The sequence below is a fragment of the Eublepharis macularius genome, chromosome 11, assembly GCF_028583425.1.
Source record: "Eublepharis macularius isolate TG4126 chromosome 11, MPM_Emac_v1.0, whole genome shotgun sequence".
Taxonomy (NCBI): domain Eukaryota; kingdom Metazoa; phylum Chordata; class Lepidosauria; order Squamata; family Eublepharidae; genus Eublepharis; species Eublepharis macularius.
Window position 1 is genome coordinate 1261144 of NC_072800.1, and position 108454 is coordinate 1369597.

A 108454-nucleotide genomic window follows, 5' to 3' on the forward strand; every position below is an offset into this window, starting at 1 on the left:
AACTTCCCAATATCCATTAAGAAGTTAGGAAACTTCTTTGGAGAAAATGAAATTTCCTCCCTGGTCTCTCTCCACCTCGACTAGCTAATAGTCTGTTTGCTGAGTCAGAGAGTTAAGCCACACCTATGACTTTCTAGCTGTGCAGGGAGTTCTCTTTGACACAGTATCAGATTAGAACGGGCTTCTGTCCAAGGGTGTGTGTGTGTGTGTGTGCTAAATTAAAGTCCTTCTTAGTTCTGGGTCCTGAATTTCCTTGTAAGCGCTGCCAAGGTTCCGACGTCTCCCACTTCTTTGTTTTCTCCTGAACTTTTTGTTTACATTTCCCGTCCTTGCAGGAAGCCAGAGCGAAAAGAGGAGCCGCCTTCGGGAGTGTAGCTGCCATGTGGACAGCCTGCATTCCTGCCGTGACTTGTGGGTGTGGGTAGCTCTTTGCTTCCCTTCTGGCCACGGAGGTGCTTCTCGCCGAGCCAGAAAAGCAATCTGCCCGTCTTCCTGCTGGCCTCGGCCCAGGCCTTCCTTCATGCTCAGCAGCAGCCGTCTGCTCTGCCATGCTGAAGCAGATCCTGTCCGACATGTACGTGGATCCAGAGCTCCTGGCAGAACTCAGCGAGGAGCAGAAGCAGATCTTGTTCTTCAAGATGAGGCAGGAGCAGATCAGGAGGTGGAAGGACAGAGAAGCTGCAGCTACTCTAGAGGAAGCGTCACGGAAAGAGAGGAGAGGTCAGTGCCTGGCTACTCTGGCAGAATCAAACTGAAGTCTAGTTCTCTGACTCCAGGAGGGGATCCATTTGGGTATAACAGGGACCTACCTACACTGTTAAAACTTAACGCTGACGATATCTGGGGCCTATATAGCACTCTGGAGCATTCAAAATGCTTCACCTGTGTTACCTCGGTAACCCTTACCACAGCCCTGATGGGTAAGCCCCCAGCAGGGTAGGAACCCACTGAGGTCATGGTAGAAGTCAGTCCAGGGTCTCATCCTCTCTGCTAGGCTACCAGAACTAAATTTCATGAATAGGCATGTGGAGGATCACAGAAAAAGATGATTTCCACATAAGGAACTTGCCCCGTGTGGCTGCTTTTGGAGAGTCTCCACAAGTCACCATGTTCTTTCTGTGAACATCTTGCGTTCACCTTCAGAGCCAGAGAAAATCCTTCTTTTCACTGACGGAAGAGCTGCAGGCAGAGCCTCCAAGGGAAAGCTCTCTCTGCCTGCAGCCAGTCCAAGGGCGGGCGAGAGCTTAGCTGCTCTTTCAAAATGGTGGGGCTTACCCCCCCTCCCCCATTCCAGTCCTTCAATGGATTTTTGGTTATTTTGTCAGTCTTGGAATGGGTTTGAGGTATGTTTTCTTCGTTTGGGTTCTCAGCTGATGCACGGCATCCCTTTGACTGTGGCTCAGCTGGGAAGTGGGAAGGGGGGAGTGCGTGACTGCTGCTTCTCTGCTGCTGTGAGGCTGTGGGCAGGAGGTTGTGGGGAGGGGCCAGCAGTGTGTGGCTTGTGCCATGCTGAGGCCACGCCTGTCTGCCTCCCCCATGCTCCATTTCTGCTCTGCACTCTCTCACACCTCTCTGGCACAGCACCCAAATATACAATTCCAGACCCAACCCCTTCTGATCCCGAGGGAGGGGATTTCTGCTCCCTGCCAGACTCCCCATATCGCCTCCAACTCATTGCTTGGGGTGGATCTCCTGGCTTGAACCTGCCTGCCACCCTCAGCTGACCCGCCCTTTCCAGGTGGGTGGGGACTCTTCTGTGCCGTTGCCTCCCTTCAGGGGCCACTCTCTCTCCAAAATAGCCCCCCAGAGCAGGCATGGGGGTCATGGCTCCCTCCCTGGCTGTGTTTAGGAAGGCTTTAGAAATCTTTTTATTCTACAAGGTGGATTTATTCCAGGTGGATCTTATGGGATCGTTTTTGGCCTGTCTGCTGTTATGCTATATGCTAGTTTTGTTTTATTGTTTAGGGCTAAGTTTCATGCTGTATTGGTTTCAATTTTGGGTGTTGTAAGACACAGTGGGTTTATGTGAGTGGGAAATAAGCTGCTGAAATTAGCAAACTACCAAACGGACAGAGAGCAGGAGCAGAAATATCATAATTAATGCAACATTATAATATAAAATCATCATAAGCTCTATGTTATTACTCTTTTGTTAGTCAGATTACTGGTTAATAGTCCAGGATGGGCAGTTAGTCAGTGGGAGTCCATAACAGTAGACAGCTGCTGGGTTTTTTCACGTTCCATTCATCGGGATTTGGAGACAGCGAGGCTGGACGGTGTGAAGCGGCAGCTGGTGGCTGTTCGAGGGAGTTGCAACGTAACTGAAGGTGGAACCTCCTCCTCAGGGTGGAAAGCCCCTCTTTGGGTGAGCCTTGGAGGACGCGCCCTTTGCTTCTACTTGTGCTTTTGTAAGTAAAGCACATATGCCAGCACATCTTAGTAGCCAGTATTTTTTCACCGCTGCAGGAAACTAAAAGAGCAAGCCTAAACTGGTCTTCTCAGAAGTAATTCCCATTTTATTCAATAGGGCTTACTCCCATAAAATATTCTTAGTATTGCAATCAAAATCTGGTAGACTTCCCCCCCCCCCCCCGCAAATATTCCACTGCTAAGGCAAGTGGAGTCTGTGTAGCGGCTGTAATGCTTTATACAGAGTATTCAATTCCTTTCTAATGATGTTTTTTGTGTGGATTGTAAATTCACAACAATCACAGACACCTCTTGGCCATCAATAATGTTTATGCTTCCCAGTTCCCACCCTGACATCACACCAGTTTAGCCATTTAGCCAGTGGCCTTAGGAGAGGCTGGGTCTGAGGAGGAGACTGGAAGAGCAGAGAAGAGGGAAGCCAAGGAGGGGGTGCGGAGGGATGTGGTGGGCTATTTATCACTTTTATTGTACGGAAAACTTTGAAATGGCTGGAAAATGCCATGTGGAAATAGAAGGGATTGTAGATTGCGCATTTCTTTGGGGTTATAGATAAATAATATAATAATACAAGCAGAGGACCTGCGAGGACTTGCGGGGGCATCTCATTCCCCCCCCACGTGTTCTTTCCCTTCCCTGCCCCCATCAGCGTCTCCCTTACGGCCCAGTTGTGCGGTGCTGGCTGAGACAGGTCCCGTTGTGTAGTGGGGAGCCTGCACGGACTTCCCTTGTATCCCTTTCCTGACATAATTCCCTCTTTCCCTCCTCTAGGCAACCTCCACATGCTCGCCTTTCCCTATGTCCTTCTCGCCTTCAAACCCATTAAACAAATTATCTTTTATCTGCCCCCATCTTTACCTGTATTACTTAAATTACTTCATTTATATCTGCCTTTCTCCAAAGCAGCTTACATAGTTCTCTTTCGCTCCATATTATCCTCATAACAACCCTGAGAGGTAGGTTAGGGTAAGAATGCATGACTGGATAAAAGTCACCCAGGGAGCTTCCACAGCAGAGTGGTAGTGACTCGAACCCGAGTCTCTCGAATCCTACTCTAAAACTCCAACTGCTACACCACATTGACTGGGGTGGGGGTGCTATTGAATAGTCGCAAGCAGCCAGGCCTGGGAGAGTCATGCAAGTCACGTGGTATCAAGTCGTTGCTTCTGTCCCCAATGAGTCCTCCCTCATAGGCCAACACAGCCCCGGAAAGGACCCCCTTTGCCTTTTCTTGACAACAACCAAGCCTCTTATGGTTGCCTAGCAACAGCCACTGAGGGTGTCTGCTTAAAGCTACAGGCACTCCTTTTATCATTTTAGGAGTTTAAACCCCCCCCCATGTATTTTTTTTTTAAGCTTTCAGATTTTTCTGCACACCCGGAGCATTTATCAAGTGTGGCAGAAGGTGTTCCTTGGCCATTTGTTGCTCCAGGCTCTGGATATTAGCATCTCAGATCAGGGCTACTTAGCTAGTAGTATGTAAGATGTATTTATATAGTGATTTTCCTAAGCAATTTATATAATCCTCCCACCTAGTAATCCTTACTTTGAGTTACATCAAAATTATTATCCCTATACTGCAGGTGGGAGGGCCAAGGCATAGTGACCTGTCTAAAATAAGAGCCAGAGGGGACATTTGAGTCTGGGACTCTTGGCTCACAGCTCATTCTCTTCTAGACCAACTGCTGTTGCATAATACCAAAAAGGTTACAAGTAAGTTTTAAAACTAATAAATTAAGGAATGAAGACAGGCGCTGGAGAGCATCCATCTCTCTATGGGATAATGAGTTAATTGGCCCTGGAAATTTAAATAGGAATTTGGTAGAAGATGACAGTGAACTCCATCTACACATAACAAAGTGCTTGTGTTTGTCGGGGGACAACCTGAGGGCTTTGCGTCACACATGTGAGGGGAGTCTTGTGCCTCCCAGGCACACACCACCTATTTTCTGTTTGTGACCCCAGCAGGCAGGCTTTAGACCCTCCCCTCCTTTTGCACCCTTAAACCATCCCGTGGAGCTCCTATCGGCTCTGCGGTGAAGCTCACATGTAACCGTGTAAGTAATGTGGTTTTTACAGTGGAACCGGTAGTGGCTTCGTGGGGCTCAGACTGGACTCTGAGTGAGGTTGCCAAGTTTCTGCCGGGAGCAGGGGATCCCCCACCCCCCAGCAGGCCCATCCTGTTGCTGCTCAGCCGGGCAGCGGGAGAACAACGAGAGGGAAATGGAGGGCGACAGCCACCATCCTGACGTGCTGGCATCACTTCTGGCGTGGCTGGATGAGATGTCAGCACATCACTGGAGATGCTGCAGCCAAAGAGAGCTTTGCATGAATGCTAGAGTGTCACCATGCTGGTATCGTTTTCAGTCGTGCTGGAAGTGACGACAATGCGTTGCTGGCCATGTCGTCCTCTTGTTGGCAAGGCCCTCTCCCCAGCAACGGTGAGTCTTCTACTAGTTGCCAGCCTTGTGATGGGAGCCCTAAATCAGGGAGTGGCTGTCGGAGACAAAAGGTGGACGTCAGTGGTTCTTTAATGTGGTTCTTCTGACACGATCTTACCAGACGGGATGGGCAAGGATCCAGTGCTCAAGTGGTGCCTTCAGATCCCAGAATCCTGTCAACATTTTTCATGGTAATTGGGTCAAAATGATCCATAAGCAAACCCGGCAAAGAATTAGACCTTTCTTCTGCCCGGGCTATATCGCAGCTGGCATCCAGATCAGGGAGTAGTCTTATTATTTTATCAGCAAAAAAACTTTGTATCGCAGCTAACTGTCTGCTCCTGAGACAAAAAAGGCTCAGATTTAGGAGTAAGCAGATGTTGAGGTACATTAAACAATTGGGATGGCTATAAGCTAGCTGATGCAGTGGTTGCAGAGAAATATCATTGCTTTGGTCCTATCCCTGCTGCTTCATAGGTCTCCCATTAGTCTCCATAGCTTGTGTGTGTGTGTGTGTGTGTTCTGTGTCGTCAAGTTGCTTCTGACTTGTGACCCTATGAATGAAAGACCTCCAAAATATCCTCTCCTTAACAGGCTTGCTCAGGTCTTGCAAACCGGAGGACGGGGCTTCCTTTGTTGAGTCAAGCTATCTTGCTTTGGGCCTGCCTCTTTTCCTGCTGCCTTCAGCTCATGATGTGACCAAAGCACGATGGACTCAGTTGCCTGGTTTTAGCTTCTAAGGAAAATTCAGGCTTGATTTGGTCTAAAACGTACATTTTTGTCTTTTTGACTGTCCACGGTATCCGTTAAACTCTCTTCCAGCACCACATTTCAAATGAATCAATTTTATTGGAAATTTGTTGGAAATTTCAAATGAATCAGTTTTCTTAGAAATTGTTGGAAATGTGCTAAACAAGAAGGGACATTTTATCATATGTGGTGGACATGTAGGGAGAGCCAAGATTCCTCACTACCCTCTGCAGGCTTGCTGCTCTGAGCCCCACCTCTGAGACCATGTGGATCCAGGCCTCAGTGACCTCAAGGCTAGGTTGTTATAATACACTCTACGTGGGCCTGCTCTTGAAGTCAGCTCAGAAACTCTGGATGGTACAAAATACTGCAGCTCAGTTACTGTTGGGGTCTGAGCGAAGTTTGCTTATTACACCATTGTCCAGACACTTAGACTAAGTGGACCAGATCCAGGGCTGAGAAGGCTTATCCTAGCCTGAAAAACCTTGGTTCTACTATCCAGTAGGGTGGTCAAGGAGTCGAACGAACTCGGCAGAACTTTAAATCTGCGGCTCAGGTGGGGTTTAGCGGAGTGCAGGGGGGAAAGGGCTTTCAGGAACCAAACTGGACAACTGGTCAAGTATATTAAATTGACTAATTTTCAGAAGAGAGGGGGCCCTGCTCTACGACCCGGACCATTGCTAACCCTATTTAAGCAAACTCTGCAGCTCAGCAGCTGATTTTTAAAGCTATGTGGCTCGGCGGTGTGGCTCCACCAATTAATCTGTTACCTGAATTGGTCTCCTTGCAAGTAAGAGAATTGTGGGGGGAATTAACGGCAAGGCTATGCAAGAGGGGTAATGGTGGGAAATCTCCACCAGTGTTTACAGGATCCTTTCCCCAAGATAGCAGACAAGACTGGTGCTTTTAGGTTCAAAGAGCAATCTTTTATTAAAAGAGAAACACACAGAGGAATAAATAATAAAATGGTTGCAAGCGCACACACAGCGTCCTAGGAGGCTAGGCAGAAGTTGGAATAAAGTGAAGGAGAGGAAGTATATTTGCTGATCCTGGAGAGGAGAGTAGTCCATGGAGGAAGAGAGCTCCCAACACCCGGTGTTCTTGGCCAGGAGAGAAAGAGAGGCTTAGGGCAGTGACCCCAAGGGTACGATGCTCAGATCTGGAGGCGCAGCATGCACACTTTTTTTTTTTAATTATAGTAACTTTTTTTATATATAACAGATGAGGGATACAGAATAGAAGGGAGAGGGGAGGAAAAAAATCATATATTTGTAAATTTAACACATTGCACCATTCAATCTAATATGCTTCAAACTCATAATTCTTATTACAGATACCTCCTTGTGTTCTGCGGCTCAGCTATTATTTTCTGTTTTTCCATTTATTTTTGGTTATTGTCCATAAAGGTCTTCATTTTGACTAAAAACTAGGTTTCTTCAATCCTCTTCTGTATCCAGGTGTACCATGGCTCCCAGATGTCATTATGTGTTATAATATCAACAGCTTTCAATAAACTTGAAAGTTTGTCCATTTCAGCTGTCTCAAGTATTTTTTTGATCAGGTTTTCTTGTGTTGGGGTAACTGCCATTTTCCAGAGTGCCGCGTATAAGAACATAAGAACATAAGAACATAAGCAAAGCCATGTTGGATCAGGCCAGTGGCCCATCCAGTCCAACATTCTGTCACACACAGTGGCTAGAAATCCAGTGCCATCTAAAGGACTGTCAGTGAGGCCAGGACACCAGAAGCCCTCCCACTGCCTTCCTTCCAGCACCAAGACAACAGAGCACCACCTCCCCACAAAGAGAATACCATCTATCTCCTGTGGCTAATAGCCACTGATGGACCTCTGCTCCATATATTTGTCCAGTCCCCCCTTGAAGCTGGCAATGCTTGTAGCTGCCACCACCTCCTGTGGCAACGAATTCCATGTGTTTATCACCCTTTGTGTAAAGTAGTATTTTCTTCTATCTGTTCTAACCCGACTGCTCAATAATTTCATAGAGTGCCCACGAGTTCTTGTATTGTGAGAAAGGGAGAAAAACACATCTTTCTCTACCTTCTCTAACCCGTGCATTATCTTGTAAACCTCTATCATGTCTCCCCTCAGTCGTCTTTTCTCCAGGCTAAAGAGCCCCAAGCGCCTCAATCTTTCCTCATAGGGAAAGTGTTCCAACCCTTTAATCATTTTAGTTGCCCTTCTCTGTACTTTTTCCAGTGCTATGATATCTTTTTTAAGGTGTGGCGACCAGAACTGTACACAGTACTCCAAATGAGGCCTCACCATCGATTTATACAGAGGCATTATGATACCGGCTGATTTGTTTTCAATCCCTTTCCTAATAACCCCTAGCATAGCATTAGCTTTTTTTATGGCAGTCGCACACTGTGCTGATGTTTTTAGTGAGTTATCTATCATGACTCCAAGATCTCTCTCTTGGTCAGTCTCCGCCAGTTCAGACCCCATCAACTTGTATTTATATTTTGGATTTTTGGTTCCAATGTGCATTACTTTGCACTTGGCTACATTGAACCTCATTTGCCACATGGATGCCCACTCTTCTAGCCTCGACAGATCCCTTTGGAGTGCCTCACAATCCTCTCTGGCTTTCACCACCCTGAACAATTTCGTGTCATCTGCAAATTTAGCCACTTCACTGCTTAATCCCAATTCCAAATCATTAATAAACAAGTTAAAAAGCATTGGACCCAATACCGACCCCTGTGGCACCCCACTGCTCACCACCCTCCACTGTGAGAAGTGCCCGTTTATACTCACTCTCTGTTTCCTATTAATTAGCCAGTTTTCGATCCACAAGAGGACTTGGCCCTTTATCCCATAGCTACTGAGCTTACTTAGGAGCCTTTGATGAGGAACTTTGTCAAAAGCTTTCTGGAAGTCAAGATAAACAATATCTATCGGGTCTCCCTTGTCCACTTGTTTGTTCACTCCCTCAAAGAACTCTAACAGATTGGTGAGACAAGATCTTCCCTTACAGAACCCATGCTGAGTTTTCCTCATCAGCTTTTGGTCATCAATGTGCCCACTAATTTTATTTTTGATAATAGTTTCCACCAACTTACCCGGTATTGACGTCAGGCTGACTGGCCTGTAATTTCCCAGATCTCCCCTGGAACCTTTTTTAAAGATGGGGACAACATTAGCTACCTTCCAGTCCTCAGGAACAGATGCAGAGTTTAATGACAGATTACATATTTTTGTGAGGAGATCTACAAGTTCACACTTGAGTTCTTTCAGAACTCTTGGATGTATGCCATCTGGGCCCGGTGATTTATCAGTTTTTAAATTATCTAGCAGTCGCATAACCTTCTCTCTCGTCACCTCAATGTGACTCAGGTCTTTCAAAACCCCTCCCAAAGTCAGTGCTTCCGAAGTGGGCATGCACTTCTTATCTTCCACAGTGAAGACAGAAGCAAAGAACGCATTCAGCTTCTCGGCCATTTCCCTATCACCCTTTAGTAATCCTTTTACGCCTTGGTCATCCAAGGGCCCCACTGCCTCCCTAGCTGGTTTCCTACTTCTAATATATTTAAAGAATTGTTTATTGTTTTTCTTTATGTTCTTTGCAATATGCTCCTCATATTCCCTTTTTGCCTGTCTGATCACAGACTTGCACTTTTTTTGCCACAGCTTATGCTCCTTTTTATCAACCTCACTCCGACTAGTTTTCCACTGCCTAAAAGAATCCTTTTTACCTTTTACAGCTTCTATTACATTGCTTGTTAACCATGCTGGCCTTTTCCTAAACCTATTTGTGCCTTTCCTAACCAGCGGTATATATTTAATTTGAGCTTCCAGGATTGTAGTTTTAAATAGTCTCCAAGATTCCCCAAGTGTTTTGACCTTTTTTACTTTCCCTTTCAGTTTCTTCTTCACGTACCCCCTCATCTCAGAAAAGTTACCCCTTTTGAAGTTAAACATGGCTGTGTTGGTCTTATTTGGCAATTTCCTATTTATACATATGTTGTACTCAATAACATTATGGTCACTGTTCCCAAGTGGTGCAATCACATTTACATCTCTCACCAGGTCTTCAGCATTACTGAGGACCAAATCCAGGATCACCTCTCCCCTAGTAGGTTCTGTAACCATCTGTTCCATAGCACAGTCATTGAGACAGTCTAGAAACTCACTTTCTCTCCCCCGATTCGAACACCCATTGGCCCAGTCAATGTGTGGGTAGTTAAAATCACCCATTACAACACAGTTTTTTTGTTTAGCAGCCATCTTTAATCCTGTCATCATTTTATAATCCTCCTCTATTTTCTGATCTGGAGGGCGATAACAAACTCTCACAGTTAAGTTTCCATTTGGGCCCGTAATTTCAACCCATAGCATTTCCAGAAGCGAATTTAATTCAGTTACCTTCTCAATCTTACTGGAATGTATACCTTCTCTGACATATAGAGCCACCCCACCACCAACCCTTCCCTCCCTATCCTTCCGATATAATTTATATCCAGGAATCACCGTGTCCCACTGATTTTCCTCATCCCACCAAGTTTCTGATATGCCCACAATGTCTATGGATTCGCCCAACACTAAACATTCCAGCTCCCCAATTTTACCTCGGACACTTCTAGCATTTGTATATAAACACCTGTAACTTCCCCGGCACACTTTGCCTCGAGACGTAGTTAGGTCATCTGCACTGTTTGTCTCCATCTCAGTTGACAACTCTAATCTATCTCCCTGTAGAAGTGTTATACCTAGCCCTTCATCTCTCTGAGATGAACCATCCTGAACCAGAGACACTTTATCTCTTGTCGGCTTTCCCCTAGCATTTAGTTTAAAAACTGCTCTGCCACCTTTTTGATTTTAAGTGCCAGCAGCCGGGTTCCTTCTCGGGACAAGTGGAGACCGTCTCTCTTGTACAGCTCTCGCTTGTCCCAAAAAGAATCCCAGTGCCTAACAAACTTGAACCCTTCCTCCCTACACCATCGTCTCATCCACGCATTGAGACTCCTGATCTGCATTTGTCTCTCTGGCCCTGCGCGTGGAACAGGTAGCACTTCTGAGAAGGCTACCTTGGAGGTCCTGGCCTTGAGTCTCCTGCCTAACAGCCTAAATTTTTGTTCCAAGACCTCACGACTGCATTTCCCAACATCGTTGGTTCCAACATGGACCACGACTGCTGACTCTTCCCCAGCACTATCTACCAGCCTATCTATAACACGCGTAATGTCCGCTACCTTCGCACCAGGCAGGCAAGTCACCATACGGTCAGAACGCGGTTGTGCCACCCAGCTATCTACTTGTCTAAGGATCGAATCACCAACTACCAAGAGCCTCCCTCCCGCCCCACCCAGGGATGGTTCCTTGATGCGAAAGGAAACCTGCTCACCAACTGAAGAAGAGGTCCCTTCTGAGGGCATGTTCCCCTTATCCTCAGTACGGTGCCCTGATTCCACAAGATCCTCATTCTCCTTGACAACAAGAACGCTGCCATTTAAAAATTATAAAATCCTAGCTGTTATAATTATATTCAAAATCAGGTGTTTTTGGTTTTTATTAACTGGAACCAGTATGTGGTTTAGTAAGAAGAGTTCTGGTTTCAAGGGTAAACAAATCTTAAGTGTCTGTTGGATCTTTTTATGGACCGTCTTCCAGAACTCCACCACTTTTTTACATGTCCACCACATATGGAAATATGAACCCGGCATACTTTCACATTTCCAACATTTATTTGACATATTTGAAGACATTTTAGCTATCTTAATGGGAGTTAATTGCCACCTGTAAAACATTTTGTATACATTTTCTTTCAAAGAAGCCGATTTTGTCATTCTTAAGTTGCCCTTCCACATTTGCGACCATTGCTCTAAATCAATTGTATTCCCCACATTCTCCACCCATTTTATCATAGTGTCTTTAACTTCTTCCCCCTGTAGTTTTATGTTTAGAAGCACACCATATATTTTCTTTATCATTTTAACATTGGTACCACACATTATCATGTCAATAGTCTCATCTTTTTCACAGAAACCCATTACTTTCTTTTTGTATCTGGATTCCAGTTGTGCCTGACCCCACCATCCCAGCTCAAGATCTCGATCTGCCATTTCTTCTGAATTTTTTAACAAACTGCCTGGTTTCAACAGTTCCTTATAAGTAGGGGCCTTCCCCTCCTTTTTCAAGGTGGGTTGTGTAAATGCTTCTATTGGGGACACCCATAGAGGAGTTTTCTGCTAGAAAGTATATCTTACTCTTTCCCAGACCGAAACTAATGCCTTCCTTATGCAATGGTTTTTAAAATATTTATGGTATTCCCATTTTTATACCAGAGAAATGCATGCCAGCCCATCAGTAGATCATGTCCTTCCAAATTTAAAAGCCTTTCGTTTTCCAAAGTAATCCAGTCTCTCAACCAAGTCAATACACAAGCTTTATAATATAGAAGCCAGTCTGGTAGGGCAAAACCAGCTTTTTCCTTTGTATCCTGAAACGCTTTCAGTTTAATTTGTGGTCTTTTGTTCTGCCAAATAAAGGATTGCACAGCCTGGATAAGTTCTTTAAAGAATGTTTTAGGTACCCCTATTGGTATGTTTTGAAACAAAAATAGGATTCTTGGAAGGACATTCATTTTTATCGCTGCAATTCTTCCCAGCAAGGATATCTGCAGATCCTTCCATCTTTCCAAGTCTTTTGATTGCTTTTAGGATTACCATATAGTTATCTTCATACAGAGAGCTGCATCTGTTAGTCATCCAAATTCCTAGGTATTTTATCTTCTTTTCAATTGCAAGTTCTGATTTTTGGATTAATTCTCCCATCTGCTGCTTCTGGATATTTTTTGTAATCGACTTCGTCTTTTGAATATGTATTTTCAAACCCGCCAGGACTCCATATTCCTTCACTTCCTGCAGGAGCTTCTGTACTGAAGTTAAAGGGTCCTCTAAAATAAAGACTAGGTCATCCGCAAATGCTCGCACTTTATATTCTTGCTTCTTGATCTTGGCTCCTCTAATTTCTTCTAAATTTTGGATCCTATCCATGAGTGTTTCCAATGTTAGTATAAACAGAAGAGGGGATAATGGGCTGGTTCCTTTTTCAATTTCTACTAGATCTGTTAATTGGCCATTAACTAGAATTCTGTTTTTTTGTTTATCATAATTTTTTTGAATTATTTTAAGGAAGTTTCCCCCACATTGCATCTCTCCAAGTTGTTTGAACATGAACTGCCAATTAAGATTGTCAAAAGCTTTTTCCGCATCTAGGAACATTAAAGCTAGCTGCTTTTCTGTATAGGCCTCATACTATTCCAGGATATTTAATATTTTTCTTATATTATGGCTAGTTTGCCTTCCTGTTAAAAAGCCAGCTTGATCTTAGTCAATCATATAGTCCATTATTTTCCTTAATCTCCATGAAAGTATGGATGCAAAAATTTTATAGTCCACATTCAACAGTGAAATTGGTCTGTAGTTTTTAATTTCTTTCAAATGAGTTCCTTCCTTTGGTATTAAGGAGACAGTGGCTTCTTTCCAATATTCTGGTAGAGATACTGTGTCCCATATTTTTTCCATCAAACACTTAAATGGAAACATTAAAGTTTCGTCAAAACACTGATAAAATTCGGCCGGAATGCCATCTGGTCCCGGGGATTTTCCCTTATTTTGTTTTTTAAATGCCTGTGATATTTCATTCATAGTAATTGGGTCATTTAAGATCTTTCTCTGTTCTTCGCTGAATTTCTTCAGGCCCAATTTCTTCAAATAGGCTTCTTGTTGCTCTGGCTGGACAGCTATTTTCCCATAAAGCTTCTTGTAGAAAAATTCCACCACCTTCTTTATTTCCTCCTGAAGCATTTTCTCCTCCCCTTTTTCATCCCTCAGAGACATTATTTGTCTTTTAAGGTTTTCTCTTCTTAATTTGTAAGCTAACCATCTTGTAGGTTTGTTTGCATTTTCAAAATAGTTTAGTTTTGCATATTTAATTTTTTTCTCCATCTCCTCTGTTAGCATCAGATTGAGCTTGCGTTGGAGCATCTTTATCCTCAGTTTTGCTGTGCTATTTTCAGTCTGTAAAGTTCAAGACAACTCGGAGGTAGTAATATTACTGCAATATGAAATATGAATTATGTTAAGCCGACAGCTTCTACCAACTGTGTGATGTGAATGTGAGAGGCTGGAAGAGATTACACACTGTGCCCATGAGGAAGTTCCAGCACGAAATGGGGATTGGAAATTGCTGGCTTAGACCTGTAAGGTTGTTCTTGGTGTGAGATTCAGCTCAAGGTCGTTCTCTATTCGACTGACTCCTGGTGGTCCTCGAAATAAGAGTTCCAGTTCCAGGTTGCCTTCCATCGTCATTGCCTCTTCATATGTACTGTGGACTCTTCACTGGTTGTACTACTGCCTGTATAGACACTGTATGAACTACTGTCTGAGTAGACATTGTATGAATTACATAGACAGCTATATTGCTGCTAGCTCTGTGTATCTTAACCATTTTTAATGTTGTTCATGAGATGTAGTATATGAAATATTTATGATATTGCTTTAATTGGATTGTGACACAACACGGTTGCACTTAGCACTTTATTAAATTTAACAAAATTCATATTTCATATTGCAGTAATATTACTACCTCCAAGTTGTCTTGAGCTTTACAGTTTGCATATCGGAGGGACCCCCTTTAGTTAGTTAGTGGTGTTTTCAGGGCTGTCTTTTTAGTTGTTTTCCTCTTCTTTTAAATTCCTTTCCAATTTCTGATAGTCTTTATTTCTTTCCCTCCTCTTCTTTGCCGCATGTCTGATTGCCAGACCTCTAAAAAAGGCTTTACTTGCACCCCACACAATTTCCACAGTAGTTTCTTTGTTCAGGTTGTGTTTAAAGTACCAGTCCCTTTCTTTGGAGGCCATCTCTTTAAATGTTTTATCTTTTAATAAACCTATATTCAGTCTCCATCTAAATTGTCTTCTCTCCTCTTTTATCTTCATTGTCAGAGGGTTATGATCTCCAATCACTTGTGGTAGGATATCTATTTCTTTCATGTCCCCCACTAACGATGTTGATGCCCAGCACATGTCTATTCGTGACCAGGATTTATGCCTATCAGAGTAGAAGGTGTAGTTGGTTGAGTTCAAATTTCTTGTTCTCCATAAATCTACTAGAGCCATTTCCTCTGCAAGCTCAAAAATTTTTGGGGGGGAGGGTCCCCCCTTTCCCCATTCTTCACATATTTTCTATCCAGTTTTTTATCCACCACTGCATTGAAGTCACCCACAATGCATATGTCACTATAGTTCAGATTGGATATACGCTCTAAAAGCTTTTGGTAGAATTTTTCTTGTTGCTCATTTGGGGCATAGATATTCACTACTAGAATTTTGCTTTGGCCTTTCTGAAATTCAGTCATTAGAATTCTTCCTTGATCACAAGCATAAATTAGCTTTTGATTCAATCTTTCCTGTATGTATGTTACTAGTCCTATTTTTTTTACTTTATCTGCTGCGATGAATGGGGATCCCAAATTCTTACAATTCAACAAGTTTCTTTCTTTGTCCCTAATATGTGTTTCTTGAAGACATTATCTCCACCTTAAATTTTTTCAAGTATGTAAAGGTTCTTCTTTTTTGGGGAGAGTTCAGTCCATTAACATTCATTGAGAGTATTTCTAGGTAGTCTCTGGCCATTATCTCTTATCCTTCATACTACCTTGTTTATCTTCCTCCTCCTTCTTCTGCTTTCTGGTCTTTACACCACCTTTAGCTCCTTCTTCTTTTTCTGAATCTGATGATGAGCTTCTTCTGGCCTTTTCTCCTCCTTTGTTCTCCTCCAATTCTGGGCCTCGTGGCAGGTTTTTCTGGACAAACGTTCGAGCTTTATGTATCGAGTTGATATTGAACCTTTGGACATTGAAGCTGAAGAGTAATCCCTCTGGTATAAGCCATCTATATTGGATACCAATCGTGCGTAATAGATCTGCCAGAAATCTGCATTCTCGCCTCTTCATCCATACGTCCCATGGAATATCTCTTAGGACTGTCACTTCTTCACCTTGGTACTTCAGTTTCTTGTGTTGCTTTGAGAACTTCATCTCTGATTCTGCGCTTAGTAAATCTCACATGGATTTCCCTTGGCTTTTTGTTTTTCTTCACAAAGGATGAATTTACCCTATAGGCCACATCTACCACTGTTTCCATTTCTTCTGGCTGGATATTTAATGCTGTTGCCAATAGCTCAACTGCCAAAATTAAAGTATTTTCTTCTTTCCTCTCTTTTACATTTTGCAAGTGCAATACCGATGCTGCCTTCTCCATCTGGAGGGTTATCAGTTTAGCTTCCATCATCATTTGGCTTTTTGTTACTTTCTCTACTTTAGTCTCAGTTTGTTGGGTCTTCTCTTCTATTTTTCGGACGTTGCTGGTTAACTCAGCTGCTTCTTTTTTAGCTTCTCTCATCTCTGTCTGGAACCCCTCAAATTCATGGTCTTTATTTGTTTCAGTATCTGGGCCAGACATGTTTGTATTGCCTGAGTTGATATTTGGGAGGATCCAGGGTCCTTAGCCAGGGCTGATGTCACTTGCTTAGTAGTCCCAGGAGATGGCTTTAGCCCCTCTAGCCTCTTACCTTTCCCTGCCATTACCTTTAGGCAAAGAGGACCCAACTGGTCCCACTTTTCTATTTTTGGCATCTTCCTCAACTCAGTAGCAATAGGAATCAAACCTAGCTTGCCCCACTCCTCTGCTTCAACCAGCTAAGGAAAAAAATATTTTTATAATCACCTTCTCCCTTTCAAATGTTTTGATTCACAAACCACAATGTTCCCAAATATTCACTCAATGTTTTCAAAATTCTCCAACCCAACAAGCCCAAGCATTCCGCCAGTATTTATACATCACTCTAAGGGAAAAATTCAACATTCATACATCTGTGTCCCAGAGATTGTTGCATTGAAGATCTTCCCCTCCTTGAGGCTGTAGCAGATGAGGGTGCCACTACACAGTTCAAATTGCACTGTATTCCATTTTGGGAGCTAAAAAAAAAAGGAATAACCAATTTGTTAACTAAGGAGTTAGATCCAATCCCAGATTTCCTCAGCTCTATAATCCAACCAGATGTTGCCAAAATGAAGGCCGGCAATAACTGAAAATTAAAAAAAAATAAAAAGAGAAGAAATAAAAAAGCAGAAGGAAAAATATGGAAACACTTAAGCAATGTACACCCAGAGAATCTTAGTCAAATCCAGTAATCCAATAATCCAGGGATCTTCCTCTTTTTCTAGAAATCCAACGATATTTAAAGAGTCATGGGGGCAGACCATAAATTGATATAAGTAAAAGCCAAATAAAAGCCAAATAAACCTCTTCTTTCTTCTTTTTATAAGATCAAATCTCAGATTCTCACAATGTATGGGGTATGCAAGAAATATCCTTTATGGCACCTTAGATCCTTAAAAGATGCTTCCTCCCCCACCCCCCTTACAGATTCCCCCTTACAGTATGCCAAAATGCCAGTTGGGGAGTTTATAGGTAAGGTACAGAAAAAAGGGGGGGGACTTTCCGTATTTTGATGGCCGCTTTAAACAATTTGGTAAAAAGTCAGATCTCACCCAGCTGAAGGAAGAAAATCGGAGAAGTTCACTGCTGCAGAACTTTGCCACTGCGGGGCTTGTCAGTTTCAGTAATGCTGTTTTTCAAGCCTCGGAGTTCGCAGTTAATGAGCCATTAAGGCTTCCTCATTGTTTCCCTGCGAAATGAGCTGGCTGGGAGCCACCTAAAAGAGCCGCCACTCCCCCAGGGACCCCCTGCCATGCTCCAGCTTCACCTCCCTCTCTGGGAGGGGCTTAGAGACTCGATTAATCGAGTCTCAAGGAAAAACAAGAGGATTGTGGTCCTGAGCTCTCACTCAGCGATCACGACGGCGCCGCACCATTCCCGGAAGTCTCAAGAGGGAGTCTTCTTCTCGCAGCATGCACACTTTGAACACGGCTAGAGCTCTGGTTCTTATAGGGCAAAATGTGCCCTGAAGCAGTAGGAGTCCCTTCAGACATTGGGACAAAGACCATAAAGATCAGTCTCTGGGAATTACAACGGTTTGATTACCTTGATTACTTGCTGCCAGGGTGTATGAAAGGAAATGCAAAGTCTCTCCTGGAACTGCACAAAAAGAGCAGTTTGCTAATGGGTTCTACCGGAGCTGAGTTGATGAATTTAGATATAAGAAAATATAAGCTCCCAGAGAAAGAAATTAACTTATGGATGCTGATTGATTGTTCCCAAGCTTGGGGTAGGAAACGTAATCATGGGAAGAGGGCACTGGAATGTGCTAATGGGGTGACACAGTGAAGCCCACTATTGTCGTGGTCGCAAGCCAGTTGCTGAGGAGATAGTCAATCCAATCACCCTCGTCCTTTGCATTTATGTGCACATTCCAGGCATGCCTGAATCTCTTGGGCTGGGTCCAGCAACGTTCTGTCCGGCCAGCTTGGAATTTCCCCCTGAAGCAGACCAAGCTGCATTAATCCAGGGGCCCTGTGACTTTTTATATCACAGGCCTGTATTAAAGGTATATCAAATATGGCGAAGGCCAGGGCCGACTGCTTAAAATTTCATTGGTTACTTATCAGTCACCAGGTTCAATTCAAGATCGTTATTATATACAAAGCACACTGAGTCACTGGGTCGTCTTAGAGGACTGCCACTACTGCTATATTCCACCACAACAGCTTCCCACATCTGAACAAAGCCTTCCAAAGGTGCCACCCTGCAAATGGGTAAGACTGGCAGCTGCCTGTACGCGTGCATTCCCTGCTGTGGCTCCAGCCTTGTGGTACAGCCTACCTGAGCTGGTCAGGAAGGTTCCCTCACCTTTCATTCTGCAAACAACGTAAAACAGAATTATTCAGGAGGGCATTTTATAAAGGGAATAAGGCTATAGTATATTGGACTTGGTTAGGAAAGCGCTTTTATAAAGGGACTCAGGACTGTAGTCTATGCACCTGTATGTGTTATTTGTTTATTGTATGTACTATCTTGCTCTTACAACATTGCTTTTTTCTTTTGTAATTCCATACTCTGCTTTATTTGACACCTTTGTGCATTATTTCTAATTTCATATTCCTAGCCCCATCGCACTGTTTATTAGATGTCTCGTGCTATTTGATTGCATTGTTTTATGTTGGGTAACCCACCTTGTGTCTCAGCAAGGAGCGTGGGCTATAAATAAAGTAAATTAAATAAATCCATACCACTAGTCTCTCTTGTCCTGTTCTGGTGGCTGTCCTATTCAAAGCAAGTAAGTTTTTTCTCAGAGCTGTTATATGGGCACCGTCCGTGGAAGCTGTCAAGATTTGAGCCCCAGAGCTCCTAAATGCCAAGTGTGTGTTCCGTCCCTCCCACGCCTGGAACTGTGATGGCTCTGAGGCTGCAGGTCAGGGGGCACAGTTGGCTCTCCCAGTGAACTGGGTCTTCTTGCCATGGCCCAAGGTTGGCGAGGTTCTCGATCACTTCGTCTGAATTGAATGTGGCCTTATGGATCCATGCTGAGCCATATTTTTTGTATTGCAGCCCACGAAAGATCTGTGCAGTGGAAGCTTGGAGCCGATGGTGATGTCTGGGTGTGGGTGATGGGAGAGCACTCACTGGACAAGCCGTATCACCTGCTCTGTGGTGAGCTTATTGCAAAGAGAGAAAAGAGGCAGTTGCTTCAGGAGGCAGAGGCACTAAGGTTGGTATGACTCTTCAAACACACCAAAGAGCAGGAAAAAAATCGAGCCCTTCCAGTTTGCTAGGCGGACCTTTCCAGGCAGCCAGGAGAAGATTCTTTGGGCCAGGACTAGTATGAAGTGGAGGCTCCTCCTTTCAAGCCAAGCAATTCTGCAATTCAGTTTTTACTTTTTGAAGGCCTTTATTTATTAACATAAACTGCAGAATAAGAACTTTTTCTAACACAGTTGATCAGCAGCAAATATTCACAGGAATACTTGAAAAATAGTTTTTAACTCGCGTGTTCTCCAATTATTTTGGATCTCTATTTGGATCTATATCTGCACCATTCAGTCTCTTAATATTTTTCTTTTACTTAATTATTTAAACTTTTTTTATACTAACTCTCCAATATTTTGTTCAAGGTGGTTCCCATAGAAGCCACAAAGTCATGATCACAAAGCAGTAACAATGTAAAGTATCAGAAAATAAAACTGCTTTATCAAATAATACTAAAACAACAAATCATGTTAAAACAGGTCCAACATATATCTAAAAGAGTTATAGAGTGCATCTAAAAACCTGTAATAAATTCTCCTTTTCCATTAACTCTCCCCCCCCCCGCCCCCCGCCTTTCAAAACCTATAGCCAGTAGCAAACGACCCGGAATCTGAAAATGGTAGAGAGCCTAAAAGTAGCCTTCAAATTCTGAGTGACGTAAAAAATCTTTGATCCTCCTGCAGAAAACAATCTGGCTCGGTGCCCGTTGAAGTGAACGGGGAGGGCAGTCGACTGACACGGTGTAGCCACAGGCAAGGGCCTCTTCCTCGCGGAGCCTGGCTTCACCTCTAAGGGCCTTGGCGGACGCTCTCGGGGCTCAGGCCCTCTGGTGTTGAAGACAGCAGTCCTTGCTGAGTACCCTACAGGAAGCCCTCCAAATGGGCAAACTACTCCCCCCCCCCCACACACACCCCATTTGGGCTCATAAAAACAACACGAGGGGAAATAGGAGCCCCTCACCCCGCCCCCCCCCCACACCATCCTCCTGAGCCAGGCAGCATCCTGCGGGCCCTGAAGATACCTTTCCCCTCCCAACTCATTGAAAAACACAATGTGTCATTTGGGCCTAAGGCACTAGCCCCTGACATCTTCCTCACCATCAGGAGCCCATCAATGTCTACTAGTGCCATGGAGAGCAATGGCAATCTCCCTGAACACCAGTGGCTGGGTGGCAAAGCCAGCAGGACGCCTTGGCCTCTGCCCCCTCCAGGGCAACTGGTTGGCTGCCGCGTGAATGTTGGACTACATGGGCCACCATGGCTCTGGTCCATCAAGGCCCTCTGCTTGTGTTCTTACAACCAGCCCTGCCTCTGTCTTGTTTGGATTCACCTTAGTCTCCTGTCCCTGTTTCAGAGGCTGGAAGCATTGGAGCCAGTTTGGTGAAGTGGTTAAGACCGGCAGGACTCTAATCTGGAGAGCCAGGTTGGATTCCCTGCTCTGCCACTTCAAGCCAGCTGGGTGACCTTGGATCAGTTACAGCTCTCACAGAGCTCTCTCAGCCTCACTCACCTCACAGGGTGATTGTGACTGTTGTGAGGATAATAATAACACACTTTGTTAACTGCTCTGAGTGGGTGTGAAGTTGTGCTGTGTATATAAATCGGTTGTTGTTGTTATTGGGAGGCTTAGGCAATGACCTGCAGAGGTGGGTGTCACCTGCATACCCCCGCCTTGAGTCTCAGTGAGAAAGGCAGACTATAAATGTCATAAATCAAATAAATAAATAAAATAAAAACTAGTTGTTCTTTAAGGTGCTACTGCACCCGAATCTTGCTCTTCCCCTGCAAACCAACACAGCTGCCCACCAGAATAATTCACCGTAACTCACAATGATGAACTCACATTCAGCCATTAAAATAAAGACTGGGCAGTGTTAGTTTAAAACTCACAAAGTAGGGTTTTGGTCATGATTAATCCTGAAGATAAAGACGACCTCACCCTTCCTGTCTAGTTCTTTTTTGATCTTGCAGCTGCCTTCAGCATAGCCAATTACACAATCTTGTTGAAAAGCTACGGAAACAAAGCGAGGTGCTGCAGAGCTCCTGTAATGTCTTCTAGACGGGCTTGCCCTTGAAGAAAATGCAGAGACGGCACCTGGCTACTAGCTGTTTGCTGGCACAGGCTAAATCAGTTTTGTGATCTTTGTATTGGCTGCCCCCCAAAGTCCATTTCAGGCGCTGGAACATGCATGTCACGCCCGCTCTGTAGTCACCGGATCAGGTTCCGTTCAAGGCCTTGGGTGTCACCCACAAAGTCCTTCATGGCATCAGTCCCACATACCTGAGGCTCCCCCTTTGCAGCTTGGCTCTGTCCCCCCTTTAAGCCCTAAGGCTTTTTTAAATTTAGCAGCTAAGCTGCAGACCACATGTTAAGTGAGGGAAACTGCCAGGCCAAGGAGGAAATGGCCGGAGTGGGGAAGGGGTGGGGTGGTGGAGACAGCCCTGTCGGGGAGAAGCCCCCGAAGCCCCTTGCCCTTACGGCATGTGCTCAGCAGGCGCAAGGACCAGCCGGCGGATCTCGCATAACCCCTGTCTTCTTTGCTCCTGCAAGGGGTTCGAGCGAAGCCCGTGCCGAGCCTTCTGCGGCATCACCGCTGCGTTTGACACCAGCCGCCAGACCAGGCATGGAGGGACCGAGTGGGGCGCAGGAAGGGGCGATAGAAGCACCAGCTGCAGAAAGGGCCTCGGATCAAGAAGGCCTCCAGGTAACTTGCCTGTGTTGACTCCAGTCTGGAAGTGAAAGCTTTTCTGCAACGGAGGGTGTTCGACCGGGTGTGTGAATGGGGCCTATCAAGAGCCCACAGTGAACATCAGAAAGCAAGGAAGACGCAAGCTGAGCACGAACCATTTCCGTGCCATAATGTTAGTCCTCATGGCTGCAGCAGGTCTTCCGCTGGTGCCCTTAAGGGTGGGTTGCCAGGCCCCCTCAGTCGCCCAGCGGAGGATTGGGGCCTGGCTCTTACCTCTGAGAAGGGGAGGAGTGACGTCATCACGCAGTCCTGGGAGCACGCCCACGCGCTGCAGGGGCTTGGGTTGGGGGCTGCTGCGGAGGACAGGAACGCTCCTGTCCTCCACTGCAGCTCAAAACGCGCCAGCGGATCAGGCCTGTTTTGAGGCGCTGCGGAGCGCAGGAGTGCTCCTGCTCTCCACAGCACCTGAAACTGGCCCATTTTGGTGCAGACCAGGCCCGTTTGGGGCTGCTGCAGAGCACAGGAGCCCAATCCATGCAAAAATGGGCCCAATCCGCACCCGTTTTGGTGCAGATTGGGCCTGCTTTGGGCCGCTGCAGAGCGCAGGAGTGCTCCCGCGCTCCACAGCGGCCCCGATCTGGGCCAAAACAGGCCTGATCCTCATGGCTGCTGCACGTGGGAGCACGCAGCACCACAGGGGAGCGGGCACGGAAGATGCGCGCTCCCCCGCTAGCCAAGTAAGTGGGGGCAGGGGGTGGGGGGTGGGGGCCTGGCATCCCTACTTAAAGGATATCAGGCAGGGGGTGCAGCAGACCAGCCAAACACAGCCCTTGCGTCAGTGAGCCAGAGAGACCCTTATAGAAAATTGCTGGTCAGGCGTCTATGCTCAAGACCTGCCAGGAGCCAAAAATGGCTCAAACAGAGCAGGGAAGTCCAAGTCATGCCAGGGATCCAGTGGACCAAGGATCACAAGCAAGTGGCATTCCAGACGGGGTTGCAGGAGGAGTGCTGAGCCAGGATCTGTGAGGGCTGGAATTCCTGGGGGAAGCAGCTGCTGCTGCAGCAGCAGGGGCTCAGGATCCAGCGAGGCCTAGGGATTAACATTCCGCCCCCGCGCCCACTTACTTGGCTGGCACAGGATGCGTTCCCCAGGGGCGCGCTGCGCCTGAGCCATGGCGTGCACCCTCCGAGCCACACCATGCCCCCCCCCCGAGCCACGCCACATGCTCCTGCACCCACAGCAGGCCCATTTTGGGGGAAATTGTGCCTCACAGGGCCCAATCTGGCCCCTGGTGAGTGCGGGAGTGTTCCCGGCTGGCCTTTGACCCCTGCTTGATGATGTCACTTCTGGAAGTGACATCATCGTGCAAGCCGGGAGCACGTGCACACTATGTGCGTGCGCTAACAAGAAAACCCCCTGAGCAGCAAGGTGAGTGCTAGGCTCCCAATCTCCTGCCGGGGGACTAAAGGGGCCTGGCAAACCCCCGGGTTGGGCTCCAGGGGACCTGGCAACCCTAGTGAGGCCTCAGAAGAAGAAAGTCAAGGTGAGGAGAAGGCAAAGAGTGAGGTCGAACAGAAGCTGTGGCCTGGGCCCTGTCATGATGCTCTGGACGCGTTGCTGGGACTCACTGACGGGCTGAGCCTGGAGGCGGCAGTCTGACGTCTCCAGGCTAGGCCTCATCCGGCTCTTCGGTCAGCTGAGCCCAGCAGCTCTCGCTGGTCCCCTTAGCCAGCATCTGTTTCCTCTCCTGTTGGCCACTGGGAAGAGGTGCTGGCAAGAGTGAGCCCAGCAGCTCTGCCCGTACCCAGAACAAGGTCCTGGGGCTGCTGGCCTCAGGCTCTGAGTTTGAGTCCACATAGAAGGACAGCGACCTAGAATCATAGGGTTGGAAGGGATCTCTAGGGTCATCTAGTCCAACCCCATGCAAAGGCAGGAAATTCACAACTACCCCCCCCTTGACGGCCCCAGTGACCCCTGCCCCATGCCCAGAAGACGGCAAAACACCTCCAGGATCCCTAGCCAAACTGGCCTGCTCTTGCAGATGGCCTTTGCCTCTTTCCACCCACAGCTTCCCAGGAAGGAACTCTAATGAGCCAGTTTGGTGTAGTGGTTAAGAGCACGGGCCTCTAATCTGGAGAGCCGGGTTTGATTCCCCACTCCTCCACAAAGCCAGCTGGGTGACCTTGGGCGAGTCACAGTTCTCTTGAGCTCTCTTAGCCCCACCCACCTCACAGGGTGATTGTTGTGGGGTAATAATAACACTTTGTAAACCGCTCTGAGTGGGCATTAAGTTGTCCTGAAGGGCGGTATATAAATCGAATGTTATTATTATTATTATTATTATTATTATTATTATTAATGCATGGAGAAGGCCTTTTCTCTGAGCCAAAGTGGCAGGGAAATGGGGCTAGGCTTTTTTCCTTTCTTCCCTTGTGTGGGGCTCGGCTTACTGGGAACAAAGGCTCTGGAACTGAGCTGGGCTTATTGGCGAGAAACTGCTATGGTTGCGGCCCCCTGCTGAGGGTGGGGGATCTCCCACTCCCACCCTTCAACCCCCACCCCCACTTACCTGGCCTGCAGGGAAAGCATGGGCCTCCTGGGGGGGGCACTCCCAGGCAGTGTGACGCACTCCTGTGGGCCTGATCTGGCTCAGATCGGGCCCCAATTGGCCTGGATCAGGCCTGAATCAGCCTGGAACGGGTTGCTCTGGAGCAGAGTTGCGTTTCCGTGCACCACAGTGGCCCATTGCAGGCCGATCTGGGCCTGATCTGGGCCTGATCAAAGCCTGAATTGGCCCATGGGAATTGGCTCCTGTGCTTTTCAGTGGCACAATCCAGGCCAAATCAGGCTCGATTCAGCCCCCTGCGGAGTGTGGGAGCGCTCCCGGGGGTGGCCACAGCCCATGCATTGATGTTACTTCCTGGAAGTGACATCATTGTGCAGGCCCGGGAGCTTATGAGTGTGAGGAAAAAATTAGGTATTGTTGAAGGCTTTCACGGCCAGAGAACGATGGTTGTTGTGGGTTTTCCGGGCTGTATTGCCGTGGTCTTGGCATTGTAGTTCCTGACGTTTCGCCAGCAGCTATGGCTGGCATCTTCAGAGGTGTAGCACCAAAAGACAGAGATCTCTCAGTGTCACAGTGTGGAAAAGATGTGGCAGGTCATTTATATCTACTCAGGAGGGGTGGGGTTGAGCTGAGTCATTCTGTAAGAGTTTCCCAGGGTGTGGAATGCTAATGGAGGGAGGCTTCACTGTATCCTGAGGAGGTTCTTTTGCATATGGATTGGTGCTTGATGTGCTAATCTTCTCTGCAGGGCTATTGTCGAGTATAGAGTGTTTTGTTAGCCTGGTGTTTCTCAGAACTGGAAACCATGCTCTGTTCATTCTTAAGGTTTCTTCTTTCCTGTTGAAGTTTTGCTTATGCTTGTGAATTTCAATGGCTTCCCTGTGCAGTCTGACAAAGTAGTTGGAAGTGTTGTCCAGTATTTTGGTGTCCTGGAATAAGATACTGTGCCCTGTTTGAGTTAGGCTATGTTCAGCCACTGCTGATTTTTCAGGTTGTCCAGGGCTGCATGTTCTTTTATTCTTGTCTGGATGCTACGCTTTGTGGTCCCGATGTAAACTTGAAAGACACTGCAGACTTGGACAACCTGAAAAATCAGCAGTGGCTGAACATACAGGATGACTCAGCTCAACCCCACCCCTCCGGAGTAGATATAAATGACCTGCCAACATCTTTTCCACACTGTGACACTTGAGAGATCTCTGTCTTTTGGTGCTACACCTCTGACGATGCCAGCCACAGCTGCTGGCGAAACGTCAGGAACTACAATGCCAAGACCACGGCAATACAGCCCGGAAAACCCACAACAACCAAAAAATTAGGTAGTTGCTGGGTTCCCCATCTCCCTCTGGGAAGACAGGGGGACATGGCAACCCTAGAAACTGCCCCCCCACCCCGATGAGGGGCTTGTTCACCTATTTCCCATTAACTAACATGAATTATTGTTATTTATGTAGCACCATCAATTTACAGAAGACATTAGGCAGTCACATGCTAAGCTAAGAGGTTCATATCCTAAGGGGCTAACAGGAAATGTACAGCTCAGAGCCATTTTTTCTCATTAAAAATGCTCACAACAGCTGATTTAAATTGGCAGTGAGTGTCCCTGGAAATACCCAGTATTTTGAGACCCTTAGCCTCCTTATAGACCTAATACTGAATACCTTCAATTTCTAGAGCAAAAGGTAATTTTCTCCTTTATGGTGAACAAGCTGCAATGAAGATCTCAAATTTGAAAAGCAGATAAGGATAACAGTGAAAAAGCCCCCAGCTGTAGGGCCTGTTTCCTGGACTTCAGAGCACCCAGGCTGCAACCTGGCTCCTTTAGGGGATGTCCTGCCCCGTCCTACAGAGGCTGGCTCCTCAAACCCTGGTTCGCCGTGTGAGCACCCAACAGAACCGCCCTTGTCTCCACTGATCGTCTTGTGTTTGCTTGATTTCAGACGGCCGTTCGTAAGTCAAGGGGTGTAGAGGAGATGTTGGCAGATTCCATCAGTCAGTCATGGAAGTACTACTTTCAGCAGGTAAGGAAATACTGGTGTGTTTCTGGGACCAAGCTATGCAAACAGACTAGTGCACCATATCGAGTAGTGGCATAAGCTACGTTCAGAACACAAGTCATGGTGTTAGCTTGCAGGGCTCCCAGCAAAATTTGAACTGTTCTGCCTGCGTGGCATCCAAGCGTTGTGTTCTTCCCAAAACTTTGCAGAAAAGCAAATTTAGGAAAGATTGGACAAGAGCTAGGGAAACCCCAAGAAGTACACAAAAGGACCATGATGCTGAGGGAAGCAGGACCCCCCCCCCATTTCCCAACACCATCGTGCCTGGGGCAAATAACTGGTGTAGGAATGGCCTTGGTCCTTAAGCCTCCTAAACAGCTGGGGCCCAACTGCTTTGCTGACCATCTTGCTAGTTTGCTATGTAATATGGGGAAGGTATTTTACCAAGTTCTTGTGTTTTTAACCTTGCTTTTTACCAACCAAATTGGTTCTCAAAGTGGTTAGAAACAAGATAAGGCCGAGCTGTAGGATGTTTCAGACCAGAGTTGCCAGGTCCCTGGGGGTGGAAGGAGTTGTGGGGGGTTGCTGGGGGGTGATTAATTTGCATGCCCGCCTAGAGCCCCCTATATCGCACCAGGGGTGACAACATAATCCCTGGTGCGTTGCAGAAATAATGGCCTATACAGGAGCCGACGGAGTAAAAATTGGGCCCCAATTTAGTGTTTAGGGCTGATTTCTACTCAATTGGCCCCCGGCACAACCCATTAATTCCACGTCATGCCGGGAATAATGTCATTCCTGGTGTGACGCAGGGGTGCTCCAGAGCACGCAGGGGAATGCTTCGCCAGCCTCGCATTCCCACACCTCCCCCCCCTTGCTGGCCATGTGATCCCCTGCCCCTCCTGGGGGGCTGGCAAGCCTATTCAGACCTCTGACTGGCCCTTTCTGCTGGCTCCTCTTTTTCTGAAATGCCCCAAGCAAGCTCCTTTTGCAGCCCCTGAGCTCCAAATGAGGCTGCACCCTCCCTTCCTCTGTTGCCGTGGTTTTCTCAGCGTCTATCCAGGGTATAAGCAGACTCCTTCCAACTTCCACTGGCTCTCCTAGCAAACGGGTTTTGTAGGTTTTTGTGGTGCTTCAGAAATCCAAGAAATGTGTGTCCACCAGGGACTCCTCAGTTTCCTGGGGAAGCAGAAGACCGGGATTACTAATCTAGTTCTATTATTGCATTGTATTGTATTTCTGCAGTAAACCCAGCGGAACTGACCGTGGAACTTTCGCCCCTGGTTTTACCTTCACAAAATCCGGCTCCTCCTCCTGCTTCCGGATCTAGATTGGGTCTGGGTTTGCATCCTCCCTCAGTGGCCAACCTGCCCCTGGTTCCATTTCCTCATAGTAATTTCCTTGGGATGTTTCTTTCCAGTAAACTCAAGTCAAGATGGAAACGGTTTTGCCTGAGTTTTCCCTTTGGTGTTCCTATGAGAGCATGGTGTGTGTGCCTTCCCCATGATCTTTTCACGAACCCAAAGGACTTCACCTCAGCCTTCTTGCAATTGAGCCCTGCGATGGGTGTCATAATTCCTCTTTCATCTCTGTCTCCTACGGCTTTCCCACTTAATCCTTTCCTTTAATCTGATTAAAGCCCCTAGACTAAAAGTCTTGAGCAGTCAAAACCCATCTGCTAAGTAGCATCATCTGGACACAATAGTAAACCAGTGGAAAAATCTTGCAACGGCAAGGATAAAATTTGGAGGTCTATTACATAAAAGGAGTTATGATAAGTTACTAAGTTATGATGAGACAAAGATGAAAAAAGTATCTAGATGCTGGATTCTAGATAATTTTTCAGGATTAAAAACCTATTCCTAAGGCTGATATAAAGAGGACACTCCAGCAGAATACGTATTAAAGCACCAATTTCCCCACCCCCACCCCGAGAGCAGCAACAAAGACAGTCCGAGAAGGGCATCTTTCTTAACCTTCCCTTCATAACAGGAGCAGGCTGCGCATTCAATCAAGTTAATAAAAAAAGCTCTAAAATCTTTGGAGTAGTTAAATAAAAAGCATAAGAAGGCAATGATTTTGGTGGAAGGATACCGAAAAATAAAGAAGAACAAACCCTTCGGGCACGAGACCATGTGCTCAAATAACCCCTTTCTTGGATATTCTTCTTAATATGGGACTCAGCAACAACTGCGAGTGCCAGGCCCTGAAAAGTGTCTGGATTTAACCCAATAAGATAAAAGTTTTGTGTCTAGAATTTTAAACCAAGAGGAATGATAAGAATTTGCTTTTAATAAGGATAGATACCCAGAGTTACTATTGAGGGCTTCAAGGTGAAAATTAAAGGGTAGTTGCCAAACTCTAACTTCCAGGGATGGTTGACCCCAACCAACCAACCAACCAACCAACCAACCAACCAACCAACCAACCAACCAACCAACCAACCAACCAACCAACCAACCAACCAACCAACCAACCAACCAACCAACCAACCAACCAACCTGTAACGAGCTTTTGCCCGTGTCTGAAACTAAGCTTCTACTCGCCAAAAGAAAGATGTATCTTTCTCCTGGAAAGCTTTCAGCAATTAGTTCTCAGACCTGTCAAACAGATAAGTTCTTTGAACCACCTGTTTATCAGTACATTTATTTATATAGGATTCAGTATTGCTTTGCAACTCTTTATCAAACACACAGACACCTGTCTAGAGTTTATTTCACTTCATTGAAAATACACCCTAGTTTTTTAATGAAGCAAGTAATCAAAATATAAATGGCTATTAATATAAATCCTATAAAACAGAACACAGAAAGGCAATAAGAAATAAGTTTGCTAACATTTCTTAATAAATTCCAAGTTTAACATAATGAAAGTTTCTATGAAACGCATAGGTAAAAATAAGTTCTCACCTAAATTCTCTCAAGAGATTTCTTCCATCAGAGCTCTGCCATTCTGTCTGAGTTTGCAATTTTATACATCATCATATGCAAATATTTAAGGTCTATTCACATGATAGCACAAACCAACAATGATTGGTCTGATGCTTCACTGAATATTCATAGTTTCTATTGTATAACCTTCCAATTAGTAAAAAATTACGTTATACTCAAACTTACAAAACAAAACTATAAATCTCTGAGAAGTGTCAGAAAAAGTTAAGTTGAGAGATCACCATTGGTTGAATCTCTGACAGAGGAACATTAATCTTGATAGAGTCCACTATTTTAATTAACTGTCAAAAGATTAAAGCACACCTGTTAGAATTACCTAACACAGAAAAATACACACAGACGGGTCATGCAAAGTTTGAAAATTCATCTAGAATACAAGAGCTTGGCCTAGTATTGCTCAGTATTGATTATTGTCATGTGCTTTTATCTATATTGGTGCAACAAACCAACCAACCAACCAATCTTAAAATGGTTCTAGACCAGCATAAAAAGTAACCGCATTCTTATTCCCAAGAGATCAGCTCGTAAGAACTCTCCAGCTACAGATTTTGGTGCATTAGCTTACGAAGAAGAAGATGAAGCAAAGGGAGATTTAAAGATTTGTTGACTGATGAGACTGAGATAGCCACCCCAAAGAGCAGGGCCGTTTCCAGATGACTTACCTTCTGCCGCTCCATGCCGCAACGTCACGGCTCGTCCTGGGGCGAACGCGAAATATCGCGCGAGTTTTGTGCGACATTGCGCAAAACTCGTGTGAGAAAACGCAATATTTTGCATTTTCCCCAGCACGAGCCGCGACGTTGTGGCATGGAGCGGCAGAAGGTAAGCCATCTGGAAACGGCCCAGTATAGGGACAATTTTCATAGTAAAAACTTGGATTGCCCCAGGTATATATTAGCCCCCCACGGTACCTAAAAAGTTTAGGGTGCTTTCAGCAGGGCTTTTTTTCTGGGAAAAGAGGTGGTGGAACTTAGTGGGTTGCCCTCGGAGAAAATGGTCACATGGCTGGTGGCCCCGCCCCCTGATCTCCAGACAGAGGGGAGAGGCGGCACGGAGGTCAATCTCAACTCCCCTCTGTCTGGAGATCAGGGGGCGGGGCCACCAGCCATGTGACCATTTTCCAGAGGTTCTGGAACTCCATTCCACTGTGTTCCCGCTGAAAAAAAGCTCTGGCTTTCAGAATAAGGTCCTGCTTTCTTCAGCATGTCTTTTTGATGAAAGGAGCAGCTCAGATTATGTGTAAAAACTATTCCCAAATACATCCATTCCTTCACTTGTTGGATTCTGATATTATCAACGGATCACTGATATAAGGGAGGATTCTGGAAGAGGAGTACTTTACATTTGCCATAATTAATTTCTAGAGCTTCCAAATGACAGTAATTGGCAAAGCTTTTCAATAGTCCCTGGAGTCCAACACAAGAGCTGGACAAACTGCGTCCGTCCATCAGCATATAGTACGAGTGGGATCTCTAGGCCAGCTAAACAGGGATTCCCACTAAATCAATTCCTCCATGTTTACTTTCTGGGGGAGGAGCAGATGGAAGGCCATTGGCACTCAAGCTGTCCAGTTTAGTGATTTCAGGGGAGAGAGAGCCTGCTGTGACCAGGAGAAACCAGTTCTTGTGGCAACGGAATAGATCCAGTTCCACTTTTTGCCAAGGCCTCTCTGGGAGCTCTGATGGCATTAAAGGCTTGGGACATACGGTAGCCTCCTGAACTCAGGCAAGGCATTTCTTTCCCATCTCCTCTGTTTCAGCTGAAATCCCCGGCCATCACATTGATTCCCTTGCTTGTATCCAACATTATGTGATACCCCCGCAGCCACTGTGGAACCAGTACAGAATCTCCTTGCACACGTCAGTTGGAATGATCAGGCGATTTCTGCCATCACTAATCCCTCTTGAACTGCTGTCTCAGAACACACCGGCCGAAGCTTCTGGCACGTCCAATCCAATTTGCATTTCTCAGGCTAGCCCTCTTCACTATGTTGTGCAGTCTTATGCAGTGTGCCGTCTCCCTGTTGGTTCCTCCAGATTTCTTGCAACTTTCTATTGGATGCTGGGATGCAAGAAAAAATGGACTGAATATAATCCTTGCAGCCCTTACTGATGACATCGTTTCCTGCATGACCCCGGAAGTGATGGCATCATGCCAGGGCTGATCCTTTAAAAATCAGCCCCAAACGCTATGTATTGCGATACCATTGCTTCCAGGGTCGTGCCTGAAATGACAGCATTGATAGAGGCTGCAGGCACGGATGCTTTGTGCATGCAGATGGGTAAGTACTTGCACTCTGTCCCCTTCTGACTGAATGAAATGAAACACCTGTAAACATCAAATGTGAGTAATTAGTGAAGATGGAAGTGATTGATGCATTGAACTTTTTTTTCTGTGTGTAGCAGAGGAAAGAAACACAGACGAGGACCACCATGAAGGAGCACCAGGCCCTAAATCCTGTCGACGACAAGTCAGTGCAGAATGCAGATAAGGAAGATGCTGTTTGGCAGGAATCTTGTAAGGCACTCTGATGTGAGCCCAGGGCTTTCCGGGTAAATTTGCGCCATGGTTTGACTGGTAAAATCTCACAAAGAGTGTTACTTTCTGTTCAAAAATTTTCCAGCATGCAATTATCAGTTTTTCCCTTTGTCCATCATGAATCTACTGCACATCAAGTTCATGGGGTACTCTTGAGTTCTAGCGTTTGGGGACAGTGAGAAAACGTTCTCTCTGTCCACTCTGTACCTAGTGCTTAACTTTATAAATCTCTATTATGTACCCCCCTTAGTTTTTTCTATTTAAAACTGAAAAGTCCCAGACTCTTCAGCCTTTCCTCATCGGAAAACTACTCCAACCCCTTAAACATGCTGTTTGCACTCTTTTGTACTTTTTTTTTCAGCTCTACAATGCCCTTTTTTAAGATACAGTGAGCAGAACTGCTTACAGTATTCCAAACGAGGCCACTCCATGAACCTTTACAAGGGCATTATATTATTGGCTGTTTCATCGGACCCAGGCAATCATACCTAGGCACCCTGTCTCAGATCTAAGGGCCTTGGCATCCCCTTGGTTCACTGAGGGGCTGCAAACAATGAAAAGACAAAGGAGACCACGAGCACAACAGTGGAGAAAGGATGACTCTGACAAGGCAGAGAGGAGAGCTCATTATGAAGCCCGCTCCGTGGTGGTGGTGGTAGCAAAGAAACAGTATTTCTCCACTGCCGCTGCCTCTGCACAGTGCAGGCCTGCCGAACTCTTCCGGGTGGTCAGGGGGCAATTGGGATCCTTCCTACAGGAGAGGCGGACTACTCCACAGCCAGCTGCAATCAATCTGCAAAGCACTGCCCAGAAAAAATTTCTTGCATCCATTCTGACTTGGACTGTGTATTAGCAAACTGTGCTTTCCCACACACCAACAGATAGTGATATCTCCACCCCTCATCCTACCGACCTCTCCGGTCATGTTACAGCAGGGAATAATTTAGACTCACTACGCTTAACTGTGTGGAAATAGAAAGGAAAATCTTCCTAAGAGGGGGATATGGCCGACACTCTCCTAGCATCCAGAAAATCCAAATTGCCACCATCCAATCAGGGAGGCAGGAACTCATTTTCTTCCTCTTCCTGCCTGGCGTGTGGGACAGCCTCTCTCTTCAGTTCAGGTGACTCCACAAAGCAGTAACATTGAATTTATCATTCAGCAACTGTCAATACTGAGAGAAAACACACCTGTTGCGTTAACATGTACTGTAAATAAAGCATAACCCAGAGGAGGCAGAAGAATGAGGCAGCAGGGTAGAGAAGGACGGAGACCCAGGGAGGGCAAGATGTCCTCCTTTCCTCAGAGGAGAAGGACCCTTCACGGTAAGTGTCCAAAGGTCCGTTACTCCTCTGAGGCGGAGGACATCTCTGTGGGTGCTCCCAAAGCAGTTTCCACTTTCTGGGTGGGATGTGGTCTTCGCCCGAGATCATGCGCTGCAGTACTTTTCTACCGCAGGTGTTGTCCGCTGAATCATATAGATTTAATTTGTAGCGTCTCACCAAGGTTGAGATCAACGACCATGTGGCTGGCTTGCAGACTTCTTCTACAGACGTGTTCCTCTGTAATGCCGCATCGGTAGCAGCGCTCCTCACAGAGTGAGCCGTTATTCCATTAGCAACCTCTACGATGAGAGCTTTGTGAACTTTGATAGTGTGTGTTTTGCTAAAATCTTGTAAAGATGGCATAAATGATCTTTTGATGTCTGTCATAAATCAGTCACTAACTCAGAGCAGTTTCCCTTGGCCACTCAAAGAGGCAGTCATCCACCTACTACTTAAGTAACCATCCCTAGACAAAAATGATATGGCCAATTATCATCCAGTCTCTAATCTGAGTTTTCTGGGCAAAATGGTTGAGAAACCAGTAGCTGACCAACTCCAGGTCTTTAGTTGATGACCTCCGTCTGAATATAGAAACGGCCAGCTTTCTCTGTTGCTCCTCCTGGATCTATCTGCAGCCTTTGATACAATAGGCCATGCCATCTTGCTGAGGCATTTGGAGGCAGAAATAGGTAGCACGGTTTGCGACTTGGACTGGTTTAAATAATTCCTCAAGGAACGGACTCAAGGGTTTGCTGAAGGTGATCAGCTGTCTTCAGAGTGGGAATCATTTTGCAGGGTTCCAGAGGCCCAGTTCTATCCTCCATGTTATTCAGCCTCTCTGTAAAGCCTGTAAGGTTCTGCCAGGTAGGTCTCAATGACTTCACTGCATGAGTCCAGAATGGCATGAGTTAAAGGTTTATTGATAACCTACGGGTTCAGCAATCCAGTATAGGTTCATTGCCAAGAATGAAATTCTGCGCCAAGCTACAAGCCTATATTGAAATCTAAGTACAGCCCAGTTCCCTCCCGCTAGTTACCAGCCTAGCCTAGGTTCCCACTTCCCATCCCCCAACAGCCATGGTGGGTGTAAGGCAAAAGCAAAGCAAAACGACTATGAAGGAAAGCAGAGAGGATGTTTTAGAAAGTTCAAGGTTATGAATCCATGACAACAGTTCCTCCTCCCAGGCTGAGCATTGGAGGTAGTCAGATAAGTTGGAGACAGGTAAGCTCAGGAGGCCCTCCCCTCCTCTGCATGCTTTCACAGGTCAGCCGCAGCTGTCTCTTACCTAAGAGCACAATGTCCATTAGAGTCTAGTCCTGGGCCCAGGCCTTTACCCAGCAGTCCAGGGGTTTGTCACACCCCTGAGGTATGGCAGGGGATGCTAAGGCCCTGACAAGCCTGTAGGAGAACTCATTCATAGCTCTGGAATTGGACATCATCAATATGTGAATTATGGGAAGCACATTCCTTTTCTTAGCAACCTTGGAGATGCTTTAGGACAAGTGAGAGAGGAAGGCAAGGAGGCCTTTCCATGCCAGGCCCCTTGACTGCTGAGCGAGGAGCCGTTGCTTTTCTTCACAGCAGTGCAAGTGACATGAAAATGATGGCTCCAGTTGTTGCAGCATCTGCACAATCCTGTATGGCAAAAGTAGGCATGAGCAATGCCTTCCTGGCGATTGAACCGGAGCCCTGCAGCGTCCCTGCTACCTGGAGCAGAGATACTCCCTTCTAAGGCCATTGACTTCAACAGCGGAGGGGTCGACCTCTGCTTAGGAGGGCCTCTGCCAATATATTTGCTCTGTTCCGAGCCACGGCTTCTTCCCCAGCACCACCGGCCTATGACCAGCTCGTCTGCAGATCTGCCCTCTGGGTCGGCTGGCTTGCTTGAGCCAGCCTTGCTCTGTGGCGCTTCGTGTTTGTCCGAGAGTCAGAGAATTAGACTGGGCCTTCCTGGGAAGAGGGTGCAGTTTGGACTGGAGTGCTTGTGGTGTCCGTGTCCGTGTCCTTTCATGCCTATTCAGAGCTTGTGCTGAGCAAGGATGGCGGGAGGGTCCTCCCTTTGCTATTGATACCCAAGAGCTTTCTGCTGCAGCCTCCTCCAGACCCTCGGTAGGTTATGCCCTTTTACAAGCCTTTCCTGTTGACGTGGCTCTCACTTGCATTGCAGCTGATTCTGGTCCGGGGTGTGCTCAGGGCTTGCTGGCCCTCACTGTCACCCTGTGTGAATGGAGAGGCTGCCTAGAACACGCCCCTCTCTCCCTGGGGCTCCGCCTTGCTTGTTTGGCAAGCAGTCAGTGGCTGGTGAGATATAATTGCTTCGGTGGTTTTTCTGCCTCTTATGCAGCTGTTGTATGCTGTAAGCCTCCTTGGGCATCATGGTGTGTGTGTGTGTAGGGGGGGGGGAGGCAGGAGGTTGTTCTTTTTGTTCGTTAGGTATATACATTCTAGATCTTCCTCAAAGGGTTGGTGAACAAACTTCCTCCTTTGGTTGCAGTGAAGCGATCCAAAGCAGCTGATGAAAGGCGCCGTTCCCTTGCCAAACAGGCAAGGGATGACTATAAGAGGCTCTCGTTGCAAGGCAAACACAAAGGAAGAGCGACAGATGTTTCTGGGCCCTTCAAGACGGGGGAGCAGAGGCGGCCACTCCCTCCTCCTCCACCTTTGCCACCAAAGCCCAAGAACCTTGCTTCCAGATTAGCCAATGGATCGCCAGCCAGGTGAGCAACCCAGTGGTCTGGCCAAGATGTAAGTAAGAGGGAAAGGTGAGCCTGGGCGCATGGAACTCCCGCTGGCTGTGCTCCCACTCTCTGTCTTGCAGTGTCCCTGGTTTTCAAAGGGTCCTGCCTGGGCTTTGGCGGAATGCTGCCACATCTGTATACTTTACATGAGATGCAGTTAAAGCTTAGATGGCTTTAAAAAGGTCAAGGCAGTCCCCCGTGCAAGCACCGAGTCATCACTGACCCATGGGGGGGGGGATGTCGCATCGCGATGTTTTCTTGAGAGACTTTTTGTTACGGGGTGGTTTGCCGTTGCCTTCCCCAGTCACCCACATGTCACCCCCAGGAACTTGGGTACTCATTTTACCAACCTCGGAAGGATGGAAGGCTGAGTCGACCTTGAGCTAGCTATGTGAACCCGGCTTCCGCCAGGATCGAACTCAGGTCGTGAGCAGAGCTTGGGCTGCAGTACTGCCACTTACCCCTCTGCGCCACGGGGCTCCTAAGTCTACAGCACCTGGTATTCCCAGGCGGTCTCCCATCCAAGTACTAACTATGCCCGACCCTGCTTAGCTTCTGAGATCAGACAAGATCGGGCGTGTTCAGGGTGGTATGGCTTTAAAAAGGATTGGGCAAATTTGTGGTGGGTATTAGCCCTGGCTGCTGAATGAAGTCTGTCTGTCGGCAGTGAGAGCACTGGTCTAATGTGGCTTCTCAGCCTCCAGAGGCTTTGTGCTGGTACAAACAAAATGGGGAAGCAGATGGACTTTACTCTAGCAAGACAGTTCTTGTGTCCTCATCCAAGCTGAACCCCAGTATCACTTCAGTGTGGCACCACAGTGGTGCTCTTACACAGCAGCTGGTGTCTCCCCAAACCCTCCTAGTCTCCTTGGCAGTGACCAGGATTGGTAGAGCCATCGTTGCTCCTGACGCAGGTATCCGGCATGCCAGCGCACTGGGGCCGCGGTCACTTGCAAAAGCACAGAGGTGGCTGGACACAGCTGGCGTTTGGAAGAAACATGAGCAAGAACTGAGGAAGCCCAAGAGTTCAAACCTTCAGGGAATGGGGTCCCCCGTGGCTGCAACGACGGGGAGGTTTCCCCAGATTTTCTCCAGTGGTTCTGAAACCTGTTTTGCTCTGAAATTTTGGGAATGGTCACAGAAAAGAGTGGGAATCTGCTACGTAGGTGCAAAAGTTTGGACTTTTCTGGTCCTCTCCACATGGCAGCCATTTTCTCTGCTCTTTTATTCTGCTCCAACATTGGCCACATCCCAAGGGGGGCGTTTTTAAAACTGGCAGTTGAATATCATTGTATCAATATAACATTTTGTGTATCGGGTCCTCTGAGTTCTCAACTTTAATTTTTTTAAAAAGGAAGTCTCTAGCAGATATAAAGGAAAAGGCATACATGCGCAAGAAAAGAGGGCAAAGACTGTTTTTAAAAGGATAAAAGCTGGAAATTCAGATAAGCCAATGCAAAGTGTTTGAACAATGTTCAATTGCCAGTTTTCAGAAAAATTCAGAAAACTGCCACAGCCCTGGGTCCACACGAATCCCACTGCTCTGCGTATAGGCGGCTGCTGGCCAAGTGGGAAATCTGCTGCCGGTGTGCCCCAGTCAAGGTTAGGGTCAGCACCGTCTCCCACAACCCCTTGTAACTGGACTTCAGCATGTACGACGGGGAAATACTTCAGACTGGTGGGGCTTAAAAGCCTCCGAAGGCCCCCACCCTCCTGGCTTTCCACAAACAATGCAAAACCGAATTATTCAAAAAGGCCTTTTGCTCAGATAAGAGGGTTGTATTGTGGGGAGGGGGTCTCATATGATCTGATGCCAGAGACCTTGCCACTATGCCGTATTGGATTCCTGCTACTGTCTTTGTGAACTTTGTGAAGCCCATGGCATGGTTCATGGAAATATTCCTGATATTTACTGCAGTAATCTCACACTGTGTAATTTGCCATGAGTCTCAGTGAGAAAGGCGGACTATAAATGACATAAATTAAAAAATAAAATAAATGAAGGGAAACAGCCCTGCTGGTTAGGAAACAGCCCCAGAATAGTACTAATATGGCAGGAAGTTCTGCTTCCAGGACTGCAGTGGCAGTTTAAGGTCATTCTTTCTAAAAGAAACAGGGCAACACCGACTCCTTCCTCATGATCCACTCGTGCCCCCGAGGGCTGAGCAAACAGCCTCACAACTGAGGGCCAAGCTACAAGTGACGAATGACACTTGCCTGGCAAATGAACGGACTCAGGTGTATTCCTCCCTGTTCACTTCCTCCCTGTTCACTTGCACTCCACTTGATCGAGTGCAAGTGAATGGCAAGTGAACAGGGAGGAACACACCTGAGTCTGTTCACTTGCCAGGCAAGTGTCATTCATCACTTGTAGCTTGGCTCTGAGATCATGGGCTATGAGAAGACAGAAGGGTCGGGGGTGGGTGGGTGGGGAAACAGAGCTCTACAACAGATCAGGGAGGCTTGCAACGTGGAATGAGGGAGAATATTAGTAAAGGAACAAACAATTAAAATTTATAAAAGGAGACAAGCGATCTTCATTTTTTTTAAAAATAGGAAATGCCTGGGTCCAGGATGTGCTCTGTTCTAAAGAAAAAATGCGTGTTTATAAAAATTTCCCAAACAGTATAAAACGGCTGCACTTTTTATTAACCCTGAACTTTTTTCTGGGGCAGGATTTTTAAAACAGTAAATCACCCATTCCTTTGCCATGACAGAAAGCAGGGGTTTCAAAGGAGCGCTTCCGGTTCCACTCAGGAGAGTATAATTCAGTGGTTCAAGGAAGAACAGCTCCCTCTCCGAGCAGGCTTTGAAAAGGCAACAGACAGCGTCGCCCCTTGGTTCCATGGTGAGTACCCGGCAGCCACGTGGCCTCATGGAAAGCGGGAGGGAGCCTGTCTTCCTCGCCTGAGAGGACTGGCCCTGATGGGCGGGCATGCTTTCCTCTCTTGGTTCTTTGCTGTCTTTGCCTCTGTTGCCTTCCCAGCTGAAGTCTTACCTGTAAACACTTTGGTCCTTCGTCTGACCAGCAAGTGTCTGGCTCTTGGGTGATGCTGTGTAAGTAATCCCAGAGGTCTTGGTGAGCCATTCCCACAGCAGCAGCATATATGCCTGTCACAGGAACCATTCCCATACCACTCGTATTTTGGTGATGGGAAGGAATCCTCTCTGCAGAGCAATCCTTGGAGCCCACTGGGCTGGCCGCACACTAGCTTGGCTAGCCATTATGCTGCCTAAGAGGCTGAGAAAGCCAAACAACGGCAAACCATCTGTGGTAGCAGCACTCCGTCACTCACCCATCAGTGCCGATCAGGCGTGCTGCCGGTGCCCACACCAGCCCAGCAGGGAAGGAGTCAGTCCTCATGGCACGACCAATATGCCCCCAAATTACCACTGTGCACAAAACCTGAGCCTTGAAGATACAAACACAAAACAGCACTTTTGAATTACTGTGGCAGACACAAAAGGAAGGAAATGCTCTGGGGGTCCCCAATGGATGGGGGGGGGTCAGTGGTGAGTCACGGTCAAAAGCCAGAGCGCGGCAGTCCCCGGGGCTCTTCCAGTTCCCGGGCTCCATTTCCCTGCCTGCTTGCGGTTGTCTCTGAGCTCTCAGTGGGGAGAAAGAGCTGCAGTACCTCTCCCACCACCTCTGCAGAAGTCTTCCCAGCCTCTGTGGCTCTTCCTGCTGTCCGCAGGCATGCCTGCCACTCCGTGCCCCTGGCGCCCGTGGACGTGGCCGCTGCCCGGAGGGAGTTGGCCCTGCATGGGGGGCTCATGGCCAAGAGCGTCCCTCTTTTTGCAGAGTGCACACCTGCCTGCTCCGCCCTGTCATTGTCGATACTGCCAGGAATTGTCACGGAAGGGAGAGCAGTGCGTGACTGTTCCAAGAAGTTCAGCTATGTATTTAAAATAGTTTTATTTTACCTTTACATGTGGCTCAAAGCAGCTCACAGCAAAACTTAAAGATGTCTCAAAATAATCTCAAAAGGCAACATAGCAGTAAATGACAGAATAAAACTTACCAAACAGAACGCTGACCTCAGCCCTTGGGCCACTGCAGGTCAGTGTCAGAGGGTGGTTTTTGCCTCCTTGCATTTTTTTGGCTGATTTGGCTTTGATGCTGCATTTCTATTGCTATTTATTTATGCATTTGCTTCCTCTATATCCCGCCTTTCTCCCCATGGGCACCCAAACGGGCTCCCATCCTCCTCCTCCTCCTCCATTTTATCCTTACAACAACAGGCCTGTGGGGGAGGTTAGGCTGAGTGTGTGTGACTGGCCTGAGGTCACCCCGCCCCTGAGGGTCCTTGGCAAAATGATACAACTATAAATATATTAAAATAATAATAATAACAACAACAACAACAACAACATTAGATTTATATACTGCCCTTCAAGATGACTTAACACTAGGGGTCTGCAAGCCAAAAATTTTCGGCTATAGCCGAAAGTAGAAAGCTGAAAGAAGATTCTCTATCGTTAAAGCCGAAAGCCGAAACAAGAATCTCTTTCGGCTTTCGGCTTTCGGGATTCTTTCGGCATTATTTCAGCATTCTTTCGGCTTTTTTCTATGGGAAAATGCCTCCGTCTTCCAGGACGCCTGGAGGAGGCATTTTCCCACCGAATAAGCCCAAAATTGGTGGGGACCTTCCTCTAACCCTTCTCTAACAACCACCCAAGTTTCAGACAGATTGGACGTTGGGGGGCCATGTTATGGCCCCCCAAAGCAGGTCCCCCCATCCTCCCATAAGAAAGCGTAGGAGCAGCATATTGTTAGCATGCTGCTGCTCATCTTTCTTCATTATTTCCTATGGGGGAAAATGAAGAGGCAGGCTTCCTTTGCCAGGGGTGGCATTTTGCATGCAAAATGCCCCCTCACCCTCATGGGCCCTTCTCCCACCCCTCCTCCCACCCCCCACCAAGGCTCAGCCTGCTCCCACTTGGGGGGGGGCATTTCATGGCCTCCCCAAGTAGGTGCTCTAATCTCTACCACTGACAGCTGGGGGAGGCTTGTGTTGCCAGGGGTGGCATTTTGCATGCAAAATGCCCCCCAACCCTCTGGGGCCCTTCTCCCACCCCTCCTCCCACCCCCCACCAAGGCTCAGCCTGCTCCCACTTGGGGGGGGGCATTTCATGGCCTCCCCAAGTAGGTGCTCTGCTCTCATCTCTACCACTGACAGCTGGGGGAGGCTTGTCTTGCCAGGGGTGGCATTTTGCATGCAAAATGCCCCCCAGCCCTCTGGGGCCCTTCTCCCACCCCTCCTCCCACCCCCCACCAAGGCTCAGCCTGCTCCCAATTGGGTGGGCCATTTCATGGCCTCCCCAAGTAGGTGCTCTAATCTCTACCACTGACAGCTGGGGGAGGCTTGTGTTGCCAGGGGTGGCATTTTGCATGCAAAATGCCCCCCAACCCTCTGGGGCCCTTCTCCCACCCCTCCTCCCACCCCCCACCAAGGCTCAGCCTGCTCCCACTTGGGGGGGGCATTTCATGGCCTCCCCAAGTAGGTGCTCTGCTCTCATCTCTACCACTGACAGCTGGGGGAGGCCCATGATAGCAATGTACTACAAAAAATAATACAACCCACTTCACCGTTTTTGACAGCAATTGTGTTTGTGTGATTCTCTGATGTGAAGTGAGTTGTGTTATTTTTGTGTAGTACACTGCTTTCCTGCTCTGTGGTGCCTTCCTACTGTGTAACCTAAAGCAGTTACAGAAATAAAGTGCTTTTGACAGCAATTTTTTGGGGTGATTCTTTAATGTGAAGTGAGTTGTGTTATTTTTGTGTAAGATACTGCTTCCATACCCTTTGGTGTTCCCCCCCTGCTGTGTAGCCTAAAGCTGTTCAAGAAATAAAGTGTTTTTGACAGGAATTGTGCTTTTGTGATTCTCTGATGTTAAGTGAGTTGTGTTATTTTTGTGTAAGATAGTGCTGCCATGCCCTTTGGTGTTCCCCCCTGCTGTGTAACCTAAAGCTGTTCAAGAAATAAAGTGTTTTTGACAGGAATCGTGTTTTATGATTCTCTGATGTTAAGTGAGTTTTGTTTTAATTTTTCTGTGTGGGGGACTGCTGGTGTAATGTGTCATAATGCTTTGCCTACTTGTACTTTGGAAGGGAGAAAATAATTTTTTAAAAACTTTATTTTGTGTTGTTCTTGTTTTATTCTTTGTTGTGCAGTTGGTTCCCATCATAGGGAACAATGGGGCTGGCTGGCCAGCCATCTCTGTAGGTGGTGGGGGAATTTGAGGGAGGGTGTCTGTGGTTCAGGTGCTCTTTCACAGGGACCAGCTGGCACTCAGAATTGTGCCCACCATTGTGGCACCCCTGGGCTGTGCAGAATTGCCCAGGGAAAGAGAGTTTAGAAGTTCCCAGCATAGGGAACAAAGGGAGAGGGCTGGCCTTTGCCAGCCTGTTCCTGGGGTTATGGGTGTGGGGCAGGTGGGGGTGGATTTGGGTCTGTGAGGGGCTAATGTGGGGATTTGGGTCTGCGTGTGGCAGCTGGGGGGGAATTGGGTTTGTGTGGGGCTGTAAGGGGTGGACTTTAGGGGCTGAGAGGACCTACTTGGGGAGGCCATGAAATGGCCCCCCCAAGTGGGAGCAGTCTGAGCCTTGGTGGGGGGGTGGGAGGAAGGGTGGGAGAAGGGCCCCAGAGGGCTGGGGGGCATTTTGCATGCAAAATGCCACCCCTGGCAAGACAAGCCTCCCCCAGCTGTCAGTGGTAGAGATGAGAGCAGAGCACCTACTTGGGGAGGCCATGAAATGCCCCCCCCCCCAAGTGGGAGCAGGCTGAGCCTTGGTGGGGGGTGGGAGGAGGGGTGGGAGAAAGGCCCCAGAGGGTTGGGGGGCATTTTGCATGCAAAATGCCACCCCTGGCAACACAAGCCTCCCCCAGCTGTCAGTGGTAGAGATTAGAGCACCTACTTGGGGAGGCCATGAAATGGCCCACCCAAGTGGGAGCAGGCTGAGCCTTGGTGGGGGGTGGGAGGAGGGGTGGGAGAAGGGCCCCTGAGGGCTGGGGGGCATTTTGCATGCAAAATGCCACCCCTGGCAAGACAAGCCTTCCCCAGCTGTCAGTGGTAGAGAAAAGAGCACCTACTTGGGGAGGCCATGAAATGGCCCCCCCAAGTGGGAGCAGTCTGAGCCTGGGTGGGGGGTGGGGGGTGGGGGGAAGGGTGGGAGAAGGGCCCCTGAGGGCTTGGGGGCATTTTGCATGCAAAATGCCACCCCTGGCAACACAAGCCTCCCCCAGCTGTCAGTGGTAGAGATTAGAGCACCTACTTGGGGAGGCCATGAAATGGCCCCCCCAAGTGGGAGCAGGCTGAGCCTTGGTGGGGGGTGGGAGGAGGGGTGGGAGAAGGGCCCCTGAGGGTGAGGGGGCATTTTGCATGCAAAATGCCACCCCTGGCAAAGGAAGCCTGCTTCTTCATTTTTTCCCCATAGGAAATAATGAAGAAGATGAGTAGCAGCATGCTAACAATATGCTGCTCCTTCGCTTTCTTATGGGAGGATGGGGGGACCTGCTTTGGGGGGCCATAACATGGCCCCCCAAAGTCCAATCTGTCTGAAACTTGGGTGGTTGTTAGAGAAGGGTTAGAGGAAGGTCCCCACCAATTTTGGGCTTATTCGGTGGGAAAATGCCTCCCCCAGATGTCCGGGAAGACGGAGGCATTTTCCCATTGAAAAGCCGAAAGAAAGCCGAAAGAATCCCGAAACGTTTCGGCTTTTTTCTTTCGGCTACCCGAAACGTTTCGGCATTCCCCGAAACGTTTCGGCATTCCCCGAAAGAAGCCGAAACACTTTTGTTTCGGCATTCTTTCGGCATTCTGAATGCCGAAACGCACATCCCTACTTAACACCCACTCAGAGTGGTTTACAAAGTATGTCATTATTATCCCCACAACAAATCCACTCAGTGTTATAATTACAGCTTAAATAAGAGTTAGTCGTTTAATCATTCTAAGGTCTTCTCAAATGAGAACGTTCCAGAAGGTTTGTAGAGAAGGCACCAACGACACCTTCTGGGGGTGGCAGAGGAAACGGCCCTTTTATGGAATGAACTGACTTTTGAATGTGCTGTATGTAGGTGAGATATTTATACTGGCTTTAAGCACTTTGCCCTTAATTCAGAGACAACCAGCCATCCAATTGTTCCCTCGTGCTTAGCTTTTGTCTTTGATTTTGGAACAGGCATTTTGACAACAAAGAATGCTGAAGACCTATTAAGCAATTCAGCGCCTGGGACCTTTTTGATCCGGGTCAGTGAGAAGATCCAAGGCTACGTCCTTTCCTATCGCTCAGCTGAGGGCTACAAACACTTCTTGATCGACGCTTCCGGGGAGTCCTGTAGCTTCCTGGGTGTGGATCGGTTGCAGCACTCCAGGCTGGCCGACCTGGTGGAGTACCACAAGGTGATTTTCTTTGAATGGTTTCTCTTTTGTTGCCACTCGTTCTGGCATTCTGGTAAAGGTTTTTGGTGCCAGAAACGTTATTTGTGAGGGATTATTGCAAGATGGCACGACGGGCAAAGACAATCCGGCAGGATGGTAGGAGATCTGGCAGCGTCTTCCCATCATTTAGAAAATCAATTGCAGTTGAGCATAATTCCCACTAGGATTGGATCTGCATGGGGGAAATGTCTCATCCCTCCACAACGTCACGCATCACAGAGCCCCACATTTCTTCCCTTCCACAGCCAACCCCAGTATGAGGAGAGAAGGGAAGTACGGCTCCCTGGCCGCCACTCCCAGTACTCGCCCTTTGTGAAGTGTGGCCGCACAAGTCAGCAGGTTTTGGGTTTTTGTTTTAATGTTGGGAGATCTGGCTACAGATCTTCCCAGCATCCTGTCTGTTTTGAACTCCAGATATAATGTCTTAGAGCAGAAACATTGACTTGGTTAGGAGGTATCCTCATTGCTTCCAAGTGTACCTTTTCAGCTCTGAAAAAGTACCTCTGTACATTTGGAATGAAGTTACTTTGAACTGGAGGGAAAGGAGGCCGTCTTTGAACTCTTGTTCCCAGAACAATTTAACTTTTTGTTTATTGCTGGTTTTAAACATTTGCACCTTCAACCTTTGGCACATTGTGGGTCTCCAGGCAGTTTTGCAACAGAGTTTTATATCTTTGTATTAGGGGTAGATAAAAGTGAAGAAAGGGCATAGAAATGAATAAGAAGATGCTGCTTTACACAGACATGTTCCCACTCCAGTGGGCAGCCTGCCTGCGGCCCTTGGGGAGACCAGGCTGTCCGCTGAGCTGGCCTCCCACTTGCCGGAATGTACGAGTCGTCCATGAAGATGCATCTCAAAAGCTCTCAGAATTGTACCAACCAGGACTCCAGACTAGACTGGCTATGCTGAGTCGCCCATTAATCTCCCAGCTTCGATGTGGGCTGCGATTGAGCTGGCCAGTCATCAGAGGGAACCAGCTGTTGGTTTGGGTAGGTTTTAGTCTCTGGGTTGTAAATGCTGAAGGATAGATTCCCACCTGTAATCTGCTTCTTTGTACAGGATGAGGCCATCACATCTTTGGGAAAGGAGCTTCTGCTTTACCCCTGTGGCCAGCAGGGTCAGGAGCCCGACTACCTTGACCTCTTTGAATGAAGCCTGCAGTTTCGACCCTCTGCTTATGGAGGAATGTTCCTCGATGCAGGTGTTTCTGACTGGAACAAACTACGAGAACACCTTTCAGTTATTGCAATGGCCTCTCAAAGCGCAAGCCCACTTGACGGCCGGGGAATGAAAGGCTGGTGGCTCTTGTATACTGACTGTATCCGCTGTAGGACGAAAAGCACCCTGGGAGATGAAGAAACAGGACAGAAACTCATAGAAGCATAAAGAAAAAGGCAGAAGAATAAGCCCCTTGCGCGAGATAACTGGAGTGTTAAACTTCCCATCATTGTTCCGTCTGAACCTGCTGCCATGCATCGTTTAAAGGAAGTGACATTGTACATCTCCAAAATCCAGTTTCCATTATTTCCTGTAAAATACTTGAAAGTGTTGTAGGCTTGGTGAAAAACGCATGGAGAAATAGGTAGAGCTGTTTTTGAAATCGCAAGATGGTGAGCGCCGCCTGTTCCCAGGTGCCGGCGGGGGGCAGGGGTGTCACCAAGACCTTTCAACGACGGGGAGGCTTTTTTGCTTGGAGCTGTCAGGGTTCAGGTCTTCCAACAGGGCCAACTCGCAGCTGAGTGAATAATACGCTGCTGGATCAAGAAGGAAAACCTCAGCCTTCCATAACAAGGCACTGCGGCCAGACAGGTGTCCAAGACCAGTTGCCTTTTACTTGACTCAGGTAGCCCCTGGGCTTCCTTGTATTTAATCATCAGTATTACACATGTACACACGTGCTGTCAAGTTGCAACTGACTTTTGGCAACCCTAACAAAGGGCTTTCAAAGCAAGTGAGAAGGAGAAGTGGTCCGCTCTTGCCTTCCTCCGCAGAGTCTTCTTTGGAGGCCCCCCATCCAAGGACCAATCCTGATTAACTTCCGAGATCTGATGAGATCGGGCTATGCCATGCCACCTCCCACCCCCACTTCCTTCCACTTGGAGAAAAATGGACTGTGTTTTTTTGTGAGTCTATATTTAACTGCTTCTTCGTTTTAAGACTGCAACTTGATCTGCCTGTTCCCCCAAAGCTCAAAATCCTAAAGATGAGGAAATGTTGGAAGGCTGTCAATTGCACAATAATGTAACATGAGAGTGGCACAGAAAGGGATTATTGATGTGTGTGGCTCCAAAACTACTCTGTTTTGGAAGGTGGTTGAGTTGTTATTGGTGTGAGACAACATCACACCATGTTTCTCAGCTCAGCCTTCTGGGGACAATGCAAGTGCCTGGCAGTGAAATGTGGCTTGGCAGACCCCAAAGTGAAGTCAAGCTGCTCTAGGATTCAGAGGAAACTCTATAGTAAAGCATCACCTTCCAGTTGCACCCAAGAAATGCTGTCACACTGTTAAGGTGGCAGCAATCTTTTCTCCATTGTCTCCCCACTATTGGGGAATTGCTGGTAGGACATCCTGCTATAACATGGGACCTGGTGACCTCTCTCGTGCAGGGCAGGCTCACTCAGAGGTACGCCCCAGTCACTTCAATAATTTTCTAGTTTTATCAAAAATGTTTTGCATGTGCACTATGTAAGGGAAAAAACCAGAAATGAGTTTTTTATTAGGCAGGACACAGATTGAGCTACCAGCCTGGTCTGGCCCGGAGTTCTCCTGGAGTTGCAGCTGATCTCCATAGGATTGCAGCCAGCTTCCCTGGGGGAAATGGTAGCCTTAGCAGGCATGGACCCTGCAGTGCCACATTCACGCCCACTGAGCTCCTTGCCCGGACCCCACCCTCCCCAGGGCAAATATTTCCTTCCTGAAGGCTGGTTCTGCCCATATCCCCATAACTGTATCGTGAGTTCCAGAGTCTGCCATGTCTGGGCAGATTCAGCATTCAGAGGGGATGTCAGAGGCTGGACGTGCTTTGTGTGCCAAGGACACAGTTCCGTTTCCTCCACTAGAAGAAACTGGAGTTGCTGAACTCTGGGTCAAACAGGGGCAGGATTGACCCTGAACCCAAAGGTATCCTTGAGTGTGCCCGTTTTCTTGGTAATCATTCATATGGAGGGGGGGGGGATATTGGAACAGTGCTACAGAAATATCTGGTCCCAGTGACAAAATGGTATGCTGATGATGGAGGGGGGATGCCACATGCTTAAGAGCGCTCTTCCAGAGAACCTGCAGATAGAAAACTAACACAGGGATTAGGTATCTATAAGCAAGTGGGGGGGGGGGTTGTGGGGGAGCCTTCAGGTTGCAATTCTAGCAGCTCATTCCTTGGTTCCCTTTATCTTAGAATCCTTATGAAAGGATATTGTATCAGTGTAAAGATCTTACAGCCTGTAAACTTGACCCAATGGCCGTTTTCACGTGTCTTACCTGCTGCAGGAACATAGCGCAAAACACCCGGAATACGGCGTCTTCTCACATGAAATCGCACCAGGAAGACGCTGTCACCCAGGAGTTTCGTGCGAAATTGTGTCTTCCTGGCACGATTTCACACAAGAAGACGCCGTCTTCCAGGTGTTTTGCACGATGTTCTGGCAGCAGGTAATACATGTGAAAATGGCGAGTGTTGAGTTTGTCTATGCTAAGGAGGCAAGCCAGAGAACTGCCCTGCCTCTTTAACCACAGTGCAGCTGAGGCTGGGGCCCTGCTCTCCCCCTCGATTGTCCATATGGAGCTGCATGATGTCCAATCAGACTATTAGTCCTTCTCAGGGCTTTTTTTCTGGGGAAAGAGGTGGTGGAACTCAGTGGGTTGCCCTTGGAGAAAATGGTCACATGGCTGGTGGCCCCGCCCCCTGATCTCCAGACAGAGGGGAGTTGAGATTGCCCTCCGCACCACCGAGCAATCTCAACTCCCCTCTGTCTGGAAATCAGGGGGCGGGGCCACCAGCCATGTGACCATTTTCAAGAGGTGCCGGAACTCCGTTCCCCCGCGTTCCCCCTGAAAAAAAGCCCTGGTCCTTCTATCTCAGTGCTGTCTACTTTAACTGGTACAATAGGAGTTCAGTGGCATCTTAGCAGCTTACCAAAATGTATTCCACCATAAATCTTATGTGCTGACAACAAGCTTATCTGGAATAACTTTTATTGGTTTCCGATGTGCTATTTCATTTTGCTGTTAAAGACCTACCTGGCTACCTATGTGGAATTAACTGGTGCTGCCTGCCTAACAGCCCCAGACGGGGAAGGCCTTTCCCAGTATATCCTGTGGAGGGAGAGGTGGGGGATGGACTCGACCACCCAGCCACCGCCCCTCAGCCACCCTAACCCTATCCTTTCCACCTGAGATCCTTTTAAACGGAGACGCCAGGCCTTATTTATTCATTCAGATATTTATACCCCAATTTTCACTCCAAGGAGAGCCAAAGGAGCTTACAACATGCCTTTCTCCTTCTGTGTTTTGTCCTTGCAATGGCAACATAGGTCAGGCTGAGAGACTGATGGGCCCGAAGCCACACAGCAAGTTTCCATGGCAGAGCAGGGATTGGTTTATTGGCACTGCCAATGTTGTGTATATCCATTTTGAAATGGTTGGTTGTGATCTGTTATTGATTAATGAAGAAAAAATAAGATGTAATGTAGAATGTTGTCAATAAACTTCCCATATCACTCATGGGGGGCGGGGGGGGGGGAGGACGTCAATCTGTCCAATATTTCTGTTCTGATTTTAAATTGTATATTTGATGAAATATGTTTTTAAACTTGGTTGTGATCCGCCCTGAGCCTGCTGATGTGGGGAGGGCGGAATATAAATTCAATATAAACACAATAAATAAATAAATTGAAACCACCTGGCAAGTGCATGAGGCTAATCGAAGCCTTGGAGGCGCAGGCCTTGCTTCAGCACCCCTTCCTTGGGATGGATCCAGGCCTGCTGGAATTCAGGAAATAGAAGCTGTTCAGGGCGGAGGCCGCTCCATTTCCCTCCCTTCCTGGTTTGAGCACTGCTAATGGGGTATCCAAATGTTTTAACCCTCCTTGCCCAGCTGGGAGTTCAAAAAACTTTAGAGAAACGTGGTTATAATCATATTCAGTTGCTTATTTAAAAAAAACTTTGTTGAGCCTTGGGGACAGCGGGGACAGAAAATCCTGGTTTTCCCACCTGCACAGAAGCCACTCAGCCTTTACTGTGATCTGTCCCAAAACTACCGAGCAAAGCAGGTTTGGGAACGACCAGGGGAAAGCCAAGGGAAATCCCGGGAAGTTTTCAAATATACTGCGATGCTGTGGAGAAGCAGGAAAAAAGATGGGGGTGATGGTGGGAAAAGCTGGTGCTCTAAGAATGTTTAATATGGTCTCTTATTATCAAGTAAAAACTAAGAACTTGGGTGCAGCTGTGCTCTTGGAGGAGCAGGAAGAACTACCCTGGGCAGCGTGGCCCCTTCCACAAACCCTGGGACTCCTCCTGCCCCTTCCTACGGGCCTGATATTGGTGGGCTAGCAGTGCCACTAACCTTATGGCCATTCTGCAGAGCAGAAATAAATGACTGTTTCCTCTTGGCAAGGCTCTGGCAGACCGCACCAGAGACCACAGCCACCCAACCAACACCCACCCATCATGGGACAGCATGAAACTGATGTGCCCCATGCGTGGCACACATGGCTGCATGCAGCCACAACTCCCTGATGTCACACAGCCATTACCCATACAGAGAATGCCAGGCGAACACCTTTCTGAGCAGCTGAGCTGAAATGAGTTTAAGCAAACCAAGGGAATCCACCCGGATAGTAATGAACTGTAACAGACAATTCCGGGAATATTAAATTATCAATTCTTTATATTCAGTGCAAAGGTGCAAAGTGCAATTATATAAATATACAAATTGATAAATATACAATAAATACAATAAGAGTATCTGATTTCTCCGTCCCGACGTGCAATAAATATGATAAAAACTACTTGTTTTCTGTCCAAATCATTATGGAGAAGGTTTTTAAGGATCAATGTCCATAAACTGTATATGATGGAAACTTGGCAGCATACACGGTTATAAATGGAGAGTCCTGATGTAGATGCTGGGTGGCTCCAGTCCAAACTGAAAACTATTCCAAAAGTGCCGACGGGGTTATGCGTGCATATTTATACAGTTCCCGTTTCGTATATAACATACTTCTTCCTGGGCACGATTAAACATGGACTGTAGGCAAGAGTATGACATAGTCAAATTCACTTTAACATCCATTAAAAATTCAATTTTATATATATTTATCTATGTTTACTCCATCTACTCACCGGTCCCCGATACACTGGTGACTCAATTAATGCTGCTTATACCTTCTTTTCCCAACTTCAATACATCACACGCATGGATCGACAGACACACAGAAATCATACAGAGGAAAGGCTCCCTTAATCACAAGCACTAAAGTGAATAATTGGCCCAATTACAGCAATTAACAGACACAATTACAACAATTATGCGGCAGTACAGAAGGCAATGCTACTTACACCACATGCCGAATTCAACGGAACAGTAACGTTAAAGGAACATGCCGACCACATGAACGATGTACATGAATCCTCAGATCAATAGGTCAATAACCATAAAACCTTTCTATGCAGCCCCAAAGGGCATCTAGTGGATGAAGCAACGGTGGCTATACACTATCCTAAAAAGCATGAGTAGTCCATTTCGCTATTGAGACCCCCCCGGTGCCAAGCTCCCAAGTTTAAAGATCCACCTTGTTTCAAGTTGTAATAGTCTCCTGGGACTATCCCGAAGGTTTTCCCGGATCATATCCACAACTGTTATCCTAAGTTCTCTGGGGTTGTGCCAATGATTTAAACAATCATCGGCACAACCCTGTTATATACGAAACGGGAATTGTATAAATATGGACGCATAATCCTGTCGGCACTTTTGGAATAGTTTTCAGTTTGGACTGGAGCCACCCAGCATCTACATCAGGACTCTCCATTTATAACCGTGTATGCTGCCAAGTTTCCATCATATACAGTTTATGGACATTGATCCTTAAAAACCTTCTCCATAATGATTTGGACAGAAAACAAGTAATTTTTATCATATTTATTGCACGTCGGGACGGAGAAATCAGATACTCTAATTGTATTTATTGTATATTTATCAATTTGTATATTTATATAATTGCACTTTGCACCTTTGCACTGAATATAAAGAATTGATAATTTAATATTCCCGGAATTGTCTGTTACAGGGCTGAAATGAGTTGGCAAGTCGCTAGCAAAGCAGTGAGATCCATACTGCAAATGTTGGTCATGCCAGAGCGCCTGTGCATCAGTCAGGACACTGAACTAATTAAGAGTAACAAAAGCTTTATTAATAGAACTAACAAATTGGATAGGAAAGAGAAGAACATAAATCTAACTACCTTGCTAATTGACAGTTCCAGAGAGTGCTCAGAAGATTACCCCGAGAGGGGCATTCTGCAGACAGACGAGGAGAAAATCCCTTTTTAGAAAGAAGGTGCTCTCCCCAGCCCTGTCCAGCTAGAGCTTGCTGCCCCTCACAGGAACTACTTCTTCTTTGTACCCAAGACGTTGCTATACTCCAACATGTCATAGGCTTGGCAGGTTGTTGACAGCACACTGAGGGTGCAGTCCTTTCTGGCCCACACCCTGTTGGATGACTGCCTGCACAGAGACCAAAGACACAAGGGCATATGCGATGTTCCAGATTGTCACAAAAAAAAAAGTGACTGCCAGACGTGCTTGGGCCGGGTCAGGTTCCTCCCTGCACCTTGGCCGGGGTGGGGTGGGGGTGGGCACTGTTCCTGCTGGAGGAAATACTGTAGCCGTACAGCCACCTCCCGTGGGTGTTGACAGAGAACTATGTCAGCTCCGTGGGGCTCTAATCTTGCAAGGCTCTAGGTACCAGGGGTGAGAGTAGGATAGTCAGTGCCTGCCCCTCCCAATAGAAGGCAGACTGCAGTCGTTCCTTCTGTGCCCCTCTGGCTGCAGGGCACTGGGAGCGTGGTCCCACAGCGCCTGTACATCAACAGCCCAGCCCACTTCCAGCATTGTACAAACCCAGTGCTAGGAACTCTTGTGGAGGTCAGGCTAGTCGAGGCAATGCTTGGAGATCGTTGCAGGAGTCCCTGGTGGGAGCTGGGAACCCCCCCCCCCCACACACCCTTGGTTACGCAGCGGGGAGCAGGGTATCCCCTTCAGTGTCTGTGCCTGGGACGCGGGGCCTGTAAGGCTTCTGAGCAGAGAGTGTTAGGTAAACACAATGTCCTCTCCCTAGTTGGTGCTGTGTGTGCTTTAGGTGCATTCCCTACCACCAAAGTGTGAGGCTCCGTGCTCGCAATGTGCACATGGGCCACAGAGTTTACAACTGGGTGCCCTGGCTAGAGTTGGCACAATGCTCGAGGGGGGCATTGATTGGCTACTGACTTAGCGCAAGTAGGGTTGCCAGGTGCTCACTGGTGATGGGCAGGCTTCTGGTGGGTTACCCCCTCTACCTGTGTTTTGGGCTGATGCTAAAAGTATCGGTCCCGGCATGAAGCACATACACACTCCTGTGCTCCACGCGGGAACGTTACTTTCAGTAGTGACATAACACACAGGGTCAGTAGCATGTGTGCGCCAGTGAAGCGCCGCCCTCCCACCAATAGCCAGAAAGACTTGGCTTCCCTCGTGTAACCATACAGGCTCCTCTCACCCATTCTTTGTAGGGAGCTGTGCTGGTGCACGGGAGATGGTGGGAAGTTTGTCCCCCCCCCCTTTGCTTGGGGGTTTATGGGATTGAACTGATCTACTTTGAGGTATGGGGTGAATGGAAACTTTAGCCCCCCAGCTCCATGACTGGAAGCAAACAGCAAGATTACCCTCAGGATGCTTCTGCAATGAAAAAGGCATACTCTGTGCTGGAGATTATGCGGAAAGCAACACCATGTAAAAAGGCCAGTAAGGAGAGCCCTGCTAGATCCCACCAGTGGCCCATCTAGTCCAGTGTCCCGTCTCACACAGTGGCCAACAACAGGGCACAGAGGCCAAGGCCTTCCCGTGACACCGCCTCCCGGCACTGGCACTGAACCTCTGAAGGTTCAATACCGCTGTCCAGATCTATGATGCGGCCTCATTTGGAATACGATATGCAGTTCCCATCACGGTACTGCAGAGCTGCCAAAAGTACAGAAGAAGAGGGCAACCAAGATAATTATGGGGCCGGGACACCTTTCTGATCAGGAAAGGCTGAAGAGTCTGGGGCTTTTCAGTTTAGGAAAGAGGCAACTAAGGGAGGACACGATAAGAGGTTCATAGAACTATGCACTGGGCAGAGAGAACTTTTTCTCTGTCTCCCATAATACTAGAACTGGAGGGCATCCCATGAAGCTGGTGGGCAGGAGATTCAGGAAAGACTTCTGGACACAGTGAGTGATTAAGATGTGGGATTCAGTGCCAGAAGACGTGAAGGTCACAGGATGCAGGAGAGTCTGCTAGCCATGGTGACTAAAGGGACCCTCCACATCCCTCGGGATCCAGGCTCCAGGAAGCAACATCAGGGTAAGGCCTCAGCCTCTGCGCCCTGTTCTTGGCCCTCTGCAGCCACTGCGCGAGACTAAAGAGGGTGCTGGACGCAGCAGGGCTCCTCTTAGGTTCTTGCAAGTCCAGTAGCACCTTGAAGACCAACAGGATGTTCAGGGCGGGAGCTTCCAGGGGCCAGAGCTCCCTTGGTCAGCCATGAGTAGGAATGGAGATCCCTGAGCCTTTGCATCCCAGCCAGAAGGTGGGAGGGGTATTGCAAGGAAGGGCACCGGGGTGCAAAGGGACAATGCGCCTGAAACTATGAGGGGCGGGGCTTAGGAAACTGACTCAATCCTGCTCTGCTGACCACGTGCCCCGAGGCTGTCCAGTCCCTTCACGACACAGTCAGGCACCAACGGGGCTTGCTGCCAGGCTTTTCCTGCACAGATCATCGTATCTCTGGGGCATGCCGGCGTATCTCTGAGATACACTGGTACAGAGCTTACTCAGCGGCCTTTGGGCTCAGGCTTAGGCTTGGCCTTTACGTCAGACATCTTTCTTTTACTACGACCCACGGCTTTTTCAAAAAGCCTTGCCTGTAATTCCATGCAGTTGGGTCACCCAGCATGCTAGGAATCTGGGAGCCAGTTGTGTGCCCAGCTGGCCTGCTAAGGCTGTGGCACTGCAGTTGAGGGGCAAGTCAGAGGTCTGCAGCAGGAGGCGAAATCCGTAGAAATGGCCCCCTCCCATACCGGAAAGTGGGCTCGGGATCCAGCCTGTTGCACTATCTAGAGTGGTGACTTGCAGCTATTTTCTCTTGTTCACATAAGAAATCCACAGTGCTGTGGGGAAGTAGGGAAAAAAACCATTTACCACTTACTGACCAATCGTTTATGGCCCTTGGTATTCCTCTGTCCTCTTCTATGTATGAGCTGGACTCCCGTAAACCACCAAGTGTTGCATCCTGTGAAGTGACGCCACCATCTGGCACAGGCCTACGTACGGTATAAATCTCTGGAACTAAATTTAGTTCTGGAACTAAAAATCACCTAATCTTTCCCTCACAGTTTTGTCAAACTTCATTCCTAAACCTTTCTCTACAGATGTATTGTCGAAGGCTTTCACAGCCGGAGAATTATGGTTGTTGTGGGTTTTCCGGGCTGTATTGCCGTGGTCTTGGCATTGTACAATGCCAAGACCACGGCAATACAGCCCGGAAAACCCACAACAGCCATAATTCTCTACAGAGCCATTCTTTATACTTTTAATGTACTTTCGATATAAAGTTTACACAGCATGTTTCTCCATGCTGATATATATAAGCCAAAATGTACTTTTAGGATAAACAAAAATGATACTCATCAGTATTAAAAACATGTGAACATCCTACATCGGTCTGAATGGCACAAATGGCTCTGAGGGCCAACGTGAGTTTGGGGACATGGTTCCCCCTTTCCCAATGCCACAGGAAGATCCAAAAGGGTTCACCTTCCTGCATCTCATCTGGTTTGGCCTGGATGTTTTTCTAGATAAAGTGGTTACCTATGGCTTCTTAAATCTTACATATATTTCTTAATTTTGTTTTTGAGGAATTGCATCAGAGCACGGAGTACAAACCGTGGGAGCGTAGTTGGAAGGCCTCAGATAATGACCTGGGGCCATGATAAGGATGTGTGCCCCCCCTCCCCCGGCAGTCGTCTGGATCCAGATGGAGAGAGGTGCCTTTGCAAAGTCACTCGGCGCGCAAGAGAGGGCGGCTGGAGCTGGGCCAGGATAAGCCTGCCCCGAAGCCGCCACCAGCCACTCGGTTGGAGTGCTCAGGCCCCCGAGGCCTCCTATGGCTTGACTTCCAGAGAGTCATTCATGCCTGCCTGCCCATCTGGTAAGATGTAACGCTTTGTAGGACATCATCGTATGCGGAGCAAACTTGAAAGGTCATCTTGCTTGAACAATATTTCAAATACCAAACAATTCACAAAATTAAATTTCTGTTTTTCCTATCTTCTGTATTGACCAAGTCTGTGTATGTGGAGCTCACACAGGTTAGACAACCCCCGCCCCCCGGGAAATGACTCATTAATGGGCAACAATCACTAGAACATCTTATTTCTCTAGATTTGATTTTTAGAACCTCCTACCACATTTTGAACCCCCTTCCTGTTAATCTTTCAGTAAGTCCAACTTCTTTGGTGTCAAGCCTTCTAAATATTCGCTTTCTTTTTGCGCCGATGAGCCTCAATCTCCTTTCTGAAGACGAGCATCCCAAGCTGGCCATGCGACGCTTCATTCATGGCTTTGGACTGGATGCACATCTTGTATTGCTCTGGGGTCAACTCCTCTAGGCAGAACTTTTCATGCCAGAGGTGGAAAAGGCCCCTGACAGGAGTTCTGACCACAATGAGGTTGCTGCGAAGGTATTTACGGTACAGGTGTACATCTTCTCCTCCCCAACCTTTAATTCCAAGATCAAATCCTCCTAAAAAGAAAATAAAAAGTATAATTAGAGAGATGTGTCAGAAGGGACTATAGATTAGGAAAGGCTGGCTGCTGTGAGAAATTAGCACTGTGAGAAATCAAAAAGGGTTCAGTCACTGTTTCTGTCATGAAGACCCATCAGTAATACAAACATATTTTGGTTTTATACTCATTTTAACTGTCATGGTATCCCTCAAAGAAGCCTGGGAATTGTAAAGAAGTCTTAATTAGAAATTCCAAGTTATTCCTCACAGAAGATTCCCAGGGATGTGTTGGCTCTATCTGAAGAAGTGAGCTGTGACTCATGATCACAAAAGCTCCTACCCTACCACTACATTTTGTTAGTCTTATAGGTGCTACTGGACTCTTGCTCTTTTCCAAAACTCTATTCTGTAGTAGTGATATGTCCTCTTCATTGGTCTGTGAGTACAAATGGGTTTCCCTGACTTTTATGCTTAACATATGCTCAGACATTCAGGAAACCGTTATTTCCCTTGTAACCAGCAACAGCGGGTGCTTAACCCTTTTCTTTCTTAACCCTGGTTACAAATCCCAGAGGGGCGGCCACCTTAGTCTGTTACACCAAGAACAAAAAGGGAGTGTCATGATGAGACTCATCCTTTTTAAAAAATTAACATTCATAAATACAAACTGAAAAGATTTGTTAACAAAATTAGCCTCAAATACACACAAAAAGCCAGATGACTTTGCAACCAAGAATGACCATATCCTATTAACTATGCAACTTTTATGTACTCTAGAATTACGTCTCTAATATTTTCACTGTGTCTATTTCTATTCCAGCAGATTGAGAAAGGATTACTGACATCTAACAAAATTCCTCTCAAGGATCTCTACCTCGCACCTGTAACTTCCTATACATAGCAGTTTTCTCCATCAACATAACAAACCAGACTTTCCCGAGATCCTGAAGGGCTTCTCCCTTCTGTTTCCAAAGTGGGCTGCTAATAGCTTTGCTGGAGACCCCGCCTTATGGAACGGCCTGCCTGAAGGGGCCAGGAAAGCGCCCCTTCTCCTGGCTTTCCACAAATTGTGCAAAACTGAATTATTCGGGAAGGCTTTTTTGCACAGGAAAGAGGGCTATGCTATAAGAAAATGGTTCAGAGAGGTGCTTTGGTAAAGAGATAGGGATTGTAGACTATACTACTTTGTACTTTGAGTTGCTGCAAGTATGCACCTACTGAGTAGCCTTCCAGTATGTCATGTTAAATTGCTTATGCTTTGTTTCACAATTATTTCAGCTCTACATTGGATTTCTGCTTGTTTCTGCAATCCATGCCCAATTGAATGTCCCAGCTGTTGATCATATTGACTTCCGTTGTGTAATCTGCCTTGAATGTCAGTGAAAAAGGTGGACTATAAATAATGCAAATGAATAAATAATGTTATTTATCGTATGTTTGCAAATATGTAAATTTTACCACTACCCCCTTTGGAAACAAGCTGGTTGTACAGAAGATGAACAAGTAACTGCATACAATTGAATTAAACAGATAACTGTGGCGGTCTTTAAAATTACTCAAATGAGATCTTGTAAATTGAATATGGCACACTTCAGACTTAACATGACATCACAATTCAATCAAATGAACTATGGTCAATGTGATCATCTGAAAGCAGAATATGGCTCATTAGGATATTTATTTATTTAAAAATATTTATATGCCACCTTTCCATTCAAAATAGGGTCCCAGGGTGGCAAACAACAAATACTGAAGTATATAAAACATTAAAATAACATTTAAAATGTATACATGATTACAAAAAACCCATATAAACAAACACACACAAAAACCAGGGAGGAGCCCAAGAAGAGTTTACTGGGGGTATGCCACATTGAAATCTTCACCTGCTGGCAGAAGACAATGACAGGGGAGACAGGTGAATTGACACGGGGAGGGAGGGCCAGAGTTCCAGTGCTATGACCAAGAAGGCCTTTTCCTGGGCTGCCACCTGTGTAGCCCCAGAAGCAAGGACTCCGAAGATGGCCATAGCTGACAGGTGGGTTCATATGCGAGAAGGCGGTCCTTAATGTTTGCTGGTCCCACACTGTATAGGGCTTCAAACCAGCACCTTGAATTGGGCCCAGAAGCAAATTGGGAGCCAGTGTAGATGGAACAGTATAGTCCATATGACCCACTCCAGTCAACACTCTGGTCCTAGCATTCTGTACTAATTGCAGCTTCTGGACAGTCTTCAAGGGCAGTCCCACATACAGTGCATTACAGTAATCTAATCTGGATGTTACCAGGGGATGCACCACAGTGGCAAGAATTTTGGTGCCCAGGAAGGGCTGCAGTTGGCTCACCAGCTCGAGCTGGTGAAAGGTGCCCTGGCCATAGCTACTATTTGTTCATCCAACAAGAGGCCTGGGTCAAGAGCACCCCCACCAAGCTATTAACCTGTTCCCTTAGGGGGGATAGAACCCTATATGGAACAGAAGATATCCACATTCCTGGGCCAAACCTTCCCCCCACCAGTGGTACTGGTGTGTTTTTTTGGGACTAAGTTTCAGCTTGTTAGCCCTCATCCATCCCAAAACTGCCTCTAGGCACCTGTTCATGGTTTCCATAGCCTCCCTGGGATCTGCCAAGAGGTGGCATCATGGCCAAGAGGCACAAATACCGCTGGGCCAGGCCTGGGGGCTTAGCTACGGCCAGTGGTAACCCTGCCAGAGGAGGAGGTGGCCGGAGCTAGAAGCTACCAAGACCAGGCAGGACCTCAGCGGGGAAAGCAGGCCTAAGAACCTAAGCGAGAGCAAGTGGAGGTATCAAGGGAAAAACCAGCCAGATTGTTAACATGGGAAACTGCTGGTTAGAACTGAGCTAATCAATAAAAAGGACAACCTCGGCATCTCTGGACTGTTGACTTGTCTTTGACACTCTGGACACACCATGGCACATCCCTAGTGGGATGAGGCCCCTGGCTGTGGGGGCATCCTTCCCCCTCACTCACACCCCACCAAAGGGACACCTGGCCAAGGCAGCTCAAGCTCAAAACCTCTCTCACATTTTTACTACTATATTAGTAGACTCCCAGACCATGCCTTGAACACCCAGTCTGTCAAGCAGTATCTGAGGGAACAACCCTACTGCTGCGTGCAACCACTTTGCGCTCTGTCTGCTTCCACCTTCTTAAAGACACAGGACCTTCAACATACATGCCTAGGGAAAGGAAAGCAACTCACAGAAATCACAGCTTAATTAACCCATGTTCTTTCTGCATCAGGTAATCACTGACACGAGCACCTATTTATGTCAATATCACTTCTGTTTATGTCAAATCCCACAATGTCCCTTCCTTGGTTCGAGGGCTTGGATACTTCAGGTCACCTGGAATGACAGGGGAATGCCATACTGCACAGGTGGATCTAGGGAGATCTCCAGGAGTTACAACTGTGTCTCCAGGTGACAGAGATCAGTTCTCCTGGAGAAAATGGCTGCTTTGGAGGGTGAACGCAATGGCATTGTACCCTGCTGAGATCCCTCCCCCCCAAACCCTGCCCTCCCCAGGCTCCACCCACAAACCTCCAGGAATTTGCCGGCCCAATGTTGGCAACACTAGATGGAGCACATCCCCTCCCTGCAGAGACCTCACCAGCCTACCCTCGTGTAACTTTGCTTGGCCCGATGCCAACAGCAACTTAAGCTGAGTTTCAAGAGGATCTGTGGGCTTCTCCATCTCTGCAGCTGTCATCACACAGCCCTTCTTGACCAAGGCCAGTCCTTGCTGAATCGCTTCAAAAGGCAGGTGCCGGGTGAAGCTTGGGCTGTTTCATGGACCATGAACAAAAGGGGGTCCCGGAAGAAGTACCAGTCTGTGGGGTGCTCTTTAGCCTTCTGAGTCTCTAGGGAAGTGTCTGGGAATCGGGTGGCATAGTGAGACTATCAGGACATGCTGATGTTCCTGGGGCATCTGGGAAAGTGGCCAAGTAAAGCCCACAGCGACCACCATGAGTCGTAAGGTTGCCTTAGAGTCATCGGTTGCTGGATTGGCAGGCGGGGCATGAGCGGCAGCGTTCTTTGACCAAAACGTACCTTCATTGGCTACATTTAGGACAATGTGCAAGATGCTACTATTTCTGAGGGCATTTGGAGAAGGGTGGGCTGTTTTGGCAAATTTGGCTGTGTGTTTTAAATCTGTGTGGGTTAATTTGTGCATTATTTTTATTTTAGTAATGGATTCTTACCTTTTGCATCCTTACGACTGGCTGTGGCATTGTTAGCTACCTTAAGTCTAAAGAAATAAGGTAGGATATAAATATTTTTAACAAATAACAGAAGGGTCCCAAAATCCTTGCTAACTCTTTGGAAGAGTCCTGGAGGCCCACCAAGGGATTATTGTGGCCCATCTGTTAACACCCAGACCCTGAACTCCTGGGAACCTATCACCTGATGGACCTCCTCTTGTCTCTTGGTGTCCCTCATGACATGCTGCCAACCCACTTGCGGCTCCATTCCCGGGACTGCCTGGGCCTGGCGAGGGCCCACTCTTCCACTCTCTCCTAAGTCACAGTGTCTTGTTTCCTTGGGGCTCCTGGAAAGCACGGCCAACTCTCCACAGTGATGGCCTGCTCTCTCTCCTCTGTGATCCTGAGGTCATTGACTTCGAAAGCAGGGTCCCTCACTAGAATCTCTCCAATCACTTCTAGAATTAGGCCAGAGGTGGATGCCTTGTGGACTAACTCAAAGTTCCATGGCATTTCAACCCAGTAGCATGTAAGACAGCATCGACAGGCTTCACCCAGTCCTCTTGACCACATTCTGTACACCCTCTCTCAGTTCTTACCTTGTGCACAACTTTCAAAGTAATCCTTGACATCTTCCCAAATCAAAGTGCAATGATTTTCAAGAGCTCATTGTGGGCTCTCTTTAACCATCCATGCTCCTACAGTGGTGAAGGGAATGTGGGACACAACAAAGTGGCATGATATAGCCCAATCTCGCCAGATCTTGGAAGCTAAGCAGGGTTGGTACTTGGATGGGGGACTACCAAGGAAGACTCTGCAGAGGAAGGCACTGGCGAACCTCCTCTGCTTTTCATTTGCCTTGAAAGCCCCTTGCTGGGGGTCACCATAAGTCGGTTGCGAACTGATGGCATGCACACGTGCACACTCAAGCACTACAGTGGTAGGGCATGGATCCTGCAAACGGAAAGCCAGGAATACTCAGAGTTTGGGAATGAAAAGAGACGAGAGGGAATGAACTATGCAACAACACTCTCCTCCTCCTCCTCCTCCTCCTCCCTGACTTCACTTGATTCCACTTGGGGCTCGAGTCCACCCAGCTTCACTCTGCCAGTGGCCTCAGGTAGAGAGAGAATTCCCTGCCTTGCCTCTTCCATTCCCGGCCTTTTTCTTCAGCCCAGCCGCTCTTTCATTCATGGCTTCCCATCTTCCATGCCCTTCCTTGCTCTTAGGAGGAGGAGAATTTCTGTCATATTCTTGTTTTTTGAGAAAAACTGAAAGGTCACAACACTAGCACAGCATGCTTAGAACAGATGAAAAAAAATTCATCGACTATATTTTTAAGTTTCCCTGTCATGGAAACCTCCATATTGCACCATTTGAAGACTGAAGGAAGATACTGGCCGTTTCCACATGGCGTACCTTGTTCTGGAAAACAGCAAAATCTCACACGAAATCGCACAAGACGCTGTTGTCACGCAAAATCACGCGAGAAGACGCTGTTAGTGCATGAGAAGATGTGATAACAGCGTCTTCTCGCGAGATTTCGTGCGAGATTTCGCTGTTTTCTGGAACAAGGGTAAGCCACGTGTAAACAGCCAAAGATAGTTTTTGTTTATTAGAAGGAAAAGCCATCTTTAATGTTCCTTTTTCATTCCTTACACACAAATACTCACTAATTAACCAAGTAAAGCTTTAGTTGATCAATCTGCTGTGTAACTGGTTAAAATTTTGCAGCCTTGAGTATAGTTAGACTAGTAACAGAGCCTGTTTTAAAAAAAAACAAAAAACAAGCCCTAGAAAACCTAGGAATGCTGGGCTTCCTGTGGCAGCAGCTCCCTCCAGGGGGCCAGGCTGGCTCGCCTTGTTGTCCCATGGCGAAGGCTCCCTCTGGAGGGGCGGGGTCGCCTGGCTGTCCCGATGCAGCAGTGCCCTCTGCAGGCTGCATTGGCCACAATGCACTTTTTTATCCTGGTACTCCTGTGCAGGCGCACCCAGGATAAAAAGTGTGTTGTCGTCAATATGGCTTGCCTTTTATATAGAAAGATTTCCCCCAGGTAAAAGTTACTATAAATAATTCACAGTGAAATTAATGGGCTTAGACTGGAGTAACTCCGCTTAGGATTTCACGGTCAAACTCTTAGTTCTTGCTGCTGTCTGCCTTGGCATTCTCAAATGACCTCATCTGCTCTTTGAACTCTTAATTCTGAGGCTCGGCTGCAGGTCTCTCCAACATCAGACGTCAGATTTTAGTATTTCTATTCCAAAAGGCATTTTATGTATGTACTGTTATAAGAACTTTTGCTGTTAAGGAATACTACTAATTTGTTTTTAACACTGGCAATTTTACCTTGGCTGATGCAGGGGAAGAGTTATATGATTTTTTATACTTATGTTTTGTTTTATGTTTGTGAACCACCTTGAAGATATAAACATTTAAATAGACACAAGCAGGGTGTTAAAATGCTACACAGAAGTGGAACAGAAGGGGATTCGTGTTGACCCTTCGTGTATCAAGAGGTTAATGAGTTCTGAATGAGCAGGTAAGATCACTTTTCTCTCCAGTATGATTGTCATACAATTCTCTATGCATGCCAAAAATTCTGAATATAATTCTTGAAATGAATTGGACTTTTCAGGCATCAAGAATCCAAGGAGGAGGCACAAGCATGCCAGAAAACACCACAGAATCTAGCTGGGCCAGATGCAGACCCCGGGCCGATTGACAGAAGCACCGCTCCTTACCAATGTTGATAAAATCAGAGAGGTATTGGCAGGTCATTCCAAACCCGAAGTCTCTCCAAAATCCAGTTTCCTTTTTAACAACCTGCAAGAGACAAATGTATACTTGAGCGTCAGGAGAGACTGGACACATAGAACTACTTGGCGAGGAAATTGGAGGTGGACGAGGAGACTGAAAAGGACTTTATTAGAGATCTCCAGCAGTTCAGTCACTCACAGTCCTAGGCATTTTGGGCCTTCAGCAGAAATTCTGAATGGTGTGACCCTCCCATCCCTCAGAACAATGCTACATTTTTAACCATTTGCTTCCCTTTTTAGCAATTTTTGTTCCACTCTTCCTCCAAGAACAGCAGACTGAGACTTGAACTCGGGTCCCCCAGATTGTATTCCAATGTTCTAATCACTACACCACACTCCAATGGTATTTCAGAATGTGCCGTCTCATCCTGTTCTGCTCACAGAACTATCGTTCTCAAGATTTGTACAGAGAGGGAATGACTATTAACCAACGGTGTAATGTAGAGATGCTCTGAGACAGGAGCATAAGCAGACATCGCACATTACACCAGGGTTTCCCAATCTTTTTGCCATGGAGGAATCCCTAAATTGATTTTTCAAATCCCAAGAAACTCCTACACGTGGGATGGAGTTAGAGAATCTTCCTCTGAGAATGGAATGACGGCCCCCAGATTGGAATGACACTAAACTGCTCTGGGGCTGGAATGGGAACAGAAATACTCTTTGAGGGGACAGTCAAGATGTTCTTGGGGAGACAGGAATATTCTTTTAAAGGACAGGAGGACCAAAAAGGCCCTGGCTCTGGTTAATGCTAGGCGGGCCTCCCTGGGGCCAGGGATAATTAACAGCTGTTTATCGCTGAATCGAAGCGTCCTCTGGGGCTCATATAGGGAGAAGCGGTCCCGCAGCATATCAACACAAAATGTATAATATGAGCACATTTAGTCTCCCCCAAATAACCACATAAATGTTGCATCAGAGGGTGGGTTTACTCTTTTATTTATTTTAACCCCCAACATGTATTGTGCATCCTTCATTTAGTTTTTTATATTTTCATCATGTCTTAATAAGGGGAAAAAGAACATCTTAATATCTTCCCAAAGCATACACAGAGCACGAAAGTTCAGATTGTATGTGGATCTCAAAAGTGATAAAGTCAAATTCAATAGTGATAAAGTCAAATTCAATGGACAAGTTTACATCGGGACCACAAAGCGTAGCATCCAGACAAGAATAAAAGAACATGAAAGACACTGCAGACTTGGACAACCTGAAAAATCAGCAGTGGATGAACATAGCCTAACTCAAACAGGGCACAGTATCTTATTCCAGGACACCAAAATACTGGACAACACTTCCAACTACTTTGTCAGACTGCACAGGGAAGCCATTGAAATTCACAAGCATAAGCAAAACTTCAACAGGAAAGAAGAAACCTTAAGAATGAACAGAGCATGGTTTCCAGTTCTGAAAAACACCAGGCTAACAAAACACTCTACACCCGACAATAGCCCTGCAGAGAAGATTAGCATATCAAGCACCAATCCATATGCAAAAGAACCTCCTCAGGATACAGTGAAGCCTCCCGCCATTAGCATTCCACACCCTGGGAAACTCTTACAGAATGCCTCAGTGAAGCCTCCCGCCATTAGCATTCCACACCCTGGGAAACTCTTACAGGATGACTCAGCTCAACCCCACCCCTCCTGAGTAGATATAAACGACCTGCCAACATCTTTTCCACACTGTAACACTGAGAGATCTCTGTCTTTCGGTGCTACACCTCTGAAGATGCCAGCCACAGCTGCTGGCGAAACGTCAGGAACTACAATGCCAAGACCACGGCAATACAGCCCAGAAAACCCACAACAACCATCAAATTCAATACTTTTCAAAACTACTAAAAGGTTGCAAAATTAAATAAATCTACAGTAAAGTGTGACTGAAGTCCTAAGGACACTCTCATAGTAGTAAGCCCCATTGAATGACATGGGATTTTCTTCAGAGTGGATCTCCTTAGGACCACTCCCTGCCCCTGCCGCTCTTTCTTCTGGAATTCGTAAAAGGCCTCCAAGCTCCTGAAAAATAGGTCTTTTTAGTTCATCCATCTGTCAACCAAGTTAGCAGCAATCAGTTACAGAGAGGTACAATTTGTAAGCGCAGCTTTTATCTGTGGCCATAGTTTTGAATCATTTTCTTCACAGAGATCATTGATGGTAGGAGGATAACCAGATCCCTAAGTACTGGACTGCTAGAGAAGGCCACTCAAAACCGTGTAGAGAACAAATATTTTCTTAAAGCTGGAAACTTTATTTATTCCAATTAAATCTCTCTTATTTTTACTTATTTGATGTCCAGACACTTTACTGTAACTTTCAAAGCACTGTAGACTTTATATAGCATTCACTGGAACCCTAAATGGTAATAAAATATTGAAATAGATACTTATTTTCAATTGATATAGCCCTGTTAAATCAACACATTTTATTTCTTAAGTGGTTCAGCTGCAAATCAGCACTCTACTGGTTTGAATCCCACTACTGCCATGAGCTCAATAGGTGGCCTTGGGTAAGCCGCTCCTCTCAGCCTCAGCTCCCCAGCTGTATTTTAAGGATAATAGTAAAAACAGTGTTTCTTACCTGTAACTGTTATTCATCGAGGTCTTCCGTGTAGGCACACATGGGACTGCGCATGCGCAGGCCTGCCGACTTCAGAGATTTTTACAGCTCAAAACCACTAGGGGGCGCTCTCGCCTCTCAATGTGCATGCGCGGCCGTCTTCCCGTCGAAAACGGCTCCTAAGAGGTGGAGCGCCCCCGATGTACCCTCAGTCCTCTTTTGCCGCCGCACTACACAGTAAGTACCAAGAGAATTAGCGGGGAAGGAAAGAGGGTATGTGTGCCTGCACGGAAGACCTAGTTGAACAACAGTTACAGGTAAGAAACACTGTTTTTCATCTACGGTCTTCTTGTGCAGTCCCACATGGGAGATTACAAAGCGTAAATACCTGGGTGGTAGGCATTGTAGCATCATTGCAGGAAGATTGATTGTAAGACAGCTGTACCCACTATCGTTTCCTTCCTGTCTAGGACGTCCAGGGCGTAATGCCTGACAAACATCCAGGGCGTAATGCCTGACAAAGCCCAAGTCGCAGCCTTGAAGATGTCTTGCAAAGGGACACCTCTCAGGAGTGCTGCCGAAGAAGCTTGAGACCTGGTGGAGTGAGCATGAACCTCCAGGGGACAAGGTAAGTTAGCACATTTATAACTTAACAGAATTGCCTGAACTACCCAGCGAGCCAAAGTCTGAGGATTGGCTCTCATCCCTTTCTTTGGCCCTGCAAAACAAATGAAAAGGTGGGAATCTTTCCTAAAGGGCTTCACCCTATTCAAATAAAAAAGGAGAGCCCGACGAACATCTAGGGCATGAAGGGACCTCTCTGCCTCTGAAGAGTGATCTTTAAAAAATACAGGTACGGACATCTCCTGAGACAGGTGGAATTTAGACACCACCTTGGGTAAAAATTCCATCTTTGTTCTAAGCACCACCTTTTCCGGGTGGATGCTCAAATGAGGAGCCTCACAGGAAAGGGCTGCCAACTCGCCCACCCTCCTGGCAGACGTGACAGCAACTAAAAACGCCACTTTAAAGGTAAATAAATTCAGTGGACAAGTGGCCAGTGGTTCAAAAGGCTTGGAAATAAGCTTAGTCAACACTAAGTATAAAGACCACTGAGGCACCAACACCCGTACAGGGGGAAATAAATTGTTAAGGCCCTTCAAGAACAGTTTTGATGTGTAATGGGAAAACACTGTTCTACGATCAACTGGGGGGTGAAATGCAGATACAGCAGCCATATAAACTTTAACAGACGAGTTGGACAAGCCAGACTGCTTAAGGCCCCACAAAAATTCCAAAACATTGGAGAGGGGGGAGGCTAATGGGTTGACCCCCCGTCCCCTACACCATTCAGTAAACTTATTCCATTTCAAAGAGTATGACTGTTGAGTAGACAATCGACGGGCATTTTGAAGTTGCATTACTCCTGCATTACTCCTTCAGAGAAACCCCGTCCTGAAGAATCAGCCACGCCGTCAGTTTGAGTGTATGCACACTGTGATGAAGCACCCCCTGGAACGACAGTAAATCTGGTCAGTTTGGGAAACGATGCATCTGGCTGTGGAGTCTCAGAAGTGCATGAAACCATGGTTGCCTTGGCCACTAAGGGGCAACTAGAATGGCCGACGTTCTGTTCATCTGAATCTTGGAAAGTACTCTGGCTAACAGGGGAAACGGAGGGAAAATGTAATGAAGACGACCGGACCAGTTTAACTGAAACGCGTCCCCAAGAGACTCGAGGCCGAAGGCTCCTCTGGAACAATAACGAAAAGTCTTGCAGTTTTCCTCTGATGCGAACAGGTCTAAGTCTGGGAATCCCCATTCTGAAAAGACAGGACATAAATACGCGTCGTGAAGGGACCACTCATGGTTGTCCCCTTGAAGTCTACTTCGATGGTCAGCCATGACATTATCAATGCCCGGTATATGAACTGCCAGGAGCCAAACCAAATGGTCAATAGCCCAATTCCAAATGTTTACTGATTCTTCACATAACACCTGAGACATTGTACCCCCCTGTTTATTCAAATAAAACATTGTGGTAGTATTATCAGTTAGGATTTGAACTGTCTTATTCTGAATCATGTCAGAAAACAAAACCAGGGCATAATATACAGCTCTCAACTCGAGAAGATTGATGTGTTCTTCGCACTCTGATTCCTCCCACATGCCATGAGCATAGGAGCCCTGACAATGAGCACCCCACCCTAGCGTGGATGCATCTGTTGTAACCGAGACCTCCGGCTGTTTGTAGCCAAAGGCGATCCGTCCAAATAGGTTGGAATCCTGCAACCACCAGTCCAGAGAAAGGAGGAGCCTCCGGGGAATACTACGTCTCCTGTTCTGGGAATCCTTTTCAGGGAAAAAAGCCTTAGAAAACCAAAGACGTAAAGGTCACATACAGAGTCTCGCTAAAGAGATTACAGCTGTAGTAGCAGCCATGTATCCCAAAAGCACCTGAATAAGCCTAGCTGGTTGGAATCTGCACTTCTTAAACTTCGTAATAAGTGCTTTAATCTTAAGTGCCCTATCAATGGGTAAAAAGCCAGCATCCCGTATACCATCAATAATAGCACCAATGAACTGGGTAACCCTAGAGGGGTGGAGTTTCAATTCCTTTTGGTTAACAAATAACCCCAATTTCAAACAGGTAGACAAAGTGATAGAGATCTGAGCGCTCACATCCTCCTCCGACTGGACAACAATCAGCCAGTCATCAAGGTAAGGAAAAATACAGCAACCTTGTGTTCTAAGAAAGGCAATAACCACAGCCATGCATTTGGTAAATACCCTAGGGGCCGTGGACAGCCCAAAAGGGAGGATGCGGTATTGGAAAATACGGGTGCCATAAGTAAACCGAAGAAATTTTCTATGTTCCGGAAAGATGGATATATGGAAATATGCATCCTTGAGATCAAGAACTCCAAACCAACTACCAGTGGGTAGTAAAGCTAAGACCATTTGTAATGTGGTCATCTTGAGTTTCCGGACCCTTATGGATTTATTTAACTCCCGCAGGTCCAAGATAGGGCGCAGACCCCCATCCTTCTTTTCTACCACGAAAAGATTTGAGTAAAACCCAAGGGGAGAGGCAGTATCCAACACCTCCTCAATAGCCCCCTTCTTGAGAAGAGCTGAGAGTTCAGACACTACCCCACTTTGAGGTTTCTGCGAAGAAAAAAATTGGGAGCCGGAGACCAGGCCACTGAAAAAACTCAACTTTATAACCAACTTTTACTAACTGTAAAACCCAAACATCTGAAGTAACACAGCACCACTCAGAGAAAAATGCAGACAGCCTGTCCCTGAACAGGGGGTCAGGACCCTGTAACTGTCAGAACTGTTTCTGAGAATGCGCCGGATCTTTAGGTTGATGTTGATTATTTCCCTGTCTGTTCTTATTGCCCTGCCTCCTCTTCGAAAAGGTAGACTGTGGGCTCTGATACTGACGCTGTGGTTGATAGCCATACCCATAATAGGGGTGGAAGCGGTGCTGCTGGCCTCTAGCATACCACCTATATTGAGGTCAAGGTGGTTGATGCTGATGCAGAACACCGTAAGACCATGCTGTAAGCCTGTCCTTGCATTTCTTGGATAGGTAGTCATCTGTTCTATCCGAGAAAAGGATCTGTCCCTCAAAAGGGAGGCCTTCGACCTTGTTTCTAGTTTCCGCTGGTAAGGCAGTGGTTCTCAACCAAGCAAATCTGCGCAAGACTAAGGCTGATAAGAGAGTTCTGGCTGAAGTATCTGCCATGTTTCTGCTCACATTAATTTGGTGGCGCGATAGACGCACCGCCTCCTCTTGTATAACTCTAAAAAAAACTTTGTGTTCATCAGGCAGCTGAGGTACAAATGTTGCTACTTTCGTCCAGAGTAACAACTGGTAGGCAGACATCATCGCAGCAAAATTAGAGATTTTAATGCCAAATGCTGCTGAAGTATAAATTTTTCTTCCTAAGGAGTCGATTTTCCTACTCTCCTTATCTGATGGAACCAATAAGGAACCTTGCTTCTGTCTCGCTTGCATATCTTCAGTTACAAGTGAAGACGGAGGTGGGTGAAGGGATAGAAATGGACATTGGTCGTCCTTCACTCTATACAAATTTTCCACTTTTTTATTAGTGGCAGGAGTCAACACCGGTTTTAAATTGAGGCCTGACAAGAGGTCCACGAAACCCTCGATCATCAGGAAGGCCACCGTCGGAGTCGAACCCGAGTAAATGTGCTTCAGTATTTTATCTGTCGAGCGTGGTTCCGTAGACGCGACCTCGATTTCGAGCGCCTTCACCATGCGTTGAAGGAGTTTGTTATAGGTGCGGAAATCGTCTGTCGGGGAAGCCTCCTCCGATGGACCAATTACTCCGTCTGGTGAATCCGAAGGAGGAGAGTCGTAGGACCGTTCATATCGAGGATAAGATTCATACTCGGTATCTGACAGTCCAGAGGTCCTTCTGGAACCCACCGAGGAACAGGCGTGTACGGAAGGTGACCTCGATCGTCTCTGGTTCCATGATCCGAACCATAGGAACCCTCTCTGTAGTAACGGTGTGGCGGGCTCACCGCAGAATGCCTCAGTCTAGAGTAAGGGCTATACCCCTCTGTACGACGTGAGACTCTGCACGACCCCTCGGAGTGCGAGAAGAATGCGAAGACCAGGAGTCACAAGAGGGCGAGCGCGGTATCCCCGATGGTGTTGGGGGGTTTCTCGAGCAGGATGACATCCGGCTCACAAGACCTGTCAGACCTCGGAGTTCCCCGAAGGGAGACTCTGTCCACGGAACCACGGCGTCTCTTCTCCGGTGGCTCGGATCCGGATGGAGCCTGTTGATCCGTAGTTTGTTGTGGAACAATGAATTTGTTTATCAGATTTAGAAGACTGACGCTTCTTTTTCTTTTTCTTTTCCAGATTCGGAGCAGATGGTTCCGAGGAACCCATCGGAACCGAGGCCTTCCGTGAAGAGCCACTGCGATGATCCGACTTAGATCCACTCCGGGGAGTTCTTGGCTCCGAAAGACTATCTCTCTGAGACCGATCACCCGACATAGCCTGCGGTGGTTCTGAGGCTGGTCTCGACTCCGAAATTGGATCCGACAATGTAGGAGCGGTTGGTTCCGAAGAACTCTGAACTGGTGTCGTCGGACTCAGTGGTTGCGAGCTAGTGAGGGTGGGCGACTGGTGGGAACGAGGTGATTTTTCCGAGGACCTCGATGTCGGACTGGTAGCCGTACCTTGCGCGGGGGATTTACCCGGTAGAGGAGGGTCGGTAACCACCATAGCGCGTCGCCACAAATAGGCTTGTAGTCTACCCGTCCGTTCTGCCCTGGCCTTCGGAGTGAAGTTGCAGCAGTACTTACAGGCCTGTGTGTTGTGGGTTTCCCCTAAACAATACAGGCAAGTGGAGTGACCGTCAGATTTTGTCATTTTCTGATCGCAAGAAGTACACCGTTTAAATAATGCTTTCTCTGACATTCTTACAGATCACAAAACGTTCTCCGAAGAAATAGAGTGAGCAAGAACCTCTCAAGTCGGCGGCAAAGGAGGAACTGAGGGTACGTCGGGGTGCCTTGCCTCTTAGGAGCCGCTTTCAGCGGGAAGATGGCCGTGCATGCGCATTGAGAGGCGAGGGCGCCCCCTAGTGGTTTAGAGCTGTAAAAATCTCCGAAGTCGGCAGGCCTGCGTGTGCGCAGTCCCATGTGGGACTGCACAGGAAGACCGTAGATGAACACTAACTTGCTCACCGCTCTGGGTTGGGTACTAATCTGTCTGGAAGAGCGGTATATAAGCTTAGTAGTTATTATTATTATTATTATTATTATTTCTGCTAAAGGCTTGATACTTACAGTGAACAATATAGTCAATAACAGAGATGGGCACGAACTGGGAAAATGGCAGTTTGTGGTGGTTCGTGGTTCATCACAATGCACGAACCACAAACCAACATGAATTTGCCTGGTTCGTGAACCAGTTTCTTTGGTTCATGGTTTGTCATTTCAGGAGGCCGTAGAACACTCCTCTTGGCAGTTAGAGATGCCAAACTCACTGGGAGTCTTCAGCAGGCTCTCCTTCAGCTGCCCTCCAAGTTTAGCAAAGATTTGATTTCAGATGTCCAAGTTACAGTCCCCTAAAGTGGGTGCCCCTAGGAAAGTTCCATTAGATATAGAGGGAGCCACGAATGCCAATTGACTTGCGTTGTCTCCATTGAAATACTCTGCAGCACAAAAAGTTGCAATGAACATGTGGGTTGGAGTTAGAGAATCTTCCTCTGAGAATGGAATGACGGCCCCCAGAGTGGAATGACACTAAACTGCTCTGGGGCTGGAATGGGGACAGAAATACTCTTTGAGGGGACAGTCAAGATGTTCTTGGGGAGACAGGAATATTCTTTTAACGGACAGGAGGACAGAGAAAATCTATGAGAGGAGGTTAATCTTGGGGGGAAGGTGTAGATGTTCTTTGGGGAGGCAGGAATATTCTTGTACAGGAAAGGACAGAGGCAATCCACAAGGGGAGGTTAATCCTGGGGGAAAGGAGACCTTGGGGGAACAGAAATCTTCCCAACAGGGCAGGCAAGGGACAGGGAGCATGGAAATATGAAAGAAAAAGGCTTTTAATGTGGAAACAGACCCTGGGTGGGAGTTGCCACAATAGCCAGAATCCATCTCCCCAACGGGGTGGCCGCGAGGGAAGACTTCCACCAGCGGAATCCATCTCTGCAACAGGAGGTTAAAATTCCCCTTGTGTGTGTATGTGTGTGGGGTGGGGTTCATTTGCACCTGGCAAGGACAGTGGGTGGTCCACAAGGCGGTTAAAATTCCCCTTGCGGGGTGTGTGCGTTCACACCTGGCAAGGACTGTGAGTCCTCACAGGAACCCACTAGGCTTGGCCCCTGAGCCTGGCAGTGGCATAGAGACTGGAGTGGGGTCAGAGCCCTGAACCACCACCCAGGCACCTTCCCAGTCGGGACAGGTGCTCTAAATAAGAGTTGTCATAGGAACCCACTGGCTTGGCCCCTGAGCCTAGCAGTGGCACAGAAGCAGGTGCTTCACAGCACTGAAGCACCAGAAATCCAACAGCAGTTCCTCCCTTCCTAACTGCCTGCTGGAAACTGAAACCACTCGCCTGACAGCTGGGGATTATATTCCTTCTGCTCTCATAGAGCAGGATGGGAGCTCTCTGGTTGCCAGCCAGAGCTGCCTATCAAGCTTTGGAGGGCTGACATTGGTGTTCCCAGGGCTGGAGAAGGTCTGCAGAAATCCATTCTCCATGGTGCCTAGTGAATAGATTGATCGGTACCAGGCTGTCTGCAGTGACGAACCGAAAAATGAACCAAACTAACCACCCAAAAAATCACAGTGGTTTGTTGAGGTTGGTCAGAATTGTGCTCTGACAAACCGCTGGTTCATCATGAACCAAAAAATGGCCCGGTTTGTGACGAACTTTGGTTTATATTTTGGTTCATGCCCATCCCATCATTAAAGATCAGCCTTGTCTTGTATCTCAACACAGATTTATATTGGGTGAAAGTATATTATTAATTTTCAGAAAGGCTCTAGGTTTATTAGAGATGCCTTTTAACCATATTTTTAAAAGCACTTTGTATATTTAAAAAAAAATAGAATAGGAATTCCCATCAAAAGCCTTTTTGGTGTCGAATTATCAGTCAGCATTTCCACATATACAATCATCTTTTTGGTTGCCTGAAGCATGTATTAGCAATGAACAGGTTGTTGGCTTCACACCATTCTATGAGCCGCTCTCCTGCTTCATTTCGTGATCCTAATCCAAATTTTCCAACTATGTTTGATTCTGCTTTATTGCCTACTTTTGCATTCCAGTCGCCTATGATTATCAGCATATCTTGTTTAGGTGTGTGGTCAATTTCTTCTTGGACACTTGTGTAAAAGTTTTCTATTCCTTCCTCCTCAGCAACCGTAGTTGGAGCATAAACTTGAATGATGGTTATGATAACAGGCTTTCCCTGAAGTCTGATTGATATTACTCCGTCAGACTTTGCATTGTAGCTCTTAACTGCTTGTGCTATGTCTTGCCTCACTATTAGAGCAACATCGTTTCTTTTGAGTTCATTTCCGCAGTAAAACACTGTGTGATTTTCGGATTGAAAATGTCCTGAGTTGGTCCACATTAATTCACTCACACCGAGGACTGCAATGTTTAAACGTTTCATTTCTTGTTGTATGATTTCTAGCTTACCTGTTTTCATACTTCTCATGTTCCATGTTCCTATTATGTGTGTCGCGCAGCTTTGGATGTTCCTTTTGCATCTATTCACATCTGCAACTGGATGTCCTTTTGGCTTTAATCCAGTCCCATCATTAAGAATAGTGCTATTCGTACTTGTCCTCAGCTCTTCCCCAGTAGCCAATTGAGTGCTGTCCAACCTGCGGGGTCCTGTCTTCCAGCACTATATCTTTTATCATTTTGGACTGTCTCATCATTGGGTTTTCAAGGTAAGAGATTAGCAGAAGCGGTTTACCATTGCCTTCTTCCGCTTCGCAGTACTAACCAGGGTTAGTTGAAGTGACACTGCCGTTGTCTGTGAGAGATCCTCTGCTAGTTCACCTTCCACTACTGCTGCTGCTAACCCAGTAGCTGACCTTCAAGGATTCTTCCACTCCCATCACCCTTGGAACATTCAATTCTCTTCTGCTGATGTGACCGTTGATTCCTGAAGGGGGTGGAGGGAAGAAGGATGACCCGGGAAACTACAGGCTGGTCAGTCTGACTTCTGTTGCTGAGAAGATATTAGAACAGATTTTAAAGGGATCAATCTGTAAGCATCTGAAGGACCGCTCAGTGATCCGGGGAAGTCAGCATGGTTTTGTTCCTAACAGATCTTGCCAGACCAACCTGGTTTCCTTCTTTGATCGAGTGACCAGCTTACTGGATCGGGGGAATTCTGTTGATGTGATTTATCTGGATTTCAGTAATGGTTTTGATAAGGTCCCCCATGACATTCTGATGGGCAAACTGGAAGACTGTGGAGTGGACTATAGGACAGTTCGGTGGATAGGGAACTAGTTGGAGGACCGCACTCAAAGAGTGGTGGTCAACAGCATTTCATCAGATTGGAGGGAGGTGTCCAGTGGGGTGCCGCAGGGCTTGGTTTTGGGCCCGGTACTTTTCAATATTTTTATCAATGATCTGGATGAAGGAGTGGAAGGGCTGCTCATTAAATTTGCTGATGATACCAAATTGGGAGTGGTAGCAAACACCCAAGAAGATAGAATTAAAATTCAACAAGACCTGAATACTCTGGAGAAGTGGGCAGCTGTGAATAGGATGCAATTCAACAAAGACAAGTGCACAGTGTTACATCTGGGCCACAAAAATGGGGAGCACAAATACTGGATGGGGGATACACTTCGGGGCTGTAGTATATGTGAAAGGGATCTTGGGGTAAGAGTGGACTGTAAACTAAATATGAGCAGTCAGTGTGATGCAGCGGCAAAAAAGGCTAATTCAATCTTGGGTTGTATCAAAGGGGCCATAGCGTCGAAATCGCAGGAGGTCATAGCCCCTCTCTATACTGCCTTGGTCAGGCCACACCTGGAGTATTGTGTGCAGTTCTGGAGGTCTCACTTCAAAAAGGATGTGGCCAAAATCGAGAGGGTGCCGAGGAGAGCGACGAGAATGATCAGGGGTCTGGAGACTGAGCCCTACGAGGAAAGGCTGAGGGCCTTGGGAATGTTTAGTTTTGAGAAGAGGAGGTTGAGGGGGGACATGATTGCTCTCTTTAAATATTTGAAAGGCTGTCATTTGGAGGAGGGCAAGGAGCTGTTCCAGTTGGCAGCAGAGGGTAGGACCCGAAGCAATGGGCTTAAATTACATGTACAAAGGTACCAGCTGGATATTAGGAAGAACTTTTTCACGGTCAGAGTAGTTCAAAAGTAGAATCAGCTGCCTAGGGAGGTGGTGAGCTCCCCTTCACTGGCAGTTTTCAAGAAGAGGCTGGATGAATACTTGTCAGAGATGCTTTAGGCTGATCCTGCACTGGGCAGGGGGTTGGACTAGACGGTCTGTATGGCCCCTTCCAACTCTATTATTCTATGATCTTAGTCTGGTGTCTCAGCTTTGACCATTCCGCCTTGAGTGACTCTTCCAGAAGTTCAGACTCTTGACCAAGCCTGTGCTCCTGGCGGTGTTGCTCTCAGCTTCACTGACACACTCAAACTTCCTCAACCACGTAAAGGCGTGTATCCAAAAGGGAGAATTTGGCTCTTAGAGACGACAATATTTAATTTAATACCATAAGTTGCAATTAGGTCTGAGAACTTTTATTTATTTATTTTATTTATTTGTGTTATTTGTAGTACAGACAGATTCCACAATGTGAATACAGTCAATTTCAAGGACATTTCAATGAACAATGTAATACAGTCTATAAATGCAAATTTGCAAGGATTTAAAACAAGCAGAAACCTTGCTCAGGGCTGGAGAAATGCTGAATCCCTCTACTGACGCACCCCTCTGAAGTCACTTCCTTACAGTACAGCCCTCCTGTCTGAATGAAAAGCCCTCTTAAATAACTCAGTCTTGCGTTGTTTGCGGAAGGCCAGGGGAGCGGGAGCTTTCCCATCCTCTTCAGATAGGTCATTACGTAAGGCGGGGGGGCCTACCACAGAGAACGCGCCGCTGTCGATGTCGCACCTGCCGATGGCCCCGTTCAGACGGGCACAGAACTCTCAGCAAATTTCCAAACTACAGTTTCCGGAATTCTTTGCCCCCTAACGACACACAACGGGTCTTTTGCCGTTTGAGAGGGAATGCTTTAAAGCCATCTACTTACCAATTGCTGCTCTAGTGGCGGGATGGAATCACGGTGCCCGTAAACAAGGCTTGGGTTATACTGGCTGAAAAGAACAGGATAAAACACCTTCTTCCCTGGAAGAAAGAGTGTTGGGAAAAAGCATTACTTTTAAAACATATGGCTACATTTGCAGATGCAATTTTGCTCTGGGTGTTGAGAACTGGATGGCTTTCAAAGTCGAATGTGTGGTTTCTGTTTTAAAAATTGCTCTAAGGCTTAAAACAAAGAAGGAGCACCGAATAGTGCCAAACATTCAAGCCATGAATGGACTATGGTTATGCTAGATGCAATCCCAACAACCCGCCTGGTCTAAAACTGACATTTCCCTAAGAAGGAAGAATTCCCGTTACAGCAAAAAGGGGGACTCTGTTGAAAAAGCCTCCCTTGGACCCAGAAACGTTAAGTACACGTAACCAATTGCAAACATTCGCTTTTTTAACAAGGCGCTTGAGTGGACTGTGGTAGTTCAACTCCGGGTTTGTTGAGAAGAGCAGTTCTCAAGACGCATTTCTGCAGCACTGATGGGCTGCAAAACTTTCTCCCTCCTTTCCACTGGAACCAGGCGAGGCAGTGAACATTTTGAAGTGGTCCAGATAACCAAAGAGGTTGGAAGAAAAAGGAATGTGTGCGGAAATATCAAGGTCAAAGTGTGTGGGGGGGGGGGGGCCGCGGGGGGGGGGGGAGTCCAGCCAAGGCAGTCAGCATGTAGCCCTATCATGAGCTACAAGCACCCCCTGCTGCCTCCCACCCTCAGTCTGAAGAACTCTGTGGAGCACAGTTGCCTGGCCGGCTCCCTCTTTGTCAGGCATGGGCCATAGTGCCTAGAGGGCAGGGACAGCCCCCTCCCCGCTGCCAGCCTTGAACATGGAGGCCAGAATTTGGGAGGAGGCGCCAGCCCATGTGCGAGGGGAACAAGGGAGGCAGCTGTGGACGAGTGAGCCAGGGCTGCAGGCTCCCCTGCTTCTTCTTACCTATCAGGGCATCCTTGTCCCTTCAAGGTGACGTAAGTGCCAGATACACAGTCGTAGGGACCAGTTGGGTCCCTAAGCACTCCCCCCCTCTTAGGACTGAGCTGTAAATTACAAAATCTTTAATCGAATTAGTACAGGAGCAAGTTTTAAGGTTAACAAACAGAAGACTAAAATGTTAACAAAAAATATGACAATCCAAGATCAGTTGAAACTGGAAAACAAAACAGGTTATAAAATTGAGAAAAACGTAAAATATTTGCGTATTGCCTTGACAAATATGAATTGTATGTTGTATCAAAATAATTATATTAAGACCTAGAACAAAATTAAGAGATTTAGCACTCTTGGGAAGAATAGCTACGATTAAAATGAATGTTTCAGTTTCTATTTCAGACAATTCTGTTTTGACCACTGACATAACTCTTCTTCAAGAGACCCACCTACACGGTTCTCTTAATTTTAAAAAAGGAAGTGATGTCATCACGCCCTGCAGGAAGGGCACCTGCCATTCGTTTGCCTGGGTTGCCTGCCAGTGGCGGGCGATCACCAGGTGGCTTGCCACCTTCCGCCAATTGCCAGCGGGGCACACCGCCAGGTCACTGAGGTGGCTTGCCACAGGGTGGTCTCCGTTGCTAGAGTTTGCTCAGTATTAATTAGGGTTGCCAACAACCTGGAGAAGACTGTCTTCCCCCTTTAACAGAGGCTGAATGTGTAGGAAGTGGCAGTGGAAGCTTTTCATGGCACAGAGGTAAATTCCCCAGGTAAGTAACAGCCAAGCAAGCCTGTGTTAAAGGGGCAGGACCCGTTTCTCTGGGCTGTTGGTCACACCATCTCACGGAGTAGATCCATAAAATGCAATCATTGCTAACTTTCTGCATGTTGAGTAAAACTACTCTTTTCCAGAGGATATTGCCAGGATAAAGGTGAATGTAGAACATTCCTGTTATTAGTTGATGAGTTTGTGGCTCTTTTGTTTCCTTTGTTTAATTTGGTGTTTTTAATTTTTGTATTAAAAGCTACTTCAGACGTGGTGAGCAGGCAGATATACATATTTAAATAAACAAAGGAAAATATAGCTGCTGCAAGACGAGAGCTAGGCCCCACGTAGCTTCACTGGGGAAGTCACTGTAGGAGAACACTCCGTGATGCTGAGACACGCACAGCCTTCTTGCAGTCTGGGCTCAGGAGGAACTTCCTCCTCTTCTCCCTCACCTCCTCCAACCAGATTTGCTCAGTGCTGACTTGCTATCTGTCAAGAAGCCGCTGTGGTCGCTGGTACTGGACAGAACTCAATCCCTGCTTGTGCACCCCTGCTGTCTCTTCCCATTTAAGCTACCTGACCAATTTCTTGTGCGGAAAAAATGAGATAGCCCCACCCATGTATATGACCTTGGGTAGGATGAAGATGTAATGAATGAATGAGTCTACCTCTTTCCTCCTCAGAACAGGGCTGTGCTTAGCTCTGATTGGCTGGCCCTGGTGTGTCAGTCACAAGGCCAATTTTCTTCCGCCTCTGAACAGATTGTAAAATGTTCAAACTAGATTAAGCAAACATTTAAAAATTAAAAGTACTGTTTGGGTAAACAACTCAGGTACTTGATGAGAAAACAGACAGCCCGACATGAGAGGAGAGCGGACAGGCTTCAAGGCAAGAGCTCTCCAGGCCTTTCAAGAAGTGGGGGGTGGGGGGTGGGATGCAGAGCACGGCCCCAAAGAGTCACACTGTTCTTCACAGCCAATCCCTTTTCGTTTCAGCAATGCCTTGCAATATTTAATTTCCCAATTTAAAAAATGTTGCATGCCTCTGAAATAGAGCCACTAAACGTTCTATTTCTAGTGCTATGATTTTAATTATTATTCTGTATCTTAATTTCAAACAGATATTTTATGATGGTTGTTGTGGGTTTTCCGGGCTGTATTGCCGTGGTCTTGGCATTGTAGTTCCTGACGTTTCGCCAGCAGCTGTGGCTGGCATCTTCAGAGGTGTAGCACCAAAAGACAGAGATCTCTCAGTGTCACAGTGACTACAATGCCAAGACCACGGCAATACAGCCCAGAAAACCCACAACAACCATCATTCTCCGGCCGTGAAAGCCTTCGACAATACATAGATATTTTATGAGTTTTAATTGGTATTGAGATAGTTCGTATGGTGGTTTTCTCCTGGTGTTGTTTGCTAAAGCAATAAAGCGGAGGAGGAGGAGGAACGGAGCCAAACAGAGCTACCTGGCTGCGTATTGAGTCTGCAGGTGGTGAGGAATTCTGCAGTGAAGTAGATATCCACGTCACAAAAGAAGAGGATCACGTTGCCTCCTTTCCAAACACGAGCACCAACGTCCAGTCCTTTCCCTCTGGAGAATTCTTCATTCAGCTGGATGAAGGTGAAATTCCTGAAGTGTGCTGATCTAAGAGGAAGAATCACATGTTCTTATTTGGCTCTCGCCCCTTCATCTTCAAGCACGCAAAGTTGAGTTACTAGGCTACTGCCTATATAGAAGGCTTGGGCATCCCTAGAGGCACAGCTGCCAGGGGAGGGGCCGGGGAAGATCTTGCTCGTCAGCAGCAGCCAAGTAACTTCTCACTGAGCTGGTTCTCCTCTCTGCCTACAGGTACATCAGGCCTTGCTGTCAGACGCACCATCTCCTGGATGTAAGCCCAAAGACACTTGGCCCTTGGCCTGAGGGTGAGCCTAGATCTGTGCAGAAGGCCAGCCAGCGGAGAGAGAAGTCCTGCTTGACCACGAGAAGCTTCCCTCACTTTCTGGATTTTTTCCCCTCTGTGTGTAGTATAAGCTACTTTGAGTCTCCCTCCCTGGAGAAAACTGGAATATAAATATTCTAAATAAAAATAAATTAGTTGTACAACAAACAAGATCACTTCCCCGTAATGCAAAAAACTTAGTCTGTTGTGCAACGGCTTATCATCAGACTGATAATAAAAAAGGAGATCAGATTTGATGTGCTTTTGAAATGTTTACAGGAAAATATATTTCTGGTATCCACAGACTGATGATCCTGCCACTATGCTAAGCTTGAAGAAAATACGGAGAGTCACGAAAGCCAGTAACAAAAGCAACGGAACGGGACGTGCTCATGAAATAAAGACTTATCAACCACTTACAAACCACTTAAACAAGTGGTTTGTATAAGTGGTTTTTAAGTGGTTGATAAGTCTTTATTTTGTTAGCACGTCATGTTTCGTTGCTTTTGTTGCTATGCTAAGCTTAGCAGGGAGTACTTCTCTGTCAGGAGAAGGCACAGGCTCTGTGTTGAACAGATGGGGAGGATCCAATCCGTAATTTTAAACGACCAATTTGTGTGTGGCAAATTTAGACTGCAATATTTGATTTTAAAGAATATTTTAAGTACTTAATATTAAATGTCTCATCAACCCTTGTAACAGCCTGTAAAGCTGGTGCGGCAATAAACCCCAAAGTTCTGCTTGTTCTCCAGGGCTCTGACCCCTCCTGGGGAATCTGCCTTCCAGAAAGCCCCAGGGACCTGCCAGCCGACCAGAGCCCCTGGAACGTCCTTGGATGGGAGGGGGGTGAGACACCCCAGCTTATAAAGAGGGCATGCTTGCATTTTCCTTTGGACAGAGGTACAGCAGGCTTGGATAAGGGCATAAGATGACTTAGGCTTTCATTTTGGGCTTTTCAGTTGGGATTTAGGGTCAGGCAGGGTAGGGACCTAGATTAACGACATAAACAAGCACCCTGTAAAGGGCCTGTCCAAAATCTAACTGTACTGATACTGAGGCCAAATTCTCTGAGAGCCAAGCTACAAGTGACGAATGACACAGGTTGGACACTTGTCAGCTTCCCTCGAGTTTTGGTGGGAAATGCAGGCAGCTCAGCAGAATGTTGGACAAGTGACAGTTGAAAAGTCCATTGGACAGCAGTCGGAGAGCCAAGCTGCGAGACCAGGATGCCTACATTTCCCATCAAAACTTGAGGGAAGCTGACCAGTGTCCAGCCCGTGTCAGGCGTAGCCTGGCTCTGAGAGTTTAAAAGAGCATCCTACTTCCTGAGCAGAAGCCTGTCTGCTGTGATTAAAGAGGCTGCAAATGAACCTTGGATGCAGGAAGCCTTGTGTGGGGAAAAGGCAATTCCCCTTCAGTGTTTGTGTTTTCGACTTAGGCTCAGATTTAACCGGTCAAGAGTGGAGCAGAAGCCAGTTGTACATTTGTTTTACTATTTATTCCACACAAAACCTGTAACCAGTGGAAGGCTTGTAGGAAAATGGAAGTGCAGTTGGTAATTTGGAAATCCCTCCCCACCCCTTACCCTAATCCCTCTCTACAGGTTTCTCTAAACATTCAGGAACGGGCACAGGGCAATTTATGTCCCCCTTTTACTGCCACTGAGGCTTTCGGCGTTCCATGCCTTCTTGAGTTTCCTGGGCACGTGCAAATGTCCGTGTCCCCTGGCAGCCTGCTTTTGGCCACTCTAGTACTAGACACAGTGGCATCTCTTAATTGGCATCACTTTGGGATAGAGCTGCCAGGCCTCTGGCTGGCAGCTGTCCTAACCTGGCACAACTCTAAGTGGTAGTGGGAGAAAAATATTTTAAAAGTTGGCATTATGTATGCTAGTATGTCACTTTCAGGAAAACACAGAAGTCACATGGAATAGCTCAAGGAATCACTGGAAAATCTAAGGTAAAATCACAGCGTTTCCAGCAATTCCTAGAGTTACATCACGTTGGGGTTTCCCCTGGAAGTGAAATAGCGGTGAGCATGTCATGTCCCCTTCCCCCACGGTCCCTGCCCCCAAATCTCCCACCAGTTGTCAGGCTCGGAAGACCACTGGGCATCTGAAAAGTGGTTTCCGTTCACCGTTTCCGTTCACCACGTGAAAGCCACAGCAGTGCTCATGTGCAGGGCTCGCAGCTCAGACAGCACGGGGGCCAGAAAGCCTGGCACCACAGCACCCTGGTCCTTTCTGGGCTGAACCCCTCACGAGAAGACTGGGGAAAGAACCCAACGAGCGTTTTGCCTTCAGCTGCCAAAAGAAGAGTGGCAACAGAAGATGGGCCCAACTCACCTGGAGGCGTTTTCTAGGATTCCTTTGACTTCACGCATTTGTTCTTTCCCAAAGTAAACTACAGTGAGGTGAATTCTTCCATCCTGTCGGATGCCCATTTCCCTGCAACAGGTACATGTTGACAAGTTGTCATGCCCTCCAGTCTCTCTCAGAGGAAAGCAGGCACGCTTTTGGATACTTTTACCCCAGCGGCTGAGCCGGAGCTGCCCCTTGGGGCCTGTCACCCCTGGCTAGCTTCTCCTCAGCCCTGCCTCTGCAGGCGTCTGTCCTGTTTTGGCTTCAGAGGCAGAAGCAGTGGGGAGCTCAGCCTCACAACCTTTGTTTTGGAAAGTGTCAGAAGGTTCAACAGAGCGCTTAATCTGCCGGAGCTTCTCCTTATCAGAAAATTGCTGCAACTGAAAGCATGTTCAGTAACATTTATCATCCGGATACAGAATTCGAAGGAGGCTGGGAAGGACTGCTGCATTAGCACAGGACCACAGAGTTGGAAGCGGTGAAATCGGCTGCTTGGGGACGTGGGGATTTCTGGAGCAGGTGGACGAATGAATCCTTGCTGGGTAGGGTTGCCAGTCTCCAGGTGGTGGCTGGAGATCTCCCGGGATTATAACTGATCTCCAGGCCACAGAGGTCAGTTCCCCTGGAGAAAATGGCTGCTCTGGAAGGTGGACTCTATGACATCATACCCTGCTGAGGTCCCTCCCCCAAACCATGCCCTCCCCAGGCTCCAGCCCCCCAAACTCCAGGAATTTCCCAACCTGAAGCTGGCAACCCTACCCAGCAAGGATTCATTCGTCCACCTGCTCCAGAAATCCCCACGTCCCCAAGCAGCCGATTTCACTGCTTCCCTTTGTGGGCATCCATCAGAATCCAGAAGCCCCCGCAGGCACCCCCTCCAGGAGATTTAACTGGCCTGAGAAAGGGGCCGATCCTTTTTCTGCTTTTGCAAATTTAACTTCCAAGGTTGGTTTCCCAAGAAGAAGAAGCAGAAGCAGAAGAAGAAGCAGCAGCAGCGGGGAGGAGGGACGGAAGTCACTAGAGGTGGTAACAAAGTTCCCAAACAAGAGTTTTCCACACGTGTTCCTTAATCAGCCGCCTTTTCCCAGCATTCCCCCCACTACACCATTATAAATCATTGCAGCTCTATTTTTTAAAAATGGCATTACCATTGGTTTAAACCAAGTTCTGACCCGTTGTCACGTATATAACGGAATGGTTATTGAAACAGAAGGTTTAATATTTAAGTAATGCTTTTGTAAGCCTGCACTGAAATAAGGGTTTGGGGCCCCGGTCTGATGAGTAGACTGCTGATATTCAGATAGACCTCAGGCCAGACCAGACTAGCAGAGAGCTGAGGTGTACACAGGTTTGTACAATTTATTTATTTATTATTTATTTAATTTAATTTTCATTTCGCTCTCCCCACAAGCGGGCTCAAAGCAAACCACAACATTTAAAATGCACAATAAAATAGAATAAAATTTAGCAGCAATATAAATATCAATTACAACAATTTTTTAAAAACAGACACACATATACTGCCCCGCCCACTCAGCCTAGACTATCCGTGGGGCAGGGTGGCCAGCTGTAGGCAGTTTCAGAGACGGGGGGTGGGCGGGTGGGCGTGCGCGTTTAGCAAAGGCTCATGGGGGATGGTTTCTGAAAGGGCCACCATGACTAGGAGAGGTTGTATAAAGAAGGGACGGGCCTACCTGAAAGGACAAGGGGATACAGATGCCCTGAAGGCAGTGCTTGTTAGCTTTGGGTCCAAACAGGACATAGAGCTGAAACTGCTAGTTGGGGGAAACTGAACACTCCTTCCCAGAGAGCAGGGGTGGTTAGGAAAAGTGGAAGACGCTGAGAAGAGCAAAGAGCAGGAATTGTTGACATCCGAAAGGCCTTCTGGCAACGGCAAGAACCTTCCTTGTGAAGATGCTGGGTGACCCCTGGAGCTTGCTTGCTGCCCTAGGGGCAGCTCCCCTTTCCTCCTGGCAAGACAAAGTGGGGCTGCTCTGTACCAGGGTGCTGGTCTCTGGCAGTCAGTAAAGAGTTCCGCTGTCAGCAATTCCTGCCCTTTGCTAACTTCAGCATGTCTATATCACTTTATCCTTTCAGCTAGCCCAGTTCTGCTTTATTTTTTAACATTCGATTAATATACTGCCCTTCAGGACAACTTAACACCTACTCAGGGCAGTTTACAAAGCGTGTTATTATTACCCCTGCAACAATCACCCTGTGAGGTGGGTGGAGCTGAGAGAGCTCTGGGAGAGCTGTGACTGACCGAAGGTCAGCTGGCTTCAAATGGCAGAACAGGGAATCAAACACGGCTCTCCGGATTAGAGCCTTGTCTTTGTTAACCACTACACCAAACTGGCTCTCCTATTCCCATGAGCCTTTGCTAAACATGCAAAATATACAAACCTATGTACACCTCAGCTCTCTGCTAGTCTGGTCTGGCCTGGCCTAAGGTCTATCTAAATATCTGCCCTCTACTAATCAGACCTGGGCCGCAAACCCTTTTTTCAGTACAGGCTTACACGTTACCGCTTGGAGCTGTTGGATGAGGACTGAGCAAGGGCTGAGTCCAGCAGCACCTGAAAGACCACCACAGAGTTTCCAGGGTATAAACTTTCAGGAGTCAAAATCTCCATTCGTTCTTGTATCTGATGAGGGGAGCTTCACTCTTGAAAGTTTATACCCTGGAAACTCTTTGTTGCTCTTTAGGGCGCTGCTGGACTCAAACCTTGTTCATCTGCTGTAGACCAACATGGCTACCCACCTGAAAATATCTTCAGGAATGAAGATTGTTGGCTATGTAGTTTTACATGGCATGTAAAATTATGTGTAATGGTCGCTTTAGATGAAAACGTTTACAAAGCATTATGCATTTGCTGTGTTTGGTGGGGCGCTGGAAGGGAGCGTTGAAGCTTGTGCAACTTCCCAGTAGGGCAAATAACCCCCAAGGCCCCCAGGCTGCTTCAGCTCCCGAAAACAGCCTGAGCCCCTCCTTCCCCTATGCCTTGGCCCCACTTTGAATTGGGCCTCCGCTGCACTTTTACACAGGAGTTGACAGCATGGCTGCGAGTCCCCAGAGCAAAGCTGAGCAGTGCATGTCACCTAAGTGGTCGACTTATTTTATTTTATTTGACTTATATCCCACCCTCCCCACGAATGGGCTCAGGGCGGCTCACATCACCATTAATACACAATAAATAGTCAACTTTAAAAACAGATTTTAAAACTTATATTAAAATACATGGGCTACTTTGGATACTAATAAAAGACCTGCATAGGTCATAGCTGTGGGTAAAACACATAGCCAAGGGCAGTCATAGAAGAGGTAGCAATCTTAGATAGGATAAGAGGGGACACCCGCTCGTCCTCAACCAAAGGCCTGGCGGAACATCTCTGTTTTACAGGCCCTGTGGACTTGTAATAGGTCCTGCAGGGCCCGGATCTCCAGTGGGAGAGCGTTCCACCAGGCCAGGGCCACGGCAGAAAAAGCCCTGGCCCTGGTGGAGCCCAGCCAGATGTCCCTTGGGCCAGGGACCTCCAGGAGTTGTTTATCTGCAGAGCGTAGCGCCCTGCAAGGGACGTAATGAGAGAGGAGGTCCCACAGGTATGCCGGTTCCAGTCCATGGAGGGCTTACCTTGAACCAGATCTAGAACTCCACTGGAAGCCAGTGTAGCTGGCACAGCACAGGATGGACATGCGCTCGAACAGGGTGTTCCTGTAAGAACGTGTGCCGCTGCGTTCTGGACCAGCTGCAACTTCTGGGTCAGGCCCAAGGGCAGCCCAGCGTATAGTGAGTTGCAGTAATCTAGCCTGGAGGTGACTGGTGCATGGATTACTGTGGCCAGTAAAAGGACATACCATGGTAGATTGCTGAACAGGGCTTGGAGAGACCAAGATTCAAATCCTGCTCACCATGAAGATCACTGGGGGGCTTCGGGCCAGTCATTTTCATCTTAGTCTACCTCACAGGGTTGTGAGGATAAAAAGGGAGGGAGAGAGAGAGTCATGTATGCGCTCCTTTGAGGACGGGCAGGGCTTTTAAAAAAGGTAATAAATAATAAAACACATCGATGATGAAGAAAGGAATGTGATGAAGGCAGGCACGCAGCTCTGGATGGACACATACAAACCTGAAATTCTGCATGAACTGCTGAAACTTGCCAGCCCTTTTGGCTAGTGGAACTATGACGTTAACCACGGTGTGGGCCAAGTTGAGATTTTCATTCTTTACTCTTAGGACGGGACCGAACGGCCTGAACAGGACAATTCTCTTGAACTCAAAGTGTTTGTCTCCCTTGAACGTCAGCTCATACAGGGTGCCTTTGTCTCTTTCGGTGCGGTAGATGCCTGTCAGGCAAATGAAGAGGGAAAGCAAGATCAGCCAGCAGCGACCCATGCGGACGGCCCTCCCTCTCTGCCCACCCCAGAGGGAGAGGGACCAACAGGCTGCACTTGCAGCCAGCACAGAGCGGCCTCGCCCTATCTCCTTCTCCAGCTCTTCCCCGACTGCTGCTTCTGCCCAGGCACTGAAGGAACCACGTGCTCTCCAAGCCCTGATGAGTAAATTATTCAAGCGTGCTCCCTCCTGCTCAAAACCATCTCTTCCAACTGGTTTTTAATGGCCACTTTCAATGGGATAAGAGACTTTCCTTTGGCCACAGAGCAGTTTGTTCTTCCTTCGCCCACTCAGGGCTTACTTCCCTGCAGCCTCTCTTCTGGTGGCACTCCCTCTGCCCCTGCCTGGTTCTAACACTGTAAGAGAACCCAGTTAGGCTTGCCAGTCCCCCACTGGGGGTGGGGGATCCCCTGCTCCCACCCTCGACCCCTGCCTACCTGGCCAGTGGGAATGTGCCTCAGGGTGAGCTCCCAGGCCGCATGGCACGCTCCTGAACTAGGGATTCCCCACCCCCACCAGGGGTGGGGGATCCCCCGTCCCTGCTCCCCACCCCCACCCCCACTTACCTGAGCAGCGGGGGCATGCACCTTCTTTGTGCGCTCCCCTGCAGTGCTGCGCGCTGCTGTGCACCATAGTTGCCAGGATTGGGCCCATTTTGGCCCAGATTAGGGCCACTGCGGAGCGCGGGAGCCCGATCCACAGGGCCCGTTTTCACCAGCTGCAGAGCGCAGGAGTGGTCCTGCGCTCCGCAGCACCCCAAAACTGGCCCGTTTCAGCGCAGATCAGGCCCATTTTGAGACACTGTGGAGCACAGGAACGCCCCTGCGCTCTGCAGCGCCCCAAACGGGCCTGTTTCGGCGTGGATTGGGCCCGTTTTTGAGCCGCTGTGGAGTGCAGGAATGCTCCTGCGCCCCGCAGCGCCTCAAAAACGGGCCCGATCCGTGGCAGGACGGCCTGTTTCCGGTGCTGTGGAGCACAGGAGCACTCTGCAGTGCCCGAAAACAGGCTTGCCGAGGGGCCGTGCAATGACGTCACTCCTGAAGTGACATCATCATGCCTGTGGGGGCACTCCATGTGCGCTCACCCCCCCTCTCCCCAAAGGTAAGTGCCAGGCCCCTGTCCCCACCGGGAGGTTGAGGGGGCCTGACAACCCTATCCCGAACCCAAATTGGGCCGCTGTGGAGTGCAAGAGCACTCCAAGGCTCCTTGCGCCACCCAGCAGTGCTCCTGTGCTCTGCAGCAGCCTGATTCAGTCCCCTGCTGAGCGCAGGAGCACTTCCAGGGTGGCCTGTGCGATGACATCACTTCCTGGAAGTGATGTCATCACGCTGGCTGGGAGTGCACGTGCACACGAGGAGAGATTGCAAGGTAAGTGCCAGGCCTCCCACCTCCCCCTGCAGAGGGTAGGGGGACCTGGCAACCCTAAACCAAGTAGAGAGCAAAATCCCGGAGAGAAGGTGCTGTGGGGCAAGAGTTAGGGTTCTGCTCCAAACACAGGGCCCCACACTTCATGGGTGCTTGTATATAGCTTTCTGTTTAGCCTTTAATCAAGAACTTCTGCATGTAGTACATTTTTAGGTGTTCATCTAAGATTTTGTTCAAACATACATCCAAAAATGTACTGTGTGAATAAGGCAACTAGTTTATGCACCATATTTAGCTTATGCTTGCGATTGTGCTCAGAGTGGCTGCAGTTCCCTTTTGCAAATATGCTCCATGGCCAATTGGCACCCTGCCCCCAGGCATCTGTGTGAAAACTTGAAAATGCTGAATTTGGGGTCTGAGTAGGCAGAGGTTAACCTAAGACCACCTTTATAGACAGGTAAAGGTTGCAGATGAGGGCCTTTTAAAGCCGGCCTTCAGTCGGCCAGCCTAGCAGGATGACGTATTTGGCCAACGTGGAGAAGCCAACAGGACAAAACACCTCCTCCTTTTGCCCGAGGGGCCTGCACAGGGTCCAGGAGGCCTCGGGGAATTTTCTGGGGCCAGACTAGTAACTTTCATTCAGGCAGGAGGCGATTTAAGAGATTAACAGGCTGTAAATGAACTGAGACAGGGAGAACCCCACTGGGCCATTGCCCTAAAAGGCCACCTATCCTGAGCCACTGCCAGCCTGCCCCTGTTCACAAGTTATAGTGAATGCAACTTGGTCCATGCTTACCAAGATGCAAAGCCAAGCTGTCTGCCTTGATTCTCATTATTTTATTTGTTTATTTTATAGTCTACCTTTCTCACTGAGATCCAAGATGGATTACAACAGTGCAAGTAAAAATATAATATAGAATCATAGAATCATAGAGTTGGAAGGGGCCATACAGACCATCTAGTCCAATCCCCTGCCCAGTGCAGGATCAGCCTAAAGAGATAATTGACATTCACTGAGCAAAGTTAAAATGAGATTTCTAGGCTCTCCCTAAATCTGTGGCAACCTAGACTAGGAGGCCAGCTATTAATGGAAGAAGACAAAAATAAAGTCTACAGTGTAGGTCCCGCTACCTGACCTGGATAGCCCAGGCTATCAGATCTTGGAAGCTAACCAGGGTTGGCCTTAGTAATTGGATGCAGATTGGATTAAATTCCAGGGTTGCTGAGGCAGGCAATGGCAAACCACCTCTCTTGCCATGAAAGACCACAGTCTCTTGCCTTGAAAACCCCAGCAGAGGTTGCCATAAGTCAGCTATACCTTGATGCCACTTTCCACCACCACCACCAGGTCCCAATAACTAGACAAATATAGCTAAATTCTTGTGGAGGCACTGAAAGAGAATCCTGTTTGTGTTGGGAGACAGGTAGAACAGAGCCAGAGAAAGAAACGCCTTATCGAGGTCTAGTGGCTTGAGACCTGAACCAGCTGAGTGAATTCCACATCTGTGGTGGTGGCGGAATGAGGAGACTCCATGGCAAATGACATGTGTGGAACGACCCTCTGTCACTGTTAAACTGCTTTGAATCCTAGAATTTTTCTGTGCCTTCATGTAAGTTTTGGTCATAGTCAGGGCTTTTTTTCTGGGAAAAGAGGTGGTGGAACTCAGTGGGTTGCCCTCAGAGAAAATGGTCACATGGCTGGTGGCCCCGCCCCCTGATCTCCAGACAGAGGGGAGTTGAGATTGCCCCCCTCTCTGTCTGGAGATCAGGGGGCGGGGCCACCAGTCATGTGACCGTTTTCAAGAGGTTCCGGAACTCCATTCCACCGCGTTCCAGCTGGAAAAATGCCCTGGTCATAGTCACAGGAAGCCACCACTAAGTCTGTAGAAGCGAATGGTTTCTGAGGACCAAAAATAATTCTCTCACCTAGGTGGAGGCAGCACTTTGAAGCATACGCACCTTCTATGAAGTCAGCCGTGGAAAACACTCTCGCGCTGTCATTGTCCTTTGGCCTGTTTAAAGCTTCCAGGCCCAGCTCAACAGCCTCTCCCAGAGCGTCCCGTTTGTCCTTCCGCACCGGCTTCTCCTCTGGGTGACGCGTCAGGCCCGTTTCCAGCTGGTACACTTTCTGCAGGGTGAAGCTCTCAAAGGGCATGGCAGCATACTCGCTGGGCAGCCTCTTGCCCCCCTGCACTTCTGCTCTGTCGATCTGAGAACGCAGGAACCGCGTGAGTTCTGCCTGGGTTTGCCTGGGGGGGGCCTGGTCCAGCTCCCCTCCCAGGGTCGAGTTACTCTGGCCCTGCAGGCTTTTCAGCTGCCTGCTCCGCTCCAGGAGAGCAGCCCTCAGCTGGCCGATCTGCCCCTTCAGACGGCGGATGTAATCCTGCTGGTGCTCCTCTCTCTCGTGGAGGAGAGCTCGGTAGTCCTCTTTCCCTGTCGGGCTCTTATGCCCGGGGAAGGAATGCTGCTGACCGTCACCTCCGGGGCTGCAGGCCAACATGTAGAGCACTGACAACGAGCAACAGAGAACCACCAGCACAACTCCGAACCGCGGAAGCCAGGCCATGAGGCCTCGCCGAAGCATGATCTACACCGCTGATGGCACCCACACTCCTTTACAGGCTCATGGTTGCCAGAAGCTGCTGTCGAGACCTCTGTTACAAGGTGCACAACATGGGGCGCACACTTCTCTCAGCATGCATGGAAAGGGGGCAGTACAGCATGTCCACTTGGCAGTATCAACAGCCAAGCTGAGAAGCCTGCAGTGTGAATGGTGTTGTGTGCATTGGCTGTTCTTCTGGCCAACTCCATTGCTGGCTGGCATCAGTGGAAAGAAGATGAGCTGAAGGACAAAATGGAGGCATATTACGGATTCAGAAGTTGTGCCAACACATTCTGCGTCAAAAGAAGCCATTGCTGCTCATGGATCTGTTATCCTCAAAAACAAAGGGAACCCCCGGAAAGAGGAACAACACAAAATACAGAATCCGGGGAACTGCAATAAATTACCAATCAATTGAAAGTTAATTTTATATATATATGTTTTTGCTTGTGCAAAGTGCTGAAGTGCAAATGCATATATATCAATTCAAAGTGCAGTTATGAACAATAATAATGAGGTAGTCTGTCAATCCAGAAATAATACAATATATACAGTCTCAACTGGTGGATGGAGAGTCTCAACTGGTGGATGGGGAGAAACGTCATCTCATCGCATTTTGAGCCTTCATTGTATTTCCAACTGAGTGGGGTGTGAGGAGAGATACCTGTCACCATCCATTGTATTATGCCCAAGAAGAAGTAAGAACGAAACGGGAAATGGAAATCTGCGCATAAGCCCGTCGGCAGTGTTCCTTGGCACTTCCAGTTCCATCTTTGGACTGATGGTCTGAATTTCATCTCAAGCGGGACGTTTCTCCCCATCCTTGTATACTCTCCATCCACCAGTTGAGACTGTATATATTGTATTATTTCTGGATTGACAGACTACCTCATTATTATTGTTCATAACTGCACTTTGAATTGATGTATATGCATTTGTACGTCAGCACTTTGCACAAGAAAAAACATATATATAAAAAATTAACTTTCAATTGATTGGTAATTTATTGCGGTTCCCCGGATTCTGTATTTTGCATGGATCTGTTATCAGCAAAAGGGAATAGTGTGCTGGTTAAGAGACTGAGCTATGAACCAGGAAGTCACTGGTTTGAATCCTGCTGCTGTCCTGAATGGCCTTAGGCAAGCTGCTCTCTCAGCCTCAGTCCCCCTCAGCTGCATTAATAATTCTGACCTTTTCCAGAGAGCCACAAGGTCTGAAACATAATGCTTTAAAGGGATATTTAAACGCTAAGCACAGGAACTGGTGTAGCCTACTGCTTGCGAGGGCATGAAGGTTTCCCACTAGGGGTTATTTGTAATGGTCTTAGAAATATTATTGAGGCAGATAAGAGAAGATGAGAATATAAAAGGGATTAAATTAAAGGGGTCTTCATACAAGCTAAGAGCATTTGCAGATGATGTGATGTTTATAGTTGAAGACCCAGTACAAATTCTGCCAAGATTGTTAGCTAAGATCAAAGAGTTTGGAGATTTAGCAGACCTTTATATAAATAAAAAGTCGAAAATAGTAACAAAAAATATAACGAAGAAGAAGCAACAAGAATTGATGGAAGTAACAGACTGCGAGGTGGTACAAAAAACAAAGTATTTGGGAATAGAGCTGACAGCTAAAAATATTGATTTGTTTAAAAACAACTATGAAAAGCCCTGGACTCAAATTGAAAGAGATATGATAAAATGGAATAAACTGAACTTATCTTGGTTAGGTCGGATTGCTACAATTAAAATGAATGTGCTGCCTAGAGTTATGTTCTTGATGCAAACGATACAAATTGTTAAAGACAAAAAAACAGTTTGAAAAATGGCAGAGGAAAATATTGGAATTTGTGTGGGCAGGAAGAAAACTTAGAGTTAAAATGAAAGTGTGTGACGCAAGAGAAAGAGGTGGCATGCAATTACCTGATTTTCGATTGTACCATGAAGCATTATGTTTGGTATGGCTAAAAGAATGGGTGTCCTTATCCAATCATAAATTGTTAAATTTGGAAGGTTAGAACAAACTTTTTGGATGGCATGCATACTTATGGTATGATACTTATAAAATGGATGCAATGTTCCAACACCATTACTTGAGAAGAAATCTATTGTTAACTTGGTTAAAATACAAAGAATTTATAGAACAAGAGAAACCAATGTGGATTGTTCCAGTAGAAGTAATTAACCCGAATTTGGAATATAAAGGAGATGAATGCCTTACTTATAAAGAACTATTAAAAACCAAAAACAATGAGCTGAAACTTAAATCGAATGAAGAATTACCATTTAAATATGGCTGGCTGCAATATCGACAAATTAAAGACTTATTTGAATCAGATCAAAGGAAGGCAGGCTTTAGAAATAAAAACTCAGAATTAGAAGAACTTTTATTGGGGAATAATAACAAAATAATATCCAAAATGTATAAATGATTGTTAAAATGGTATACAGAAGATGAGACGATTAAGGTTCAAATGGTAAAACGGGCAATAAATTGTAACAATGAGATTATGATGGAGGCATGGGAACAGTTGTGGAAAAATACTTTAAAAATTTCAACATGTACCAGTATTAAAGAGAATGGCTATAAAATGATATATAGATGGTATTTAACACTGAAAGTTAGCCATTGCTAATAAGCTGCTATCCAACAAGTGCTGGAAATGTAAAGAGCATGAAGGTTCTTTATTTCATATGTGGTGGACTTGTGATAAGGCTAGAGACTTTTGATCTAAAATACGTACTGAAATGTCCTTAATACTCCAAAATAATGTAGTTAAGAATCCAGAAATGTTATTGTTATCTTTGCATTTAGAAGATATTAATAGAAGGGATAGAGTAATACTGTACTATATGATAATGGCGACAAGAATTTTGTATGCACAATATTGGAAGAAAGAAGAAATACCGAAAACTGAAGAGTGGATACAAAAGGTGCTATATATGGCGGAAATGGACAAATTAACAAGGAAACTGAGAGAGCAAGATCCAAAGGAATTTTTTGAGGACTGGGGGAAACTGAAAAAATACTTAGAAAAAAGATGGGATGTTAAAGGACAATTATGTTCTTTTGAGTGTTATTAAGTAAGATAAGACCTAATATAAATCTTTACCATTAAGTTTAAAATGACAACTAAGAGATAGAATTTGGAACAGAAACGGGGGGTTGTAGTGCTGTTGGAAGTCAATAGGGGAAAGGGGGAGGGGAGGGGGTGGGGAGCATATACTATATATATAGGGGATAATTAGTATGTATTAACAGTATGTATGATATGTTAACCATCCAATAATTTTTTTTTAAAAAATGGTTTTCCACCAGGGGCGTCATTTTGAAGGACGGACTGATTGACAGGTGTCTTGGCACTCAGTAGAGCCAGGCGGACGCTTGTGGTCATGACGACGGCCTTCCAAGAAAGGCACCACTTTGCTGTTGATGTATTGTGAACCAAAAACAAGGTGTGTGTGTGTGTGGGGGGGAGACTGCTTCCATGGCCAACACCCTTTTTAAGTGGCATCCCAAGGAGCTGGCCCATGTGTGGGGTTTTCAGGCTGCCTGGAGCTACTCAACCCATCTTTATCATAGCCCTGAACAGCTACTGGATTTAAAGCTGATCTTGGAAAATGGCAACGATTTTCAAAGAACAGTTTCGGAAATGGAACTGAGAAGCGGCCTTCAGGTAAGCTCCTTCCCAGGATCCTCCCACTCCTTCCCCCCCATAACTTTTCCCAGCAGTCTCTTCTCCCAGGCGTAACTGCCTGTTTGTTTGTTATCTTCATTTATACCCTGCATGTCTCCGCAAAGCGGATCAAAGTGGCTTCTGTCCTTTTCCTCTCCTCCATGCAAGGCAGGTTAGGGTGACAGACTGGGACTGGCCCAAGAGTACCCAGCAAGCTTCCATGGGCTTCAGGGCAGGCGGCAGGATGGTTTCTGTCCTGAAAGACCAGCCACAAGGACAGAGAGCAGGGCTGGAGGCTCCACAAGACAGGCACGACGGTGGCTTTCTCCTCAGCCTCCTACCCGAGGGGATGCCTCCATCAGGCGGAGGGAAGGAGCCACATACACCCAGGAAATAACATTACGGGTCCTAATACCATCAGCTGTACCATCCTGGGCTCATCGATGTGCACATCATCCTGCTTAAAAATATGCTCTCAACTATTCTGTTCTACAGTCTACCTTGAACAAACGTGTCAGTCTCTGCATGACAGAATCTATGAACTGGACAAAAAACCCATTCAGAAACCCATGTGCGGACATTTTAATCTTCCTGGACATACTGATTACTGATCTGAAAGTCATTGTTCTACAGAAAAACTTCAAAGGGAATATACAATGTGAAAGTATTACATTAGAACTCATCAAAAAAATTAAACACTTTCTGATATCCTGGCTTAAACCGAGGCTTGGATTTCCTCACTCATTAAAATTTCTAATAACTCAAAAGGATCCACATTTTAGAAACTACTGTAGACTGTTCTTAACATGCCATATCCTTTTGCTGATGTTAATTTGTTTGCGCTTCAGCGGCTGCAGGGCACACTGTGAGCAATGGGCACCCTCTGAGAGACTGAGCAAGAGCAGTCAGAAGGCAAGAGAGGTTTCCATTTTTGAGCAGCTCCTGCCAAGCAGATCCGTAGCCCAGGAGTGTATAAAGTGGTGCTGGAGAAGAAGCCAGGATTAAGCCAGACTTCTTGGTTTTGTGTGGGATATGAACTGAACCTGGGCTTTTGCCATTCTGACATTTTCCGACACAGCACAGGGGCAAGAACTCCGCAGCTCCAGCCACACCTCTAACAAAAGCATGGCTTAATTAAAACAGCGACAGTTACTTGGTGTTAGCTTGGGCTGGCTAAAGTCAATGCAAGGCACGTTGCTGTATGAAAGGACATATTCTTTACTGATAAAAATCCATAGCGTGATAGGAGAGGTGAGGTAGGCCTCCTAACTAGCTATCTAATCAGGACAGACAGACAGCATATGTTGCCCTCTTGGCGGCCATAGTGAGGGGTGAGGGGCCGCCAGGAGGAAGGAAGTCCCTGAGATTTGCATTCTGGGCAATAAAGGGATAGCAGAACAGGCAAGAGGAAAGCAGGCAGAAGGATTTGACCTGTTGACCTCACTGCCTTTACTGTCCACCCTCCACAGCACAGGGCTGCTTGCTGCATTTTTTACTTCCAAGACTCCCCACCACAGTTCTGTGCTCACCCTTTGGACTCCTAGACCTGCCCTATCTCCAGCAGCCATCCTCTAAGGTGACCTGGACCACTGCTGCGGGTGGCTCTCAGTGGATCTGGCTATCCACTGTGCCAGCAACTGGTATATTTATTTATTTATTTATTTTATTTTTTCAATTTATATACCGCCCATCCCCAGGGGCTCTGGGCGGTGAACAGTTAAAATCGATAAAAACAAGAGCTAAAATCAATATACAAGTAATAAAAGAAATTAACAGAGTGCAGTGGTGGGGAGAACCCTCCCCCACCCCAAAGGTGGGAGTCCGACATGGCACCGCCCCCTTCAATCACCGAATGCCTGGCGGAACAGCTCTGTCTTACAGGCCCGGCAGAACGATAATATGTCCCGCTGGGCCCGGGTTTCCATTGACAGAGCATTCCACCAGGCTGGGGCCAGGACTGAATAGGCCCTGGCCCTGGTTGAAGCGAGGTGGCTTACTCTGCTGGTGGGGGGGTATCAGTCTTTCCATGAAGGACCTCCTGGACCCTGAGCTTAGAAAGGAACCTCACAATCCACACAGCATTCTGTCATGGGAACCACTAAACACCTTTCCATTCTTGGCAGATTTGGCAGATGCCGACATCTTCAGCCTGTCCTATGGATGGTGCAAGGCAGCTTCTGACAAACGTTATCCGAACGGCATTTAAAGCGCACACAAGGCACAGAAATTATTTTGAAACACCCCAACACATCAAAGCAAAGGAGCTCAGCTGCAAAGAGCTTACGTGAAGTTTAAGCAAGGTCAGAAGGTGGCAGGGTAGGGCCCACGGCAGACAGCTGTGTTTGCACATTCCCTGTTGCACAACGATGCCTTTGACTGCCCTGAATGCTGTGAAAGGGTTAGTTGTGCTAACAGAATAAAGGCAAAGGACACCTCTCTGATTTAAATCAATGCTCCCATTTATTTCTGAAAGCAGCAGCGTTGGCTAGAGAGTTCTACAAACAGTGACTAAAACTGTCCTTGCTGAAGTATAAAAGTTCCCATTCAGGTTCCCTTCCCTGCTGCACCAGTCCTTTCCCTGGAATGGGCCTCATTGGGGGTGGGGAGCTCTTCAAGGGAAGGTCAGGGAACAGGAGATGATTTCCTGATCTTTCATGGCTTGTTTTACATAACCAGGGCCGATTCCAGACGGCCCCCCGCCTCGCGAAACGTCGTGCGTCGTCGCGCAGAAAACGCGAAATATCGCGTTTTCTCACGCGAGTTTTGCGCGACGTCGCGCAAAACTCGCACGAGAAAACGCGATATTTCGCGTTTTCTGCGCGACGACGCACGACATTTCGCGAGGCGGGGGGCCGTCTGGAATTGGCCCAGATAAACTGTAGGAATGCTTCCCTCTGCGGTCTTCTATATTCAGAGGAGCTGATCAAAACCGTAATAACTGAAATTGGCAGAGAAAAGACACATCTGCTTATTGGGGGGCTTCTGAATGGTCCTGTTTGGGGACAGTGACCCCACGCACTGCCTCCATTATACAGAGATGGGGGACCTTTGATCAGTGAAGCCAAGATCCTGAAGGAGTATTCTGGGGTTCTACGAGCGAGAGCGGGCAAATGTCTAGACTTGCATTGTGCTCCCAGCTGTGGCAAAGGTACTAAATGTAGGTATACCACTCTAAAAGTTGTTGGAAATAGCAATGTCTGGTGTACTGCAGCAGCCAGAAGGGAAGAGGTGCCTTCTATGCAGGGGGCAGCAAGGATCACTTAGTTAAGACAGTGAGGGCAGCATCTCTCTTGTTTCCTGGGGGTCATTTCCTTGTCTTGTCTCCTATTGGGCTAAATAGGGCAATATCCTGCTTCTTCTCTCTCCTGCCTTATTCACTCTCTCTGCAAGATGTAGTCAGATAGCAAGGAACCTATCTCTCTCTCTCTCTTCTTCACTATCAAGTATGTATTTCCTCAAATAAACTTTTTGCCTCTTTAATCAGCACAGCGTAACTTCACTGCTGTTTTTGCACTCGGCTAACAGGGTTTATGAGCCTAGGACTCATGCGTGCTGTAATTAGAGAGGGCAATTAACTTCTGCCAGAGCTCAAATAGCCACAGGCTAAAGCATAGATGGCAGACAATACAGGAAAGATGGCGGACTCCTGGGGAGCACAGCAGGGGCTCTATGTTGACAGATTGAGTGACCAGAACTATCAAATCTGGTCAGAAAGGATTAAAGCCCGACTTGTTGAACTAGAAGTATGGGACGCGGTGAAAGATGCGAAACCTACTGGGGACCTGCAGAAAGAAGCCAAATGGGTAAAAGACGACAACTGGGCGAGATCTATTATCATTAATGCTTTAAGTGATAAACAGTTGTTAAAAGTTATTCATGAGCCAACAGCGGGTGAAATGTGGCAATCTCTTGCAAAAATGAAGAGACAGACAGGAATCAATTAAAACAAAAGTTTTAATTAATTAATTAATTAAAACAAAAGCTAACGTAAGTACAGTATACGCTGCTTACACCCTCAAAATCTTGTTGCTCTCTAAGGTGCCCCTGGACCCAAACCTGCTGAACAAAAGAACTGGCCATTTTGAATAAGGGAAGTCATAATGTGTAGACCAGTTTTTATGGAGTTCTCATTACTGCCCCCCAAACACACTTTTTACACAAATAGGAGCAGACTCAGGTTGAAAGACTAAGATCTACCATGGCCAGAGGCAGTACAAGCCGTTCTCATCAGATGCACAACTAGTTGAGTGTTATTTTAAAACATACCCATATTTACATCTACATACTTCATGCAGGAAGAGTTACACATTTATAGGTGTAAACTACAGGGGGCTAAGGGGCTCGAGCCCCCCTCAGATTTGGTCGGGGGGGGCTGAGCCCCCCCCCCGAGCAACCAGTTAACTACATGGGGGCTGAGGGGCTCAAGCGTCCTCGGAATTGGCTGTGGGGAGCAAGCAGTGACAAACCCACATGAGGGACTCAGTTACAATGGCAGATGAAGCACAGGACTGTCCACCCCTCCTGTTGTATCATGTTACAATTTCCCTGATTCTTTGGGGCTTTGGTTGTTGTGGGTTTTCCGGGCTGTATTGCCGGGGAAACCCACAACAACCATCGTTCTCCAGCCGTGAAAGCCTTCGACAATACATCTTTGGGGCTTTGTTCCTGTTTTTTGCTCTTATGTATTTCTGGGTTTATTAAGACTTTATAATTTTAAAAAGGAGTTGCAGTTTATATAAAAGATTTACAAATAAATGTTACAGAAGAATTAAGAGACTCTGATGGAAGATATATGTATTGTCGAAGATATATGATTTTGAAAATCAGGCTCCTGGAACACAAGGTTTACACACTAGCAACAATATATGGACCTAACAATGCAAGAGAAAAAAAATTTATGAAAATGTTTTCCAATTCATTTTTGATTTTTAAGAAGATAATGATCTTTGGAGACATGAATGGGGTAATGGATCAAAAAAAAGATAGGTGAAAAAACCAAAGAATGCAAACTTCCCCAAAATGTGTTTAATTATATGGAAATGTTACAAGTGGAAGATGCTTAGAGGATAAAAAATCTGAATATTGGAGACTATACTTTCTTTTCTGACAGACACCAAATACATTCAAGGATTGATATGTGCTGGATATAAAAAAACCTGTTATTTATATTGTTTATTATATGTTTACTCTTTATTTTCTTTTTCTTTTGATGTAATTATAATTGTGCTATCATTTTTATTTTATTTTCTCTGTTCTTTGTTCAGACCCTTCTTTCAGTCAGACATGACCGTCTTAGTCATAATGCCAAAACTCTGGGACTCCCTCCCTCGGGAGGTTTTATTTATACTCCACCTTTCACCCCAATGGGAACCTACAACAGCTTCTCTCCTCCATTTTTTACCTCACAACAAACCCTGTGAAACGGGTTAGGCTGAGTGTGCGTGACTGGCCCAGGGTCACCCATCCAGCTTCCATGGCAGAGGGGGGATTCGAACCCACGTTGCCCAGCCTGTCACTCTAGCCACCATACGACACGGATTTGTCTGTTTCCCTCTACTATTTTCTTCCACCAGCAGTTAAGACTTTTTTTATTTTGCTTGGCGAACCCCCAGTAAACTCTTATTGGCCCCCTTCCCTGGGTGTTTTGTGTGTTGTGTCTTTACATGTTTTTATTGAATGGTTTAAAATTTTTATTTCCATTGACATTAAATGTTTTAATGTCTTCAACGTTTTAATATTTTGATGTTGGGGACCCCATTTCGGGGGGAAAGTGGCACAGAGGTGTTTTAAATAAATAAATATAGTCAGTAGAGTCTGAACCCAGAACACCAATACTTGTCTACAAAATCCATCCTAGAACCAGCAGTGGTTTAAAGAGGATTAAAACTCCCTTGGTAGGCAATATGATATCAAAGAAAACAAGGCACCAGCTCAGCCCGTGTCAGGAGAATGGTAAAGGGGCAGCTTTTCAAAGCGCCAAAACAGTTGGGCTTTTTGTAACCACCAGCATTGCCTCGCAGAAGATCTTAACGGGGACCCAGAAATGTGGGGGGAGGTGTCTTCTAGGCAGCTGGTCCCAAGCCACTGGGGGCACTCAAGGGGATGCCCGCAATTCCACCAGCTTTTCCCATACCCTCCCCCTCAAAACACCCTGTTACACAGCCTTGAACAGTGAAATCCTCAGCAGAGTTCATCATCGTGTCTTCTGTGCAGGCACTCATGGGAACTGCGCATGCGCAGGCCGGCCTGTGCAAGCACAGTTCCCAGGTGTGCCTGCACAGAAGAACACCCAATGAACTGCAGTTACAGGTAAGTGCAATGCTGTTTTACTCCAGTCCAAACTGGAGTAACTTTGCTGAGGGCTTCACTGTACGCCTCTTTCCTTGAATTTAAATTCATTTAGTCCACAGTTTCTACCCAGATAAATCTGATCCGAAGTGCGGCCAAGAGAAGGGCGAACGGCTCCAGCTTCTACCACAGAAAATGTGCGACAGTCAGAGAACCTGCTCATAGATCCAGAGGAGTGAGCCGTGTTAGTCTGTAGCAGCAAAAATCAAAAAGAGTCCAGTAGCACCTTTAAGACTAACCAACTTTACTGTAGCATCAGCTTTCGAGAATCACAGCTCTCTTCGTCAGATGCATGGAGAGCAAGAAGAAACTGGTCAGATATATAGATGGAGAGGGGAGGGCGGAGTAGATGCAAACAGTAGCTTTTGATATGGAGATCAGTTTGCTTCTGTTAGGGAAGTCAGTTACTTCTGATAATGAGATAACCATTCATAGTCTCTATTCAATCCCAGCCTGACTGAGTCAAATTTACATATGAATTTTCATATGTTCTCAGCAGAAAACCTGCTGAGCCGCATGTTGAGGCTGAAATCAGGCATTAGAACCCCCCCCCCCAATTGTTTCCCTCTGGCTCTTCCCTTGAGCTGCAGAGTTTTTATAACAATGACATAACAATATGAGCGTACTTAATTACAATATGATTGGTTCATAATATATGTCGCAGTTAGAAATTTCAGTGCACACGTCACCTTTTTAGTGCCAAGTCAGCTCATGTCACATTTGTGCACGTGTGACACAACTGAATAAGCCACTGCCTTGAGTGTGTTACCTTGGAAGAATTCCTTTCTGGCTGAATGTATCTGGCAAACAAACAATGCTGTCATACCTTTATACCGTTATCTATCTTCGGAGACAAAGCGGTGGAATTCTTGCTTTCGAGGCTCAGTGTAACCAAAGACAGTTTCCCAAAGTCACTGAGCGATTGTGAGCGGCTTGCAGCAAGCAAACACGTGAGAGATCCCGGCTTGGATTAGGGCCAGCAGCCCACCATTCAGTATCGCAGCCGAGCTCGGCCGCCGCGCCGGCGCCCCCCAGGCCCAGGCGCCCCCCTTCGGCCAGGGCGCCCCCGGCGCGGCCCCGACCCAGAGTCGCCCCCGGCGCGGCCCCGAGGAGGGACTGCCCGGCTCTGCTGCCCCCCCTCGCCCCCCCCCCAGCCCAATGGCGTCCAGCCCCCCGCCGCGCCGCGCCGCCTGACCCTGCTCCGGCGGGGCTCCTGCCCGAGGGCTCCCGAGCGGCGGCGCCTTCCCGGCTCCCGAGTCCCGCGGCGGCGGGGCGGGCGCGGCAGCTGGGGCTCGGCCGAAGGGGCGGGCGGGCGGGCGGCGCCTCCCCCGAGGGCCGGCGTGTGCCAGGCTGGGGGGCGCCGTGCGGCTCCGGGCTGGGCGCGGCTGCTCGGCCGAGGAGGCCCCGGGCGCCACAGCCGCCGAGCGTCGCCTCATCCCGCCGGTGCGGCCGGGACGTGGCCGCGGAGAAGCCCGGAAGGCGGCCTTTCTGTCGCGGAGCCCCTGGAGTCGCCTTCGGGCGGCCTCTTCCGACGGAGCGGCGCGCCTCGCGGCGGCCACGCACCGTCCCCAGGGGCGCTTGAAGGCTCCGCTGCGCGTGTGGCGGGCCGGGGGGCGGCTGGCCTGGCGGGGCCTTCGGGGGCGGCTTCCGCGCGAGCAGCCAGGGGCCCGGGCCAGCCTCTGAGCGGCCGGGAAGGGGCCCCGCGTCAGTGCCGGAGGAGGAGGTGGGGGGGGGGGGGACGCCCGAGACGCGTCCAGGCGGCCGTGGCCTGATTGCAGCGGCCAGGCGGGCGCCGCTGCAGCGCCCCAGGGTGGCCCTCGGGGAGCGGGATCCCTCCAGCCGCCGCCAGGGAACTGGGTCCATCACGGGGCCGCCTGCAATTCGGGCGTGCGCGGCGCCGCGTCACGACCGGCACACAGAGTGCGTGAGAGGGTTTTTCCAGCAAGAGACGGCTGGCAAGAGGAAGGCGCCTGACGAAGCGAGGCTTGACCTCACGCGCTCACGCCTTAGAAGACGGGTCGGTCCTTAAGCCGCCGTTGAAGCGGGCTCGTGCTCTGCCGCTCGCTAATTTCCTGTTGCACAGACAGTAAAGGCTCAGCTCTGGGCGTCAAGAGGTGCCAAGGTGCCGTGAAGAAGCGCGCAGCCATAACGCAGCTGAAGCTGTCAGGGCAGAGGAGCAAATGAGGTTGCTGTGGCATCCCTGCGCCACGCGCCTTCCAGGGAGCTCCGGAGCGCGAGCGGTCGGATTTGGCACGGATTTCCCAGCGCCTCCCACCCCGTCCATGAGCACGCGCTGTGTGGTCGGCCATTCTTCCCCCTGGGCTGGAGAGGGCAACGGGGGGGGGCAGCCTTGGCAGGGGCTTCTGGAGCTTCACGTGCCACACGACCATCGCCCGCCTGAACAGATTCCGCGCCCCCCCCCCCAGCAGTCAGAGCCAGTGGGATCCCTGAGGGCAGGCCGTTTTAACCTGCCCCCCCTTTCAGTCAGGGCTCCTTTGTTAGCAGGTCATAGATCCAGAGGAGTTAGCCGTGTTAGTCTGTAGTAGCAAAATCAAAAAGAGTCCAGTAGCACCTTTAAGACTAACCAACTTTATTGTAGCATAAGCTTTCGAGAATCACAGTTCTCTTCATCAGATGCATGGAGGGCAAGAAGAAACTGGTCAGATATACAGGAGGGGAGGGAGGAGTAGATGCAAACAGCTGCTTCTGATATGGAGATCAGTTTGCTTCTGTTAAGGAAGTCAGTTACTTCTGATAATGAGATAACCATTCATAGTCCCTATTCAGTCCCAGCTTGACAGAGTCAAATTTACATATGAATTCCAATTCAGCAGCTTCCCCTTGGATTTTGTTTTTGAAAGGTTTCTGTTGAACTACAGCGACCTTTAAGTCCTTGATGGAATGTCCTGGTAGATTGAAGTGTTCTCCCACTGGTTTCTGGACGTTGCCATTTCTAATGTCAGATTTGTGTCCATTTATTCTTTTGCGTAGAGGTTGGCTGGTTTGTCCCATGTATAGAGCAGAAGGACATTGTTGGCACATGAGGGCATATATCAGATTGGAGGATGAGCAGCTGTAAGAGCCAGAGACAGTGTAGTTGATGCCATTGGGTCCTGTAATTGTATTTCCTGGGTAGATATAAGGGCAGAGCTGGCATCTGGGTCTGTTGCAGGGCTTGGTACCTGTGCTGGTGACTCTGCTAGCCAATTCATGATTGTAAGTGAGAAGTCGTTTAAGGTTGGGGGGCTGTCTGTAGGCAAGGAAGACCTCTCTATGCATCTGACGAAGAGAACTGTGGTTCTCGAAAGCTTATGCTACAATAAAGTTGGTTAGTCTTAAAGGTGCTACTGGACTCTTTTTGATTTTGTTAGCGGGGAGGGCAGCAGGTTTCGCTCCCTTCGGCAGGCAGAGGATGGGGGGGGGGGCGAAAGAGGGGAGGGGCGCCTTCTGGGAGGGGCCAGGCTTGAGAAGAGGAAGCCTGTTCGATTTCCGGAACTTCGTTCTTAAGAAGGATCAGGCCAGTAATCAGAATTTTTCAGGTGAGGGATATTTTAAATTAATTTTTAAAACAAAATACAAAATAAACAGCAACAAATATAATAACAATGGGGCAAGTCTACATGTAAGGGCAGAGCTGGCATCTGGGTCTGTTGCAGGGCTTGGTACCTGTGCTGGTGACTCTGCTAGCCAATTCATGATTGTAAGTGAGAAGTCGTTTAAGGTTGGGGGGCTGTCTGTAGGCAAGGAAGACCTCTCTATGCATCTGACGAAGAGAACTGTGGTTCTCGAAAGCTTATGCTACAATAAAGACCTTTCTTGAAAGGTCTCCCAATATCTAAAAATTAATCCATATGCGGCTGTCATCTGTACATCATATGTCCAAATGTTGATAAAGTTGTAAGATCCTCAATCCATTGAATTATGGGAGGTAGGCATTTGTCTTTCCCGTGCCGTAATGGTAAGTCTTTTAGCTACAGTTAGCACACAGAGGGTGCTACGTAGGGTAAGGCTACGGTGGCGGGGGGGGGGGCGGGCAGTCTAAGTTAACTGGAAAGAGCAACAGCCTAAATCTAAATGTGATACGCTTGAATGAATGTGGTTTCAGGTGGGGAGCCGTGTTGGCCTGCAGTAGAAGAGCAAGATCCAGGTCCAGGAGCATCTTAAAGACCAGCTAGATTTCTTGGGTACGAGCCTTCAATGGTCAGCGCTCCCGTTGTCAGGTACAATGATGGAAAAAAGAAGGCGTCCTTCTACTCCAGGTGGGGGGGGGGAAGGGGTATTGCAAATCAGTGTGTCAGGAAGATAGCTGTATGTTGTAATTCTCTTGATAGAACATGGGTGCAAAGTGCAGAAAAGTAGCATTTGTAAGGCAAGAAAAATCTTATGTCCCAGTTCAGCCTTGCGGAATCCATTGTTCCAAATTTGCAAATAAACTCAGTTTCACCAATCTTGCGTTGTAATTTTTCTTTGAAGTTTTTTTGCTTGAGAACTACTTTTAGGTCAGCGATGGAACATCCTGACGGAACGTCCAGACTGAAGTGTTCTCCCATTGGTTTTTGAATGTTGTGATCGTTGATACCAGATTTATGTCCATTCGTTCTTTTGCAAAGAGGCTGACCTGTTTGTCCAATATACAGAGTTGGAGGGCATCTGTAACTGTTAAGTCACACTCTACACAGACAGCAGAAGACAATCAATGAATAATGCAAAAGGACCAGGATTACAGAACCAGAGAAGGATGCAAACGGTCAACTATCTAAAGCATGGCATACTACAGACAATACATATGGTTGATTTGAACTACTAATAATGGGGAATACCATAGTATGGCGCGAGATTTGGGTGCAGTAGCTCCTTAAAAGACCATACTGGATTTCCAGGGTATGAGCTTTCAAGAGTCAGAGCTCCCTTCGTCAGGTAGCAGGGATTATCTTGCTCTCGGTCCCCAGCGACACATCCTCATCCTTAAGGATCTTCCTGGTTCCTCCATGGCTGCCTTTCCAAGTTTCAGTCTCATTCTCATTTCTTGGCCATAGTCTCCTTTTTGCTTGATGACTCAGCCCAGGAGTAAAAAACGTTTTAACCATTTCAGTTTTTCATTTGCATCCTTAAAATTGTGTAATTCCTTGGCATGTTGTTACTTTTTTCTTGATGTTCAGATGTAATCCTGCTTTAGCACTTTCCCTTTTAACCTTGAATCAACTCCGTCTAGCCCGGAAGACGGCCCCCTGCTTTGACATAGCCAATCTGGTGACCTGGATCCATGGCTTGTTAACACGGAGACTTGACTAGTCTCAAGCACTCTACGTGAGTCTCCCTTCCAATTCAACTTGGAGGCTCCAGCTGGTGCAGGATGCCCCCGTTCAATTATTATCAGGAGCTGCCCCCCCCCCCCCACACACACATCCGACTCCCATTCTGCAGTCACTCCATTGGCTGTCCTTCACTTACTGGGCTCAGTTCAAGGTATTGCTTACACATAAAACGGCCCTGCATGGCCTTGGTTCCTCATATCTGCTGCACCGCCTCTCTCCTTGTGCCCCTCCATGGCAGCTTTGCTCACGCGAACAGGGCCTTCTGCAGCTGCCGTTCTGCGAATGGACAAAATCAGTAGCTGTCTGTCCACGTGCATTCTCTGGGCAGGCCCCCACCTTACAGAATGGCCGGACTGAAGGGGTCCTGCATGGCCTTGGTTCCTCATATCTGCTGCACCGCCTCTCTCCTTGTGCCCCTCCATGGCAGCTTTGCTCACGCGAACAGGGCCTTCTGCAGCTGCCGTTCTGCGAATGGACAAAATCAGTAGCTGTCTGTCCACGTGCATTCTCTGGGCAGGCCCCCACCTTACAGAATGGCCGGACTGAAGGGGTCAGGAAAGCTCCCAACCCTCCTAGTTTTCTGCAAACTGCAAAACTGAACGATTCAGGAGGGCCTTCTTACCCAGGCGATAGGGCTGGACGCTTGTATAAAAGTTGGTTTATTTCTCTTCAGCATCTGTACTGGGGGCATAAACTTGAATGGTGGTTATGTTGATTGCTTATTTGTTCAGACTTTGCATTAAAGTTTCTGATTGCTTGTGCTACATTTCACCTCATTATAAGAGCAAATAAATATAGGCTCAGTGAGCCTTTCTCACTGATTACATGGTGTAAGTTAAACACAGTCAACAGGATGGGACACCCGATAAATAGTGTGATAGGGGTTCGGATTGCAGAAATCTGAAAAAAAGCAGAAATCTGACACAGAGCTGAAACAAAGCACGGCGGATTAAGTGATGCACAAATTACATAACAGAAGCATACTTAACGGCAACAGACAGGACACAGTAGCACAGCCCCATTGTTCCTATCCCTTTACCAAAGCATCTTTCTGAACCATTTTATTACAGTGCCCGTGTAAAAAGGCGCTCCTGAATAACTCAGGTTTGCATAGTTTGTGGGAAGCCGGGAGAGTGCGAGACTTCCTAACCTTCTCTGCAGAACATTTCATAACGAGACTAGACTACCGTAATGCACTCTACATAGGTCTCCCCTCAAAATCAACTCAGAGGCTTGGTGCAGAACGCCACAGCTCAATTATCGTCAGGAATGGGCAGCGCTTGCACATGACTCCCATCCTGCAGCCGCGCCCATGGGCTGCCATCAGGCTCAGTTCAAGGTATTGGCTTTCACAGACAAAGCCCTGCATGGCCTGTGGGACGGCCTCTCTTCCAAGGCAGCTTCGATCCTCTGAACAGGGCTTCTTCAGGTGCCATCCTCCACATTGCAAGATCAACAACTGCCCACACACACACATTTTCTGTTGTAGCCCCCACTTTATTATTTAATTTAAACATTTATTAACTGCCTTTCTACCTTGAAGGAACCCAAGGCAGTTTACAATATAAATAAAAACAATCATAAAATGAATAAAAACCAAGTTTAAAAACACAATTTAAGACTGTCAGAAACATAAAAATAAAGTTTTTTTAAAAAAATTTTTTATTGGTGAGTTTA

General features: G+C 47.3%; 2 protein-coding genes and 1 pseudogene across 4 annotated transcripts; 1 reads left to right on the forward strand and 2 right to left on the reverse strand.

Annotated features, from left to right (window-relative positions):
- The first annotated feature begins 328 nt into the window (after positions 1-328).
- On the forward strand, positions 329-58054 carry SH2D4A (SH2 domain containing 4A). Of its 3 annotated transcripts, none has more exons than XR_008597817.1 (10): positions 329-720; positions 19154-19313; positions 21902-22055; positions 26548-26628; positions 31958-32072; positions 35915-36137; positions 38876-39006; positions 44345-44565; positions 55751-56043; positions 57441-58054. XR_008597817.1 is itself a non-coding variant. In XM_054991075.1 (9 exons), exons 1-9 carry the CDS (start codon positions 549-551, stop codon positions 45755-45757), a joined length of 1350 nt encoding a protein of 449 aa, XP_054847050.1. In that variant the 5' UTR covers positions 329-548; the 3' UTR covers positions 45758-48477. The 3 variants fall into 3 exon arrangements, 1 of the variants encoding a protein (XP_054847050.1); XR_008597816.1 differs by lacking the exon at positions 57441-58054 and adding an exon at positions 45665-46728 and having other exon boundaries at positions 55751-55809; XM_054991075.1 differs by lacking the exons at positions 55751-56043; positions 57441-58054 and adding an exon at positions 45665-48477.
- On the reverse strand, positions 36643-36761 carry LOC129338145 (5S ribosomal RNA; annotated as a pseudogene).
- CSGALNACT1 (chondroitin sulfate N-acetylgalactosaminyltransferase 1) lies at positions 55972-102744 on the reverse strand. Its single transcript, XM_054991074.1, has 8 exons — positions 102658-102744; positions 90799-91681; positions 87209-87425; positions 83066-83167; positions 80248-80426; positions 77030-77124; positions 63589-63670; positions 55972-56637 (listed from the first exon to the last, which is right to left on the reverse strand). The coding sequence occupies exons 2-8, from the start codon at positions 91421-91423 to the stop codon at positions 56363-56365; spliced, it is 1575 nt and encodes a 524-aa protein (XP_054847049.1). The 5' UTR covers positions 91424-91681; positions 102658-102744; the 3' UTR covers positions 55972-56362.
- Positions 102745-108454: the final 5710 nt, after the last annotated feature.

Excerpts from the sequence above, each read along its gene's own strand:
- SH2D4A (XM_054991075.1), top strand. The coding sequence starts at position 549 with ATGCTGAAGCAGATCCTGTCCGACATGTACGTGGATCCAGAGCTCCTG. Across the intron at positions 32,073-35,914 it reads TGCTGTTTGGCAGGAATCTT|TGAAGCGATCCAAAGCAGCT; the intron begins GTAAGGCACTCT and ends CTTTGGTTGCAG. Across the intron at positions 39,007-44,344 it reads CGTCGCCCCTTGGTTCCATG|GCATTTTGACAACAAAGAAT; the intron begins GTGAGTACCCGG and ends ATTTTGGAACAG.
- CSGALNACT1 (XM_054991074.1), bottom strand. The coding sequence starts at position 91,423 with ATGCTTCGGCGAGGCCTCATGGCCTGGCTTCCGCGGTTCGGAGTTGTG. Across the intron at positions 80,427-83,065 it reads ATCCTAGAAAACGCCTCCAG|ATCAGCACACTTCAGGAATT; the intron begins GTGAGTTGGGCC and ends TCTTCCTCTTAG. Across the intron at positions 63,671-77,029 it reads CGCCACTAGAGCAGCAATTG|GTTGTTAAAAAGGAAACTGG; the intron begins GTAAGTAGATGG and ends TGTCTCTTGCAG.